This window comes from Nuphar pumila, chromosome 11, assembly GCF_984573655.1.
Source record: "Nuphar pumila chromosome 11, dmNupPumi1.hap1.1, whole genome shotgun sequence".
In the NCBI taxonomy this organism is placed as follows: Eukaryota; Viridiplantae; Streptophyta; class Magnoliopsida; order Nymphaeales; family Nymphaeaceae; genus Nuphar; species Nuphar pumila.
The window spans coordinates 91,110,797-91,254,975 of NC_143259.1; the positions used below are offsets into that span (position 1 = coordinate 91,110,797).

A 144,179-nucleotide genomic window follows, 5' to 3' on the forward strand; every position below is an offset into this window, starting at 1 on the left:
CCCACTTTCACGGTTTCCATATGAGATGCGTGATAGGAATTGAATATAACCGGTGATTGATCAGGCAGAGCCAGTGTGGCTAGGTCTCCTTTTCTGGGGTGCGGTTTCTCAGTGTAAATAAAAAGAAAAGATGCAGCTTCTTGTAAAAGAATCTATATGTTGATATTAGCTGTTTAATTGATGTGTCTGTATGGCTAAGATTAATCCATATCTAGGTGAGAATGTGGACTAATCATAGCTGTTGGTTGGATGGCTAAGATTCAGCGTAAACGTAGGATGAAACTCATCATATATACCAGGTGTTGTACAGATTGCAGTGAAAGAATTGTTATCATGTAATCTCATCTTTTTTTTCATAAATTTTGATGGATCTCATCATATGTTAGTTTCATTTTTTTTTTCATTATTTTTGTATCGAAGGCAGAGGTGATATTTCTGGGGCAGCTAAGGCATCCTCATCTTGTAAAACTGATCGGCTACTGTTGTGAAGATGAAGAAAGGCTTTTGGTGTATGAGTTCATGCCTCGAGGCAGTTTGGAGAACCATCTTTTCAAGAGTAACATTTCTATATATCTCTCTCTCTCTCTCTCTCTCTCTTCTTGCATGCTGCTTGATTTTGAACATGGATTCAGTGATGAGGGCAATCACCTTTTTGATGTGACAGTGCCTTTCATAGACTAACACATGTTTCCTTCTTGAAAGTGGTTAATAACATTGCCATTATTGAACGACATCAATTTTTTTTTTATGAGTAACACTCCAAAACCCTAGATGGGACCTCACAACCACCTTGCCTTAGACTGATGAAAAGAGAGAAAATAACAAGTTAGACAGAGATAATTTTCAATTATGAATCACTCATCTGGCTAGTGAGTTTTGTAGACCCAAAGTTAATTAGGTGCAGCAGCACACTCAAAGTATGCAAATATGATTGCACACGGCACGGCCCCGAAGTTTGGGTGGGCTCGCGTGGGCACTTTCAGATGAAGTAGCTCCGTTCTGTGATCTGACTTCACGAACACATTTTCCATGTATGATTGTCGACCGCATTTACGGACTTGAAGTTGAGACGGGCCGTGGGTACGGATAGCTAGCTATACTTTTAAGTAGGGGACACTTATTTATAAAAAGGCTGAATACTGGATCCAATTGTTTCGTTGTATTTATGCTAGAAAAGAAAATTCCTTTCAAGAACTAGATAATGTGACCTAAGTAAAGCATTAGAGCTTCAATCCCTAGGATTAGGTAAAGAAACATAGTAAATGGACTTGATGGAAATATAATAGAAAAAATGATATAATTACCAGAAAATATAAAAAGAAAAAAGAAAACTGGTTCATGCTGATTTTCTATAAATCGGTGAATTGCAATTTAATTCGAATCAATTGATTGAGGTCGATTAGATTTGGTTTTGACAACATTAATTATTTCATCTTCAAGTGTTTGAAGGGCACATATTTCCATTTTAGTTAAACTGATAGAGTGAGGGAGCAAAGCGAGCGAGCCCTAAAGATTAAACTCAATAGGAAGCCCTAAAATATTAGCATCTTTTAATCTTTTAACAAAAGTCTCAATTTAGCTTTAATTCCGAGAATCAACAAATAAAAATTATAATTATATATTCTGGTTGGCATGGACAAAAAAAAAAGAGTGAATCTTTTAAAAATTACCACTAAATTTTATATCTATGTTGCCACTAGGTTTCAATCAATGTAGTTGAAATCGGTTCACTTGGTGGATCAGTTTCTTAAAAAAAACCAAAGAATCAAATCGAATAATTTTTGAATTGGAATATCTAAAAATTATTTTTCTATTCCAACATTCAGAAAAAATAAAAAAAAGAAACAGAATTTTGTATATATATATATATATATATATATATATATATATATATATATATATATATATATATATGAAAAGATAACAAAATAATAGATGCCAATATAAAATTAAAAAACATTCATAACAATGATATTTTTAAAAGAATGTTCATAAAGTAGCAGCACAACCCATTAAAGAAAATGCATGTTACACTTTACACGTTTATTTATTTTTTTTAATCAGAACCAGTTTAATGAAAATTCGACTGATTTGGCCAATTCAGGTGATTTGGGCCAAAATCAGAAAATTTTGGAGGGGGTGAACCGACCCCTGTTTTTGAATCGTCTCTCCCCCATCACCGGCGGCATATTGTCTAGTCTCTGGTTGGTAAAACCCTTGAGGTCCTCTTACTACTGGTTAGAGTGTATACCGAGCTTTGCCTTTGCAGCAAAGGACACTGCTCATTACCTTTTTTTTTTCTCGAAGAAACTACCCAAGGCGCAGAGACCTAGCGGCGCTGGTTCAGCCTGCAGTAATTACAATCACTGTCCTGTCAGCGTAAAACTCCAAGGGCTTACTCTTCGATCCCAGGAAGTCACCAAGCTTCGGTGCTTACGCAGAGTGTGACGTCCATGGGATTTGAACCTAGACTACCCGTGACAAACGATCTGACACTGCCCATTACTTCTCACTGTAGCATCCATTCATAAAACTCATCTGTAATTGCATTTGCTCCTCTTTTTTTTTTTTCTCAAAAGTTGGTGCAGTTACCGTTTAAATCTATTATATAATTGCATACTGTGCTTTCATTTTTCTAATGGGCCGAAGGTACACAATTTCGGTTATTACTCGTAGGACATTCGGCATTGGCTTGGGGAACAAGACTGAAGATTGCAATTGGAGCGGCCAAAGGTCTTGCCTTCCTGCACGGCGCTGTGACTCCTGTCATTTATCGCGATTTTAAAACCTCCAACATCTTGCTCGACTCCGTAAGCTTGTACACTTGTTGTCCATCTCTCTCTCTCTCTCTCTCTCTTTTCTTTGGCATCTTTCCATTCTAAAAGATGGTTTCAAGTGAGACACTAAGTACATGTTTCCACATTCAGCAAAATGGGTCAGATTCACAAGAAAAAATTGTAAAATTTGGCTGCCCTTCATCCAAACCAGAGTTACAGGAAGCGAAGAAGCACGCTTCCAAAGCTCCTACTTTCAAGACTCACAACTCTAATCCAATCTGACATAACTTTTCCATCTATTTTAAGATCCTGAAAACCAGACCCGTTTGCATCCCTAATGTGAAAACCTAACCAGTTTAATCATTAATGGCCTCTGAAGCTTGCAGTTAGCTTCCCACAGGACACACACCATGTTATTTATTTTTTCTCCTGTGTTGGCAGGACTTCACAGCAAAGCTATCGGATTTCGGCCTGGCGACGATGGGACCTGAAGGGGAAGAAACCCACGTCTCCACGCGCGTCATGGGTACTCAGGGTTACGCTGCTCCCGAGTATGTAATGACCGGTAAGGATGAGCAAAACCAATGTTGTCAGTATCGGAATTGGACCTGAACCGTTTGGCCAACTGTTTAGGTGAATCCACTGATACGGATTCTCAAGTGAATCGTTATTAATCTGCCAAAAAGTAATTTTAAAAAAATATTATGTGTCAATCAGAACATTGCACGTGTTAAAGTCATTAAAATAATAGCTCAAATTTTAATTTTAAGTTATTTTTTACATTTATTAAAAAATAACCGATTCTTTTTCAGTCTCGTATCGATTTTCTGGCGATACGAATACGTATCAGCCGATTCAGGCTGATACTGACAACACTGAGCAAAACATTTATGAACACCCCCCCACTACTTTTCTACTGCTAGAGCAGTTACCATCGCATCGTGTATAATCAATCGTCAGTTACATTCAATATCCACCACACATCTCACTTGAAAACAGTCGCAAATATGTGAGCAACTATCAAGTGAGATGTGCGGTGTCGATGGTATGTATGTAACCAATAATTTGGTTCTGTACAATATGATCATAATAATGAGCAATCGCATTGCACACTTTAGTGTGCCGTCTGCACCCAATTTTTTTATTGGGGCCAGGCCAAGGTGGTCAGGTGCAGTGGCACGCTCAAAGTATGCAATGTGATTGCACCTGGATCATTCATAACTGCTGCTGTGTAGTTTCAAATCATAACCAGCCTTGTGCCACATCCAGGGCACCTAACCACAAGGAGCGACGTGTACAGCTTTGGAGTTGTGCTGCTGGAGTTACTGACAGGGAGAAGATCGATGGACAAAACCAAGCCCAAGAGAGAACAAAACCTGGTGGACTGGGTTAAGCCATACCTGACCAGCGGCAGGAAGGTGGGTTACATCATGGACCCGAAGCTGGCAGGGCAGTACTCAGTCAAGGGTGCCAGGGAGGCTGCGGCGCTGGCACTGAGGTGTGTGAGCTCGAACCTGAAGGATCGGCCGTGCATGACGACCGTGGTCGAGACCCTGGAGTCGCTGCAGAACCTCAAAGACATGGCGGCCTTCCACAGCGCACGGCCGCCGGCAACCATTCCATCGGCTGAGAGTAAGGCCAATGGCAAAGTAATTAAGAGAGAGAATTGTGGTGTTTTAGCTCCACGGAACCAGTCCCCCATTGCTGGTAATGGAGAGCAAGCGATGGTTGCTTGCTCTTAGACTTAGTGAGCCTGTTATGAGCTAAGTTGCCACGGTTTTTTTTTTTTAAATCTAATGATGAGTGGCTTAGTGATCCCTGTTTCTAGACAGGTTCTTTGTAGATATGGTGTTACATTTTTATTGCTTTATAGCATGATGAGATATGTTTAAAAGAACAAGTTAATGTATATAATTGGATGCAGCAATTCCTTATTAGGTGAAGTTATTCATATTATTTACATGCAATGAAAATGGATTCAACAACACAATGACTAAAATCCCAAAAAGGCTTCATCAGGTTATTCCCATATATGGAGGGCATAATTTGAAAATACCCAAATTTATCATGATGTTTTCATACAGTGATAAAATTCTCCTGATATTGTCATAAGATGATAAAGTATAGTTAAAATAGTGAGATTTTTTTAAAAGATTGCCTATTTTTCAAAACCATCATGATTTTATTGTGGTCAGTGCTAAGCCCATTTGGTGCTAAATGGGTTATGCGGTTCCGGCCCGATCGATTTACTAAGAATCCACACATGGATGGTGTGTTTTTTGATGAAAAAAAAATGATGTTTGGAGTCTCAAATATTTTGGACCGTTAATTTTTTGAACTTTATAAAAAACTCACCCAGGAGTCAAAAGCTTCCAGAGCTGATCTCTATAAAATTCGATCACATTTGTACGGTCAGAATTTAAAAAAAAAATACAAAAATCAGATAAACCTATTTAGCACTAAATGGGTTTAGCACCGACCCATTACTAGTCTTTTTAATATTTTTGTAATTTTCAAGTTTTATATTCTCTAAGCAATTTTAAGGCTTATTTAGCCCGATATTTTCCCGAGATCTTTCAACAAAGAGTTACTCTCGAGGAAACAAGAAACTTATGAACGACGCAAGAAAACCCTTCACGTCCCCATTTTTAAACAAGAATTACACACACCACCCGCCATTTCAACCTCTCTCTCTCCTCATTCTTGGCCATCATCGTCTCCCTCTCGTTCCTCCGCCCGGAGGGCTCCGCCACCCCGAACTCCGCCGTCACTGCCGTCACTGCCGCCACCACCGTCCTCCGCTCTCACGGATACACGGCCTTCGCCGGAGCCATCGATGCCGCGGCCGGAGCAGGACTCCTTCCCAAATTCACCGGCACCGTCTTCGCCCCTGCAGACGCCAACTTCGCCAGAAAGCCCACGTTCGGCGGCCCGCCACCCACCAGCCTCCTCCTCTACCACACTATCACCCAACCCCTCGGCTACAACGATCTCGCCTCCCTCCCGGTGGGCACCGGCCTGCGGACCTTCCTCGGTCTCCGGTGCGCCTTCCTCTGCAGAACTCCGGCCGGCGAACTCTGCCTCTCCCCCACCAAGAACCCGACCCCCCCGTTCGTCAGGATCCGACAGCCTAATCTCTACTCCGACCGCGACCTGACCGTCCACGGCATTGACGGCGTCCTCAACCCCGCCGACGCCTCCGGCTGCGCCACTGCAGCGGAACTCCGACTTTCGCCGACGATCTTTCCGGCGGCGTACCTCGACCACGCGATCCGCACGCTGAGGGGCATCGGGTTCGCGAACCTCGCGGCGGCGATGACGGCCAGCTGGGCGGAGCTGACGTGGCTTCCGGGAATGACGGTCTTCTCGCCGAACGATACCGATATTCGAACCGGATCTTCCGGTTCTTGGTTCGAGTTCCGGTACCACGCGGTGCCGCACCGGTTCCTCTTGCCGGACCTGGCCCGTCTCCCTCCCGGTACGCGGATCGATACGCTGCTCGAGGGCGAGTCGATCGCCGTGGGATCGGATCTCGGGGACGTCACCGTCGACGGCGTCTTGATCCGGCCGCCGGAGGTCTACCACAACGCCTGGATGTCCGTCATGGCCATACCGACGCCGCTGCGGGTTCCGGTTGCCGGAGATCAAGAACCCGACAGGGTTTCCGACGGCGCCACCGGAGAGCTCGGCCGGGTGGGGACCACCGCACCGGAGTTTAGTTGGCCGGTTTGGGCCAGATGGCAGCCCTACGACGGGACCCTGGACTCCTGTGGGGCCCACTCAACACAAGGCGGTGCAAGAGGCGGAGGGTTCGAAGGAACGGCCGGCGGAATGCCTGTGCCTGCGCCTGCACCGGCGGCGTCCTGAGGCATCTTTACAAGGCTCTCTTCCCTCTTTCTTCCTTTCTAGAAGTTTCTGTCTTCTTGTTCAGGGATATCTGCCCCAATTGAACATGAGGGTTTTACTAGCTAGGTGATGAGAGGGTTTTTTCTTGGAGTATCCAAAAAAAAAAAATATATATATATATATATATATAGTGTTGTTTTTTTCTTTTTCTAAAAACATTTGCATTAAAGCCTAAGTTGCCTTATTTAAAACATACTCTGCACAATGAGCTTCAATCATCATTTCTCTTCCCAATACAATTGAAACTAAGGATGTCAACGGGCCTTGTTTGGTTCGGATCCAGGTGAAATCAGACTTGGCCCAGATTTTCGGGTAGGGTATCAGGTCCAGGGATAAATTTAATCAGATCCACCGTAAGAACTACATGAACCACACTCAGGCTGTACCTGGTAAAATAAATTTTTTTATATCGTTTTTACATGGTCTTAACCGGAACTCAGGTCAGGGCCTGGTCTGGTACAAAATTTCACAAACTATACCTGGATCCATGTATTAATCAGACCTTTGAGTCTTAATCTGGTCTTCTTATTGATCACCATACCTGGTCCCTATAGGGTTTGGTATGGGTCGGGTCTGGATAAACCCAACCCATTGACACCCCTAATTGAAACATACAAAACTCCCAAGCCTTCGAACCATTTCAGGCACTAGCTGAGGCTGAATGATCGATAGTCACCCTTGAATAGCTCCTAAAAAAATTAAGAAGCAACTAGGAGAAAAAATTGGTTGAAAGTTCGAGAAAACAAAGACTGATGGTTGCTCATCGCCAAGATGAACGGCACCTAGAAGCCCATGAAACAATAGGTGCTTTGACTAAATAGGAAATTTACATTGCATTGTTCATCCAGAAATAAATGAACAACATTTAAAATGTGATAGTTTTTGGGTCTCATTCATTTTGGATATCTAAGATTTCTTAGATGATGTTCAATACAAGGTTCATTAAACCTGATCTGCTCTTGTAGAAAAGAGAGAGAGCTTGAATTTATATCAGGGGTGGCAAAATCTGACCCGACCCACCAACCCGCTTCTTAGCCGGGTTAGGGTTTGGCTTAAACAGGTTCGTGTTGTAAACGGGTTGACCCGCCTAACCCGTTTATTAAACGGGTCGTGTTCGTGTTAGGGGTATGCCAACCCGTTTAATAAATGGGTTAGGCGGGGATGATTAAATCCGCAACCCATTTGTAATCCAAACTGATAATCGTGTCAACCTGTTCTAAATATACACAACACTTTTAAATATTTAAAACCCGCCTTGCAGAGGTGACAAGACTTCAGAGCAATAACATTAAATATGAGAGAGAGAAAGAGGTGAAAAGTTAATCAGTAGACTCCCGCTACCGAGGTGACAAGACTTGAGAGCAATAACATTAAATGTTCTCATCTGAAAAAAGCATTAATTTTTTTAACATCAAATCAAGCTAAAAATATAACTCTTTTTAATTTCTTCTTACTTAAAATAACTCCCCCTTCTTATTTCTTGCTTGCAACATCTTTTAACGAAGAGATATAATCTTGTCGTATTGACCCGACCCGTTTATTAAACGAGTTAACCTTGTCATGTCGGGCTACCCGTTTAATAAATGGGTCATGTTCGTGTTTGCCACATCCGACCCGTTTAATAAACGGGTCATGTTTGTGTTTGTGTTGAGGTATTCTGACCCGCCAACCCGACCCGATTGCCACCCCTAATTTATATAGACCCAAGCTCAATGATTAAGAAACAGTGCAGAACGGTTGGGACACCAAGAAAAGGTCACTTTGTCATGCAGAGTCAATTGTTCAAAGCCATTCAAGACCAATCAAAACTGACCCTTATCAAGGTGAAATGTGTTTTAATATTAAATATGAATGGGTGCTAATCCTCAATGAATTGAGATGTGATTGCGAGCTTTAAGCAGGTGATTAGGCACCACAACACACTAAAAGTATGCAATTACATTGCACCTGAACAGTGGTGGAACTAAAAATCTAAATTAGGATGTCTACAAATGTAAAATGAAAAAAAAAATTGTTAATAAATTATTCTAACAATATGTTAGAAAACCCTAAAATCATAATTAAATATTCATGCCAGTTAAAAAAAATCAAAACCCTAATTCTTACAAACATTATAAATTATGGATTTAGGTTAATTGATAAAAAAACAAAACACTTATATTCTACTAAAAACAAGCATTTATTATTCATGGATTCATGTTTAATGGTAATTAAAAAAATATACAAAAATTCATAAAACCAAAACTAAACACCTATGTCATTATAAAAAAAACTAAATCAAAGCCCTAAATCGTAACAAACACGATTCATAGATATCCTAATTGAAAAAACAAAATCCTAAAATTCTAACAAAAGCCAAGCATTCATTGATGGAATCATTCTTAATGATAATTGAAAAGAAAAAAAATACAAATAAAACTAAAACCCTAATTAAAACATTCATGCCATTTGGATAAAATCCAAAACCAATACCCTAAATCTTAAAAAATGCATATAGTTATTCTAATTGAAAAGAAAAAAAAAACCTAATATTCTAACCAAAATCAAGCATTAATTGCATGCCTAATGCTTATTAAAAAAACCTAAAATGCTAATTAAACATTTATGGTATTTAAAATATATGAATTAAATAGAAAACCTAAACCCTAACAAACAAAATACATTATGATAAGATTTGGGGTTTCTTAACCAACTAAAATTGGAAAGATGGAATTATGAAAAACTCTTCTCCATCCTAAATATGCTTGGAACATCACCATAAAAGCACACGTGCGTACATGCACAAGTTTGAAATATATGATCAACCAACATTTATTGAATGTGAAAAAGAGCCAGAAGAAATGGTTTAATCCTCTTATTTCTCGAACCGAGAGATCCATGAATCGGGATTCTAATGCATATAGATGCAAATGGTCCAATGGGAGAAAGAATTTTTAGGAGCATTTGGAGTATTTAGTTTCTGAATAGAAGAACCGTTTTCAAGTAGTGTTCGATCAATTAAGTATTAATCAACATTTGATTGATTGGTCCAAGGTTATCGACAAACAAGATTTGTCTAAGTCAATTCACTTCTTTTTGTCCAAGTCACTTCTCTTTTTGTCTAATTCACTTACTTTTTTCTTTATGAGTATCGAGAATATCCCCATTCATAGGTACGAGATCCACATCTATGAATTAAAAGGTCTGAATGAACTCTGTAATAAGTTGTTAAAATAAATAGATGTTCAAATCACTCATTTGAATAAATTAAAACCTTTTTTATTAGATGATCATGATACTTTTCAAAGATCAAAAGCGCTCATGCAGACACTCGTGCACACACACTCTCTTACACTATCAAAATTTTCCATCTAATATTTTTCAACGCACGCAAATATGTGCACAATCATAGAAGCACACATCCACCTGCACAAATGCACACATAAAATATCAAAAATTTCCTCTAATCTCCTTCTTACAAGCTTGTGCGTGTGGACAGACACACATTCTTAAACATTATTATCCTTGTCCCAGACCAAGCCTTCAAAATGGGGCATGTGCAGAGCAGACCTCTATTGAGTAGAAAATGCATCAAGTGTAGGAACGTGCAGTATGCGTTGACTTGATCAGTGATGTGAGGTGGTAGCATAGCATACAATAGACAATAATATTGTCATTGGTACAATGGTGTATGGTGGCACAAACATAAAGCATTTTTTGGTTAAGCAGTGCCAATGGATCAAAATATATTGCTTTCAAAGATTTGGTTAAAGACCTCTTGACTTGGATGATTTTTTCACACGTAGCGTTTGGATGCACGGGGGTGCATGTGAGTTAAAGGCTAATTCTTCCAGGGATCACCTTAGGTGGTTTCAACCGAGTATGGTGACTCAGGACTAAGCGAATGAATGCCTAGGAGCTGACGAACGAGTCTGGGTGATAATCTTTGCTATGACATGCAATTATCAACCGATCTTCGGATTGAGGAGACGTAAGGCTTTGTCCATTCTGTGGTGAGGTTATTCTTGGGCGTGCCTATAGAGTCACGATATGCTTCATGGCATGCGAGGCTAAGGCATCTGTGCGCTTGCTAGTCGATATGAGATGACTATGCACGTAAATGATATATACCAAATAAAATATGCATTTGGAGATGCGCTTGATCAATTTTTGCTAGGCAAATGTGCGCGAGATGGTGCGCAGGGCTAATGAAATAATTCAACACATGAAAAAGTGTTGGGGCACGATGTTTGGACATTAGGCAATCTAGCGCATCGTGTGTTTGCAAAATTTTTTATGCCTGTGAAAATTTAGCATCATAACAGAAAGATTCACGGAGACCTTGTTGTTCAGTAGGTGTGACACTGAAGTAGGCAGTGATGGTTTGTCAAGTTTACACGAATTTGCACAGCAGAAGTGTGGTTGACCGAACACAGAAGCAAGTTGTTGGCAGGGTGGTATGGGTCATCTTGTCAATGATAAGCAGAAGTGTAAGGTTGTTGTTTAGTTAGCTAAGGTCACGTTGATAAGCCAAAGATAACTATTAGTTATACATCCGGCTCGCAGGTGGAGCATGCTGTTTGCCTTGTGCATGCAGAAAATGCACGTTGGATTCAACTCGATGAATTTGCACTTTTGAGATGTGAGACTCAATTAAAAGTTTAATATTCTCTCCATAGATTATGGGTTAGTAGAGTGCCCATCTTACGTAAAATGTTCATTGTTTTTGTCCATTGAGTTTGGCAGTTCCTCAGTGGATTGTGTGTGTGAAAAAAGTCATGGTTCGTCGGTTTGGTTCATGCGAGAACATGTTTGCAGGCTCTAGATGAGAGTTATAGCATGCTGGCTCCAGATGTGAGTTACAACATTGGGTTATGAGTTGTTCTTTGTATGGATGAGTGATGAGGAAGACAGTTTAAAGGACCACTTTGGGGTGATACACAAGTAGGTATCCTCCACTTGAGGACTAGGTTAGACCATTGAAAAACTACAAGTTAGTGCTTTAAGAGAGTTGATATCCTTATGGCACACGTTGATGCTCATTTTTCTCTGTGAGGACCATGATTCATGGTCTGAAAATTGCCCTTGTTGGGGTCGGAAGATACCTCAGACATGAGCATGAAGACGACAAGTTTGTCGTGCGTGTGAGGATGATCCGCTTGTGTATGAGATTGCAGTGGGTCCCATGAGCGAAGAGTGCTTGATGTTGATAGAGTGAAAGATCATCGTCTAAGTGATTTGAGGCACATTAAAGAATGAGACTTGGCATGCTAATGGTTGTAGCGATGGCGGATGGAAACCAGAACAAGTTGAGTAGAGTGAAGAAAAGAAGACCAAAAATATGTGTAAAGGAAAACTAGTATAAGTAAAGATTGTGTTTTTACCTACATCGACATTTTCAAGGACGACAATGGTTTGGGTGGAGGAAAATGTTTTTTACCAAGACTTCGAAATGTGCAGAGCCCTACTAAGTGGAAAATGCATCGCATGTAGAAACATGCGGTATGTGTTGGCTTGATCGGTGACGTGCGATGGTTGCATGACATGTGATAGGCAACAATATCATCGTTGGTGTGACGGTATATGGCAGCATAAATATGAAGCATTGTTTGGTTAAGCAGTGCCAACAGATAAAAGGATATTGCCTTTGGGGGTTTGGTTAAGGACCTCTCGACTTGGATGATTTTTTCGCGCATAGTGTTTGAATGCACAAGGTGCGTGTGAGTTAAGGCTAATTTTTTTAGGTATCACCTTAGGTTGTTTCAACGGAGTATGGTGACTCGGGATTAGGCGAGTGAATGCTTAGGAGCCGGCGAACGAGTATAGGTGGTACTCTTCGCTATGGCATGCAATCATCAATTGATATTCGGACTGAGGGGTCACAAGGCCTTATCCCTTTTGTGGTAAGGTTATACTTGGGCGTACCCATGGAGTGACGATACGCTCTATGGCATGCGAGGCTAAGGTATCCATGCACTTGCTAGTCGATATGGGACAACTATGCACATAAGTGGCATGTACTAGATAAAATACGCTTTTGAAGATGCACTCTGATAGCCAGTTGTGCACGAGGCAGTGCGCAGGGCCAATGAAATGATTCAGCACATGAAAAAGTGTTGGTACGTGACCTTTGTTCGTTAAGTTGGTCAGACTGGGCTGTCTGGCACATCCTACTCCATGGTCTTTAATTTTTTGTGGTTTTCTTTACCTTAAGAGACATAAATTTTAATCTCTTATTTTCAAAGTTATAGTGAATAAGCATTCATTGTCTGAATAATGGGTCCACGCATGCTAAATCACATGCTAAATAAGGTTTTTGAGTTTTTTTTTTAATTTTATTTTTAAATTCTAACTGTACAGAGATTTGATAGGGATCAACTCTTGAAGCATTTGATTCCAACACATGAGTGGGTTTTTATAAAGTTCAAAAAATCAACAGTCCAAAATCTTTCTAAATTTTTGAGGCTCCAAACATAAATTTTTTTCATCAATCAAGGTGTGGATTCTTAGTAAATCGACCATGCCCAAAAGCCACATAAAAAATAATGGAGAAGCTGAAAAACCCATTTAGCATGCGGTTTAGCACCAAATGGGTTTAGCACGGACCTATTACTCTTCATTGTCTATTTTCATCTTCAATGATTTTTCCAAGGCGAAACAAAACGATGAGAGGTCACCTATTTTAGACTATGCATTTTATTCCTCTTCTTGCTTTCTTTATCGGCATTTTATATTTTATAGTTTGCATCTTTTCTACTGTGTATACATGTGTAATGATTACTTATTTGAATTCACCCTTTGCATAAGTTGAAGAAAGTATAGGTTCTGGGGTCAAGGGTACTAGCCTTGGAGTTTCCTGCAGCGAGACTGAGACTATATCTCCATGCCGGTGGGGGTTTTCCATAGGTTAAATATGAAAAAAAATACTTATTTGAATTTGCTTTTTTTTTTTTTTCATTTTTCTTAATTTGGTGCCCACGCTGGCCCTGATGTGGCTCCGCCACTGCACCTAATCCTCCTTTTCAATGAATATCGAAGCCAATCACATGACGATATCCAATCACAGGACTAATAAGTTGAGATCAAAGGAGCGGCTAAGTACGATAGCTATGTGACAACAGCCAATCACATGACAGCATTGCATGGGCCCCATAGATACATAGTGCAGGCCACACATGAATGTGATTGGCTGCATCAAATAGCCATGGCACTTAGACTCTCTTTCTATCCATGTTCTAGACTGATCCGCCAATCTTTAAAAGGATCACTAGATTCATTAGGATATGAAAATTATTGAAACCATCTTAAAAGGTGGTCGCAAACCAGATCAAGTCTATTCATGCACGACTGTGGGCATGAGGGAGGATCAGGTGTAATGTGATTGCACACTTTCAGTGTTTCACTGCACCTGATCGCCCTCTATAATTTCTTGGGCTGCACAACTGAGAGGCTCGTATCCCCAAGATGAAAGCAACACAATAAAAGTGTGCATTCATATTGCAGCTGATCTTTTTTACTGTGCACACACATATGAGCTAGATCAGGATCAAGACTAAGTTTCAAAACCAAACCCACTCTCTTCTCTCCTTGAGGAATGTACCCTGTACTCCCCATATAGGTTCTCATCAATCCTCTTACTTGTTTCACAGAAAATTAAGAACACGAGATCCCATTCTTGGGTCTCACACTGTTAACAAGGATGAAGGATGAGAAAAGATGAGGCTCACACCTGCTAGCGTAGACTTTTCCTTCCCCATTGCATGTTGTTTGTTCCATCAATGGTTGGGAAAAGGCTAGCTACTTTGTCACCGGCTCAACATTTTTCCATGTCAATGCCCTAAAACAAACGACCTCCAAAGAGGGTGAACTCAGGATAAAGCAGATTGCTCATTTTACTAGGAGGTTTTCTAGCTATGATTTTGAAATGGGTGACCACACTTTTGAGGGGAAGAGGCATCTAGATGGAACTTGTGAAAGTGTTGGGGCTAAAATGAGACTGTATCAAGTTGGAGGCATCCTCAGAGGTGCATCGAATGTCGTTCATCCATAAAAATGAAAGGCAACCCAAACACTACAGCCCCAAGGGGGTGGTGCAGTGAGATGGGGCCTTGGTTGCCAGACAAGCAATCAATGTTCGATTCTCATGGGTGTCACCCCTCCTCTACGCAAGCTAATGTATAGCATAAGCCCTGGGGTCAGGGGTCCTAGCCTCAAATTTTTACATTGTGGGCACGACAACTGTAGGTATGGCAGACTGAGCCAATGCGATCAAGTCTTCATGTCGGGTGTGGTTTCTTTGGGTTACAAATTCAATAATAAAAAACACCACATTTTTTTCCTTGTTTTCAGCCTTTTATTTTTTGTGCTTTAGATGTCATTAATCACGGCATCTACAAGATGAATGGCTTTAAAAAAAATTGTGAGACCCATCTGAGAGAGGTAAACTATCTAACCATGGTGTTTAGGTTGCAGTCCATCACATGGATGAACAACATCCACTATACTAAAATAGCCCAAAACTGTTAGAGAATTTGGATACAATCTACATCAAGATGGATTAGGTCCACACGTCGGGAGATACCTCTACCACAATAGAACTTGTTTGTATGTTTAGAAAGTCTTCTCTCATAAAGAATCTAATCAAGAAGAGGTAAAAGAAAGAAAGAAGACATATATGGAAACAAAGCAATTAGCAAATTTTTAAATAATGAAGAATCCTTAATTGTCAAGGAATCTTTAGGTGAAAAAGATTCCAACAAAGAAAGTTTACTAAACCAACATGTGCACAATGCCTATTTACTGGAAACTCCTCTTTGAAAATCGATGAGAGAGGAGAAAAACCTTACTGTGGTCGTAGGCCTGACTAGTCGAACCACATTAACAGTGTTCTTTTTTTTTTGTGTGTGTGTGCTCTTTCATGGTATTAGAGCCACACGTGGGTGACTCATCTTTCTTGCGCTAAGTGGTGTTCTATATCACTGTTGACTGCAACGTCTACTCTTGCATAGATCAGGCAACACCCATTGGATCAGTGGTGTTCTGCATCATCAATTATCAATTTCTCCCCGAACAACCTCACATCCATACTCAGTTCGTGCAACATTCTTCGTTGCCCTAGGTGTTGTTCATTTGTTAATGCAAGACCACATTAGTCAATGATGATTGTGTAGATCGTGTGACTTTTTATAGTTCAATGGAGGGTGCCCAGAAAAATGATAAGAGTGAAGGAAGTGATATGTCCCTTTGTTATCCCTTTTGCTTCTAATATGTAATATGTTCTGTCAACTAAGTTGTCAAGTGACAACTATATGCTATGAGAATCACAATTCATTCATCTCTTTAATACCTATGATCTGATAGGATATGTCGATGGTTCTAAACCCATGCTTACAAAGTTTAAAGATAAATCCAATGAGGTTTTGAATCTGGACCATGTTAAAAGGCTCAAGCAAGATCAACTCCTTTAGATTTTGTTGATCTCTTCCTTAACTTAGTCGATGCATTATCAAGTGGCTGGTTTAAGAACTTCTTTTAAGTATAGAATACTTTGAAAAAATCATATGCAGCTCACTCTCGAGCCAAAATTCTGCAACTCAAAGGGTAGTCACAGGACCTTAAAAAAGAAAACAGTAGTATAGATGAATATTTTCAGCGAGAAAAATTAATTGCTCACCACCAACTTGTTGTTGCCTCTTGACCTGTTTCTGCAGAGGAGATGATTATGTACTTTGCTTAGAGGTCTTCCAAGTAAATATGCAACTTTTAAAACCTCTGTTTTCCTTGGGTCAAATCCCATAATTGTACCCGAGTTATATAGTTTATTGTTTAGTGAAGGGGTTCAAGTGAAAGATCGAGAGATCAAATAAATTATAAACCCTTTAGCTAACCTCACCCAATTTAAAAAAAAAAAAAAAAAACTATTGATCTAGAGGTCGTGGTAGGTCCCAAGGCCAGTCCAATTATCAACAGATATTTAGAAATTTCCAGTGCCATAATGAAGGTGGTCGTTCCTCAGACAAGGTGGTGTGTGAAGCGTGTGACACACTTGGCCATAGTGCGAGACAATGCTATCAGTATGCTATATGCTCTTCTAAGGTGGTCTTCAAGCATATCATATAGGGACAACTACCTTTAGTGATGAAGACTGGTATCTAAACTCTGGTGAAACATACCATGTTACCAACGACTTGGGTAATTTATCGTAGAATTCAAAATACCAGGGTCGTGATGGGGGTGAAATTCGAAAATTAAACAAGTTTGCAAATTTCTCACATTGGATCCTCTATTGTTTGTTTGTCAGATTCCTCTTTCAATTTGGATAATATTTTGCATGTTGCCAAAATAACTTAGAATTTACTTACTGTGGATAACAATGTTTTCTTTGAATTTCATCCTAACAATTGTTATGTGAAGGGTCAAACTACAAAGAGAGCTCTGATCACATGCAAAATTGATCAAGGGCTCTATAGGAACAATCTTGACATCAAACTTAAAGAAGCGTTGGTTGGAGAAAGGTTCACAGTGGATCGATGAAATAAGCATTTTGGTCACCCTTCCTTTCTTTTAGTTAGACATATTTTGAATAAGCATGGTCTGCCTTATGAAAATAAAATTTTACATAATATTTGTGTGACTTGTCAGCAAGGGAAAAGTCATAATTTTTCCTTTGCTACCTTATCTATTGTTATTTCAGGACCATTATATGTGATTTATTATGATGTTTGGGGTTCATCCCCAATCGTTTCTCATAGTAGATATCGCTATTATGTGCACTTTATGGATGCACACACAAAATATGTATGGATATATATGCTTACACATAAATCTGAAATTTTGAGAATTTTTCAAAAATTTAAGGTCTTGTTGAAAAGTTTCGTTTGTAGAAAAATTAAGTTTTTGCATTTTGATTGGGGTAGTTTGTGTCAAGATACTTGGATTCATGTGGCATTGGTCATTAGATTGTGTTTCCTCATATACATAAACAAAATGGGGTTACTGAGAGAAAGCATCGACACATTATTAATACCAGTATGTCTCTTTTGGCTCATGCCAATGTTCTTCAAAACTATTGGCCTTACGCTTTTGCCACAGTTGTTTATTTAATCAATCATGTGTCTTTCTTTGTGATATACTCTAAAGCTCAAATATAGTTATTGTTTCACACCAAACTTGATTATAAAGAACTTGGAGTTTTTGGGTGTTCATGTTTTTCATATTTGAGGCTTTATCGTTATCACCGGCCAACATAGAGGTTTCTATTGCCTAAATCTTGCTACCAAGATTTTTTTTATTAATCGGCATGTTGTCTTTGATGATAGCCATTTTCCATGTAAGCACCACTCTTTGGTTAGCACTCCTGCACGACCATCTACCATGCCCACCCCTAGTTTTCCCTTGTTGCCCTCTGTCTTCTTTCCTGCGGCTTCTCCTATTCAGGTACTTGTCCCCCACACCACATGCCTCTCTCTTGGCCATATTGGAACCACAAAGTCCTCTCTCTTTGTTCAGCCTGATTAATTTGTCCTCCTCTGCGAGGCCCTCCCAGGACAGGACAAAGATAATGTGTCGGTGCTACCCTCATTGGCTCCCCCCCCCCCCCCCCCCCCCCCCCCACCCTTCCTTCCTATGATGTCATACAAACCCAAGACCTGGTACCCCTTGCCTACCTCACTAAACTTTCTTTCGATATTGAACCTCGGTCACATTAGGGATGGCTAAATACATGGGGATTTGGATTGGAATCAGATCCGGAACACCCAAAAATTGCAAAGCCTGCATCCTGGATCTAACCCATTTGCAAAGGCGTGGGACTCACACTTTGGTCTACGTGTCCGTGGATCTCCTGAGATCCATAGCACTCAAAACACATCCCAAAATTGGGAATTTGAATGCCTTGGTTTCCAGAACTGTGTATTTGATCTTTGTGTGGGGTCCACGCTTTTGAAGTTTTTAATCCCAAAAGCCACCTCTCAACGCATAACATCTCCCCATACCCATCAGGTTGCACCCAAACCGGTCCAAATAACAATTGGTTGGGTTTGGATTTTGGTTGGTCGAGGAAATTGAAGCCCAAATACGACCCTTATGATTTAAAGAATATTTAGAGCATATACTAAAAAACAAACTCAACTTGGGTCATGCTGAATTAAGTATCTGACAAAAATCATAGCTCAAACCCGGCCCACATATTACTGGGAACAGGTTCATATAAACCCAAATAATTAACAATCAAGACACTACTTTCATGCTCATATTCAGATAACTCTGTTCGGGTTCGGTACGCGAAACAAACCCGACCGATTGATGGTTCTATCTACAACTTGCTTGCAGGCCTTCTGTTGGTAAAACCCTTGAGGTCTCCCTGGCTCACAAGAACAAGAAAATACACCCAGCTTCGACCTTGCGGCAAGAGACACTCCCCCAATGCCTCCTAACCCGGATTTTAAAACATCCAAAGTTGTTTGCAGCAATAACTGCAAAGAGCACAATGAACAATGTGATCATTATATAAGGTGCGCCAATGCCTGGGCTTGGCAAATTGAGCCCCACCATGACCTGACCCATCACAGACTAACATCCAGTCAAAACTCCGATTCAATACCATGTCGTGTCTTCTCAAAGCTGTCATACGCCAGCTTGGTTCTCAAGAAGAGCAAGGCATTACATAGCAGCCCAAACAGGGACACGCACCCCCACAACACAAACGATGCGGCGTAGCACTCGCGACCCATGCAGACAGTGGCTCCATCTTTCTCAATGCCGTTCGAGTCGTACACTAGCGCCGCCACCGATCCGTACAGCACCGAGCCCACGGGGATGTTGGAGATGAGGATGTTGTGGTTGACGCCAAACCTGTTAACGCCGAACAGCTCGGAGGTCACCGACACGGCGGCAGCAAAGATGAAGCCGGAGCTCGAACCGATCAGTGCTGTCGCAACGTAGACGGACGAGATGCTCGGCGACATGGCCAGCAGGAAGAAGGCAACCGGCGTGGGGGTGAGCGCCAGCGCGATCCAGCCGGTCCGCGCCAAGTACACCCGCCTGCACCGTGGGCTGATTGAAAATTAGGAAGGTTTTTGTTTTAAAAAAAAATGGAAGGGTTTTGTATGGATAATGCATGAAATGAGAAAGGGGTGGCCTGGCCCATTTTTTGACTGGAACCAGTTGAACCGTCACTGGGCCATGACTCAGTTTATGAAACCTTGGCACAGGCAAGTCACTCCTCAGCCCAGCCCGACTTGGCACCGGTCTAGTTTGGGCACCGGGCTGTCAACCAGCCCATGGCTGGTCAACAAAGCCGGGCCAAGGTCCAATACTGCTTGCTCAAGCCCCGTGTGTTTACTGGTGTATATATAGGGTAACTAAAACATGTTTACCAACCAAATATGTTAATTGGTATGAACTAAGATTTTTTATAATTTTTTTTTTTACCGTATGAATGTATTCTAGATGCTCCGTTTTTATAGAAATAGACTTTTGGATCCTCCAATTACGATGTATAAGAAGAATCCTTAAGCATTGAAAATCAATGGTTTAAAACTTTCATAAATATTCATGCATAAAAAATTTGTATTTCTTGATCTGATTATGATGATCCAGCAATCGATTCCTAGCAAATGGACTATGCCCAATGCATCTATAGGTTTAGATTTGCAAAAAAAACTCAATTGACACCAGCAAACATATTCGGTTGGTAATTCAGTTTCTTTATATATATATATATATATGGGAAAATGTTTTGTACACTTGAGTGTATATGAATGGTGATGCACTCACCATGCTGAAGGATGCAAGTCCAGGAGGGTCCAACCATACTATAGTAGTAAAGGGCATTTATGATACTAAACATTTTATGGCCAATGACGGGTTGTGATAAGATAGAATATGAATAGAAGGGCATCACACCCTTTAAAATGACATCGACTTGCCACTTTTTAGTAATGACCGAAAAATGATGTACAGGGTTGCCTATACACGAGCGTACAAAATCACTTCTCTCTCTCATATATATATATATATATATATATATAGAGAGAGAGAGAGAGAGAGAGAGAGATAGAGAGAGAGAGAGAGAGGGGATTACTTGGTACCAATGTTGTGAAAAGTGTTGGCTGCTTTACCAAAAACTAAAGCAAAGCTTAAAATGTAAGCCTTAATTTAAAAAAAAAAAAAACTTAAAAATTCTTTAAAAAATAAGTAAAAATAAAAATAAAATTAATAAATAAAAGAAATACAACGTACTAATATTTCACAATTGAAAAAATCATGCTTTTACATCTTGATCCAAATTGTGATTTCCTAAAAATACCTTATTGAATACATCCATGGAATCAAATTGATTAGATAAAAGCTCACAAGATGAGGGAGACAACGAGAGAGGGAGAGACAGGAAGAGAGGGAGAAAAGGGGGCAAGGAGGGAGACACAGAGAGAGGAAGAGATAGAGAAAGAGAAAGGGGGAGCGAGACTGAGAAACAGAGGAAGGGAAGGAGGGAGACAACGAGAGAGGGAGAAACAAAGAGAGGGAGGGAGAGAGAGGGTGATGCCACCTTCTTCTTCTTCTTTTCGACAAAGAAAGAGAGGGAGCAGGGTGAGAAACGAGATAGGGCGAGAGATAACAGTGAGAGACGAGAGGGGGAAGGCCCTAATCAGTCAAAGCCTCTCCCATTTTTTGTTAAACGGGGCTTTTGATCATCATTTGACTTGTAGAAAATGAGGCTCACGCCTCAGGATGAGGCGTGCACACCTCATAGCTTATAGCTTACGAGGCGTGCACCTCACTAACTTTACATATAAACTTTATATGTGTGTCTCAAGGTACAAAGGGCTTCACGTCAAGGTGAGACACACTTTTTGTGCAGTAATTAACAACTCTGGTTGGTACAAATCATTTGTGGTACAAAGTAGGCATTTTCTATACTCTTTTGCAAATTTGACCTATGGATGTGTAGAGCATGATCTATTTGCTAGAAATTGATACTTGGATCATGTTTTTTAACAAAAAAAAAAATGGTTTTTTGGGCTGTCAAATTCCCATTAGTTCTCTGACAATGAGAGTCGGCTCCCAAATGTCTGAAAAAATAATCTCAAGTGGTTCAAGAAATTTTTAAAAATAGTAACATTCAGCCCAATCAACATCAGACAATTTTAATGAACTCCATTTTAGATATTTTCAAACCAAAATAGAGTGACAAAAATTATGAGCTTTTGATTTAAAGAACCAAAAAAAAAAAACTAATGACATATCACAATCACACAATCCAATCGCTGGTTCCTAAACATATAGACCACATCTATACAGTCAGCTAGAGACTGAGCGACCAATTTACCGTTAATTCTTTCAAACCATCCTAGCCTCTAATCCGGATTGTAGATATGTTTATCATTACTTAATTTAAAAAGAATTTTAGACTTTTAATTAATCAAGTTTTATGGTGTATTGCCTGGCCCAAATACTGCTTGGGCCCGAACAGACGAGAGGATGAAGTCTGTGCTCTCTTCAAGTGGACTGAACCAATGCTCTCTGCTTAAGCAAGGAGAAAGAAAAGGGGCAAGAGAGTTTTTGGTGGTGACGTACCCGCGGAAGAAGTCGGGAGAGGCGGAGAGCAGGCGGCCGAAGAAGGAACAGATGGAATAGAGCGACACCAAGCCGGCGGTGTTCGTCCCACCACCCAGCGACTCCATGATCTGGCCCACGTTGTTGCTGTACACCAGCCCCACCGTGCCACCACAGAAGTAACCCAGATAGTACAACCAGAAATCCACCCTCCTCAACAGCCTCCACGCCCCATGCTCCTCCCCCAGTATCACCAACCTATCCCACCACCACCATCCTCTTCCCTTCGCGTCACCTGAGTCTTCTTTCTCCAAGGGAATCGCTGCAGCGGCGGCGCCACCCTCGCCGTCAGCACCACCAGAGAGCAGCGCCTTGTGCAGCTCCAGCTCCTCCACGCCCACGAGGTTGAATCCAGAGGCCGTGATCCTGAAGCTCCGGTGGATGCTGTGGTGCGCCCATTCCCTCGCGTAGACGACTCCCGGCACGCCGAGCGGCACGGCGAGAAGGAAGGCGGCGACGAGGAAGAGGGCGCGGTAGGCGGCGACGGTGGAGAAGGAGAGGTAGTCCGCGAGCACGAGGTAGGCGCCGATGAGGATGGCGAGGAGGTTGAGGGCGAGGAAGACGAGGGAGTCGGCGAGCGTGGAGGCGGACGACGACGGAGGCGGCGAGGAGTGGCGGACGATGGGGAGGACGGTGGCGAGGGAGACGGCGAGGGGGAGGAGGGCGTTGAGGAGGAGGTAGAGGGAGGGGAGGGTGTATGTGGAGAGGGTGAAGGAGTGGGCGGCCAGGTCGTAGAGGGCGGGGCTGAGGCCGTTGAAGCTGACGGTCAGGGCGAGGGCGAGGGATCGGTTGGTTGGGAAGCAGCGTATGCACAGCACGAAGCATACGGTGTTGAACCAGCAGATGCTCAGCCCTGCCAGCAAGCACATCAGGAAAACCTGCACACGTTGTCATTGAAAAACAAAATGTAACCCCAGTTTTAACTTAGTCTCATCAACTATTTGGGACTCACAGCTCTCTTTGGGAAGAAATCACACACATTTAGGCTCTATTTGTGAGCCTAAGATTGGAGGAAAGACGGAATTTTAATGAGAGTTTAATTAATACTATCTACCCCCAACAAGTGTTTGGGAAACCCTGTTTTGAGAGATGAGAATGGTGGTCAGAGATGAGTTATTTTCAGCTACATCCTCACAAAGACTAAGACTGTAGTTGACAACTTCAGCCTCATCTCCCATTTTCTTCTCTACTCCCAATCACCCTTCTCATCTTCTCTCCAACACCCACTCTCAAAGAGATCCCAAGGGGGATCTGTCATTCAATTACCACCTCAAAGGCCCGTTTCTTTCATTTTCATGAAAGAGAAGGATTCTTTTCCATGGAAAGGGTGCAGACTTTTAAAAAAAATCTCATTAGCTCAATTTGTTTGTGAGATTTTTTTCATATTAGAGGCATGGAAGAATTTGCTCATGAAAAGTGGTAGGTGTTGAGAAGAATTGAGGCTCGCTTGTACCAAGATTTGATGTTTGTTTTTCATTTATAGTGGGAAAGAGAGCTCCAAGGATGTAAGTTCAGCAATTTCTAGTGAAAATTGTATGAACCAACTAAAAGCAGACCAGCCAACTGGGACAGTCTAAGAGTGCAAGTGTATATTATTCTCTATGATGATTTTTTGTGTAACCTCTTTACAGTTGTATATAGTTTTCTAATAAAGGGTCGGGAGCCCTCTCTCCCAGCTGCTTCATCGAAAACAAAAAACCCAAGAACTGGCTTTTGAATCATGTTTTTTGTTTTTTTTACCAGATTTTATGACCCAAGAAAGTTTGACACATTGTAGGCTATTGATTTTTAAAACCTTATGAAATCATACCTATTGTTGTAATTGGACCATTCAAAAGCTGATTCACACTAAGCAAATTTCATGAAAAACAATCAAGAAAAAATGAAAAAAAGGTGTTTATACCTAATGGTGATATTACCAAATATTATATATATATATATATATATATATATATATATATATATATATATATATATATATATATATATATTTGCTACTAATGAAGGTACTCAACTAATGAGCTAGAAATCATACGCTGCAAGTTGTATCGACGCAATCTAACCACATAAATGTGTTCAGCATGATTTGTTTACTAAGAATCAAGCCTTAATCATGCTTTCTTGATGTAAAGATAATGAAATTTTGACACATTGTGGACCATTGATTTTTAGACTCCATTAAAAACCTAATTATTTGTCATAATCACATGATTCAAAACAAGTTTCCTACTAAGCAAATGGTGTCACAAAAATATTAAAGAATATTTAAAAAATAGGCTTAATCAGACCTATATCACACATAAGATACAAATAGGACGATTCATGCCAAATTAGCAACGATATTGACAACATTGTTCGGTATAGTTGGGAAAGATAAATTGATCAGAACCTGCTAATTTCCCTATCCACATCTAAAGAGAAACAATCAAGATGAGTCTAGATCCACATTTGATTGAAAGGCAAGTTGGGGTTAGGCAGACCCCACCAACATACGACTGGGTTTTGAACCTTTATACACATCTAATTAGAGATCCATGGGATCAGGTCAGAGAGTATTCCCTCAGGTAAACATGAATGATATCCAAAACCCATACTAATGGGATACCCATAATTTGGATGGGCCCCACTTTTTCTTTTCGATCTGGTTATTCGTATTTTGGATGAACGGCATCAGAATGACTTAAAATGAATGGCTCACAATGAGCTTGTTCATTGTTTTGATGAGTGAGACTCATTTGAAAAAAATGTGTCTCATGACCTACTTTTTCTTATGCATCGCATTTGTGTCCATTTACTGGTCTTTATCAGACTAAAATTAGGTTTTACATTAGTGTGCCACCAAAAAGTTTTGGCATGACTAATGAGAAGGTGAAGCACAAACAAATTTAATAAATATAAAAAATACTTAACATTAATTTTTTATATTAAATTAATATTAATTAATGATTTTAACATGTGCCATTCTTATTGACACATTTTTTTAATTATGTTTTAGCCAATTCACTTGAGAATCGGTATTTGCCGATTCACCTGAATCGTTGGCTAAACGATACAACATTGGTGTCAACCGCAAGCCTCCGGTTCAGTAAGACCTGTGTATTGGACTCTCTTAATCTACGTGGATCCCCCTAGTTGGGCACAATCTTGTCAGTATAAACCTGAATCGTCCTAAATATATCATATCGGCAAAAAATCAATACCAAACAGACTTGAAACGTTTAATTTTCAAATAAATAGAAAATCATTCAAAATAATTTTTTGTTATTTTTTCTGAAACGTCATTCTCTGATTAAGAAATTGGCAGATGCTTGAGCTCCGAACGATTCACCTGAAAACCGATTCACGACCCCAGACGATTCTTACAACATTGGTTTGCCCAGAAACTTATGTGTTCGAACCGGAACACTTGATAAGTTCAAAGAGCCTGGATAAAGGTAGATCACATGGCACACTTTGAGTTTGTGTCTCTGCACGCTGCCCTCCATTTGCTTTTGGGTCTCACAAGTGACAGACTGTCAGCCAAAGATGGAGGGCATCAGGTGCAGCGCCACACTTCAAAGTGTGCCATCTTGATCCTGGCTCGAGTGCAAACAGCGTTTGCTGCTGCACTTGACTACCACTCATTTTTCTGACACAGCCTGTGAGCAGCAGGGCCTAACAAGTGATGTAGGGATGGCAGTGGGGCGGGGCTGGGCGGGGGACAAGGTCTCCACCCCCGCTCCGCCTCAAGATTTTATCCTCCACCCCTGCCCCGCCTCCCTGGCGGGGATGGATTTTATCCTCAACCCCCGCCTTCATCCCCGTTTCATGTCCTCCATCCCCGGTTCAATCGGGGATGAGGCAGGGACGGGGCGGGGCGGGGAAAAGTGCACGTCCATATGGATTTTAACCTTCGTCCCCGCCTCCATCCCCGTTTCATACCCTTCATCCCCGGTCCAAACGGGGCGAGGCGGGGCGGGGCCCGCTTTCCCCCGGTCCACTGCCATCCCTAAAGTGATGGGTGGTGGAGGTGAAGTGGCACGTGTATTTTGTGCAATGTGATATCAAATTTTAGTTGTCTTGTGTAACTTGAAATAAATAAATAAATAAATAGAGAGAGATTTTTTGAAACCAAGCTTACCGGTTTTGAGTTTGGGTTTAGTAACCAAAGCTACTCGATTTTTTATTTATAGAAATAGTATTACACGATTGATGTTTTTAAAAAAAAAAAACTCGTTATGAATTTGGTTTGTTTTGATATATATATATATATATATGTTTCATTTTTAGAAACCCAACTACTTAGCTTTGATTTTTGAAACCTGTTTTTAGTTTTGATTATTTTAGAAACAAGTTTTAGAGTTTTTATTTTAGTTTTTTTTTTGTGAGGTCTAAAAACAATATACAGAATGAATATAAATCACTAATTCTTAGTTACAGTGAGCAACGCGGGCCCCAATTTTGGCGGGCCATATGCATAGTTTTCAAACCAAGGGCCTCTCATAAAAGGCGGACCAAGTCTCGGAAAAAAAAATCAAACTCCTTTTGGATAAAAAAGGGAGACAACCAATCATTTTAGTGGATACGGTTTTTGCTTTATGACCATCATATTTAAGATCTCCCTTGCAGGCCACGATCGAAACCAAGACACGTAATTCATCTACCACCTCAATCAAGAATTCTAACACCAAAGCCAACTAACCACATTCACAACTTAACCATTTAAAAAAAAACTTCCAAACTCCCCGCCCCCCAAACCAACCTCACTTCGAGAAACGTAAAGTCGAGTGTTTTTTTATGAAGGATCAAAAAAATAAATAATTAATGAGAAATTTAAAAACCAACAGAACACTCGATTTTCACCGTTCATCTGAATCATCAATGGCTCTAAAAAAACGTGGATCCTGGATCCATTCCTTGCATGGATGAATGGTATCATAGCAAAAAGCGAGCTCTGACAGATTACCGACTGAGCGCGTACTTGATACAGGGGGATTATTATGATATAAAGGATGTAAAATGTCTCGAAGAACGGGATCTTATTTGGATTATGACTCGTGAACGCTACTACTGGCAACAACAAACAACAGTACGTAGTAATAATACCAATTAATTAAGAAGAAGAAGAAGCAAAACCAAGTGAAGAAAGAAAGCAGAGGAAGGGAAAGAGGTGCACCAGAAAGTAGGGGAGGGTGAGGAAGCGTTGGATGAGGAGCCACTGGATGCCGTAGCCGGAGAGGCCGAGGAAGGCAGCGACGAAGAGGGCGGCCCATAGTGGAATGTGGAGGAGGGCGAGGCCGGAGGACCAGCCCAAGGCCTTGCCGAGGTCGGAGGCCACGGCCAGGTAGTTGAGGAGGAACTGGGAGATGCCCAGCACCGACTTGAGCTGCGACGAATAGGCCGAGAAGTCGAAGTTGGTGCCCGTGAACGCCTGAATCCACACCGTCGCCACCAGCACCACCCACTTCCTCGACTCCCCAACCATTCTCTCTCTCTCTCTCACCTGTACAACCAAGGCGTCGGATAAGTCGACAATGGTTGCCCCTTCATAATGGGAGTACCCACCCATTGATTTGAACGGTAGCTAATTCTGAACGTTAGATCATGCTACCTACCTACCCAAGTTAATGTGGGGCCCGCAATAGAACGTTTTTTTCTCTGATTTTTTTCCGTATATTATTTTCCACGCGCAGCTACTAAGGGAGTGGGACCTCGTATAGAAAGAATGATCCATTGATTTTGATTTTGTCAGATACCTGAACCAGATTCTTTCAAAGAAAAAAAAAAGGATATCTGAAGAAAAAAATAGCCGATGTCGCGTTTTAGGGAAATTATAAAAAAAAAAAACAAAAATCTTGTGGTATTTTTTGAAAAATCTGGTTTTCTTGGGAAAATATCCGTGTGCAAAAATATAAAAATATAATGTGAAACAAAAATATAGGTAACATAAAAAAACTCAGCAAAAAAGTGTTTAAATTATATATTTTTGGGGTATAATATCAGCCTTTGAAAGTACCACAATAAACTTATGATATTTTCAAAATATCAACTATATGATTGTACTGAACAACAAAAATGATGCCTTTTTTTTTTAAAAACCTTACAATTTTTTATGATTCTCTAGTGCCCCAAATCACAACTTTTCTGCAGTAAAAGGATCTTTTCACCCTTCCCACTCAGGTATGCCAACTTCCCTCACATATATAAAAATATGCGAATTTTTTCTCATACATTTGTGAACGTCCTCATCCTGACCTTTGCACGCGAATGTCTTCACACATTTGAGAACATCTTTTTGATTGTGTGATTTTTAATAAAAGAAGTTTGGTGAAAAAAACACTACTTCAAAAGCGCAATGGCATTTAGGGACACTTCAAAAGCACCACTAAATCCTTTAGCGACACTTTGAAAGTGTGATGAACATTTAGCAACACTTTCAAAGTACGCTAAAGCCTTTAATGTCACTTTGAAAGCGTGCATTTGAGAGGAAAATTGAAAAATACAGCACCATATTTGCATATTTGGAGAAAAAAATGCATATTTGAGAGAAAATTTGTATATTTGAGAGAAAATTTGCAAATAAAGAAGGAAGTTTGCATATTTGGAGGAGATTTTCATGTGCGAAGGATTAAAATATTTTTTTATAGTCGAAAAGTTGCAATTTTGGATACAGACGGATCTTCGATAATTGTAAGGTTTTTCGAAAAACTTATCATTTTTGTTGCAGTCATTTTTCATTTATGATAGGGATGTAATTACTATGTCCTAAAGAAGCAAGGAGGTCACATGTGTTTGGGTCAAGCTTGACCTAGATCCAAATTTCAAAAAGTAGGTCCATTCTAAATCTAGCTCACATATCATAGTGGAGTTCCAAATCTGGATGTGATCTGATGCCTTATGATACTGAATCACCCTGAAACCGTGCCAAACATGTTAATTTTCAGGTCGAATATGTAAAATCGGGTGGGTTGGACCTGGTCCCGATTTGGTTATGAACATATTTATTTACCTGAAACTGACTAGAGCTGATCACATTTTGTTCTGAATCCAACCTGGATGCTGGTTCATCATCTAATACTATGAGTTGGATCCAGTATTGAACCGGGTCAGACCGTTCGCATCCTTACTACAATCATTAGCAACAAATGGATCCAGCATGTATGAAAAGGGCAAAATAATTATTGACATACTCATTTTCTTTGCAGAAAATAATGATTTGGACAAGCAATAAGATTGTATCACCATAATGTCACAGAAGCCAGAGGAGGCTGAATGGTAAAGGCATGCATAACTGGATCCAGGTCTATGATTCTATACCGTTGACTGTCCTTCACCTGACTCCTTTCAGCTTGTCTTCTAACCTAACATTAATGAGAAATATGATTTGGTGCTCTGGCAGCACCTACTCCCACTAACCAGAAATCATAGTTGCATCTTCTCAATCAGTCTTTATATTTATAGATGTACTTAACACAGTTTATTTGGTAAGAATCAAGTTTTTTCGATACTAAAATAGGTTTTTTTAAGTCATAAAATTTTGGTACATCACGATTTTTGAAGATCTTAAAAACCTACATGTCACATGACCCAAAACTTGTTTTCACTAAATAATGATTGTAGATCATGTCTAGGTTCAGATCAATGAAAAAAGTACTCAAATTTTGGAAATTTGAAGCGTTTAATTGGTGGAGTTAGGTGCTCCAGGATCACCCTATCATTACTAAACACTAATTATGTTAAGCCATATATATATATATATATATATATATATATATATATATATATATATATATATATCATGCATTCAAAAATTATAGTTTTAAGTATTTTTTCTAACACCGTAGATGTGACCTATAGGTTTTGTTTAGTGGGAACCGGCTTTTGGATCGCCGAAATCTGACTTGTATACAGGTTTTTCCAGTGATCCAAACTCAATGGCTACGAGGGCACCATTTTTTTCTGGCACATAAAAATATATATTTTTTATAAAAAAAACATGATCCAAGAGTCAATTCCCACTAAATCGAGCATGCTAAACACATCTAATGGTTCAGCATAAAACACTTAAAACCTATGGGGCAAAATGAGAAATGCAGCTTAATATGTTCAGTTATATATATATATATATATATATATATATATATAAAGAGAGTAGATTGTAGGTGCTTGAACATTAGGTGGTTGTGATACGAGGTTGATGGGTTTTTCAGGGTTTTTTTGGTGTATAACATGTCAGCTGTGGGGCCCAACAGAAGATGGAGGGTGCAGCAGCACACTCAAGTGAGCAATACAATAGTACCTGATCTGCTACCCTCTGAAGCAACGATCTGTCGTTATTATGTCAAAAAGAAGGCTAGCACTTGAATCCAATTTAAATGAAATGGGGCTTGAGCATGGTGTGGGTCCAAGAATGGGATCTGATACGTTGAACAGGATCTGGTCGAGTTGGACTTGGATTCAACTCAATCTCATTTTTCCGCAAGGTTGAAGCCAATGGGAAACTCCCACAGTTGCATGAGGGGAATGCAACAGGTCCAATGTTGTCAGTATCATCCAACACCTATCGACGATACGATACTAACCTCAATCAGCTATTTTTTAATAAATGTAAAAGATGCTTAAAATTGATTTTTTTAATATTATTTTAATTGTTTTAACATGTGTCACTTTTTGATTGACACAAAAAAAAATTAATTGTTTTTTAGCCAGAACGATTCACTTGAGAATCTCGATTCACCTGAATCGTTGGCCAAACTATTAACCCACTTCCTTCCGCCAATAAGTATAAATTATTATAGTGATAACAAGTTAATAAATGTTATTTTGAAAAAGGAAATATTGTTAAAATAGGTTACAAAATTGGCTGAGAGATTCTCTTTATTTTAATCCTACCTATTAACAACGCCCTTAGTTGCAATATGCAACAAGATTACATTTTAAAGCTTCGTCCACTATTAGTACTATTTTTTCATTCTTATTTTAAATTATAATTTTTTTAAAATCCCTTTATAATCTGCTATATCTCCTATTACAACTTATATCTTTTAAGTTTGCAATAGTTTTTATCTTTTATAAATCCTTGCGATTGTGTGTTTGTGAACATTTCTCGTTGATGTTGCTATACATCTCCAAACAAAACTTAGATGAGATTTACTTAGTTTTTATTTTATAACCAATAATTAATTAAATGTCTCAATATAATCAACTTAAATATGATCCATCTTTGTTATTTCATACATCCATTCTGCCACACATTATCTCCACCACTTGTACTCTTCTTTTATTGACTTTTAGTTGCTTAATGATCAACGCCATATAGGAGTGATAATCTTGTATCAGCCTTATAGCAACGTCTTTTTAATCTTAGAAACGCACATTTGTCATATAAAATCACACTAGCTTATCATTACTCACTTCTAAGATGTATCTCCTTCCTTGCTAAGGGCAACCATGGTTTGTTGCTTGACATGGAACCACCACAGTACAAAACCCATGAGGCGTGTCACTTGCCTGAAGGTCAAAGTTAACTGTACTCTTTGGGTTCCCTTGGCCTATATATATATATATATATATATATATATATATATATATATATATATATATATAGAGAGAGAGAGAGAGAGAGAGAGAGAGAGAGAGGTCTTAGCAACAGCCAACCATCAGATTTAAGAACAGGTTCAAGTGTAAAAGATCATCATCCATGAACATTGTTTGAAATGCGATATTGAAAATTACATGTTTATGGATACGGATTCCCAAATAAGACTTGCCACAAAACTGAATCTAACAGTCCATTTATTTGAATGATCTATCATTTTGAGAAAATCTGTGATAAGCGACGAAGGAAAAATGTAAGGATGATATAATATGAACAATCCTGATGCCATAAATGAGTAATAATTTTATATAATTCAAATTCATACTAAAAAATGCTGAAAACACTGTTTGAGAAAAAAAAAGATTGCGACGCTAATAGACATTATAGTGGCGAAAGTAAATGAAAAGCTAGAGAAATTATAAAAAAAACACAATAAATACGTGTGCAAGTAGTGCCTGGCCTCCAACAACAGTATAAAACCCGCAACTGATCTCATGGTTATAGTGTTTCTTAAGAAAACGCTTGTACTCTTATGAAGAATGACAAATTAGCGGGTTTTTCTTGCGAATATGCGATCATATGCATTTTGTACAAGGGCAACTTACCAGAGCATTACTGCGACTAGTTTACAGTTAAATCGTATTGAGCTGTATATAATCAATATTCATTATTCTCAATGACAAATAATGTTTCACACATCGCTCCACCCACTCATAGTTATCTATCTACCAAAAGTGGTTCATAAAGCAGAGTGACCTGAGTTTAATAGACGAAGAACATAACATAGGGATGTTGTGCCATACAAGTTCAGTGTATTTGATGCGGTTGGCTACAACAGGTGGCACCACGAATAACAATATGTATTTATTTTCAGTGTTTAATGAATTGCTTCTTTGTGTGTGTATCCAGTGTTGTTTAATGATTTTTTTTTTGTGTATCCAATGTTGTTTAATGAATTGCTTTTTTATGTATATTCAATATTTTTTAATGAATTTTTTTTATGTGTATATATAGGTAGTTCGACATTTATGACCACATACGTTCTTACAAAAAAAATGGATTTAATGGGCCCTGAGTTTTGAAGAATAAGAAACAGTCAAGCAATATCCTGAATCATGAATGTATATTTAATATTAATCGTATACAATTTATTTTGTTGTTAATAACAGGTTAAAAGAAAAGTTATAGAAGAGAACACCCTTGAGTCGAAAGAGTATAAGTTTGGCAAAAAAAAACTCTTAGCAAGTGACATAAGTGTTAGTTTTGCACGTTTATTTATTTATTTTTTTGATACGTTTTCATGTAATTTTGTTTGTTCTTTTGTTACCACACTGGATTTACTACGTAGCATCTAGCAAGATTCGTAGAAAGACTTCAAGTGGCTCACAACGAGGATAGTGAGAGAGACAACTTGTCGAAGACTCTTTACCTTACCATGCATTTCTCTGTGAGTTATAAAAGTGATGTTTATATTGTTTTACTACCGATTAAGAAAAACTAACTGGTAAACATTGTCTTTTCACAACAAATAATCGCAACTAAAGGACAACTAGGAGAGCAACGACTTGCCATATCATTTTTTTGATGCCAACAAGGTATGTTTTAAAACTTTGATACATACAAATAAATTTTCACGTGCACAATCTGGTTACACTAGATTTATATTGCAACTCTTAATTTCTTTCAATTGGGGCAACGAGCACTGTGTTCTTTGATAAATGAACATGAAGAAAAGAGACTTCAAACTGTACAATTTCATGTTGAACACATATTTAATAGATAAAAACCTCAAAAAAACAATATAATTACATAACTTACTCAATAATGTACTCTCTTTTTTTGTATGTTTGTTATCTCTTTTTTTATGTAGATTTATTATCTCCTTTTCGTACATGTGTAGCAATTTTTTTTAATGTAATTGGGGTTCTATTGTTACAAAAATTAGACGGCGCAAAGGATGGAGGGTATTTTTCAACAAGAAAATGAGTAATTACTTTACATATGTTTGCTAACTCATTTTGTACATGTACATGTTTTTCACTTTATATTTCCTCATTTTACAGGTATCATTGTCATATATTTGTCATACAGTATATGCAGTACTTAGGCAAAATTTAAATATTAAACTTCATGCAGGTATGTGTTTATATGTCAATTGTTCACTGGTTTGAGATGTACGTTGTAATTAATTGTTTGCTAATAAAAGATTATTTTCCACAAGATGGAACAAATATAAGAAATCATATGATCAAGTTCTATAAGCACATGAAAGAAAGAGCTTCCAAGATTGCAAAAGACAATAAAAAAGTAAAGACCGGTTATAAAGGTGTCAAAAGAGTCAGTCAAGCTAGCTGAGTTGTGGACAATTATGCATTTTTGTAATAGATCAAGTTAAACTTACATTTGTAATTGGATGGATCAAGTTAAACTTTGACTATAACTTTGTAATGAAGCCTATGTATTGAATGTAACTTTGTAATTATTAAACTTCAAGTTATCTGAATTCATCCAAACCAACTGTATTTAGTTTTATATTAATCATATTGACTTGTCTATACATGAAAAAACAATTTTGCAAAACTGTCTGATTTTTGCTAAACAATAAGATTTTCGCAAATATACTTATTGAGATTTCAAAACGTATATGTGAACAAGTATGATATATGCAAATGAGTTAAAAATTGCCAAAAATAGTTGTCAGAAGGAAAGCATATTAGAGAGTATTGGTTGGGGAGAAAAGACAAAAAAAAACCATAAATTATGCAAAAATAAGAAGGTTGGAGACAACGGCGAGTTTATATATGATTCAAATAATTCATAAAAAATAAGAAATATTGCATATTTATCATAATTTTACAAATATTTAATTACGATATTTGTGATATCTAGATATTTGCAAATAATTTCGTGCAATAACGTACAATATGTGAGAAAAAATAAGTTATTTGCGAAATTAGTGTGTTTATATATTATTCAAGAAATTCACAAAAAATAAAAAATATCGCATATTTGTCATAATTTTGCAAATATTCAAGTGTGATAATTGTGATATCTAAAATTTTGCACATAAATTTATGCGATTTCAAAAAGTATACGAGCAAAAATAGGATATTTGCAAGAGTGAGACAATGTGTTTGGCAAATATTTTTATGCAAATTTTTTTATTATGTGAAAGAGTAGGATATTTGCAATTTTGGTGGTTTCACTCTCACCGAAATTTTGCAAATAAATTTATGTGAGTTCGTGAATTTCTGCATAAAAAAAACTGTGATTCTGAATTTAAGTAGGTGTTAGACAAATCCGACGAGCGGTACAATTTTATCGCAAAAAGGCATAAATTCGCAATTGTGAAAGGTAAAAGGGCCCTAACTATTTGCGATTTTGATCAGGAAAATATCGAAAATTGTAAAGTTTTTAGGAAATCAGGTCAAATTACCTGTACAGTAGTCATTTTCCAAACAAATATCCTACACAGATCTATTTTGCATCTACAGTCAAGAAATCAAAACAAATGAATATATGGTTCCTTTGTGGACATTTAGGTTCATAACACGTCTATTTTAACCATTGCAAATTCTATGTAAACACAATCAGCCATGAAAAATAGCAAGATTATCCAAGACAACCGGAGTAATTATAATGTGATCAGGAATGACACTAATAGACTGCAAGAAATCAGGTGGGTAAACTTGCCTACCTTGGAAACCCCCAGCTATGCCTTCAATGGTGCTGGTCGGGAACATAAAGGACTGTTGAGTGACAGACTCGGACAACTTACTGCTCCATTGACTTCTTAATCTACCATTGGTTATCTGAAAATTGACTGCTTCACCTGGATCCATATATACTCTTCCTGTTAGTGACACAACGATTATTAAATGAAACAGATCCCATGCTTACCAGGCACATCTGACTACTGTAACAGGCCAGATTAATGTGACCTTGAAACAGATCCCATGCTTACCAGGCACCTCACTGCTGTAACAGGCCAGCTTAATGTGACCTTGGACCTCAAAGAAACTTGAACTGCAGCAGGGCCAGATCCAGGTGGTTTACTGTTAAGTGAAACAATAACTAGTTAAAACTGACCAGTGATGTAGTATATACGGAAGGACCCTGTATGCAATCATGCATGTGTATAAAGCCAAGGACATCTTGATAAGGGCACCATCCCCAAGATAGGAACTCTTGTAAATTTGGAAATGAGAGCGCTAAGATCTTTCTATTGAAATTGCTTCTCTTGGAACAAAATTCTGACTACGAGTCTGGTCATAAGGTGTTCCCTGATGCTTCAAACCACCTCATCAATGCTTTTTTTCCCATTTTCCTTCACGCCTTCCATCCCGCTCTCTACGTTCCACAATTTGCCTAGGCTTGCTACCCCGTGAACCTTGCCTATGTGATGATCCAAACCCAACGCTTGTTCCATCTATGGATGCAGAATCTGGATCTCCAATACTTCCAGCATCTCCTGAGTCTCTGCTTCCATCAAAATTGTCATCATATATACGTTCTTCAAGCCGTTCTCGTGAGTGAAGTATCATGGGCGGTTGAACAGCATAAGACCGAGAGCCACTAAGCACCAATGCGTTAGTGGCTGAAGTGGTGCTCGTCCCACCAGTTGGAGGTGGGGTTGTGGCTCCCTCACGGCTGCCACTGCCTGCACTGTTTGGCCTCAAGCTGCCTTCCTGAGCTGGCCGTCCACTGTCGCGCTCACGATACCTCTCCCTTGGCCGACTGCCAACATGAAAAAAAAAGGCAACAGCAGAAAAAGAACATCAGTAGAAATGACAAAAATAATAAAGCAGGACCATGTCACACAAAGCACTAAACCAGTATCAGCCTAATGTTTGAATCTACTACTGGCAGAGAATCATATTACTCACCAGGGATGAATTTGACATGCATGAAGTGATCTTTGAATGGAAACACTTCACAATAAATAGTTAGACGTATCCCAGAAAGGACTAGTTTCAAATCTACAGGTGCCAAGTTAAAAAACTACAGGACCAGCCAATCTAGAAGCCATTTTCTAAATGGCAAGACAGACATTCTGCCTAAATCAAGTTTGAGCAATTCTAAAGGGGGCTAATATTGGGAGTTCGGGGAGATTTTAGCTCCTTTATTTTTTCTGCATAGGGTTAAGGTCAGTTTGTACAGTGACAAGAAATCCTCAGATTTGTCAATAAGGGTATGTGAATCTTTCTAAAACATGTTAATTCCTAGCCACTCTGCCTCGGTCTGTAACATGTTTCAATTGGTCAACCCGAATAAAGAAAAGAACCAGGGTCCTTGAGATCCAGGTATAATATGTCCCAGAGGAAATGAGAAGACCTAAATAAAACAAAAACATTTTAAGGATGATTTAGGAGCAAACCTATTGGTCGCTGACGATGAGAACTCCCTACGAGATCGTGGGCCAGAATCTCTTTGTTCCAACTCCCGTTGAAGTTCTCTCTACAAAAGTCAATCCAAAAACAAAAGTTAGGCAGTGACACTAAAGCAACTCTGATTGCTCATAAAAATCATTATGGGGAATACCCACAACATATAAAGGGACAATATTTAGTACAAACATTTGTAGGTACAAATGCCCACTTTTTTTATTTTTTTCTATTTGTTTTGTTTTGTTTCATGAAACTAACCTTACAGTTGTGATCTACACGTTTTTCTTAGTTGGAATCCGCTCTTAGATCATCTAATTATGACACGTAAGCAGGTTTTTTTAAGGCTTAAAAAATCAACGGCCTACAATGTGTGATACTTTCCCAGGTCTTAAAATCATTTCTTTTTTATTCAAAAGTCATTCTCCACTATTTTGGACATGTTGAATCCATCTATCAGGTCTGATTGGATAAAAAAAAACTGAACCATGGAGATCTAGAGGCGTGTACCTACAATCATTTGTAACAATACATTACCACATATAAAATACTTGTAATGTTGAAAACTAAAAAAGCTTGGTAAGCACCAAACACATGCAACATAAAATGTAAAACTGCATGACATTAACATCCTCAATGATTTCCTGATTCCAAATATAAGGCCAAGAATCTGGGAGACTAATACTAGACCAAAAATGTGAATCTTATGCAACATGGGTAACTTCCAAATGTGCAGAAACACTGTCACCACTGGCACTGGCACCACTGGCACTTCAGGGTGCTGGCACTTGGTGTTTCTGGGTGCTACCAATCTTAGTTGTCAAAGGCGGTGCCTAGGTGGCCTAGGCGCAGTCCCACTGCCTGGGTGACTAGGTTTGGGTGGTGGGGCCCTACTTTACCGCCTAGGCTGTGCCTAGGCTGGGGACCACCTAGGCGACAAGCTTAGTTTTTGTCCATTATTTTTTTTGTTGACCATGATGGACCCTATAAAAAGGGGAAAGAGGGTTTTTTTCACCCTCTCCCGTTGTCTCCTTTTCCTTTTCCCTCTCTATCTCCGCCTCTTGTTTTTTTGCAAGAAGTAGAGGTAAGTGCTCCTCTTTCTCTCACTCTCTCTTTGTCTCACTCTCTTTCTCTGTCTTTTGCAACAAGAAGAAGAAGAGGTACTCTCTCTCTCTCTTATTTGCAGCAAGAAGAAAAAGACGACTTAGCTCATGGCTCACCTACAGGTACTCTCTCTCTCTTCTTCTTCCTCTCCTTTCTCCCTCTCTTCATTTTTCTCTTCTCCTTCCTCCGCCTCTTCTTCCCCCACTATTTCTTCCTCTTCTCCCGTGTTCTCCCTTGTTTTTCCTCCCTTCTGCTCACTTCTCCTCCTCCTCCCATGTTCATCCTCCCTTCCTCTCTCTTCTTCTTCCTCCGCCTCTTTGCCGATGACTTGTTGGTTTTCGGGGAGGCTACCAAAGAGAATATGTGGTCTCTATGGATTATTCTTAGATGCTTTGCCGAAGTATCGGGCTTGCATATGAATGGGGAGAAAAGTCAAATCTTTGTATTGAACGACCCCACTAGTCAATTGCCACGGTTGACATTAATCATCTTTGGATGAGAAGGTGGCTCCCTTCCTATGAAGTACCTAGGTTTGCCTCTACACTTGGGTGTTTCAAGGGAGTCGCATTGGAGTGCATTGGAGGACCATGTGAGGGCGAAGACCCAGTCCTGTGTTGCTAGCTTCTTATCTTGGGCAGGCCGCATAAACCTAGTAAGGTTCAGCCTATCCCCTATGGTGCTCCACTTCTTGCTAATTTTCAAATTACCCAAGGTGGAAAAGCATCTTACCAATATTTTTCAGTGATTTATTTGGTCTGGTAAATTTGAGAGCAAATTCACTTCTTTAGTGAGTTGGTCTACTATTTCCAAGCTTCGTGATTTAGGGGGTTTGGGAATTCATAATTTGCATATTTGGAACAAGGCCTTGTGAAATGGTTGTAGGCGATTTGTAACAAAGAGGGTCGGATTGCGACTATTTACATTGAAAAATTATGGTCATTGTGGATGGCCTTCCAGCTGGTCCAAAAATCAGAAGTGGAAGAAGAGTTCGAGGATTTGGAAGGGTTGGGTTTCGGTTCTAGCCGACTTTTGTCATGGTGTCCGATTGGTCATTGGGGATGGCTGACACACACTGTTTTGGCAAGACAGATGGTAGGGTGTTGGAAGCCTTCGAGAAGCTTTCCCTAACCTTCATGATGTGACCAGCGGGAAGTACTCTATGGTTAGGGATGTATGGTCGCCTTAAGAAGGAACCTGAGACACTAGCCATCTCTCTACTTTTTCAGTCAGGCAACGTGAGGACCAGCCTAGGTGGACATTTTCTAGTGATGGTTTTTATGGTGCTTCATCATTCTATAGAGCTTTGGGTGCACCAAATGCCCAATGGCTTCCCAGAAAGGCATTTGCGTGTACAGTTGCTTATGACGTGGCAACTTATTTGGAAGGAACGAAATCAGCGTATTTTCAGGCAGCTGAGCAGTGATTGGGCTGCCTCTATGGATTGACTACGATGGGAAATTCCGGACAGGGCACGCTCTAAATGGCCTAGACGTCCGATTGAATGGATCGGGAGGAATCGGGCGATCTTTTGATTGGTCCTCGATCACGTGTTCTTGTCCTCTATTTCTATTAGGATTCCGGGTTTGTCGGGACTGGTTTTCTTGGACAGACTTGTGTTCCTCTGTTTCTTTGATATAGCGGGTGTGACATCTCATCACACTCATCTATGCATCAGCTGTAAACTCTATCAATATATATTTATACCTTCTTTCAAAAAAAAACATTGTGCTTTATGAAAATTCAACCATTGATAGGTTTTCATGCAAAAAGAACAAACAACTTTTAGGACAATTTTTTATAATAATCATCACTTTGTAAAAAGAAAGTTTAGAGAAAAAATAAAGAGTTTTTGTGAGCATAAAACATAAACTAGCAATATTTTTCCAAAAAGGTAACAGAGATAGTTTATAATATTCTATCCAATGGAGACAAGTTGTATCTGTCAAAACAAGATATATAACTTAAGGAATGAGAAGTACCATTTTTCTAGGGCAAACTTGAACTTTTTTGTATTTTAGTATCAAATTATATTCAGATGGTAATTTTGCATACTTGTAATATATCAAGTTTTAGTGACCATTTATAATTAATCTTTGTTAAGATTGATGCCATTTACATATAAACAAAATGTATGTGTGCCTCCCTTCACACAGGAGGTCACTAATGGGGCTGTAAGAAGATGAGCCGAGCCTGAACTTGGATGTTCAAGCTCAACATGTGAAGCCTTAACCAGGCTCAAGGTCAATGCACTTGAATGGAGGTCTTCAAGCTTGTGTCCATCAAGTTTGATTAAGCTTAGTTCTGCTCATGTGCAACTGAGTTCTATTGGCGTACCAAATATTTAACTTTTTAAGCAATGATTATGAAGGGCGCAAAATTCGTATCTATCAACTCACTGAAACATTATATATATATATATATATATATATATATATATATATATATATATATATATATATATATATATAGAGAGAGAGAGAGAGAGAGAGAGAGAGAGAGAGAGAGATGGATAGGGTATATATTTGCTACAACCAATTGTACATACAGTTGACCTGGAAACCCATAGGTTAACCACAGCAAGCTAACTGGAAATATGTTTTGTTTTATTCAGAAAATCTGATAAGGCCAACCTGGCTATGCAATTTGAAGCTCCATAATTTTGCAGAGCTCTTGTACAACAGTTTTAATAATAGTAGCATAAAACTCTTGGAAAACAACGAAAAGCTCTTAGTTTGGGGTGCAATCATGCAAAAGAATTAGTTTGTTAGAGGTGAATTGATCTAGGAAGTTGGAAGTAGATCCAATATCCATCCAGTACAGGATGGATTATGGGAGACACTTCTCGTCTCTGACACCTACAGTGTGAGAAATTCTACTGGAAGCAGAACAGACCCATGGTGATGAACTGTGAGAGATCCATGAGCCGCTCTGCTAGAGCAACAAAATGCTAAAGTAGAGCATACGATAAGATTTGTCTATTAAAAGGAAAATGGAGCAGAATCGAAATATTGAGCAATGGGACAACAATTTAAGATCAATGATTGGTATAACTCAAGGTTGCCAGACTAGGAAGTGGAAGCGGAAGCGAGAAGCGAAATATCAATTTCAAAGCGAAACAAGAATAAAAAAGGAAGCAATATGAGAACTGAATAGGAATCGAACAAGAAGAATATAAAAACTAAAATAAAATTGATTATTCTTATATTTTATGATTTTTCAGAAGAAGAATAAATTTGTTGTTAAAATCTAACAATTGTTACCAATTTAGATAAAGCATATGGGAAGTGAGTGGAAGCGTGAGAGGAAGCACATGGAAAACATGAAAAGAGACGTGAGAAAAGCATATAGGAAGAATGGACAATGTGTGTGGGAAACATAGAAGTCGGGGAGTCGAGATTCCCATGAAATTTCGGAAGGAGTTTCGCACTTCCGAAGCAAGTCTCTGGGAAGCGCACTTCCCACCTACCTAAGAAATTTCCAGTAACTCTGGTATAACCATATAATACCAATAAAAGTAATAGATGATTATGGTGGACGACGGATGAAATCAAAGGTCATCAAACAGGGTTATTGGTGAGCAGTTGGTGACGGATGATCCATGACAACTAGATGACACTTATGGATTCTGGCAGCAAGATAACCTTTATTCGCTTAAACCTATTTTGTATTTGTGTTTGTGTCCGGCTTATTCACTGAAATGGTTAACTACTTAACTTCTTTTGTGATGCATGCTTATTTAATCAGAAACAGGAAATGTTAATAAAAGAAAAGGAAATAGTATGTGAAAAGATTTTGACACTGCAAATAAATGACGATTATACAATGCTTACAAGCACAAGAATAAATACAATGTCAGAAAAAGTTCAAGTTGCTGAACAACATAGGAGAAAGTGTGAAATACAGCTCCAAAAATATAATCAAAATTTTAAGCCAGCTTTTCAACTCTATAAATTGCCAAACAGGATCCCATACTATGTAGTCAAAAGCCTCGACTAGGCACCGACTAGTCTGGCTAGTCGATCTAGGCGTAAGTAAAACACCTAAGCTTTGCAATTCCTAGGTGGTTACCTTAAAAGGTATCAATTTTGCCGACTAGGCACCGACTAAGGTGCCCCTACCTAGACACGAGGACAGTTGTCATTTATTATTATTATTATATATATGTGTGTGTGTTTGTGTGATTTGTTATGTGCTATGTCACATGGGTGCGGGTGCGGGGGTGCGGCACTTTCAAAAACCTTGGGTGCGGGGGTGCGGCAAAAAAATTAATATATATATGTATATATGTATATATATATATATATATAGAGAGAGAGAGAGAGAAGGGGGGTCCGGGGGTTCCCCCCGGCGCGGGTCCCGACTTCGCTGTGTATTTTTTACTAAAATAAAATACAAGTAGACACGACACGGGAGGTAAGTTTGTTTCGGACCCGACTTTGGTTTGGACACAGAAGCGTACGGACCGTCCGACGGGTAGTAGCCGAGTGGCGCCGAGCGGGAAGGAAGGATAGCAGGCGGTCACATGACTCAGCAGTCACATCAACAGCCACAGTCCCTTTAATTTCCGAATGCGCCAAAATCCCCCCCCCTCGCAACCTCGCCTCTTTGTTTCTCAATACTCAATAGTTACTATTCTAGTTTCAAGTTAGAAACGCCATTTCTTGAACAATTCACTGACTTCCGCTGACATCCATTACCATTTAAAAGTTAAGTCACTGCTCTGAAGCAAAAATCGAATGGCCAGATTTATTTCGAAAAGGACTTTTATACCAAATTTACCAATTCAGTAAAGGTGGCAGTTTACGGATTAAAGTCTTGACTTTTATGTCCAATCGTTGTTTACCGCATCACTTACTCGACGCCATAAAAAAAACCCTCGGTCACAGTGCCTCCCTGACCCCCATATAATGAAGAGAGCGCGACCTCTTAAATTTCCCTCCAAGCCCTAATTCTCTCTCTCTCTCTCTCTCTCTCTCTCTCTCTCTCTCTCTCTCTCTCTCTCTCTCTCTCTCTCTCTCTCTCTCTCTCCTGCCATTCTTTTGTTGGGGGTTAGGGCGATGGCGGATTTTGCTCCTAATGTGGAGGACGGAGAGCTTTGGCTGTCGTCCAATGTGTTCCCGGACGAAAATCTACTGTCTGAACCGTCACCCTCCCTCCAAATTCGAACCGGAGTTCTGCGAGCTCACGTCCTCCATGGAGAAGCTTGCCCACCAACTTGCGTTTGCCATTCTGGACGATTCCCACCACCATTCTCCCCACCCTCTTCCCCACATCAACCCCTTATCTCAAGTAAAATCCCAACGTCCTCTCTCTCTCTCTCACTACCGTTTTTGTTGTTTGAAGGTACTGATCTCTCTCTCCCTCTGGGTTCAGGTGAAGCCCCAAAGGAGCAATGAAGGGTACGCGCATTTTGGCTACTCCGGTTTTCAGGTAACTGGTTTTGCCAACAAACCGGTTCAGCAGAGTATCTCGAGGCCGGTTCTCGGTTCTACTCAGCTTCTGATCAAACCGAGCCATAACCAGGTAAAAGAAAATGGATTGTTTCGGTACATCCTCTTCGCATATTCTCATCTCTTTATCTCGACTCAGTTTTGATGGGTAACCGGTTATTCTTCTGTTTATGCAGTGTCTGATGGTTTCGAGGCCCAAGAGCCAAAGCCGGGAGTTGCCGTTCCGGGTGGTCGATTCGGGTGCGAACAGTCTGCTTTTTTTTTTTAAATTCCGCAGCCCATTTCATAGGGCAAAATTTAAAAAAAAAAATCCAAAAATGGACGAAAATGACCCTAGGTGCGTTGACCGCACCCAGGGTCGGGTTGACCACACCGGGTGCCGCACCCGCATCGCGTCGCATCGACGCGGGTGAGGCACCTGTCTGGCCGAATCTCTGTGACATAGGTTCTGTGAAATGATGAAAACATGCTTATTATATATATATGTATATATTGTGTGTGTGTTACTTTGATTTTGGGATTTTTTCTGCGAAACATTGATAGCATGCACAATTAATTTTAATTGATTATGTTTTTTTATATGTGTGTGTTACTTTGTTTCTGATGAATTTTTCTATAAAAGCCTGAAAGCATGTTTAGTATTATGGATTATGTAATATGTTATTTATATATGTATGTGTATTGTGCTTACATGAAAGGCTGAAAGCATATTTTGTTGATTATATTGAATATGTTATGAATAATTGAATATATACATATATATATATATATATATATTTGTGTGTGTACAATTATATATTATATTTTGGTGATGTATATTAATATATTTTGTGAAAGCATGTGTAATTTTGTACTTATGTGATGAAAACATCTTATGAGTAAAAGAATTAAACATATTTTTATGTATATTTCATATACTTTTTTATATTCTAAATGGGGTACCGACTGGTCTGACTAGTCTCGCCTAGTACTCGACAAGTCTTTTTAGGGGTCTACCGACTAGGCACCGCCTAGTGCTTTTGACTATATAGATCCCATAAGAGTCCTTTCTTAACTAATGGAAGGTCACTTCATTGGACACTGACACTAAGATAATTGCATATATGGATACACAACAACAAACTAAATCATTTCATTTAGTTCTAGTTCTCAGGTAAACAACAAAAACATAAAGCTTGCCTGAGTTCTTCTCTCAATGTCCATCTCAAGATTATGCCGCAACTCCCTAGTTTTTGCACGTTCTTGCTCCAATAGTCGCTGCCGCTCAATTTCTCGCTCTGCTTCCCTGGTCCTCTCCCTAAAAATAAAATGGTGGGAATTGAAATAATAGCACTGGATTAACAGTGTCCTATTTTGTAATTGATTGAGATATAATCAATACCCTGCAAAAGGTATTGGAACATATATTATACATTATAAAAATTAGCAAGATTCAGCAGGAGAAAAAAAAGAAAAACCTATCAAGCTCTTGAACAAGATCCAACTCCCGCAACATAGCAGCTTCAAGAAATTTCTGACGGGCATGCCATGCAAGGAGCTTCTTTTGCCTACGAGCTGCAACTTCTTCTCTAAGTTTTGTCTTCTCCCTAGCAAAATGCAATGAAGATATAGTAATCACCAAATAACTGCCAAACTAACACAGACACATTCTTTCAATCTTATAAGAGAGAAGGTGGTGTGACTTTCTAAGATAAACCCAGTGGCTTCATATAAATGAACCTACTTTATTATTAAATGATCATCAAATGCACATATGCCACAAAGGTATTTTGCACATAAAAGAATCTCATGGACTTCAATTACATCTATAGACAGTTATACTACTTCAAGTATGTCCAAATTTTTTCGGTAAACTTTCCAACAAAAACTAAATATACAAAGTCTACAAGTCACACTTAATCTAGGATACATACAGTTTCTGAATGTCAGCTTTAAGTTGCTCCAGGCGATCATTGCGGCTTGTGCACATTGCTGAATGCAGTCAGTACAAAAAAACTACTTGAATTAGTAGTCTCACAAGAATGAATCTGATATGCTTGAATTTGTCAAAAAAGGAGAAAATCATGACAAAAAAGGTATTAATCATAAGCCCTAAGACTTACTTTCTGAAAGAGGTAATGCATTAGTTTCTTCTCTTGTATTTTCAGAAACTTCTTTAAGCACAGTTTCTTTCTTCAGAAGTTCAATTTCTATTTCAGTTTCTTCAAGCTCCTACAAACATTAAGAGATGGCTTCAATTAGTTCAAGAATGTTATAGACAAAGCTAAGAGCAGGTATTGTGGCATCATATTACATACCATATCCTTCAGACTTATTCTGTTTGAGAAGAAATCAAAGTAGGACTGAACAGAAGTCAGAGAAGCAAGGACCTATAACAAGAAAATAACATCAGCATACATCAAACACAGCCACAATGCTAACAAAAAACGAATAGTTGGTATTGCAATGAGACACTGAAAATAGCGAGCCAGTAAAAGCATATACTGGAAAAGAGTACAACACTATGTCACATGGGTGCGGGTGCGGGTGCGACACGGGTGCAGCGCAATTTCAAAAGTTTTGGACACGGGGACTCGGCTATATATATATATATATATATATATATATATATATATATATATATATATATATATATATATATATATACATATATATATATACATATATATATATATAAGACTCGGTCAAAGTTATGCCCATTAGGGGACAGATGATGAGTTGTGAAGCCTGATTCAGGGTTTTTTTGCTTACAGAAGGGGGGGGGGCAGCCCCCCCCCCCCCAAGAATTTTTTTTTTTAAATTTTGTAGCCCAATTTTTTTTTTTTTAAATTCGAAAAAATGGACCAAAATGACCCCTGGGTGCATTGACCGCACTCAGGGTCGGGTTGACCGAGTCCGAGCCGCACCCATGTCCGTGCGTGTCGACGCGGGTGCGGCGACCTTGGAGCTGAGTTCGTGTGACATAGGTACAACAACAACAACAACTACGCCTTCATCCCAAAACAATTGGGGTCGGCGATATGAACCAAAAAAGAAAATCATTATGGGTCTTCCACATGAATCCTCCTCCAACAATCATTTCTATCCAATGCCATGTCTTCGGTGAGGTTCAAAGCATTCATATCCTTTCCTATCATCTCCATCCATATCTTCCTAGGCCTACCCCGACCTCTTTTAACTAATATATTTTCTCATTTCTCCATCCTTCTAACTGGAGCATCATTAGGCCTTCGCCGAATATGTCCAAACCACCGTAAACGATTCTCTCTCATCTTATTTTCAATGGGTGCAACGCCTACCTTCTTACGTATCTCGTTCCGAATCTTATCTTTTATTGTATTTCCACACATCCATCTCAGCATACGCATCTCAGCTACACTCATTTTTTGAATATGATGTCTCTTGGCAGCCCAACATTTCGTACCATATAGTAAAGCGGGCCTAATAGTCGTCCTATAAAACTTTCCCTTCAACCGCAATGGCATTCTACGATCGCACAACACTCCAGTTGCACTTTTCCATTTCATCCACCCAACCTTTATCCTATGATTTACATCTCCATTCATTTCTCCATACTTTTGAATGATAGATCCCAAATATTTGAAACAATTCAAATCATTGTCCCACAGCCATTTCTCTTCCTGCCACACACGCATGTGCATGTCAAATGACACACATTACCTAAGAACCACATGAAAAATGACATATTTCACAATGATGCCATGCAACAGTTGATTTAAAAAAGAGGACACCTGGGCGACAATTCTTATTGAATTAAGTCAGCATGTGCATCATGCCATTCAGCTAAAAATATTTTTGTACAAGTCAACATGTGGAAGAAGACATTAAAACATGAAAAAATAAATTCTGGCATATCCAGAAAACCCATCAACCTGAATGCTATGTCACATGGGTGCGGGTGTGCAGCACTTTCAAAAAACCTGGGTGCAGGGGTGCGGCAAATATATATGTATATATATATATATATAAAGTTGGACATAAATGACCCTGGGTGCGTTGACTGCATCCAGGGTCAGGTTGACCGCATAGGGTGCGGGTGCGACACGGGTGCGGCACCTAGTTGGAGAATCCCTGTGACATGTAGGGCAAAAAAAAATTTCTTGGCAATTTTTTTTTAAGTCCGAAAATTGGACCAAAATCGGGTTGATCACACCCTGTGCCGCACCCGCATCGCGTCGACGCAGGTGCGACACCCTGCTAGCCGAATCCCTGTGACATAGCCTGAATGACTGTTTGATGGGTACCCTCAAAGTAAGGATCAACTAGTTTGTTTCACACACGCATGCACACATGCACGCACACGTCAAATAACACATTAACTAAGAACCACATGAAAAATGGCATATTTCACAATGATTCCATGCAATGGTCTATTTAGAAAAGAGGACACCTGGGCAACAGTTCTTATTGAATTAAGTCAGCATGTGCATCATACCAATCAAATAAAAAAATTTTGTACAAGTCAACACGCAGAAGAAGGCATTAAAAAATGAAAAAATAAAAGCTGGCATATCCAGAAAACCCACCAACCTGAATGATTGTCTGACGGGTACCCTCAAAGTCAGGATCAACTGGTTGTTTCACGTAACTTGTGGTAAGCACCTGTTTCAGGACCTGCACAAAGGAAAAACAAGCTCTATGAAGACTAGAGAAGGTGAACAGTAAGCTACACAAACCCAAGAGTCATAAACATATTAGAACAAGGGTTCTTGTTGAGCAAAGAATCATAGGATAGGATAGGCGCAGAAATAAAAGTCAATAAGGAATTAAACTATTATCTTAAGGTGATGCATAAAACAAACTCCCAAACTAGAATAACTATCTTATACCTCTTTTGCTTGCTCCCCTTCATTTTTAAGTTTACATAAAGCTTGGCAAGCCACTCTCTCCACATCACCAACACGTCCATCTAGAACACCAATTATAAGGTCAAGCATATAAAATCAGTAGTTAAGCCTCATCATTTAGCACATGTTTCAGAAACAGCATTCTCACTATCGCTTCCCAAATGACTGTCAACCAAATTGAGAAAATGGGAAACAGTGCGCCAAAAGGAGATGCATGGGTTCAATGAAATACAAATTAACCTGGTAGACAAAAATAAAACCCAGAAAGATAAGTATCAAGAATACCAGCTTTTGAAGTTCCTAACACTGTCAAGCTTCTCCATATGTTTTGAGGTAACAGGAGAATATCATCCATTGGACAGTATAGGCATGCAGTAGCAAGAAGTGTTAATGAAAGTGTCACTGATGGACCCTCACATAGTGAGTGAGCAAGCCTGCCGAGTATAGGAAGAACAACATCGGCAGCCCCAAGAAAAGACTGCAGCTGGCCCCGTTCAGTAAATGGAATATAGGCTGTCAATAATGCCACTGCGTGAGACCTCAAAATCATTGATGGGTCTGAGGAAGCTAAAACTGCCACTCTATCCCATGTCTTAGCAACTACCAATGTAATGATTGATTCTGGAATAGAAACACCTGCATCAGATGGCTTAGTTCCTGCATATGATGACACCTCAACCCCACCAAGTCTCGCTTGTCCAACAAGTCTTTGCAAGTGCTTAAGTGCAACACATTGTTGCTCAGGCTCAGAATGTTCAAGCATCATACACAGCAAATCAACTAAAGAAGAAGCAGCATCACTTTGAATACCAGCAAGACCCCTCAAAAATAAATTTGATAACCATTTGTCTGTCTGCAGTCGCCAAGAAATTTTAGGTGCATGGCAAAAGAAATGCTTGATGACTAAGCATAATGAAGAGAGCACGTGGTCCAGACTAAACATAGAAGGCAATCCAAGAAGATGATCAAGCATCACAGATGCCCCTTGCCAGCAGTGGTTTTGCGCAAGTGCAAATGCACCCTTAGCAAAAGATTCAAGGGCATTTTTCCAATGGATAGGACTTTGTTCTAAGGCGACATGAAAAGGCACACGGTTCCCACTATCATCTTCACTACTGGTAATAGTTGACTGACAAACAGACAGCAGGCAAGTCGAGTACAGATAACAGTTTGCAGTAGTCAGAGAAAGCCGCTTTGCCAGTTGATAATGAAGTTTCCAGCACAGCTCAATGGCTGGGTATAACTTAAAAATCAATTGCTCCAAATCTTTAGAAAAATCAACAATTTCTTCAGATGATGAGAAATATTTCAAACCACGATAGTGATGCTTTGATGACCCAGTTTCATCATGAAGACAGTTGGGTGGAGCACCTTCAGAACCATCATTACCATGAACTAAACTGCCACTCAAGCATGAAGCAGTAGATTTGTCAGACAAACAAGGCTGAGTTGCAGCAGGAATACCAAACTCACCTAAGCTTTCAACTAATATAAAGCTACAGCTTTTCATAACATTCTCAAATGCACGAAGATAATCATAAAAGGTAGATGTAGGTTCAAAATTGACAAACTCTGTCCATGACACTAAAGATTGCAAAATATCGTTTCTCTTCATTACTGACAGATCAGTAAATACAGCGCCCAAAAGAAATATCATGAGGGCCCCATGATAAAGTTTATTGTCTGCACTCCTGTGGCATTCTGTTCCACACTTGAAATTATTAAATAGAGTGTCAAAACATAACGACTCAAAATCCAAACAAGATGAGTCATCTACTGAGTTCATTTCATTGCTAGAAACTTTTGCTAGACCATATGAGATGAGTGGCTTCAATAAATGTAAAATCGAGTCTAGGAAATCCACACCACAGTAAGAGGTCCTACATAAAGACACCAAAACTTGAACCACTCTTGGTATTTCAGGTACCATAGCCTCCATGTGTTCAGAGACAATTGCTTCAAGTAAGTACAAAGTAATGGCCTTCACGTTTTTAGCAGCATATCCTTTCAAATGATCAGTTTGATTGACATACTGTTGCTCCCTTTCTGGACTGACAAACTGCCACAGACAAAGATCTGAAAACCAACATAATACATCCGGAATGAAGCTGGAAGGAAAAGACCTCAATTGTAATCGAACAGCCTCCAATACATTCCCCGCAAAAGTTTCAAATTGCTTTTTCATGTTTGGGAAATATATAGAAAATTCAGGATAAAACACACGAAGGAATCCTTCAGTACCTGAATGGTCAGATGGATTAAATCCTTTATTATCAGAAAAATCTCTCCGACAACCTAATGACTCATGAATAAACGGCTGTGTCTTTTGGTCAGCCGTACTATTCACAGAAGCAAGTTCATCTACAAAAATGGACAGTAAAGTTGTAAGCTGTGGCAAGTCGAGCGCAAGGAACAGCCCGTCTTTTATATAATGCTTTGCATAACGTGATACACCCATCCACCCAATGAATCGCACAAGCGGTAATGGGCATGAAGAGAAGTTTGGAATTCGCTCCATCCATGAAGAAGGTGGAATTAGACATCTATATCGGGATCCACCTCCACTGTCAATCATGAAACATGCACCATCATCACCACCACTAGAAGCAATGACTAACCGCTGAAGTAGCATCCACCGTCGTTTTGCTTCATGTACTTTCTCAGGATCTAACTGCATTTTACCATCTTTCAAGTGATAATAGAATGATGTAAGTAGTTTGTTAAGATGCTCAGCAGATTCTAGTATAATGTCAATAATGCTCTCAGGAGAGCAAAAAAGTTCTGTTGCAGAATTTAACAGAAACAAAAGGCTTTGCATAAGAATTTCATGCATTGCATGTTGATCCTTCTTTAGACGGTATACCAGGAACTGGCACAGTAATCCTTGATTCTGTCGAACAAGGGTCACTGCATCAGCAGAATCGAAATCCAATGAAGATACCACCACGCTCTGTTTAAAATCTCTGTGATCATATGGGAACTGCTCTTCATTAGATACAGAACTATGATATTGGCGGTCCAATTCAGCAGCTTCAAGTAGTATCTGGAGAACTGTTTTATCACGCTTTCTTTCAAGTTTTGACACAGTTTCCAAGTTGCAGCCCTTCTGAAGATATCTTCTCATTCCACTTGCATCCTCATCTTGATTAGGAGACCTCATATTAATATCAATGTTGTTAATATACTTCAGACGTGGCCTAAGAGCCTTCAAGAAAAAAGGATTAACATAGCACTCAGCAGATAAAAGAAGAGAATTTATAGCTGCATCGTGAGACTCTGGTGTGATATCAAGCTTAGAATGTAATTGCAGTGCTAAAAGACGAAATTCAGAAGCCCTGAGCTCACAAACTTGATGATTCACTAGTTGAACATAATCTGCTTCCAGTTGTAAGTACTCATCAGCCAAACCAACATCAAGGACAAAATTATTTTCCAATTGATTATTCAGGCTCCCCTGAATCAGAATCTTTTCTTGTGAGCTCAACCCACTCTCAGTAGTACATTGTTTCCCCTGCATACTCGCTTCAGATTGGCGCATAGTGCCTCTGAAATTAGCATTTTTCAAGTCTGGTGGAGCAAACAAAAAGTTAGAATCCTCACTGACATCTTTTCTCACATTTATATCAGATGTCTCAGCTTTCTTCCCAATGTCATCTGGGGTATGGGGTTTGCGATAGGTTCCATCATGTTGGATAGAGGAACCGTGTGATTTAGTTGAATATTCTTCCTCAGCACCTCTACCAACTGAGATCTTACAAAAATCAATGTCATGAGGCAGCTGCATGTGTGGTCCCAAGACTGCAAGAAGTACACTGGATTTGTCAAGAGAAACAGGAATTTGTTAAAATCCAATATTTATCACAAAATATAGAATATGTGAACACCATAACAAATTTACCTAGGAGCAACAGATCCACGCCTCCACTCTGATTCCAAGGATGGGAGGACGGCAGGCCTCCATACTGCTGTACGGATAATATTTAGTGCCATGGCACAATTTTGTTCCTGCTTTTCTACTGCCAGTGTCGAAACATCTCCAAAAACAGTTGTATCTCCAAAAACAGTTGTATCGTCTACTGCAGCTATGGCAGGTTCAATGAATGGACCAAGCATTTCCACTAGAAACAGCAATTTATGCTTAACTTCCTGAATATGGCAGATAGAAAGATGAACGAGATCGGCACAAGTTTCAGCTGCTAAGCTATAGAACCTCTTATTATATGCTAAAGATTTAATTGAGAGAAAAAGCCAGCAGAATTAAATTAAAATACCTTGTACTTTGCTAGTATGTCATCCACACTCCCAGATAAAGCCAACATTATATATTTCAAAGCAGCACATGCACGTTCTACAGACTCATGACTATCCTGAAAGACCTCATATTGCTCAAATTAAGGAATCAAAACTGAAGGAGCTATCTAGAAGGCAGGAAAAAGTTTAACTACAATTAATAATGGTGGTAACTACTACAATACTATAATGAACAAAAAACTAAATAGGAATATAGCTGCAGCTGCAAAAATACACAGGCACCGTGTCACATCAAAATCATATCTACAGTAAAAAGGAGAAGAACATCAAAGCTGAGGAGTGTATTAGGTAAGCTAAAAGCATCTATAGAAATGTAACACTCTGCTCATGTGTTGCACTAAGGTCAAACCCATATGGTATTGCCCATCATACAAGAAGAATATTTCAGGGTTTCTTTTTTCTGTTTTTTGTCTTAACAGGTGACAGAAAGGATCATAAGACCATCACAGTTAATAAAGAACAGCAATACACTGTTATTATGTACAACGAGGAGTTATCATATATCATGAGGCATTTTTATCTGTGCTACTGGCAGTGCTTTGGCAACAAACAGTTATCATTCACTTGGCATGCCTTACAAAGAGTTACTGCCATATACACTGAGTAGGGATGTCAATGGGTTCGGTTTACCCGGACCCGACCCGGACCAAACCCTATAGGGTCCAGGTATGATGACAAATAAGAAGACCTGATTAGGACGGGTCTGGACCTGAAGGTCCGATTAATACATGGACCCAGGTATAGTTTGTGAAATTTTATACCAGACCTGGACCCGACCTGAGTTCCGATTAAGACCCGCAATTTTTCAATGTAAAAATAATAAAAAATATTATTTTACAGGGTATGGTCCAGGTCTGGTTCATGTAGTTCTTATCGGGTCTGGGTATGGTTTCTCTTATAGTAGACCCAATTAGACTCGGGTCCCGACCCGAAAATCTGGTCCAAGTCTGGTTCCACCTGGGTCGGAACCAAATCCGACCCGTTGACACCCTTAACGCTGAGGCATTTTTAATGTACTCCTGATGGTGCATTGACAACAAAAAAATGTCCTTTGCCCACTAAACTATGTTCAAAAACATGGCTAAGGAATGAAAACACAGATACATCTAAAACCATAAAAAGATATACCTGAATCACTGGAAGAAGATCCTCAAGAAGTTCCATTGTGAGGTCTACCTGCATCATTGACAGGCAAAAAGCTTGTAGCAGATAAAAATAGTACAGTTATCAGGTTCAGTAAAAGCATACTTTGGCAACTACTCTTGGTATCCATGGTGCAAGAGGTCCTGAACAAAGATCAATTAGCACGCATGCTGCTTTTACCTGAAAATTAGTTTTCGTAAAGCTGTTAAAATGTTCTTGTTGCACATATCGTCAAACAGAGACCAATATTTACTTGGTAGCTAAACAACAACAACAACAATAATAATAATAAAGAAAGTCATTTTCTACAAACCAAAAAGAGCAAGGTTACAAACATGTGATGGTGAATGTGATGCTAAATAGCTAGCACATCCGCCAAGGAGAGGGTGGTATATAGATGATGATGAAAGTGTCACAATCTGGCAAAAACAGTTGTCTGATTAGCAGCAAGTCAACATCAACTGTACCAATGGTTATGGCAGTAAGCCTGGACGGATAAAACCATGTTTTTATCACATCACCAACCTGTGCTAGAGCACGTTGAACAATAGGCTGTCTCCAATGCATAAAACTTTCATCAACCTGATCCATAGGACTGCCAAGAGAGGGACGAAGTGCTAAAGAAAGAAAGATAAAGTATTAGGTCTTATCTAGACTAATGAATTGTTTTTAATTAAAAAACACTAAACAATCAAGGAACAAATCATGACCTGGCAGAAGTGCCTGAACAAGTGGTAGCAAAAACCAAAATTCTGATCTACAGTCATGCAACTTGGAACAGAGAAGAGGCTACACAGCAAAGATAAATCATGAAAAAACATACTCTGGCATTCCAGCATAAAAGCACTGTTTTGCTTCAGTAATATCCGAAGAGGAAAAGAAAACTGCCTACATAATAACACACCTCTGCAGCACAAGCATAGAGAACATGCAGGATTCCTTCTTCCACTAATGTAGAATCCAAGAAGCTCAAACTACAGGAATTGGGAAAATCACCATCAATTTTGAACTCTTCACCAAACAAACAAGAATAGTCACTGAAGCATTCTACGTCATGTGACTCTATCTTTGCCACTTCATCAGAAAAACTATTCATTGCTTCAGTGGAAGAAATTGCTGCCTCAGGTGATAAATCAGGGACCATAATCTTCTGAAGTACTCTAGCTGCCTAAATAACAGCAACAAGCACATGGATTCAGCAATCATGCAAAAAAAATATAAACAAATAAACTGCCTGATTCCAGATTTTAGCCCATACCAATCGTGCAATAGTTCCAAGATTTATATCTTTGTACGCCTTTTTAAGCAGCATTAGAACTGCATTTGGACGAAATGCAATGGAACAAGAAGCAGGCTGGAAAAAAGATGAAGGGCTGTGTACTCTCCTTGGCTGGACCTGAAATGCAATAGGTATTGGTTTCCGGGAAAATAACAAAAAAGATATAAACAATATCTGGTGCCAAACTACTCCATGCATTCTCTCCTCTTTGTTATGCTGTTCACTTCATGGTGTTTACGTTGCTAATAAATTGGTACAGAATCTACAGATATTTTAAATGTCTTTACCACTGCGGGGGTCTCCCGCGTGGTCGGAGGGGTGGTTGTGAGGGTGCTGAGATGAAGGCGCCGGATCAACCCCCGCTGGCATACGGTTGTATCCATGGCTTTCATAGGTGGGCCACGTAAGGCAGGGTGGTCATGGGGCCCCACCCGGGGTTTGCCTCGCTTCGACAAGGGTTCCTCGTCATAAAAAAGGATATTTTAAATGTCTTTGTAGTGTTTTGTTCGATATTCTCTCCATGTATATTCAAATGCAGGAGATGCAAGAGAAATGATTATTAAGCCCAATAATGAACCTGTTCTTTCATCATGTCATCAAAGCAAGTCAACAATGGTAAGTAAAACTTCACAATGTCACCTTTTCCACCATGTACACAAAAAAATCTCAAAAAAGGAGCATTTTGAACAATAGGCACTGGAGAAGAACTATAATAGGAAAACAGGAAATGGGTTATGCATTGCAATATCAGAAAGTACAAGTAAATTAGCATAAAATACCAATGTCTGTAACATAGCATAATATGCCACACAACATGTTGGCACATGTGCAGTTAGTTCTGCTACAACAAGGATTTGTCAACTTAAAAGTTATTAGCCTTCTAGGATAGAAACTGAATGCATACTATGCCACTTCGGATTAAAATCCTAACTTTTTTTATTTTGAGTTTACTTCTTAATTTTTAGTTCATATATGCACAACTTCAAGCAGTAATTGCAAAAGGTGCCTTCAAAAATACCTGGCTATACCATTAGATGGGAGATGATCTCATGTTCAAGAGGGGGAAATGAGGAAAATATAGGCAGTAGATACCATGGATACTTACACAGATTCAGCAAGTATTGCCTCAGTAACCATCTGAGGTTTATTTAAAGATAAATTAAGATCCACGGTAGATGAGTTACACCTTTGACAACATAAGTTGTCAAGAAGTTGAAATCTCATTCCCAGCGAATCATGTTTAATGAAAAAGAAATATCATTTGATTTGATATGCAAACGCACTTGCATTTATAAACGTACCTATGTTCCATCCTGGCCCAATGTTAGCCTATTTTCAAGTTTATTTGAATTCACAATGTATCTTTAGTTCCATATTAGACTAAGATTTTTGATAAGAGGTTAACTATGTAACATGTGTATATCGACAAACCCAGGGTACCGATGTCGACATGGATACTGGGCATGACTCCGATCAAACCCAACTCAAACCCAATACCTTAAACCTTTTTGTTTCAATTTTGCACTAGTCAAAGAGACGAGTATTTGGTCCCACCCATGGACAGACCTAACAAATACCCTTCCCCCCCCCCCTCGACCCACCTTGGCAGCAATATGTCTCCCTCTCTTCCTCTTTCCTGCAGAGAACGAGCCAATTGCAGTTTCCAGCAACTGGGAGGGGGGAGGAGGAGAGGGCGGCAACAAGTGCGCTGCCATCACTGTCGTACTTCTTGTGAACTATCTGAGCCACACTGAAAGAGAGAGAGAGTCAATAAATCTATGTATATATATATGGAATATGTTTGTTGTAAACGTTTGTAGGTACAAACATCTCTGGATCTCCATGGGACAGGTTGTTTTGATCCAATCAGACCTCATAGATGGATTCAGCATGTCTAAAATGGTGAGGATCGGCTTTTGAATCATTTTTTTTACAAAAAAACATGATTTTACGACCTGGGAGAGCATCACATTATACACCACGTTCAGATATATGTATTGTATATAGGGGCATCAACGGGTCGGATTTACCCGGACCAAACCCTATAGGGTCCGGGTATGGTGACAAATAAGAAGACCCAATTAAAACTCGGGTCCAGACCCGAAGGTCCGATTAATACATGGACCCAGGCTATGTCACATGGGTGCGGGTGCGGATGCGGGGATGTGGCACTTCCAAAAAACCCGGGAGCGGGGGTGCGGCAAAAAAAAATTATATATATATAGGACTTATAACCAGTTTTTTTTTTTGCTGGTGTGTTTGTTTGAAGACTTGTTACCCACGTTCTGCTTGTTGTGTACTTTGGCGCAACGGGACAAAATTGATGAACCGAAAGGATTGGCAATCTGATCGACCCAGCCTGCTGCGTTCTGCTGACTGTCATGATTCAATCATGTCTGAAACTCCCTGGTCTTCACGAAAAAAAATATAAGCGAAAAGTTTGATGTGGTTTGTTGGAGAGAGAGTCTTCACGAGGCCTACGGCTCCACCGCCACTGCCACGCCACTGCCTAGGGTTCTTCAAATTTCATTTTATATACAGTTGCACACAGATCTTCGGTCTGGACTCTGGATGACAGATAAAAGAAATTTATTAGATTTGACATGTGGAATAAAGAGGTCTACACCAGGCTACAGCTAGAGCACCCATCTCGTCAGGAGAAAAGTGAATACTAATAGCCACCAAGGCTACCACCACCATTATCATTTATTATGGAGAGAGAAAATCCTTGACGAAGAAAGATCTGGATGGTTGAAGGATAAAGACTTCAAAAGGCTCTTGAATTTTGGTTTTAATTTTTGAGGAAGATGGATCATCATTTCCAAGTTAACAGTATGTTTTCCAACGCTGCGAATTCATTGTTTGGAGGCAGGAATAACATGGGATGCCAACAAAGCTCGTCAGATGTTGTTGACACAAGTGCCCCTTTATAAAACAAGAGCAGCAACAGCAAGCAGGCATCCACACTTCGGTTGTTCCGTCCTTTCATTCTCTCATCACTACCTGCAGGGATCCAGCAAGGGGTGGGGAGAGGTGAAGAATCTGGAAGTCCTCGTCAGGGAATAGGCAACTCTAAAGAGACCGAAACTATGGGTTGACCGCACCCGCATCGCGTCGCGTCGACGCGGGTGCGGCACCTGTCTGGCCGAATCCCTGTGACATAGGACCCAGGTATAATTTGTGAAATTTTATACCAGAGCTGGCCCAACCCGAGTTCCGATTAAGACACACAATTTTTCAATGTAAAAATGATAAAAAAAATATTATTTTACCGGGTCAGGTTCATGTAGTTTTTATCGGGTCCGGGTATGATTTCTCCTATAGTAGACCCGATTAGACCCGGGTTCGGACCCCATACCATACCCAAAAATCTGGCCCAAGTCTGGTTCCACCTAGGTCCGAACCAAACCCGACCTATTGACACCCCTAATTGTATAGGTTATACACACCTAAATATACTAAGGCATACTTATAGGTATTTCTTTTTATTTTATTTATTCTTGTACCAAGGTATACAAAGGTATACTTTTTGTGTATTTAATCATTAATTTAGGTATATTCTATATGTACTTTTTAAGATTTAGGTTAAGTGTAATTAATGTACGTTTTTTTTATTTCCCTTTTTGGTCATTATTAAAATGACTGAATATTTTGTTTTTGATTTTTTTGTTATCTTTTGAATGACCTACTAGCCATTGGGCTCTCTTTAATGTTGTGGACAGCTCAGCATGCCCATAAATAGCAAAACCCATTTTAATGTTATGGATGACCCAGCCTGACTCCCATAAATAGCCCCTCTACCTTATCTCAACGTAAAAGTAGTAAAACATAAAATGGTTTATGGATAAACCCATATGGATCAGGCATGGGGAATGACCCCGCCTTTCACGCCTATTAAAAAAACCAATACCCTCCCTTACTTCACACCAAGCAAAGGCCTTGAAAAATAAAAATTCAGACCTGAAAATTTTAAGATTTTTTGTGTGTATTTATCGCACTATATTGAAGAACTCATGAGAAAAATGCAAGAATTTCAATACAGATATTTTTTGAAAATTTTGTGTTTAAAACATGACAAGTGCAAGTATAAATTTCACATTTTTTCGGTACGACTATGCTTCCACTATATATTGCTCAATGTTTTTATGGTATAGTTTAGGGAGTAATGGGTGCATTTAAGTGCATGTATGTATATTATGTGAATATTTTTTATTAATAAAAATATTTATTTTTTATCTCTTGTTTTTGTTCTTTGTATTGTTTGTTGGGTTTTGGATATCATTTGTTTTAATGAAATTACTATTATAATTGTTTTTGTGTCTTGGATTACATGCCATTTCGTGACAAGCCGTTGATTTTTGAAACCTTATAAAAACATGCTTGCATGTCTCAATTAGAAGATCTATGAGTCGATTCTCACTAAGAGCATTTAGATCACATTTGTAAGATTTGTTTCATGAAAAACAACCAGAAACTGAAAAAAAATAAAAAAAGGAGCCACTTATACCTACAAATGTTTATAGCAAATATGGTCTCCCCCAACACACACACACATGTATATATATATATATATATATATATATATATATATATATATATATATATAAAATTTAGACGAAACTGGAAAGATCCAGTTTCAGACAGAAATGAACTTGCGTGTGGTTGACCACGCCCAACATTATCAAAGTTATGTTCAAGTGTCGCACTCACACCGACACGAGTGCGGCATAGATGTATTGCCCTTTTAGAAGTGTCTGTTAAATATACGTACATAAATCATAGCCACAAATATCGGTATTGGCTATATCTCGACGAGGCTTTTTCTCGCGATATTATAGATTTGGTGATAAATCTAGGGAAAATCTCAGGGCTTAAAAAATATAAAAAATAACAAAAATAAGTAAGAACATACCATGTTTAGAACAAAAATACATAAATAATGAAAGAAATAAGTAAAAAATGTAAAAGAAAGAAAAAAACATCTAAAATGTAAAAAATAAATAAAAACCTACGTCACAGGGATTCGGCTAGCAGGGTGCCGCACCCGCGTCGACGCGACTCAACGCGGGTGCGGTCAACATTTTTGTCCTTTTTTTTGGATTTTTTTTTTTTAAAAAAAAATTGCCCTATGAAATGGGCTGCGGAATTTTAAAAAAATTCTGGTGTGTGTGTGGGGGGGGGGGGCGCTGCCCCCCTATAACCCCCTGCCTGCTGACCGTGCAGCGGGACCCGTGCCAGGGGGAGCCCCCGGACCCCCCTTCCTGCAAGGGCAAAAACAATGAATCAGGCTCCACAACTCATCACTTTCATCTTTGGGGACAACCATATAAGATAAAAAAATGGTAAAAAGCAAGTTGGACACACATTCAGATATACATCTAAAAAAAATCAATGCCTCTGCAAACATAAAACAAAAGGCTTCTCATAAAGAGGGATCAGTCTAGGAAGTTAATAAGTGTGTTGACTTCCATAGCCATCTGCAGGTGTTAACACATGACCATAAAATACATCCTTGAAGTTTAAAAATGACTTGGCAGTTCCATGCATTAATGGACACCAGTAGCTATTTTTGCAATTTTGTGTAAAAATAAGTTACACACTTATTAGATGTGCATTCAAAATGCACAATTATTAATATGTTTTCCTAATAAAAATTACTAAGATGTCCATAATTGTGACAATTAATACACCTAATCACCATATCAATTTTTAAATTTGTTAGGGGCATAAAATTGTGGTGAACGTGCTAACATGCATAAATGTTATGGACCTTAACAGCTACCATACATTCATACATATACACTATACATGAAATATATGTTTTACATTTTTGCCCCTGCCGCACCCTCGCACCCGGGTTTTTTGGAAGTGTTGAATCCCCGCACCCGCACCCGCACCCGCACCCATGTGACATAGATAAAAACAGTAAAACTAATTGATATATTATCGTGATAATATCACGATATTATCAAATTGACAATATTTTTGAAATATCATGAGATTTTACCTATATTATCGTTTGTTGAATTTACAATGAAATTATCGCGATATTTTGAAAATATCACCAACATAGATATGAATTTCACTTTTTGTAATAGGTCATGCACTCTAGGAGCATTTTGGTCTTTTTTACCAATTGTAATAGGTCATGCCCTTTAGGGGAATTTTTGTTTTTTTTATTGTTTCTAGCTGTTGGGACTAGCCCAATGACTAGCCGTTGGACCAACCCCTCTACCTCATTCTTCTATTATTGATAGTGGATTTGTTTCATGCTATACTGTCACTGCTCTTTTTGTTAGAAATGCAGGAACAAGTATAATTGTTTTAATTATTGTATGTTCATTATATGATTATCACTGGAAGTGATAAAAAGGGTATTGATGAGGTTAAAAGTATTCTTAAGAGGAATTTTGATGTCTGACCTTGGATTTTTGAGATATTTCCTAGCTATCAAGGTTACATTCTCCCTGAGAGGATATGTTATTTCTCAAATTAAACTGATATCTGAAATAATTGCTAGATAAGTCTAACAAATGAAAAGGTAGCAGATACTCTGGAGGTGCTCAACGCAAAACTGAGGGCCAATGATGGCATTCCACTAGAGGATCCTACTTCCTACTGACAATTGATTTAGTCTCTCACAAATTTATCTGTCACTCGACTCGACCTGATATAGTACATCTATGTCACAGGGATTCGGCTAGCAGGGTGCCGCACCTGCGTCGACGCGACTCGACGCGGGTGCGGCACCGGGTGCGGTCAACCCAATCATGGGTGCGTTGACCGCACCCAGGGTCATTTCGGTCCATTTTTTTTAAAAATTGCCCTATGAAATGGGCTGCGGAATTTAAAAAAAAACTGATGACAGTTGCTTGCTGCTGCTCTTGTTTTATAAAGGGGCACTTGTGTCCACAACATCTGACGAGCTTTGTTGGCATCCCATGCTATTCCTGCCTCCAAACAATTAATTTGCAGCGTTGGAAAACATACTGTTAACTTGGAAATGATGATCCATCTTCCTCAAAAATTAAAACCAAAATTCAAGAGCCTTTTGAAGTCTTTATCCTTCAACCATCCAGATCCTTCTTCGTCAGGGATTTTCTCTCCCCATAATAAATGATAATGGTGGTGGTAGCCTTGGTGGCCATTAGTATTCACTTTTCTCCTGACGAGATGGGTGCTCTAGCCGTAGCCTTGTGTAGACCTCTCTTTTCCACATGTCAAATCCAATAAATTTCTTTTAGCTGTCATCTGTATGCAACTGTATATAAAATGAAATTTGAAGAACCCTAGGCAGTGGCGTGGCAGTGAAGTCGTAGGCCTCGTGAAGACTCTCTCTCCAACAAACCACATCAAACCTTTCGCTTATATTTTTTTTCGTGAAGACCAGGAAGTTTCAGACATGATTGAATCATGACAGTCAGCAGAACGCAGCAGGCTGGGTCGATCAGATTGCCAATCCTTTCGGTTCATCAATTTTGTCCCGTTGTGCCAATGTACACAAGCAGAACATGGGTAACAAGTCTTCAAACAAACACACCAGCAAAAAAAAAGTGGACCCCCGACCCGCGTCGGGGGAACCCCCGGACCCCCTTTATATATATATATATATATATATATATATATATATATATATATATATATATATATATATATATATATATATATATATATATATATATATATATATATATTTTTTGCCCCTGCCGCACCCCCACCCAGGTTTTTTGGAAGTGCCGAATCCCCGCACCCGCACCCGCACCCATGTGACATGCAGTTAACAGTACAAGCCGGTTTCAACATGAGCCCACTTTAGTACACATGATAGCAGTTATGAGAATTATCAGATATTTAAAGGGCACTATAACTAAAGAGTTTTTTTATCCTCTTCCCAAACTCTTAATTAAATTGCTTATACTGATTCAAATTGGGGAGGCGATCATAACGATCACATTTTCACAAAAGATTATTGTGTGTTTCTAGGCACTCGCTTATACTTTGAAAGTATAAGAACCAACAGAAGGTGTCGCTTTCCTCCACCGAAGCTAGTATCGGCAATGATGACTACCGGCACTAAGATTGTTTGGCTGAGAAACCTATTAAGAGATATGGGCATCACAATCTCCACTTCATCGAAGATGTGTTCCGGCAACAAGAGTGCTATCTACGTCACTAGCAATCACACATTCCATGAACGGGCCAAGCACATAGGGATGAATTGCCACTATATTCGAGAGGAGTTTCTTAGGGGCACTATTAAACTCCCTTATGTTACATCTGAATACTATATTACGGACTTCTTCACCAAGGAGTTGTTGACGCCTCGCTTTTCTTTCCTCCTTAGCAAACTTTGGGTTATCTCACTATTAGTTTGAGGGGGTGTTCAATATATATATATATATATATATATATATATATATATATATATATATATATATATATATATATATATATATATATATATATATATATATATATATATATATATCAATGTCATCGATATCATCGATATATTAAAAATATCATGATATTATCGGTTATTTCAAGGCAGCCGATAATATCGGGAATATATCATGATATTTTCAATATATCAGCAAATTATATTTCTCACAATAATATTGCAATATTATCGAGATAAATATTGCTAAAAAAAGGGAAGGAAAGAAAAATAATAAAGGGAAGAACGAAATGAAGGAAAGGAAAGAAAGAAGAGAATAAGGAAAAGGAAGGAAAGGAAAGGAAGCGAGAAATGAAATAAGGAAAGGAAAGAAGGAAGAGAAGAAATGAAGGAAGGGAGGGGGAGAAGGAAAGGAAAGGAAAAGAAGAAAGGGGAGGAAGGGAAGAAAGGATTGTTTCTTTCATTTTTCTATTTTCTTTATTTTTACTTATTTTTTAGAATTTTTATTTAATTTTTTATATATTCTCGAGTTTTATCAACTTTTGAAAATCTCTCCAAGGAATAACCTCGCCAAGAAATTACATTAACAATACAAGTGACTATGATATATATATATATATATATATATATATATATATATATATATATATATTATGTGTATATATGTATATATATACTAGAGTTACCAGTCAAGGAAGCGGGAAGCGGGAAGCGAGGCACTTTCAAAAATTTAGGAAGCGGGGAAGCGGGGGACCACTTAGAAGAAAATTACGAACCGTCTCGGAAGCGAACCGGAAGCGACCTAGAAAGCGAACCGGAAGCGAGGGGGAAGCGGGAAAAATGAAAAAAATGGGGAAGCAAGAGGGAAGCGTGTTTCCCATAAAAGGGAAACGCGCTTCCCAAAAAAGGGGGACACTTCCCCACGCGTTTCGGAAGCGCGACGTTTCACGCTTCTGAAGCGCGCTTCCCCTTTTACGTAGGCGCTTCCGATAACTCTAATATATACACAGACATGTATTTCTCTTTTTTTAATAGGCCATTGTAATAGACCATAACCTCTAGGGGTATTTTGGTCTTTATACCAATTGTAATAGGTCATGCCCTCTAAGGGCATTTTTGTATTTTTTTTGTCCCTCTACCTCATTCTTCTCTAGCCCCTCTACCTCATTCTTCTCCTATTTAAATGGCAGGAAGACAGAAATATTACCGAAATGAATTAAAGAAAACAAGAAAAAAAGGAATCACACACCTCAAAATTTGATGATACTGTGAGAGTGGAAATCTGGTTGTTTCTCAAACCATCAGAATCAAGGATTTCACCTGAGGCTTTTACAATTTCCCTAAATAAAAAATGGAATGAAATGTTGGTCCAAACTGAGAAACATAAACCATCTCTCAACAAAATCAACTTGTGAAAACATTCAAAGCAATAAGATTATAAGAGAGATAAAAGATCAGAATGAAATTTTAAGAGAAGTGAAATCAAGTAAAGAAGAAAAGTCCCAAGTTTTTCATTCAAGCAAGCAGTATGTGGTTACAACAAAGAGTTGCAACATATTTAAGCAAGATATAAAAGTACGTGAGGAACTTATATCAAATTTTAGGAACGTATGTACAAATGAAGGAAAGGGACCTCTTTCACATTACCATAGTCAACCACGTTTTAGCAAGTATTAGTCAATGATCAGTCATAATATATCTTGATTCCATGAACCATTCTGTAGCAAAATTATGAAATTAATCCAATCACAATTTAACTTCAACAATTGCTTAAAAAAATGCACGATACAAATAATTGGTGAAATGAGATGCTATAAAAACATAAAATATGTTTAATTCATAGGAAAGGGAAACAAATGCCCAAGAAGAAAAAACACCACACAAAAAAGTTACATAGTAATACCTATAAATAAACACAACAAAACCTCCACATAGCAACTCCATATGCAGCCAAAACTTTAATAATAAGGGTGTACTTTATTTTTGTGTTGTCCAGCTCATTAAATAATATGGTATATGTGTCCGTCCATTCATACATATATGTCACATGCATAGATGTTTGTGTACCTATACACATACATACAAAATGTTTTATCGATTTATTATTTTGTTTATTTTTTGCTCATTTAATACATATCTCATATGTCGCACTAATTTCCTAGAAATGTATATCTCCCAAATGTCTTTCCTTCATGAACTAATTTAAGAAAAAAGTTGTAGAAGAAATTGTTACGGTCCAAGATCCAGGGATGACGTTAAATCCATTGCTCTAGGATCCAGTTGCCAACTGAAGTCAAGGGGCTTCCCAAGTCAAAGCGGAGCCAAGGAGGTGATGTGACTCCTTCCCAAGATGAAAAGTCAATAGACAAATGTCCACACCAAAGTGAAGGAGAAGGTAAGCAGGTGGGGCCCATAGGAGGCCACAACTTGGAAAGACGTGAAGAAAGGAAAGTTGAGGGGTGTCCCCCCATTTCCAAAAAAGGCATCTCCCCCTCTTTCCTACTTTCTGAAATGTGAAAAAGGGTCCAGCAAGTTAATATTTCCTTTTCTTAAATTGTTATTTAGGTAAGAGTTAGGATCTAGTTAGGGAGAGAGTATAGTCAGTCCAACTAACCTCCTTCCTAGTCTAGTTATGACTACAAGTTAGGACCTCATTTTAGCAGTTAGAGGGTGCATGCGTTAAATTGGTTAGTTTTTATTTTTAAATTGGAACTGGACTCAAACTTGGGCCAAATACTATAAATAGAGGCCTGGGGACCCCTTTTGAGATTTATGCAATTTGGTATTCAAATTCTTTCTCTCTAGAGCTAGTCCCCCTCTCTTCCTATCTTCTCTCTCTCTACTTTCTCCTCTCTCTGGTTCACGTGAAGACCAGGCCTTCAAGCTAGCCAGTCACCCTTTCCCGAAGAGCCCAAGCTCTTTCGGCACCCCAAACCATGCCGTCTTGCTTCCTCGGCAAATCAGTCGGTGTTTCCTAGTTGTGAATCTAGCACCAACACTTCAAAATGTGTGAGTCACTTCCCCAACCGCTACAGACTTGAAAGTGAACCATAAACCCTAATCACAGCCTTAACCAAGCCCTCACCTATTTTTCGGGACCGAAAACCCGAAATTGCATCCCACCGTTAGACTGACCTACCCGATTGAACTGTTCTGGTAACCCAAGACTGACAACAGCCTTCCCCACAAACCAGTACTTATCCCAAACCTCTTCACATGTCCCTAGACGTTCCTAAATCCCCTAGATCATGTTCTACAAGTTTTGAACCTAGATCCTTACCTGAACAACTCACCAAGCCCAAACTGCACCTACCCGGGTAGTCGTTTTACTAAGTCCTTAAGTTCCCCGTTGTTCGCCACAACGAAGAACCTCTTACCACTTCCCCACCATGTCGGCAACGATTCTGACCCTAGGACACATAACCCACAAGCCCCAAGGCCTAAGTCCAACAGGTTCGATCCGCTTGAGTCTGTCGAATTTTGTTTGACGTACTAGTCTGTTGCAAATTCGGATCTTCCAATCGGGCCCTCTTCCGGTTCAACCAATATGAACCCCTAAAATCCAGAGGGTACAACATATTGGTATAAGAGCGAACATAATCAAATGGAGGGATCTCAACCCTCTCATGTTGATAAGAACGAGGAAGTTCATCGGCATGCCGAACACGCTCGATCGATCGCTGAGCAAACCCAAGCCGAACTTTTTCGGCAATAGCAAGAGAACATGGAACAAAACAACTGCCTAGAGTGCATGGAGGCTCTCAACACATCGAGACACACTGTCAACCAGACCTAAACGGCTCAATCCTCGAGGAGTCAACCCATGAATATGCATGAGGCATAGGCAAAAGCCTCATTTTGATATTCCTCCTTTTTCAGTGAGAACATGTGTGAGTGGTTGTTCAAATTCAAGCACTTCTTCACCTACGTGCCACATGAGGCACAAGTTGCCGAAGCGGTCGCCCACCTAGAGGGTGGCATTCTTCGATAGTACGAGTGGTTGGACATCATTCACGGTAATGAAATAAACAAGAAAAAGATAATATGTCACAATTGTAGAGAATCAAGGCACATCAAGCCCTACTGCCCCCAAATTCAAAGAAAGAGAAGACAAAAAGGTGGCATCTGTGGGGACTTCTCACAAAGATAGAAGTGGAACTGATGGAGACTCTAAATTCATTGGAACCATGCTCTCTGAAATCTTGGAGGCCCTTCAACCACTTGTTAAGAACTCCTGAACTCCTCTTCCTCTCATTCAGGAGTCGTGGTCTCTACGTCTTCACCACCTAGTAAGGTTTCTTAGCTTCTAGACTCCAAGGCTTCATTTCATATGACTCCAAATGTTTTTTTACTTTCTGATTGTTACATTAATTCAACAAAAATTCATGTTTTTAGTGTTGATAGGCCCTCCCTTGATAAAAAAAAAGGTATTGGGAATTTCAAAAATATTTCAAAATTTTCTATTCTGAAAATCAAATTTGTTCCAAAACTGAATTTAAACCTTCTTTCCGTATCTCAAATTGTCGACCATGGGTGTAGTGTCTCCTCATTTAAGCAATGTTTGGTGCAGGATATTCAGTCCGGGAAGCGGATTGGGAAAGGCCATAGAGAGGGAGATCTATACTATATGAATTGTCTTTTCCTATCAAAAGACACTTTTTGTTACAATGTTCAAAATGTTCACATGGTTTTGTGGCAGCAAAGACTAGGACATCCTAGTTTATCTAAATTACCTCAAGTACCACATTTGAAAAAAATTTGCAATAAAAATTTTCATTATGTTGATTGTGTTCTTGGCAAAATGAAATCACTTTATTTTCCCAATAGGACCTTCTTTTCTTCTAAACCGTCTGAATTAGTGTACTCGGATGTATGGGTCCCGCTCCTATATGATCTAAAGGTGGTTATAACGATAGTTATTCTTACTATGTGATCTTTGTTGATGATTATTCTAGATTTTCTTGGATATATTTTCTTAGGCACAAATATAAATTTTTTGAAATATTTAAAAAATATTACAATTTTGTCAAAAATCAATCTAAGACTGAAATTTCCATCTTTCACTCTAACTCAAGGGAAAATATATGTCAAATGATTTCAAAACTTACCTTGAATCAAATAGGATATTTCACCAAAGATCATGTATCTATACTCCTCAACAAAATGGTTTAACAAAAAGAAAACATAGGCACATAATTGAGACCACTAGAACTCTTAATTTCAAAGAATGTTCCAAAAGAATTTTGGGTCGAGGCTTGTTTGGTTGTTGTTTATCTTATTAACAGACTTCCCTCGTCCAAGCTTCAAAACATTTCTCCCTATGAAAAGCTTTTCAAACTCTCACTTGATTATCTTAAACTAAGGAATTTTGGATGTAAATTTTTGTTCACTAACAAAATTGATAAACTCTCTCTAAAACTATACCTTGTGTATTCTTTGGATACGGGGAAAACCACAAGGGATTTAGGTAATGATTTTGAAAAGGACAAACTTTATGTTTCCATATTTTATTGAAAATGAATGTTTCTTTAATCAAAGTGTGAGTATTCTTTTTTTATTGAATTATTGCTTAAAAGTAATGATGATTGTTTGATTGATAATGAAGAGCCTCAACTCAATATCCAGGTTGGTGAAAATATGGAACCAAGTGAATCCATAGTAGTTCAATATAGAAGACGTGGGAATGACAAGCAACTTAATGCTTTAGAAAAATACTCTAACTTAGAAAATCAACAGTTAGAGAAGGTAAGAAGATCTGATAGGGATTCTAGACCTCCTGGTAGGTTTGTTTCATATGAGTCATTTTCTCTATAATATAGAGCTTGCCTAACTAAGATTTTGTCCTACTTTAAACCAACAACCTATAATCAAGCAAAAGAATATACTAATTGAATAGAAGCTATAAACGAGGAATTAGGAGCACTTGAAAAATCCAAAACATGGGAAATATCTGATTTACCTAAAGATAATAAAACCATAGGTTGCAGATGAGTTTATAAAGTCAAAACTAAAAGTGATGGGAGCTTAGAAAGGTATAAGGCTAGGTTAGTTGCTAAGAGTTTCTCACAAGAGTATGGAATAAATTACGATGAAACTTTTGCACATGTAGCTAGGATGACTTCCGTAAGGACCTTCATAGTTGTTGTCAAAGGTTGGGCTATCTACTAAATTGATGTAAAAAAATGTACTAAATGGAGATTTAAAAGAAGAGGTTTATATGGATTCACCTCCTAGATATGGAGTTCCTCATAAAAAGGTGCTTTGCTTGAAGTCTTTATATGGTTTAAAACATACATCTAAAACCTGGTATGATCATTTTAGTTTTGTTATGCTCAAACTTGGATTTAAATTTTGCTATATTGACACTGCTATGTTTACTAAGAAATCTGATGCAAGGATTGTAATTCTTCTTTTTTATGTTGATATGATCATCACAGGTGAAGACAAACAGAGGGTAAATCACATTAAATATGTTCTCAAAAATTATTTTGAAATGACAGATCTTGGGTTTCATAGATTTTTCCTAGGAATTGAGGTTGCTTATTCTCCTCGACAATATTTTCTCAAACCAAGTTTACTAATGATATTATTGATAGGTCAAGAATTACAGATGAGAAAAGAGTGGATACTCTAGAAGTCATTAATGCTAAAGTGGAGATAGATGATGGGACACCTCTGAAAAATCCTAGCTCCTATCTCCAGATGATTGATGCCTTGACCTACTTAACTATTACTAGGCCTAATATTGTGCACACAGTCCATACTGCTAGCCAATTACAATACTCTCCCACCACAATTCGCATGAGTGTTGTGATGAGCATTGTTAGATACTTGCAGACCTCTACTTCTAGAGGTCTTTTGTTATCATCCTCCTCTCTTGAGTTGCTTGCTTATTCTGACTCATATTGGGAAGGAGGTTCTAATGACAGGCACTCAACTACTGGTTTCTGTGTATTTTTAGGTGATTTGCTGGTATCATGGAAGTGCAAAAAGCAACAGAAAGTATCCTATCATCAATTAAGGTTGAATATCGTGCGATGACTACTACAACATCAGAGATTGCTTGGCTGCGAAAATTGATTGAAAATATAGGCATTTATCTACAAACACCCTCCAAACTATGTTGTGACAACAAGAGTGTGATATAGATATCTGGCAACCATACATTTCATGAAATGATCAAACATATAGAAATTGATTGCCACTATGTACGTGAAGAGTTCTTGAAAAAGATGATCATCTTGCCCTATGTCACTTCCAAGTATCAATAGGTCGATTTCTTCACCAAGGCCCTTTTGTCACTTCATTTTCATTTTTTTCTTGACAAACTTTCGGTGATCATAGGATAAAGGTTGGGTGGATGAAATGGAAAAGTGCAACTGGAGTGTTGTGCGATCGTAGAATGCCATTGCGGTTGAAGGGAAAGTTTTATAGGACGACTATTAGGCCCGCTTTACTATATAGTACGGAATGTTGGGCTGCCAAGAGACATCATATTCAAAAAATGAGTGTAGCTGAGATGCGTATGCTGAGATGGATGTGTGGAAATACAATAAAAGATAAGATTCGGAACGAGGAGATACGTAAGAAGGTAGGCGTTGCACCCATTGAAAATAAGATGAGAGAGAATCATTTACGGTGGTTTGGACATATTCGACGAAGGCCTAATGATGCTCCAGTTAGAAGGATGGAGAAATGGGAAAATATATTAGTTAAAAGAGGTCAGGGTAGGCCTAGGAAGACATGGATGGAGGTGATAAGAAAGGATATGAATGCTTTGAACCTCACCGAGGACATGGCATTGGATAGAAATGAATGGAGGAGAAGGATTCATGTGGAAGACCCATAATGATTTTCTTTGTTGGTTCATATCGCCGACCCCAATTGTTTTGGGATGAAGGCGTAGTTGTTGTTGTTGTAAACTTTCAGTGATCACACCGTAAGTTTGAGGGGGTGTTGAACTATGTTGTATATATATTCAAATCATAGTCACCTGTATCGTTAAAGGTAATTTCTCGACGACAGTATTTCTCGGAGAGATTTTCAAAAGTTGATAAATCTCGAGAATATCTCGGCAATATATAAAAAATTAAATAAATTTTTTTAAAAATAAGTAAAAAATGCATAAAATAAAAAATAAAAGAAAATTAAGATAAAGGCCTTAAAATAGACAAGATAAATAGATAAATGAGCAACTAAGTTAGCAGCTAACAACTAACAAACAATAAATTAGTAACTACATAACTAACAAATACCAACATAACAAATAATTATAGCATCCATCTAACAATAGGAAAAGGAGAACAATTTAGAACTTAGAAGTAAACATGAAATGACTAGCAAGTAACACGTAAACAACTCCAAAAAAGAAGTCATAACTCATGACCAACACGTAAACAACTCCAAAAAAGAAGTCATAACTCATGACCCTTAACTCCATAAGTCATAGCCCATACAACGCAAAAATAAGGTTCAAGGTTCATCATAATTTCTCAAAAAAAAAAAAAAGAACAGTCATCATCTGATGATGCAGAAGCCAGATCAACTGCTCTAAGGCTTTCACAAATATCTTCTTCTTCACTATCTTCTAAAGGTGGATTTTCCTCTATGCCATTATCAGCAAATGGATCCACGTGATTGATGTAGATTGGATTTGCATTCTTTGTCTCTATTTGTTGAGTCATCTTTTTCATAAGCATATTCATCCTAATAAACACCAAATCAGATAGCCTTGCGGGTCCAAGATTTGATCTCCTCTTGGTATTAACTACATCAAATGCACTCCAAATCCTCTCACAAGCCGAAGCACTGCATGGTTGACTTAAGATTTTGATTGCTACTTCAAACATCTCCCACCAAACCCCTATTGTTAAAAAGTAAAAACAATATATAATAAATCAACAGTAGAGAATGAAATAAGAAACCATAGAGTAAGCGATAAAACTTAAAAAAAATCAGCAAAAAGAATACTTACGTGGATGTGCAGAGTGAATCAGATTCATGGCTAACCCCTCGTGATACAAAGAAGGATCTCTGACATGATATTTCAGAAGATCTTTGGCCATTATCTTCCCATCTTCATAAGAAAGAAGCTTCTTTTTCACTACATCTAAGCCTTTACGAACTTCATCATCCATCTTTATCATTTTTCCCAAAACAAATGGAGATTTAGGTAAGCAATTGTTGCATGTATTGGGTTATGCAAATTATGGTTTCATCTCTTATCAATGATATTCCAATATGGCATACATTTTTTCTTCCTTATCCCTATTAACACGCTTAATGGCCTCTTTAGCTCTAACAAGTGCCTCATACAAATATTACATGGTAGCCTCATCTCCATCTACCATTTTTAAAACTTTTACCAATGGCTCAATGGACATGATTACTTCTTTTCCACCCTTTCAAAAAAATCACCCTGAATAATGTCAGTTACCTCTTTTCCTTTTTTGTGTTTTAAATTCTTTTAATTGCCTCCATTTATTGGAAGCAACCATAAACCTAAGGTACTCTTCTTGCTTCAAAATGGACTCTAAACAAATAAATTGAGTTGCAAATCTTGTTACTTATTATATAAAAATTTTGCAATCCACCTTGCATTGTTTATAATAGGTGATACATGTTCCAAACAATCAATATCTTCAAGCATTAAATCAACGCAATGAGCAGCACATGTAGTAAAAATATTTTGATAGCGCTCTTCAAGAATAATTTTTTATCTTCTATAATTGCTTTCATCGTCAGTTACAATTTGAACAATATTTTCAGGTCCAATCTCCTCTTATTACAAAAGAAAGAAACCCAACTACAAAGTCTGCATCCATACGGGTACGTTCAACATTCTCTGCTTTCCAAGCTATAGTGCCTTTTGGGGGAGCTCACTATCAAATTTATATATGGTCTATTTCTAGTTGTATTTTTCCAAATATCAGACATAATGGTACATCCGGTTTGAGACCATGTACATTTCATTTCATCAACATATGCTCTGATTTTATTTTTTGCATCATCAAATAATCTTGTTCTTGCCAATTCACTATCTGGAGGAAACTATCCTAGACCATAATTTGAAATGGCAATAACAAAATTCTTTAATTCTTCAGACCGGAGCAAATTAAAGGACAAATTGTTTATTACAATACAATAAAAAAAGAAGAGAATCAATGTACTCTTTTTCTTGCTTTCTAAATATCCCAGGAACTGTTTGTTGTTTTGTTTGAGTCCCTTGAAATGAACCAATAGAAGAAAAAGGAGCGTTACTTGAAGATGTACTACCTTGTATACTAGAAGTGCGAAAGTAGTTATGGATTTTCCCCTTAGGAAACCGATTATCAAGCTCTTGAATTGCTTTCAATGTCATTTCTTTCACAATAGGTGGCACTTGCTTGCTTGGTGCAGCATCCTTGCATGTTATGCCTGCTAAATGATATTTGAAGCGTGTGATTCCTCCACAATATTCTTTTTCACAATAGTGGCAAAATGTTTTCCCACCTTCATGTTCATATCCATGCCTCCAAAAAGGATTTTTTTTCCTTAGGCATCTTCTCTTTTTCCCTTCCTTTTTTCCCTTTCTTTCTTTCCTTCTTTCTTTTTCTTCCTTCCTTCCTTTCCTTCTTCCCTACTTCCCTTTCTTCTTTTCCTTTCCTTCCTTCCTTCCTTCTTCTCTTTCTTCTTTTCATTTCCTTTCTTCCTTTTCTTTCCTTCTTCCCCTCCCTTCCTTCCTTTCTTTTCTTCTTTTTTTCCTTTCCTTCCTTCCCTTCTTTCCCTTTCCTCTCCTTTTCTTCCTTCCTTCCCTTCTTCCTTTCCTTCTCTTGCTGCAGTCGACCGTAACTCACCCAATACCGAGCTAGTCGAGGTCCTCATATGCCTCTTAAAAAGCCTGTTAAAACCCTTAAAACATGTTTCTACTTTTATTTCCTATTTTACCCTTCAAAACTTTTTAAAACCCCACGTTTTAATGTTTTGAATAATCTCCAAAATGCCCTATTTCAAAAACAACCCCTCATGACACTTGATTTGAGAATTTTCTCAAATCCCACCCAATACTCGAGATTTTTTGCAAATCAGTCCATTTTTATTAATAGAAATTAATAGTAAATTTTTTTGTTTTTAAAATCCTCTATTTTTCATATTTTTTGAAAACAAAAACTTTTGGAAAAAAAAACGAGATGAGCAAAACACATCGATTTTATTTGGTTTTTGAACCAAATCAAACCAAATTTTGAGGCCAAGGTCGTTTTTTTTTTAATTATAGTGATTTTTCCAAAATTGTATCTATAATAAATTTGGGGCTTTTTTAAAAAATCAGAATCTGAAAATCATGCAGTTTTCTGTAGCGATAATATCACGATATTATCACGAGATATATGATTAGCCGATATATTTATTATATATCATGATATATTCCCGATATTATCGTTTAGCTTGAAATAGTCAATAATATTGCAATATATTCTGATTCAAATATATATGTATACAACTATTTTCTGTGTTATGTAAATTGGGCTGATTATCAGGGGTATTTTGGTCTTTTTTGTTCTTGTAAGTATACTGTCCACTGGGGACAGTTTAATCTTTTGTTTTATTAGGCTGACTTCTTTTGTTTTATTAGGCTGACCTTTTATGTAAACTAAGTGTTTTTCCTTTGTAATAGGAGTCATCCCACTACGGGCTGACTTTATGTTTTTTGTTTTATTAGGCTAGCCTTTTGTTTGTTTTTTTATCCTATGTGACTGTTGGGACAGCCCAACTAGTTGTTGGGCTAGTCCCAATGGTCATATTTATGATCGTTGAGGGCTAGCCCAACCACTAGTTGGGCTGCCCCCTTTGCTCTCTCTTTTGCTTGTAAATAGGGGTCTTCCCTATAATGTAACTTATGTTTTCTAAGCATTCCTAATACCATTCTTATTTATTTTTATTGTGCACTTGCTCCTATTTGTGAGTGTGGTATATTAGCACTTAGTGGCTTGTTGTATTTGTGATTGTGCACTCTTTGTAGCCCTTTAATGGCATTGTGTTTGTGCACTTGTGGTTTCATTTCACTAACATAGCTCATAAATTTAGCCAAACCAAAACAAACAATGTTAGACTAGAAGAAAAAATTCACTATTTTCACATCATTGAGGGGCATTCTGGTAATTTTCTTAGAAAAGAGAGCATTTGCAGTCGTAATGTTAAAAAGAGAGTTCTACAGACTACAGTATTATGACACCAACATACACATAATTTTTATTGCTCTGTTCACTTGTAAAGTTTTAATGTACTCTACAAGTTACCATTCAAGAATTATACCATGCATCACTTTCTGTGTATGTATATATAATTCATAAACAACATATAGGCAATTCTGCAACAACATGAAGGCCCTCTGTATAGACTACGAGAAACTAACTAAACAATAGATTCATGAGAGACAAAGAAATATCATAATAATGAAGCCACAAAAAAATGGCTAGTTAGTAAGCGAAAATTATGCAAAATAAAGCTGTTATCCCTGCACACATCCCAGAAACTAACCTCTCATTAACAATAAAAAGAATGGGATAAAATGGCCCAGCCAGCATTGCAAGAAACCGTGTATTAGATTCTGCAGCTTCAGAAAAAAGAGAAAGATCTGCCTGCATTTCTCACCAATTAATCATGCCATCAATAACAAGCCAAAGAACTTCAAACTTGTACAGCAAAACTAAATGTGTAGCTAGAACTCAATATGCACACCTCAAGCTGAGGAAGAAATGGCAGCAGACGTTTGGTGATGTCTTGAAGCAACTGACACACAATAACAATGGGAAAATATTTCACTATCATGATTTTTGTGCGGGAGGGAGATGGGAGATAGTGATGGCAACAGTGCAGCAAGAAACAAAAATAAAGGATTAAGCAGTAGTCTACTGAAATTCGTGAAGAATACCTGAAGATAAATATTATGGCTATCTTGTTTGTGTGAGATAACATTTGGCAACAAATGATCGACGACAGGTTGAAACTCTGGCTCCAATCCATTTACAGATATTCCAATCAGCTGCAAATCAAAATTTGACCAACCAATACTAGTCAGACCAGTGTTGTTAAAAACGCGCCCCAAGGCGCAAAAGGCATGCCACACCACAAGGCAAGGTCCCTTTTGCCTTGAGGCGCACATAAAAAGTGCAAATCATATGAGGTGCACGCCTCATGGTGAGGCGCATCTCATTTTTGTTTGGGTCAAATGGTGGGCTTTGGGCCTCATATCGTATGAGGCGCGCCTCATTTTTGTGAGGGTCAAATGGGGTCAAAGCCCCCATTTGACCCAAAAAAGAGGAGGCCCGACTGATTAGGGCCTCCACCCTCTCGTCTCTCGCTCATCTCTCGCCCTCCCTCTGTCGTCTCTCGCCCTCCTCCCTCTCTCTCTTTGCCGAAAGAAAGAAGAAGAAGGAAGAGGAGGAGGTCTCTCTCTCTCTCTCTCTCTCTCTCTCTCTCTCTCTTTGTTTCTCCCTCTCGCTCTCTCTCTCTCTGTCTCCCTCTCGTTGTATCTCGACTCTCCCTCATCTCGCTTGTTGCATCTCTCTCTCTCTCTGTTCGCTGCCAGTGAGAAGGACCCTGTCACCTCGAGGTACGCAATTTTTTTTCTTTTTTCCTCTTTATTTTCTCTATTGTCTTCTTCTACTTCTCTTTTTTCCCCTTTTTCCTTTTTTCCTCTTTTTCACTATTGTCTCTTATTCTCTTTTCCCCCATTTTTCCTTCCCCTTCCCTTTTCTTTTTTTCATGTAATTTTTTCTCCTCCTCTAAGCTCTCGCCCACCACTCTCTTTGTTGTTCTTCTTCTTCATCGTTTTCCTTCCTTTTTCTTTTTTTTCATTTTCAGTTTCTGTTTTTCAGTTATATACATATATATTTTGTGTTTGGGCAAGAGTATATATTACATATATATTATATAATTCATGTATAATCTATTTCTAAGTTATATAATTAGTTTCTCAATTATATAATTGGTTTTGAAGTTATATATATGTTATATATTTAATTAATTATATAAATCTATGTGTATTTGTGTGGAAAACAGATATACATACACCTTAGGATGTTATATTTTGCAGTCAAGCCTATCATGCTGTGTAGTTTTCTTTGCAGCTATATATATATATGTGTGTGTGTGTGTGTGTGTGTGTGTGTGTGTGTGTTTTCTTATCTTTTTTCACACAGCAGGTATTGGCCCTTGCTTTGCTGTTTCAACGTGGAATTCCTGTGTAATATATGTTGAATATTATTGAGTATGAATCTGAATTTCAGTAAGTTGTTGCATTAATGTTACTTTACATGTTAATCTCACATTTTTCAATATTTATTTGAGATTTTCTATTTCTTATTGGTTGTTGCTTCATCAATAAAGCATTTATTTTATTTATTTGTATTTTTAGATATTTTTTAAAGTTTTCAAAAAAAATTTGAGGCTTACGCTTTACGCCTCGCCTCAATTTTTTGTGGAGCACTATGCTACGCCTTAACGCTTTTCACAACATTGAGTCAGACTATCAAATTCAACAGCAATGTGAGGATGGTTATTCTAAAATGTTGTTAATTTCACAGTGGAAACACGTATTATCCTTTCAGAAAGGGTACCTGTAGATTTATGTTTCAGAAATGCATTATAAAACAAAATCCTTATTCTTCCAATGCAGCACCATGAAAGAAGTGTGTACTTTCGTGCATGATAAGAACAGTAAAATCAACACTTTAAGTAGTATGGTTGTGATATATCTGCAAATTAATGTATTAACATATATATCATATGCAGCATTCTTTCTAATCATGCAATAAAGATGAATGCACATATACAAACATGGACACATGTAAATACATGTACATGTGCGTGCATCATCCCAATTCCAATCAATGTTGTGAAAAGTGTTGTGGCATAGTGCAGCACTCCACCAAAAGCTGAAGCGAGGTGTAAGCCTCAAGGCATAAGGCATAAGCCTCAGATTTTTTTTTTAACTTTAAAAATATCTACAAATACAAATAAATAATAGAAATGCTTTATTGATAAAGTAACAATCAATAAGAAACAGAAAATTGCAAATAAATAGCGAAATTAACAATTTTTTTTTCTTCTTCTACAGAAAATTGCAAATATAAATAGTTTTCTTTCTTTTGTTCTTTCTTTTTGTCTCTTTCTCTCTGTTGAGAATAGGTGGTTCTTTGTTTAAGTTCTTTTATATTAGAGGTTTTCTGAAATTTTTTTCTCATAAGGACGTAGATGTAATTTCTCTTTTTGCCTCTCTCTATTTAATATAGAGAGAAGCCCTAATCAATTGAGTTAACGAGTTCTATTGTGCAGCCGTCTCTCTCTCTCTCTTCTCTCTCTCTACACACACAGGTGGCTGTAGATCCCATCTTATTCTACATGGTATCAGAGCCCTCGATCTTGGGAGCGTGATCAACAGGGACTGATCTTCATCAACAAGGAGCAATAACCTACGACTTCTTAAAATCAGGTTTGATGGTGGTTGATTGGAGAAGATCTGATAACAGATCTGGGATGTTACCCAGATCTGTCGTCAGATCTAAGGAGAAGATTTAGATCTGTTCTCCTCATCTGGATCTCTTGTTGCGACCTATTGTTGCTGAGTCCTGTTCTTGCTATGACGTGACTTTTTTTTTTGGGTTCGTGAGTTGTCGAGGTGTGTTCCTGTTGTTTGGGAGCAGCAGAAATCTTCTTTTTTCTGTGTTGCCGTGATTGTTGAGTTCTTGTCGAGAATTTTGCTAAGTTCTTTCCTGTGCTGATTGCGTGTGATCAGAATTCTGCCGTGAATACAGATTTCTTTTCTGTGCTGATTGCTTGTGATCGAAATATAATTGATCTGTCTAACTGTGCCCTGAAGACTTACTGGATGTCGTGCCTTATATGTTGGAGACCAGCAGGTGTAGTGAATATTTGTTTTGCGACTGCATTCTATCATTGGTCGACCTTAGCTCAGTTGGTAGAGCGGAGGACTGTAGTTGGTTGACTGTCATCCTTAGGTCGCTGGTTCGAATCCGGCAGGTCGGATATGCTCATTTTTTTAACTCCGCCTGTGTAGTTATACACTGTCGGTCCCAAGCCCGGATAAAGGAGGAGGGTTGCGGTAGGCCTGTGACAGCCAGCATAAAAACTGTCATATCCTATGAAAATGAACCAATATGAGAATTTCGTTGGGGCGTTCCCTACTGAGCGACGCGTTGTACTCTCTAGGCCCGGAGGCAGTGATAAATGTGCAAGGGTTGCTAGGTCGTCGCCCAGAAGCGACGCGTCACACCGGCGCCCGGGTGTGGTGTCAAATAGGCAAGGGTTCCCTCACTTTGTTGGACGGGTGGGGGTAAAGAAGTTAGTCCAAGACCATAAAATTAGGTTAGCCACTTGGAACATAGGGTCTTTAACTGGTAAGTTGGTAGAGTTAGTAGATGTTATGTGTAGGAGAAAGATTGATATTTTATGTCTTCAAGAGACCAAATGGGTAGGTGAGAAAGCTAAAGTGATAGAACCTTGGGGATATAAGATTTGGTATACAGGAATAAATAGGAATAGGAATGGAGTAGGGATTGTTATGAGTCGTCAGTTTATAGATAATGTAGTTGAGGTCCGTAGGAAGGGTGATAGAATTTTACTTATTAAATTAGTATTAGGTACGGATATTATTAATATTATTAGTGTTTATGCACCTCAAGTAGGTTTAGATGATTCCATTAAGCATCAATTTTGGGAAGATTTAGATGGAGTAGTACAAGAGACATCTTATGGAGAAAAGCTTTTCATCGGCGGTGACCTTAATGGACATGTAGGCATTAGTAGGGATGGATTTGAGAATATCCATGGAGGCTATGGTATAGGAGAAAGAAATGAAAGTGGAGAAAGGATTTTAGATTTTTGTTTGTCCTATGATATGATCTTAGCAAACACTTGGTTTAGGAAGAGGGAGTCTCACCTAGTAACATTTAAAAGTGGGGTTAATACGAGTCAGATAGATTTTTTCCTACTTAGAAAGAGAGATAGGGGTTGTTGCATCGATTGTAAGGTTATACCAGGAGAAAGTGTAGCTACACAACATAGAGTCTTAATTTTAGATCTTAGAATTAGACAATGCCGCAAAAGGGATAGACATAGGATAGATCCTAGAATTAAGTGGTGGGCACTGAAAGGAGCTAAACAAGGAATGTTTGTAGAGCAGGTAGTTAAGGAAGTTGATTGGTGTCTCGAGGAGGATTCAGAATCAATGTGGAATAAGATAGCGGGTGGTATGAGAAAAGTAGCTAAGGAGGTATTGGGTGAGTCTAAAGGCGGTGCACCACTAGGTAAGGATACATCATGGTGGAACGAGGATGTCAAATTAGCTATTAAGGTTAAAAGAGAGTGTTATAGAAATCTAAGTAAGAGTCGTGATAGTGAGAATTTGGAGAAGTATATGATAGCAAAGAAGGAAGCCAAAAAAAGTTGTTCGAAACGCGAGGGCTAAGGTATATAAGGAGGTTTATGACAAGTTGGATACCAAAGAAGGCGAGAAGGATATTTATAGGCTGGCAAAGATGAGAGATAGGAAATCGAAGGATTTGGGTATGGTTAGATGTATCAAAGATGAAACGCAAAGGGTTTTAGTCAAAGATGAGGAGATTAAGGAGAGATGGAAAGATTATTTTGATAAGCTATTTAATGATAGTCATGCTCAAGATCTTGGAGACTTCTTCATTCCTTTTCATGAGATAAATCGTGACTTCATGCGCAAGATTCAAAAGAAAGAAATTGCAGAGGCTTTGAAGAAAATGAAATCAAGAAGGGCAGTTGGCCCAGATGGTATACCTATCGAGGCTTGGAAATGCTTGGGAGAGAAAGGTTTAGAATGGTTGACAAATCTTTTTAACTTGATTTGGCGAACAAATAAGATGCCTAATGAGTGGAGGAAGAGTACTTTGGTGCCTTTATATAAGAATAAGGGTGATATACAAGATTGCACAAACTATCGTGGTATAAAACTCATGAGTCATACTATGAAACTTTGGGAGAGGGTGATTGAGTCTAGGTTGAGGAAGGTTGTCATGATATCGGAGAATCAATTTGGTTTTATGCCTGGAAGATCAACTATGGAAGCTATACATCTTCTTAGACAACTTATTGAAAGATATAGAGAGAGGAACAAAGATTTGCATATGGTTTTTATTGATTTAGAGAAGGCATACGATAGAGTACCTAGGGACGTTCTCTGGTGGACAATGATGAAGAAAGGTGTTTCTCTCAAGTACATTAGTATAATTAAAGATATGTATGAAGGAGTAGTAACCAATGTCCGCACTTGTGGAGGGGTGACAACCAATTTTCCGATAACGGTTGGGTTACATCAAGGATCTGCTTTAAGCCCTTTCCTATTTGCGATAGTGATGGATGAGCTTACGAGATCAATTCAAGAAAATGTACCGCGGTGTATGTTGTTTGCTGATGATATTGTTTTGATTGATGAGTCTAGAGCTGGGGTTAATGCTAAGTTAGAATTATGGAGACAGACATTGGAAGCTAGAGGTTTTAAGTTGAGTAAGAGTAAGACTGAATATATGGAATGTCGGTTTAGTAAGCAACGAAGTAGTGATGGGAGTGTAGTGAAGCTTGGTGAGCAAGATATACCGGTGAATGATTATTTCAAATATTTGGGATCCTTCATTCAAAAGTATGGAGAAATTGATGGAGATGTAAATCATAGGATAAAGGTTGGGTGGATGAAATGGAAAAGTGCTACTGGAGTGCTGTGCGATCGTAGAATGCCATTGCGGTTGAAGGGAAAGTTTTATAGGACGACTATTAGACCCGCTTTACTATATGGTACAGAATGTTGGGCTGCCAAGAGACATCATATTCAAAAAATGAGTGTAGCTGAGATGCGGATGCTTAGATGGATGTGTGGAAATACAATAAAAGATAAGATTCGGAACGAAGAGATACGTAAGAAGGTAGGTGTTGCACCCATTGAAAATAAGATGCGAGAGAATCGTTTACGGTGGTTTGGACATATTCGGCGAAGGCCTAATGATGCTCCAGTTAGAAGGTTGGAGAAATGGGAAAATATATTAGTTAAAAGAGGTCGGGGTAGGCCTAGGAAGACTTGGATGGAGATGATAGGAAAGGATATGAATGCTTTGAACCTCACCAAGGACATGGCGTTGGATAGAAATGATTGGACGAAAAGGATTCATGTGGAAGACCCAAAATGAATTTCTTTTTTGGTTCATATCGCTGACCCCAATTGTTTTGGGATGAAGGCGTAGTTGTTGTTGTTGTTGTTTGTTGTATTCTATCATTGGTCGTGATATGTTTGGGTGCAGCAATGTTCGTGATTCCTGTGGTATCAACAGCAAGTGAACTTTAGTTGTTTTTAGTGGGTTGGTTTATTTCAGAATGTGGTTTTCAGCAGTTGTGACTCCCTGCTGTGTCGACTTTTTTTTGAAGGAAGCATGGTAGCTTAAGTTACTCTTCTGTCGTGGAAAATAGCAGGTGTGATTTCCTGCTGTGTTGAATTTTGTTTTGTGTGTGGGCTGCTGTTTGTTGTGGAAACAACAGGTGTGACTTCCTGCTGAGTTGAAAATTCCTCTTGAACACTTGTTGTTCAAGTGAGGTACTTTTTTTTTATTTTGGATCACATCTTCAGTATGGCTGAAACTTCGAAATGTGATTCCAAAATGGAACATATTGGGGAGTATAAGGCTTTTGCCAACCCCTTCTCGTATGGCTCTTCCGTAAGGTTGAATGAAACCAACTATGCCAGGTGGTCCAGAACTTTTATGATGTCAGTATCTGGACATCGTCGCAAACATATTTTGTTGGAAGGCGAACCCACTGAGAAATTGGGAAAATATGTTACTTGGGATGAAGATAATGACATAGTTATGTCATGGATCATGAATAGTGTCGAACCCCATATTGCAGATGGATTGATCTACTATAATACAGCCAAACTGATGTGGGACAATCTTCGTGATACATACTCACAAGAAACGAATGTGAGTCGTATCCTGCAAGTCGAACAGGAAATATATAACTTGCAACAGGGAGATCAGACCTTGGCCCAGTACTATGCCTCTGTAAAAGCTGCGTTTGAAAGACTTAATGCTCACAGGCCTCTTTGTTGCTCGAAGCAAAAGGATCATCAAGAACAAACCATGGTTGCTCGTTTTCTTACAGGTCTTTCTTCAGATTTTTCTGTTGCAAAAGTTCAAATGTTGACTGGATCAGATGTTCTCACTCTTGCTGATGCTTACAATCGTCTGAGTAGACTTGCGATCTCTCTGCCACAATCTCAGCCTGTGACTCAGTCATCTGCTCTTGTTGTCCCATCTAGTTATGGGCGTGGAAATATTCAGAATATCAGAGGACGAGGACGTGGACGTGATATGGGAGGCAGAGGAAAGCTTCAATGTACATTCTGTGGAAAATCTGGACATTTAGAAGATCGTTGCTGGGATAAGCATGGTCGGCCTACCTCTTCTTCATCAAAGTCATATACTCCTAAAGCTATGTCACATGGGTGCGGGTGCGGGTGCGGGTGCGACACGGGTGCGGCGCAATTTCAAAAATTTTGGACACGGGGACTCAGCTATATATATATATTAAAATATATATATATATATATAAGACTCGGTCAAAGTTGTGCCCATTAGGGGATAGGTGATGAGTTGTGAAGGCATTCTGTACACTTTCTTCATACAGGAATAATTCACTTTTGGGCACTTTCTTCCTACACTGTAATAATTCACTTTCTTCATACAGGAAAAAACCACAAAAACTTGAGTTGTGCCCATTCTGTACTTAAAACTTGAAAGTGTACAGGTTTTTTAGTTGTGATGGGTTTTTTTCCTTACAGCTGTAGCCCAGAAAATTTCAAAAAAAAAATTTCAAAAAAAAAAAATTCCAAAAAATGGACCAAAATGACCCTGGGTGCGTTGACCACACTCAGGGTCGGGTTGACCGAGTCCGAGCCGCACCCGTGTCCGCACCCGTGTCGGTGCGTGTCGACGCGGGTGCGGCGACCTTGGAGCCGAGTCCGTGTGACATAGTCCTAAAGCAAATGTTACTACTATCGAGGCAACAAATGTACAAGAGAATATCACTGCAAATGAAAGTTGTATCACCCTTAGTCGTGCGGAATATGATGAGTTGATCGCTCTTCGACCTTTGAGTTCCACCCCTCCTGTCGCTGGTGTTGCCTATTCAACCGAAAATCATCTTCATCCGACTGATAGTAAGTGGGTTATTGACTCTGGTGCATCCAGACATTTGTGTGGAAATTCACGTGTTTTTTCAGATCTAAAGGATATTAAGGCTCAGCTTGGAGTCTCATTAGCCGATGGGAGCTCCTCTCCGGTTGTTGGTCAGGGAAATATTTCTATATCCTCCTCATTACAGTTGAAAAATGCTCTTCATGCTCCAAACTTTCCTCAAAGTTTACTTTCTGTTAGTTGCCTTATAAAAGAACAAAATTGTAGAGTAATATTTGATCCAATGGGTTGTTATTTTCAGGATTTGCTAACGGGGAAGAAGATTGGTGGAGGCTATGAAGAAAATGGAATTTACTACCTACATCATCCAATGGGTTATGTTCATGCTGCAGTGGAACATTCATTCAGTCATGTTCAGTGGCATCGTCGTCTTGGTCATCCTTCATTGTCAAAGCTTCGGTCGGTCTTTCCTCAGATTCCTTCCACCACATCATTTCAGTGTGAAGCATGTCAGTTGGGCAAGCATCATCGAAGTTTGTTCCCTTCGAGTCAGAGTCAGTCTAGTAATAAAGTTTTTGAACTTCTTCATGCAGATGTATGGGGTCCTAGTAAGATTCTTACTAGGACTCAATGTCGTTATTATCTTGTTATTGTTGATGATTTCTCTAAGTTATCATGGGTATTTTTAATAAAAGAACGATCTGAAGTTCCTAGTCTTATCAAATCCCTAATTCTTGAAATAAAAACTCAGTTTGAATCTATTGTCAAGATTGTTCGCACTGATAATGCTCTCGAGTTTAAATCAAAAGGTCTGTTACAATTTTACCAAGATCATGGCATCCAACCCCAAACTTCATGTGCCTATTCATCTCAACAAAATGGGGTGGCTGAGCGAAAACATCGGCACCTCCTTGATGTTGCCAAGACCATTATGATTCAATCCAATGTTCCTGCGTTATACTGGGGTGATGCGATTACCACTGCTTGCTATTTGATCAACCGCATGCCTTCGTCTTCTGTGGGTGATCAAATTCCATTACATATCCTAAAACCTAATGCCCCACTTTTTTCTTTCTCACCAAAAATATTTGGATGTGTTTTTTTTGTACACAAACTTGGCCCTGACCGTGATAAATTAGCCGCTCAAGCTACAAAATGCATATTTATCGGTTATCCAAAAAATCAAAAGGGCTATCGATGTTATGATCCTATTTCTCGCCGAGAGTATGTCAGTGTGGATGTATCTTTCCTGGAATCCTCTCCATATTACTCTAGTTCTGGTTCCCCGCTGCAGGTTGATCCAGTTGAGTCTTTTCCATTACCTCTACCTCCTTTTCCTTTGGAATCTGTGCCCTCATTACCGAACCAAACTTCATCCTCTTCCAGATTTAATAATCCTCCATTGGTATATGTGCGTAGAGCTCCACTTCCGCAAGAGCCTTCATCTTCTTCTTCTCCTGAGGTAAGTTCTACTGACAATAGTGATCTTCAAGATGATGATAACATGCCTATTGCTCTACGAAAGAGGACAAGACAATGTACCTTATATCCCATATCTCATTTTGTCTCCCATGCCAGAATTGGACATCAGATGAAGTCTTTTATTTCAGCCTTGTCTGCTGAAACTATTCCTCTGAACTATCAACAGGCAGCACTTGATAATCGCTGGAAGTTGGCTATGCAAAAAGAAATGACAGCTTTAGTATCTCAGCATACCTGGGATCTAGTTGATTCCCCAGCAGCTGCTGACATTGTTGGATGTAAATGGGTATATACAATAAAGTACAAATCTGATGGTTCTATTGAAAGGTACAAGGCCAGATTAGTCGCGAAAGGGTATACTCAGACATATGGAATTGACTTCTTTGAAACTTTTTCTCCTGTTGCACGGATGGGTACCATCTGTCTTGTTCTCTCAGTAGTTGTTCAGCATGGTTGGAGCTTGTGCCAATTAGATGTGAAAAATGCATTTCTATATGGGGATCTATCTGAGACCGTTTACATGCAACAACCTCCGGGCTTCGAGGTTGAGGGGGAGTGTCAGAAGGTGTGTAGATTGAGAAAGGCGATTTATGGCTTGAAACAAAGTCCGCGTGCATGGTTTCAAAAGTTGTTTGAAGTAATGTCAAGCTTTGGCTTTAATAAATCAGCAGCAGATCATACTCTTTTTATAAAGAAAACTAGCTCTGGCATAGTTGTTATGGTGGTATATGTGGATGACATCATTCTTACAGGAGATGAAGTGAAAGCTATTGAAACCACAAAGGCTCATCTTCAAAAACACTTTGTTACAAAAGACCTTGGTTCACTTAGGTATTTTCTGGGTATAGAAGTTGCTAGGAGCCGTGAAGGGATGGTTTTGTCTCAACGGAAGTATGTTCTTGACTTATTAAAGGAAACGGGCATGTTGGGAGCTAAACCAGCAAATATTCCCATGGACCATAAAGTTCAGTTGTTTGAAGAAGGGTCAAAACCAGTTGATAGCAAAAGCTATCGCTCCCTAGTAGGGAAGTTATTATATGTAACTGTGACCAGGCCGAATATTGCTTTAGCAATAAGCAAAGTTAGCCAGTTTATGGACAAACCAACTGAGATACACTGAAATGCAGCCATAATGATATCTACCACAGGATTCTGTGTGTTTTTGGGAGACAACTTGATTTCATGGAGAAGTAAGAAACAAAATGTGGTTTCCAGGTCGAGTGCAGAATCAGAATATCGAGCTATGGCCCAAACAGCTGCTGAATTGATGTGGGTTTGCACTGTTCTTCATGATCTCCAGGTGAAGGTTCCCTCTCCAATGACCATGATGTGCGATAACAAAGCGGCAACATATATAGCAAACAATCTTGTCTTTCATGAGAGAACAAAGCACATTGAGGTTGATTGTCACTATGTAAGAGATATGATTCAAGCTGGTCATATCACTACCAAATACCTAAAGTCGGAAGACCAAGTTGCAGATATGTTTACAAAGCCTCTTGCTAGGCCAAATTTTTCAAAATGTTGTGACAAGCTGAGCATGATTGATATCTATACTCCAGCTTGAGGGGGAGTGTAGAGAATAGGTGGTTCTTTGTTTAAGTTCTTTTATATTAGAGGTTTTCTGAAATTTTGTCCTCATAAGGACTTAGATGTAATTTCTCTTTTTGCCTCTCTCTATTTAATATAGAGAGAAGCCCTAATCAATTGAGTTAACGAGTTCTATTGTGCAGCCGTCTCTCTCTCTCTCTTCTCTCTCTCTCTCTACACACAGGTGGCTGTACATCCCATCTTATTCTACACTTTCTCTCTCTTTCTTTCTTTCTCTTTTTCTTTCTTTATTCCGTTCTTCCGTCCTTTCTTTCTTTATCTTTCTTTCTTCCTGCCTTCCTTTTCTTTCTTCCTTCCTTTCTTTCTTTCCTTTCTTTTCTTTTCTTTTCTTTCTTTCTTTCTTTTCTTTCTTTTTTTTTTCTTTGTTGCGCTATTTACCTGCGCCTCAAGGCGCAGAAGTCCTTACCTCAAGGCCAGGCACACTATTCGTGCCTTGACGCATGTTTTTGATAACTATGATTCCAATACATGCATTTGGTGCTACTGGCATGGTGCCAGTAAATCTACTACCAGAAAGTTACATGCATGTGTCTACATGCGTCTGCATGTGGGCATGATCATATCCATATGTGTGAGATGATATGGCACTGCTTACGCCAAATAATAGATTTATAACCTTTTTAAAGCTAACATTTTACATGATCGACTTGCTCTGTCTTATTGATGAAAGGTGACTTTACAAGGCAGACAAATTGTTAGCTACTTCAGTTGCTTAATTTCAAATTGAGTTTCTCCATCATAAATCATTTCAATGATAAATGCAAGTTCAACAGAAACCATGAGCTTTTGGTGTGTTGACTGTCAGCCAAAGGGAAGACCAGATTGCCAAGGCCAATGAAACATTACTTCTCTATTATTATACCAAACCATTGTTGTTAACATGCCTCAAGGTGCAAAAGGCGTGCCTTGCCACAAGGTGAGGGTCATTTTGCCTTGAAGCACACAAAAAAAGCACAAATCATATGAGGCGCACGCCTCACGGTGAGGTGCGCCTAATTTTTTGTTTGGGTCAAATGGGGTCAAAGCCCCCATTTAACCCAAAAAAAGGGAGGCCCGACTAACTAGGGCTTACACCCTCTCGTCTCTCACTCTCATCTCTCGCCCTCCTCCTTCTCGTTGTCTCCCTTTTTCTCTCTGCCGAAAGGAAGAAGAAGAAGAAATCTCTCTCTCTCTCTCTCTCTCTCTCTCTCTCTCTCTCTCTCTCTCTCTCTCTCTCTCTCTCTCGACTCTGACCCCATGACCGTGAGGTACGCAATTGTTTTTCCTTTTTTTATCTCTTCCTCTTTATTTTCTCTACCGTCTTCTTCTTCTCTTTTTTTCGCTATTTCCTTTTTCTCTCCTCTTTTTCACTACTCTCTTCTCTTTTTCCCCCTTTTTCCTTCCCCTTCCCTTTTCTTTTTTTCTTTTTTTTTTGCTTGTTATTTTTTCTCCTCCTCTGAACTCGTGCTCGCCACTCTCTTTGTTTTTCTTCTTCTTCTTTTTCCTTCCTTTTTTCTTTTTTTCCATTTTCAGTTTCTGTTTTTCAGCTATATACATATATATTCTGTGTTTGGACAGGTGTATATATTACATATATATTATATAATTCATGTATAATCTATTTATAAGTTATATAATTAGTTTCTCAATTATATAATCAGTTTCTCAATTATATATATGTTATATATTTAATTAATTATATAAATCTGTGTATTTGTGTGGAAAACAAATATACATACACGATGTTATATTTTGCAATCAAGCCTATCATGCTGTGTAGTTTTTTTCACAGCTATATATATGTGTGTGTATGTTTTCTTAGCTTTTTTCACACAGCAGGTATTGGCTCTTGTTTTGCTATTTCAACATGGAATTCCTGGGTAATATATGTTGATTCTTATTGAGTATGAATCTGAATTTCAGCAGGTATTGGCTCTTAATTTTTTTATTGAAGGTTCATATTTTATTTCTTAGATACTTACATAGATCAAGTTGTTGCATTAATCTTACTTTTACATGTTAATCTCACATTTTTTGTATTTATTAGAGATTTTCTATTTCTTATTGGTTGTTGCTTCATCAATAAAGCATTTATTTTATTTATTTATACTTTTAGATATTTTTTTAAAGTTTTTTTTAAGTTTTCAAAAAAAATTGAGGCTTACACTTTACGCCTTGCCTCAGTTTTTTGTGGAGCGCTAGGCTACGCCTCAATGCTTTTCACAACATTGTACCAAAAGGATATCCCTTATCTTGAAGGGCGACTTTACAAGGCAGACAAATTGTAAGCTATTTCAGTTGCTTAATTTCAAATTGAGTTTCTCCATCATAAATCATTTCAATGATAAATGCAAGTTCAACAGAAACCATTGGCTTTCGGTGCATTGACTGTCAGCCAAAGGGAGGACCAGATTGCCAAGGCCCATGAAACACTGCTTCTTCTCTATAATTATACCAAACCGATATCTTGTTAAGCCTTACAACACAATACATACGTGTGCAATGTGCATGTATGTTTGTGTACATAAATATATATTTGTATACATATATAAATATAAATATATAAACATTTATGTATGTATGTATGTATGTATCCATAGTATATCAATCGAATGAAAATAAATAAAGTCACCTGGATGAAAAATATCGCAATTGGATTGCCACGCAAACACGAAATTCTCACATATCGGCATGGTACATAGTTCATGGGGTACATCATATCACGGCGAGGAGCTTCACAACGTGGTCGAACTTTCATGAATGCCTCAGGCTGAAAAATACATTTATTACCAATAAGCACATTAGATGAAAATTGATACTAAAAAGGAAATGAAACACCACATACAAAAAAGGTTGCATATGCATTGAATGAATCAGAATTACTACTTGACACCTTCAGTAAGTTCTAGATACAATTGTATCCATAATAGGTGATGAAACTGAAAAGAAAAATAATTTTTCTAAGGTTTTCAAATTGTGAAGATGATTCTGGTGCAAGATATAAGCATTTTTTTATTCTTCAAAACAAACTATTGCTAAAAAAAGAAAATAGAAATGGTTAGAAATATCTATGCCTAATAAAGTCATAATAGGCTACTTAAGGTAGATAAATGGTAAGCAAGTCCTCTTAGCCAGCTAAAGCCACACATGTCCATGTAAATTTTATGGGATTTATCCTGCCCGCATAAATATGGAACATGATTTCTGGAATACAACTATATCCATAATCACATAATCATTCTAATTTGTACCTTGTAGCGAAGGCCAACCGCAATCTCCCATTCAAGCACAGATTTATTATGGACCCGTATGTGTGATAACAGGCAAGGTTCCTGCAGATGATCAGTAAACTAACAACTTTAAAAAGGGAAAAATAGAAGAATAATTTTCAAAAGAGGTCTGAAAATTCCAGGAGTAAAAGCTAGGTTCAGTTTGTTAACATAAGTCCTGAAGTACCAGATTCATAACTTCATCGCTGAGTCGTATGCCTATGGGATGCACATGGAATCAAGATTTAGAAAGCTATTTTTTCAATATTCACAGCATCAATGATCATTTTTAATAATTATTGATATTTCCAAGGTGGTTTATCATTTTATTTGTTTTATAACTTTGAGGTTACAAAGATATTCAGATTCAGTATTACTAACTGATTTTCTGGACTGATTCTGCATTCCTTGGGTTTCATTTGAGGGTTATGCATTTGTTACTCTCCAGCTTATTGGAGCATTATCATGTGAATTTCACAATTATAAAGAGTCCTTCCCCTGTCATGCATTTTGGATCAATGCTGGCTCTTGAGAATATCCAGCATAATTGAAAGTTGTGTGCAGAATGACTTTTGTAAAGTTGAATGATCATAATTATGTTGTGTGAGCTTTGGCATGTGAACGACATCACATGGGTATGGAATCTATGGATGCAGGCACACAGACATGCTGCAGACATGCTTGGTGTAGACGACAGTTCTCAAAAATTAGGATACAGAGACATCCCCCACCCCACACACCCCCACACACACAGTGTAATGAATCAATGATGCACAAATAGAGAGTCAAAAGACTTGTGCAAACACACGAATCATAGTATCTAATGGACCGATTATAATCTCATAAGAGATGAAATAAAAACACAGCAATAAGGCATAAAAGCCTATTGAAAAACAAAGAAAGGCTTTAGAATATCACAGCAAACGCTTTATAAAAAGCATACTTACAAGGTAGGTCTCCCAACAGTCAAAAATACTGGCAGGAAAACAGAAAAAAGACAGAAAACAGAAAAGAAAAAAAGAAAAAGAAAAAGAAAAAGTTACATTTCAGTCCCTAGTGGACTGTTCTAAATATAAAAGACAAAAATACCCTTGTCGGGTATTGGTATACATTTAATTTTAACACTCCCCCTCAAACTTACGGTGAAATCACCAAAAGTTTGTCAAGAAGATACAAAAATCTAGGCAAAGGAAGAACTTTGGTAAAAAAGTCTGCGATCTGAAATTCAGACTGAACATATGGCAACATATAATAGTCTCCTTCAAATATTCTTCGCGAACATAGTGACAATCTGTTAAAATGTAAAACTGTACATATATATATAATAATATTATATTATTATATATATAAATATATTTTTCATTTCTTTCTTTTTTGTAAATTTTTTCCTTTATTTTTATTTTTTGTCTTTATGTCATCTAGTTCAGTTTGAACTAGAATGACTATTGCTAGTCAAGTCCTGTCCAGACTTGACTAGCAATAGAGTTGTTGGACCGCTATTTTGAGCTCTCTTTCAGCTGTGTATATAAAGGGGTGCAGCGCCTCTTGTATTTTATCCCCAATGCTTCTTAAGCAATTGGTTTTTCATATCAATAAAGAATACATTTTTATTTTTATTTTGTTTTCAGTTGTACCCTTTTCAAGGGTTATGCTTTAGTGTCATTCTTAAGACTTGCCCTTGTGAATCTAAGCTTGTGTTTTGAAGATCCCCATTTCATTTCATGGTATCAGAGCTGCGGAAGTACTAAATCTTGAGGAAAAGCTGCCTCGGTTTTTTTGCATGTTTGCAAAAGTGTTCGCCACTTGAAGAGAAGTGTTTTATCACTTCATTGGGAAAGATTTCACATCTTGTTGTATTGTTTTTTTTCTTTCTTTTTCATTTTCCTTCTTGTTTCTCTTATATCCCTATTCTTTCTCTCCTTGTAATCGATGGATGACAATGATAAAGTCACTGTCATGCCTATGAAACTAAGCGATACGAACTATGTAACATGGGCTTCAATCATGAAACACCATATATGGGGAAAAGGCCTATGGGGGATTGTGGATGGTTCTGATTCAGAACCTAAACTATCTCTTACTAAAAAGGAGGGAGATAAAGAGGTCCCTCTATCGGAAGAAGAGAAAATCAAGGCTATTGCCTCATACGAGAAGAAATGGAAAGAATGGAGAATATCTCATGTGAAGATAATGTTATGGCTTATCAATAGCGTTGACATTAAAAAATGCTCAAGTCTTGCCAAATTTGATCATGCCGATAAGGCATGGGAATACCTTAAGAATATGTATTCCCTTAAAGATATTGCACACGTGTGCAACCTCCAAAAAAAAGTTCGAATGATGACACAAGGAGACAAAACTATTCGTGAATATTACAATGGGTTGTCCGAACTTTGGGAAGAACTTTCCCTTTTAGAACCAAAGTGGCATTGTGCCGAAGACATCGAGCTTCGTCAGAAACAGCTCGATGTTGAACATTTTTACCAGTTTATCATTGGATTAAGGCCGAAATTTGAAACCACTAAATCGGCCTTACTTCACCGGGGAAAATTCCTTATATTGTTGAAACTATTGAAGAGTTAACAATGGAAGAAAATCGTCTCCGAAAAGGTTCTTCAAAAATTGAAGATGATTCTGTTTTAGCCGTGTCTAGACCAGGGAATCATGTTTCGATCATATAGGCATCCTCACTTTAACCGACAAAATGGTGACTATGATAAGAAGAAAGTTATTTGTAATCATTGTCATGAACCGGGACACTACAGGCCACAATGTCCCAAACTTAAGGAGCTGAGAGAAAAAAGAGCTGCAATTGCTGGATCGAAGCCTAAAAATCAAGATACACCAGTTTCCCTGGCCCAACTAATGGAGATTCTTCAGCCTCTCATCAAAGGTGCCTCTTCCTCATTTGAAGCTTCAACCGGCGCAGCAGCCTCATATTTTCTGATCCAGGTAAAATTTCTTGGCTCCTTGACTCTGGTGCATCTTTTCATATGACCCCAAATAATCAAAGTCTATCCAAATGTGTTAAAAATAAAACAAGTGTGTCAAAGGCCTTTACTGTTGATGGGACTTCTCTTGAAATAGAAGGAATAGGAAATTTTGAAAAAATTTATAAAACAAAGAAATTTTCTATTTCAGAAATTAGACATGTTCCCAAATTAAATTTAAATCTTTTATCTGTATCTCAAATTTCTGATTATGGGTGTAATATTTCATTTTCTTCTCATGGTTGTTGGGTACAGGATCGCCAGTCAGGCAAGCTGATTGGGGAAGGCCCTAGAGAAGGAGGACTCCATTACATGGATTTTTTGGAAATGTCAAAGAAAGCTTTTTGTTATAATATTCAAAAAATAGAGTTAGAATTGTGGCATAAGAGACTTAGTCACCCACATATAGCCAAAATCCAACATTTTTCAAATCTAGGGAAATTTTGTAACTCTGAATCATTTGATTGTAAAGATTGTATTCTCGGCAAAATGAAAAGATTACTATTTCAGAACAGAACCTTTTTCTCTTCAAGACCACTTGAATTAATATACTCGGATGTTTGGGGTCCTGCACCAGTAATTTCTAAAGGAGGATTTGTTTACTATATTATTTTTGTCGATGATTTCTCCCGACATACGTGGATTTACTTTCTCAAACATAAGTCTGAAGTATTTTCATACTTTCAAACTTTTTATAATATGGTTAAAAACAAGTTTCAAAATGATATTACTATTTTTCGCACAGATTCAGGGGAAGAGTTTTTATCCACAAATTTTTAAAATTATCTTAAATTACATGGCATCACACATCAAAAATCTTGTCCTTATACACCTCAACAAAATGGACTGGCAGAACGAAAACATCGTCATATTATAGAAACCACTAGGACTTTATTAATAGCAAATCAAGTCCCGAAAGACTTTTGGGCAGAAGCTGTCTTAACTGTCACCTATCTCATTAATAGGATGTCATCTTCTTCATTACAAAATATCACTCTCATTGAAAAACTTATGAATATTTCTCCAGACTACTCTAGACTAAGAATATTTGGGTGCAAATGTTTCATATTTACTGACAAAAATGATAAATTTTCCCCTCGTGCGATTCCTTGTGCCTTTTTAGGATATGTTGAAAAACAGAAAGGTTATAGATGTTTTGACTTCAAAAATAATAGAATATATGTGTCTAGAAATGTTTTCTTTCTTGAAAAAGAGAGTTTTTTTATTTTAGAAAATTAAAAGACGTCACTGAGTACTCCTTTTTGCTAGATCTAACATCAACATCTGATGAATATGACCTTGACTGTAACTTTGATGATGATCAAAGAATTATTGATCTTAATGTTGAAAATGAAGAAGTTCATAGAGATACTAGTATTCAATATTCCAGGCGACAAGAGTCTAATCCTCCATGTGCACTTGAAAAATATTCTAACATTCCAACTAGACAATCATCCCGAGTCTCGAGGCCTCCAGGAAAGTTTGTATCATACGAGTTTTTTTCACCCACATATAGGGCAGTTATTGTATTAATTCACTCATATAAAGAACCATCAACATATTTTCAAGCAAAAAATGATATCAAATGGATAGAAGCCATAAAAGCTGAATTAGATGCACTTGAAAAGGCTTCTACATGAAATATTCAAGATCTTCCTCCAGGGAAGAAAACTATAGGATGTCGATGGGTTTATAAAATTAAAACCTAGAGTGATGGTACTCTTGAAAGATATAAAGCTCGTTTAGTAGCCAAAGGTTATGCCCAAGAATATAGGATTGATTATGAAGAAACCTTTGCTCTGGTGGCTCGTATGACAACTGTCCGAACCTTAATTGCCTTAGCTTCTATCAAAAAATGTATATTTTTCAAATGGATATCAAAAATGTTTTTTTAAATGGAAAGCTAGTTGAAAAAGTATACATGGAACCCCCTCCTGGACTAAGTATTCCTAAGGGTAAAGTCTTTCGCTTAGAAAAAACTCTTTATGGACTTAAACAAGCACCAAAAGCTTGGTATGATAGGTTTAGTCGTGTTATGATTGATATTGGTTTTCAATTCTGTTTAACTGACACTGCTTTATTTATTAAGAATTCTGATGCAGGGATCATTGTGCTTCTTCTCTATGTGGATGATATGATCATCACCGGAAGCGATAAACAGGGAGTTGAAACAATCAAAACACTTCTTAAATCTCATTTTGAAATGACTGATTTGGGCTTGTTGAGATATTTTTTAGGCATTGAAGTTGCTTATTCTCCTAGAGGATATTTATTATCTCAGACTAAATTTGTTTTTGATATTGTTTTCAGGTCTGGTATTACTGATGATAAGAAAGTTGACACTCCAGAAGTTGTTAATGTTAAAATGAAGATTGATGATGGAGAACTTCTTGCAGACAGCTTGTTGGGGCACTTTCCTATCTATCAATTACCAGACCAGATATAGCACATGTTGTTCACACAGCAAGTCAATTTCAACATGCTCCTACTTCTGTTCATATGGGAGCAGTCGTGTGTATTATCAGATACATCAAGTCCTCTCTTTCACGAGGATTTTTCTTATCTTCCTCCTCTTCTCTTGATTTAATTGCATATACTGATGTTGATTGGGGAGGTGATCCCAATAACAGACACTGAAACACTGGCTTTTGTGTCTTTTTAGGGAAATCATTGATCTCGTAGAGGTGTAAAAAGCAGCAGAAGGTATCTCTCTCATCCACCGAAGCTGAATACAGAGTCATGGCAACCACGACCATGGAAGTAGTTTGGCTCCGACGACTGCTTGCTGACATGGGAGCTCAAGCAACAAAGGCTTCACAAATGTGTTGTAACAATAAAAGTGCGATCTACATTGCCAGTAACAGAACATTTCATAAACGCACCAAACACATCGAAATGGATTGTCACTACGTCAGAGAGGAATATCTATGCGGGATAATTGATCTGCCATATATCACTTCAGAATATCAGTTAGCAGACTTCTTTACAAAGCCTCTCGTTGCTCCCCGATTTCACTTTCTCTTAGACAAACTTTCGTTCATTGTACCGTAAGTTTGAGGGGGAGTGTTAAAATGTAAAACTATACATATATATATAATAATATTATATTATTATATATATAAATATATTTTTCATTTCTTTCTTTTCTGTAAATTTTTTCCTTTATTTTTATTTTTTGTCTTTATGTCATCTAGTTCAGTTTGAACTAGAATGACTATTGCTAGTCAAGTCTTGTCCAGACTTGACTAGCCATAGAGCAGTTGGACTGACACAGTCCAACAGCTCTAAATAGAGTTGTTGGACTGACAGTCCAACAGCTCTATTGAGCTCTCTTTCAGTTGTGTATATAAAGGGGTGCAGACCAGAGTTACCGAAAGCGCCTAGGGTAAAGGGGAAGCGCGCTTCGGAAGCGCAAAACGTCGCGCTTTCGAAGCGTGAGGGGAAGCGCCCCCCTTTTTTGGGAAGCGCGCTTCCCTACAGCCCCCTTTTTTGGGAAGCGTGCTTCCCTTTTATGAGAAACGTGCTTCCCATTTATGGGAAGCACGCTTCCCCCATGCTTCCCCCGCGCTTCCCCATTTTTTCATTTTTTTCGCTTCCCCCTCGCTTCCCCATTTTTTCATTTTTTCGCTTCCCCCTCGCTTCCGGTTCGCTTCCTAGGTCGCTTCCGAGACGGTTCATAATTTTCTTCTAAGCGGTCCCACGCTTCCCCGCTTCCTACATTTTTGAAAGTGCCTCGCTTCCCGCTCCCGCTTCCCGTATCGCTTCCCGCTCTCGCTTCCTCAACTGGCAACTCTGGTGCAGACCCTCTTGTATTTTATCCTCAATGCTTCTTAAGCAATTGGTTTTTCATATCAATAAAGAATACATTTTTTTTATTTTGTTTCCAATTATACCCTTTTTAAGGGTTATGCTTTAGTGTCATTCTTGACACTTGCCCTTGTGAATCTAAGCTCGTGTTTTGAAGATCCCCATTTCATTTCACAATCCATCTCAATGTTTTTTGTTCGCTCATGAAAGGTATGATTGTTGGCAATGTATATGGCACTTTTGTTGTCGCAGCATAATTTTGAAGCCTCTGAAATATCAACTCTCATATTTGAAAGTAATGCGCGCATCCACACAACTTTAGTGGTTGTTGTAGCCATTGCCCTATACTCAGCTTCGGTGGAGGATAAGAACACCTTTTGTTGTTTCTTGCATCGCCAAGAAATGAGAGAATCACCTAAAAAGACACAAAAACCAGTAGTTGAGTGACGATTATTGAGATCTCCTCCCCAGTCAGAATCAGTATAAGCAATAAGATTTAAAGATGAGAAAAATGATAAGAATAGCCCTTTAGAAATAGTTTTCTAGATGTATCGAACTATTCTCAACACGGCACTCATGTGAACTGATGTGGGCGCATGTTGAAACTGGTTGGCATTGTGTACAGCATGCGCAATATCAGGTCTAGAAATAGAAAGGTACATTAGTGATCAGATAAGTTGCCTCTAAGGTGTTGGATCATCTAATAGTACTCCATCTTCAGCTCTTGCATTTATCATCCCAGGCGTGTTCGCACACTTTATGTCAATGATTCCCGAACGTGCAACAATATCTGCTACAAACTTGATTTGAAATAAAATATATCCGCTTGATGAGTAATTCACTTTAATGCCTAGAAAATATCTCAAAAAACCAAGATCAGTCATATCAAAATATTTTTTAAGCATAACTTTAATTTCTTCAATTTCCTTTTGATCATTGCCGATGATCATGTCATCAACATACAAGAGAAGAATAATAATAGAGGTACTTGTAGATCTTATAAACAAAGCAATGTCAGTTTAACAGGATTTAAAACCAAATTTGAATATGGTATTATTAAACCAATCATACCATGCTTTAGGGGCTTGCTTAAGCCCATACAAAGTCTTTTGAAGCCGAAGAACCATACCATTTTCAATAGTCAAACCGGGAGAAGGATCCGTGCACACTTCTTCATTTAAATTTCCATTTATAAATGCATTTTTAACATCTAGTTGATAAATAGGCCATTTTATAATGGATGTTACTGCAACTAAAGTCCTAACTGTGATCATACGAGCTACCGGGGCAAATGTCTCCTTATAATCTATTTCATATTCCTGGGAGTATCCTTTTGCAACTAATTGTGCTTTATGTCTTTCTAGGGACCCATCACTTTTTGTTTTGATTTTAAATACCCATCTACACCCTATAGTCTTCTTTCCCTTGAGAAGAGGTTGAATTGTTCAGGTATGAGCTTTATCCAGTGTATTTAATTCTATCTTCATGGCTTTTACCCACTCATCTATGTTTTTAACTTCACTGTAGTCAGATGGTTCATGATATGAATGGATAGCTAGAAGGCAAGCCCTATAGTTTGGAGTAAAAAATTCATATGACACAAATCTAGTTGGTGGTCTATGAATTCGTTCAGATCTCCTAACTCTAGTTTCCTTAATATTTGTTGATTGATTATACCTTACAAAGGCACATGGATGCTCCCCAGTATCTCGTCTGGAATACTGTAAGAGATTTTTGGGATGGTTCTTTTTCTTCACGAAAGTCGTTAATAGACTCAAAATTTTCAATGTCATTAACAATTTCATTATTTGATTTAGGTAATAAATTAAATAAAAAAGCATACTCGGTTTCTTTCTTGGGATTTTCAAAATCAAATTTGTTTTCCTTTTCAAGAAAAGTAACATTCCTATAAACATAAAGTTTGTCATTTGTTTGATCGTAGCATCGATAGTCTTTTTTATTCTCGGCATATCCAAGAAAGACATATTTTATGGCTTTCGAAGAGAGTTTGTTATATTTTTCAAAAAGCACAAAACATTTACATCCAAATACCCTTAGTCTTTTCAAGTCAGGAGAAATTTCAAAAAGTTTTTCAATTGAAGATTTGTTTTCCAAGACTTGAGAAGGCATTCTATTTATTAGATACACTGCGGCGGTAAGTGCAACTTCGGCCCAAAATTGTTTTGGAGCATTCTTTGAGATAAGAAAGGTTCTAGCAGTCTCAATAATGTGACAATGTTTTCTTTCAGAAATATCATTTTGTTGATGAGTCCTTGGACAAGATCGTTGGTGTAAAATTCCATGAGTTTTTAGATATGATTGAAATTCATTTGAGAGAAACTCTCCCCCTGAGTCGGAGCGGAAGACTTTAATATTTGTTTTAAATTGGTTTACAAGGTTATGAAAATTTTTAAAACATGAAAAAACATCTGATTTAGGCTTAAGGAAGAAAATCCAAGTATGTTTACTGAAATCATTTATGAATGTAACATAATATGAATATCCTCCCTTTGACATAACAGAAGCGGGACCCCATACATCTGAGTGCACCAATTCAAAGATTTCACTATATTAGGAAGTTCTTGATCCAAAAGGTATCATTTGCATTTTTCCAAGTATACAATCTTCACATACAAAATCTTTATCTTTACAAAAAAAATTCAAAAATGAAAAATGAGATAATTTGGATATACTTGGATGTCCTAATCTTTTATGCCAAAGATCTAAATCCATGTCTTTGACATGATTACAAAAAGAGTTTTTGGGTAGACATAAAAAATCCATATAATAGAGATCTCCTCTTCTATGGCCTTGCCCAATCAGCTTCTCTGACCGGAGATCTTGCACCCAACATGCCTTAGATAAGAAGAAGACTTTACATCCATTATCGAAAATTTGAGAAACTAAAAAAAGGTTTAAATCTAATTTGAAATAACCTTTACGTTTGGAACAAAAAAATTCTTTGAAGTGTCTAATATTTCCTATACTTTTGACTTTTAATGAAGTGCCATCGACGGTTGACACACATGAAAAGTATGAATTGGTGCAATCGGATAGTAGGGATTCATTATATGTTATATGAAAAGATGCTCTCGAATCCAAAATCCAAGTGGACTTACCTGGAGAAGAAGAGGAAGAGGTGGCGGCACCCGATATAGAAGGAGTAGCCTTAAGGATATTTGAAACGGACTCCGCTATTTGGGCAATTGTCAAATCATTGAAATTGTCTTCTTTCTTGATATCTTGAGTTTCTTCACTTAGAGCGGCTACCTTCTTGAATTTGGGGCAATCCGGTCTTATGTGTCCCGGTTCCTTACAATGATGACAAATGATTTTGTCATTTTATCCACCCTTGTATCCTCCATGATGTCCTCCATTGTTTTTCTTTTCAAAATGAGGGGGTTTATAGGTTTTCACAAAGTTTTCGGGTCTTGCCATGGCAAGAACCGAAATCATTTGACTTGTGCATGTCAAGTCTTGTTTCCTCTTGGCAAATTTGTGCAAGAGCATCACTTATAGAAGGAATTGAGGTCCTATGAAATAAAAAGGACCTAACTTGTTCAAATTTCGGTCATAGGCCATAAAGGAAAGAGAAAAGATTTTCTCTTTCTATTTGAGCTTTTCTCATTTCAATAGCCGAACCTTCTCATTTAGGTTCTAACATGGCTAATTCATCTCAAATAGGAGACAAAACCTCATAGAAATCTCTCACACTTTTGTCTCCTTATTTAGCATTACGTACCTTGTTTTGAATATAGTCTAGCCATATCCTTTTGAATAAATGAATTCTTTAAGAAGATCCATGCATCACATGCCTTCTTGGACTTGATGATGTTGGTGGCAATCTTAAATTCCATGGTATTCATAAACCATGAGAGAATTTGAGCATTGCTTGCTTCCCAATCTTCCAACTTATCTTGGTATTCTTGTAAAGCATTTTCCTTTTCTTCTTCGGACAACACTTTGACTTGATCTCCTTCTTTTCTAGTCAATTTGAGTTGGGATTCATTAGTAGAACCACTAACAAAACCCCATAGCTTTTTGCCTTTGATGTGATTCTCCATTGTCACCACCCACATCAAATAGTTGTTCTAATTTAGCTTGTATGTGACGACGGAGGCAAAATCTCTTTCTCCTATAGTGACTTGCGAAAATTTGAATAGAGGAATGACTAACACAAGCGTGAAGAGCAGTACCACAAGAGGATCACTAAAGAAGCTTTTTTAAACGACCTTTGCTTTGATACCATGTAATGAATCAAGGATGCACAAATAGAAAGTCAAAAGACTTGTGCAAACACACGAATCGTAGTCTCTAATGGACCGATTATAATCTCATAAGAGATGAAATACAAACATAGCAATAAGTCATAAAAGCCTATTGAAAAACAAAGAAAGACTTTATAATATCACAGCAAATGATTTATAAAAAACATACAAGGTAGAAGTGAGGCTCTATTTATAGAGCCTCACCTTAATGAATGGGAGGCAGTCCAACAGCCGTTGGACTGCCTCCCAACTGTCATACAGTCCAACGTCTAGTTGGACTGTCTCCCAACAGTCAAAAATACTGACAGGAAAACAGAAAAAAGACAGAAAACAGAAAAGAAAAAAATAAAAAGTTACATTTTAGTCCCTAGTGGACAGTTCTAAATATAAAAGACAAAAATACCCTTATCGGGTATTGGTATACATTTAATTTTAACACACACAACACGAATACCATCTTAAGTGAAATCTCTTTGAACAGCAATTCTAAATCAGTGTAATTAAAAATATCAAATAACAAACCTAAGTTGAAATTAAAATGTCATGTAATTGGTGACAAATTTTAAAGATAAAGAATGCAAGAAAACACAAAATAAGTAATCGAGATCAAAAAAGAAAAATAGATAAAGTTAATGGCACAATGTTGACTGTTCCTAACACTGGTTTAACAGCACCCATGAAGTGTCCTGGTGTGTGTCTGAGTGTTGTGTGACATCCACATGGGATATGCATGCTAAATGAAATGGCAGTGTGACATAGCATGCGATTAAAAGCATTTCTCAGTCAATTCCTGCATCCTTTTTTTGATATTTACACGGAGAAACTGCCCCCAGGATCAGAGACTTAGCCGTGCGCTGGCTTTGCCTGCCGTACTTACAGTCGCTATCCTGGCAGTGAAAAATTCCGTGGGCTTACCACTTGCTCCCAGGGAGTCTCCACGCTTCGGCTTGCGCAAGGGGTGACACCCATAGAATTTGAACCTAGACCACCTGCCGACTGGCCTAGGTCCCATCCCACTATGCCAAACCCCATCCTTGACATGGAAAACTCAATCATGATTTAACATGTTCATTTTTCTTTTTTTCTTCCTTTAAAAAAATTTAATTTTTTTAGGGGAAACTCAATGAGTTTCTTTTATTAAAAGAAATTCAAGTAAACCAAAATGAAGGAAAGTTTATGACAAACAGGAAAAGCAAAATAAAAAACAAAGCTACAAACAACATAAATTAGTAAGTTTTTGCTAGTGTAACATAATTCAAACCCTCATGGTCGGTACAAATCTATATTCCTAGAATCTTACAATAATAGGATAAGCAAATGATTAGTTATATATAGTCATAAGAATAATGAGTTTTGGCATTAAAATTTTCAATTCTGTTTTTATTTCACAAGTAGCATGATAAACTGAAAATTCAATAAATTGAAAACATCACATTCTTCTAATTTATTTGCCTTTCAGTTAAAATATCATAAAAAGGCACAATAACCGAATTCATTTGCGGCGTTTATTGAGGATCTATTAAAAAATGAATTAAAATAAAATCAGTTACAGAGACTAAACTAAGAATTTAATAATATACATATCATTTTTAAAGGCAGTTGCTTTATTGAGATGCTCCAGACTCCAGAGCTAAAAATATCTCCTAGGGCAATCTGCAGTTTTGTTTGCCATACTTCAGCATGTGATGAATAACATCTTTGATCAGGTATTCGCATCTATTTTTCCATTTATTTTCACTTAAAATAGTGTCATAAGTCAAAAATCATCATACATTACAACAAATGCAATTACAAACTCAGAATCAATATGTTTTACCTTATAAACTTGACACGGGGATGTATCTTATACATCATTCTATATGTAAGTGCATCCTATCATCCTAATATGGCCACAATTGGAGTCACAATCCAGCAATTCTTTTTTCTGTTTATGTTTTAACCACAGTTTTGGCCTTTTAGTTCAATTGAATCTCTTGCAGCCCCTTATACTATCATACCTTTGTATGCATGTTTTCCAAAAAGATTTATAGGTTTCCAAGAATGAAGGATTTAGAGATTTTCAGTAATAACCCTTTTCTTCCGTCTGACTAAGAATGATTTGATATCAAAAGATGACCTTGTTCACTTGATTTTGGTGAGGGAAGGTTGTTTCTTAACCTAGTTGCACTCCCTCTTATTAAAAAAAACTTGAGGGATCTACAAGGTCCTTTTATGAACATGTCCTGATGGAAGTGAAACATAAATGTTGTAATAAGATCTCTGTAGAGAAGGCATCCTAACTAAAGGATCACTTAGCGAGAGAAAACAACAATTATTCCCCCTTTTACCTTAAAATCCATTTCAAAAATGGTGAAACAACAATACTAACAAATAGCTAACAATTTAAAAAATCAAAAATTTGTAAAAGGAGCTAGTAAGTGTAATTTGGTACTCACAGCCATGGGCTACTTGGTTTTTTTTTGTGTGTGTGTGTGTGTGGTTTGGGGGGGGGGGGGGGGAGGGATGGATGAGTGGGGGGCTATGTCACCAGGGTACGGGTGCAGAGGGTACGACATGGCAAGTTCAAAAAATGTGGGTACGGGGACACAGCTATATATATTTATACAGTAACATTTTTGAATAAAAGAAAATAATAATAACATTTTAAATGTAAAAGAGGAAGAAGGGGTAAAATGAAAAGGAAGAAGGGGTAAAAATATATTTTCAATAGGAGGTGTTTTAAAAATATGTGTGTGTGTGTTTGAAAAAATATAAAAGGGAAGGGTTATTTAACCCCATTCCCACCGCCTCGCTCTCTCTCGATCGAGATACAAAGAAGAAGGACCCCATACGAGGCAGGTACTCTCTCTCTCTCTCTCTCTCTCTCTCTCTCTCTCTCTCTCTCTCTCTCTCTCTCTCTCTCTCTCTCAAGTGACCTTGTAGTCACCAAGAGTGAGAGACAGAGAGAAGGGGGAAACGAGAGAGAGGAGAAGAGCGAAATCAGAGAGAGAGAGTCGAGGGTTTCGGGAGCAAGACCAAGGGGATAGAGAGTCGAGGGTTTCGGGGGGTGATTTTGCTTTTTTTTTTTTCCTGAGGTTCGAGTCTGCATTAGACCCGACCTGCAACGTACCCGCACTGCGCCCGTTACCCGTACCCGGCAGCCGAATTGCCATGTCGCGGTTACATAGGTGGGGAGCTGGTCCTTGAGGCAAAATCCAGAATCCCCTCTACTATGACCGTAAAACATGTAAATCAACAAGCAAATATTGCATTTGGTGATGATTCCTCATAAGCCACTACATTATGCCCTCTCAAAAGTATTAGAAAATCTTTCTTAGGAAAACTTAAAAAGAATTTTTTTGTATGGAAAATATTGGAAATTTAAAAATTTGATTAATAAAAAGCAAATTGAAAATCTTAAAATAATTGAAGTTCTCAAAAGTATTGCATAGTACATGCATGCCTAAGTACACATGAAACTATAATATTGTTACTCTATATCAATCCTACTATTCATAAGTTTAGAGATGTATAAATATATGGATGGTGTACAGTATATAACAGAGAAGTTAAAACACTATTTTCTTTTGTTCCTTGTTCTAAGGACTCAGTTGTAGAAAACTCTGTTTGCTGATTTCAGTAAACTGGGCAGCTAACAGCATAATTTAGATGAACTAGTCCAAAGTATGCTGGCTTGTCCAGATTATCCTCTGACTGATTAGGTTCTATCATGGCATGTATCTCAGGATCCATGGAAGCAAAAGCTAATTAAGCCCAAGTTGGAGCCACCACAATTACATTTTTTATCCATTATTGGAACACCTATGATAACATCATTTCTAGGAATTACACATGGAAAGCTTAGGTGACTAGAAATGCATTGGACTGAGCAGTACATCAAGCTTGAGGCCATGGTTATCCCTACAGTCAATAGTCAAAGCAAGCTCATTATAATAATCCAAGAAGGATCTAGAATTGGTTGACTGCTGGTTTAATTACAACTAATGGTTTGCTTGCTTATGATCACTATATGAAGAGTTGATATGTTCTAGTCCACTGAGATCATGACCATGCTCTCTAGTCTTTCATGAACGCACTACTTATTCTCACTCCTTTTCTTTTCAACACAAGTGCATTTGCTCCATCACCAACTGCAACATGAGTATGATCCCATATTGCTCCTAAACCACCAAGAGGGAATGTGACAGGGCAGCCTAACCAATTCTATCAAAAGGACTCCTTAGACCTAGACATTTTGAGTGATGCCAACCTTAGCCAGAAACCCCTTTGATCATCCATTTGTCTTCAGATGTGCAGTCCTCTAAGAGAAAATTGAGAAACAATACATGGAGGACAGACAGATATATAGATGTTTCATAGTAAATGGTAGAATTTAACAATACCAAGAAGAGCATGATGCCTAAAGTAACGTATGTGTATGACATTCCTCACTGATTTGTAAACTAAACGCCGTATTTGAACCTATTAGGCAGTGCAGATTGGTTGTGGTCATCATCCCATAAAGCTTATTCATGTTTTATGATAATCCACAAGAATCTGGACCAACAAGATATACTTGGTCAACGAGCATTTGAATCCAGTAAGCACACTCACTGAGAGAGTATAGGAAGAAATTCTACTTCTGGCACTAAAGAATAATAATGATATTTAAACACATACTTGGGCATCTTCATCGTCTACAAAATACGCGCTTTAACGCTCATGACACATAAATTATCTATAACACAAATACCTTTTTCTCAGAGCGATTTCAAAACCAAGAAAATTCCAACACTGAGCATCTGTTGTAGTAGTTTCATCATTCAAGATATTAGTCATCGATGGACAAAACATACAACCTTAAAATTGCAAATACTTTCTCCCACCTTAAGAAAAATATCAACTTCGTTAGTAATATTAGTTTTATGCTTTATCAAATGAAACATATCCTGGTATCACGCACATGAGCAAGTCACTGTAAATCCCCAAAAATCTACAACTTCCATCTAAATCTTTCTGACAGAAAGGACTAAGAATGCGAAATTGAATCCATTAAAACCATCATGAGAAAGAATCTTAGGGCTATTTTTGTTAAATTTCCACTTTACAGTTGAATTTTTTCCCTTCTTCCCATTGAATTCCGAGCTTAAAACCCCAAACCTTCGATCGACACGGAAAATCCACGGAGGAAACCGCGTTGGGAGGCTGGATCTAACAAAGGGGAGAGAAGAAAGCGATGAGGGCAGGATGGTACCTCCAACTCGAGAAGAATCCACTCTTTGGTGTTGGTTCCGGCGGACCAGTGGGTGCGGAGGTCGGTGTCGAGGACGTGGGCGGCCTTCTGCGAGGGAGATTCCCGCGACACGCTCCTGATTTTGTACGCCAATGGCTTCACCGCGGGTTCCAGCTCGGCCTCCATTTCCCCAACTTCTGCTCTATGCCCTTCTTTTTTTCTATTCACAGGCTTTTTCTGCTTCTTTCTTCTAAGCCCATGGGAGAACTAATTGTCTCACCATAACCAGACTTGGGAAGGCGAAGAAGAAGAAGAGGAAGAGAAAGTTTCCTCTTTCGCTAGCAACTACTGAGGATGAATGCAGCGAGAGGAGGGGAGACTCGCGCGTTCGACGAGAGAGAGAGAGAGAGCGAAGCCCTTTCGCCGCTTTTTACTTGAAAGATGGACGGGACGATTCACCGAGTCAACGAGACAAAGTGCCTCGACTCAACTCGGAACTTTAGTATCGGATAAGTTTGACTTGACCTGGAGATTTGGGCGAAATGAGTCGGTGACTCGGACAAGTCGGTGATTTTTTTTTCTTTGTTTTTTCTATCAACTCGTGTGCCAACGGGGTTCGATCCATTACCTTCATCTCAACACCCTCGCAGCCACCCCGCTGTCCACGGGGACTTCCTTGTTTACTTTAGACAACTACCAGTGTGATCTATATGTTTGGTTTTTCTAACGTGTATATATGAATTTTCAAAGAATTTTTAACTTTTAAAAAAGTCCTACTTTATATTAAAAAGTGTAATCAAATGGTCAATTTATACTATTTTGTAGGGTTGGAAACTGTATCTTGTTTTTCTAACGTGTATATATGAATTTTCAAAGAATTTTTAACTTTTAAAAAAGTTCTACTTTACTTTAAAAACTGTAATCAAATGGTCAATTTATACTATTTCGTAGGGTTGGAAACCAAACAAGCATGCTCGTTGTTTGGCTCGTGAAAAAGCTCGGTGCAGCTCAAGAATTGAGCTCGACAACCAAGCTTACTAACATGGCAAGCTCGGCTTAGCTTGCATATGTTCGTTTTGCGTATTATATATTTATATATTTTATATAATATATATTATTCATAACATGCATATTGTACATGTTTTGTGCATGTATTATACATATATTTTATATATTATCAACCTTTAAAATTACTTAAAAACAAATGGTTTACAAAATGAGACAGCTCTTAACAAGCTCAGGCTTGGCTTAGTTCGTGAGCTAAGCCCCATCCAGGGTGTAAACTTAAGAAGCCATGCCCATGAAGCCCAAACTTAGCTTTGTCGAAAACTTTACATTAACTTTAGTGGGTCAGGCAACTGAGATTGAACCAATGAGCTCGAAGGCACGCATAAATGCATTGTCTTTCAAGTGATAGTTGCCACACGTAGGATCAAGTCCTCGATGTAATGGATACTCGTGCAACTATGCTCTCAGGATATAACTGAGCTTTCGCCTACTCGCGAAATTCGGTTCACGCCCTACATTGCGTGAGAATGATAACCTTGACACAAACCACCTTGAACAACGTCTTGACTAGGATAAGAAGATCTAGGTTCGAATTGGATATATATATATATATATCCTAGGTTTGAATATGGGTATGGATCCAAACTGCAAGTGGGTATGAATCCAAACAGAACTGGATCAAGATCTTAGTAACGAATCTAAATATCAACTCAATCTCGATAGTAGACAGATCTAGATCTGAATAATAACTAAATATGGATCCAAACTAGATATAAATCTAAACTAGATCTAGATTTGAACTAGACCTGGATCCAAAGAACAACTGGACCTAGATTCAAACTGAATTTGGATCTGAATTGGACCTGGATCTGGATCTAAACAACTGAATCTGAATCTAAATCTAAATTGGATATAGATCTGAGCTAGATATGGATCTAGATCCAAACAACTATATATGGATCTAAACTGAACCTCGATCTGAACAACTAGATCAGTATATGAACTGGATCTACAACTGAATCTGAATTTGAACTAAATTTGGATATGAATTAAGCCTGGATTCAAACTGAATCTAGATCTAGATCCAAGTTGGATCTGGATCTAAACAACAACTGAATCTCAATCTGAACTAGATTTAGATCCAAATAGCAACTGGATCTAGAACAACAAGATATGGATCAAGGACAAATATCTGAATAAGAACCGAATATGAATCTTGGATAGCGATCCGAACAAAATCTGGATCCTTAATAAGGATCTGAATAAGAATCGGATCTAGATCTTGGATAACGATCTAAATTGCAACTCTGAAACCAAAGAGAGAAAAAACATGAGAGAGCACTTGATAGAAAGAGAGAGCGAAGACGAGAGAGCTGAGGATGGGATGAGAAGAATGAGAGAGGGTTGGGGTTTATATAGGCCCCAACCCAAGGCCACCCATAAAGCCCCCCCTTAAGAGGCCCAAACAGCCGACAATTATGGTACATGGCTGGCCAAAATGATCAGCCATAAAGGCTCAAACTGTTACGTAAATAGGGGCACAAAAAATGGTCAAAATTGACCCTGAAAGGTCCATGAACAACCTTGATCGAGTAAAGTCAAGGATAATGTAATGCTTGTAATTTTTTATAATTGTTAAATTGTTATTTATACCTTAAATTGATCAAATTAAAAAATTATCTGATTTTTAACTTAAAATTAAAATTTATAAATTGAATCGAGTCAATAGTTGAAATGAAATTTAATATTAAATTTAATTAAGTGTGAAATTGGAATTTAATCATATATAAGAATTTAATTTAATTTTATAAAAATTTAAGATGAATTTGGACCCTCATTGAGCTGTGAGCTTTATTAATTAAATATAGATATGGATCTGATATGGTTTACTCTTATTGGATTGGATCTTAATTGGATTTAAAATCTAGTAAAAAAAACCAATAAAATATCCAATTAAGTATAAAACATGAATTTTAATTAAAAATAAAATTGCTATTAATTATCGGTATGGAGTCCCATGGGCTGGACGTCCATTGTGGACCTCATATATGGTCACGCCACTTGGAAGAAATATAAATTATTAAATAAAAGAATAAATAAAGAAAGAAAAAGAAAATTAAGATTTTTAAGCTAATAGAAGATAAAGAAAGGAAGAAGATCAAATAGATTAGACTCTTGAGAGGCTTATCCATAAGGAAGACGTCCCTTATAGTGGGCCCTCTTGTGTAGACTTTAATATAAAGTCAAATTAAGTATACATGTTATATATATTAAAGATGAAATAATTTATGATATATATATATATATTAAATTATTAAAAAAATAATTAAAATAGATAATGTCTAGAAGGTAGTATAGAGTCCTACACAAAGTAAAACTCTATCTACCTAAGGTCTTTTAGAGGGGACGTCACCCTCCTTCTAGATCAAATTAAATTAGAAAATATATACAAAATAAAATATTAATAAATTATATTATAAAAGGAGACTAGTCTCTCCCTCTCTCTAGAACTCATGTTCTAGAGAGAGAGAGAGAGAGTTAGAGAGGACTAGAAAGAGGTTCACGACCCCCCCCCCCCTTGTTACCTATTCTAACAAAAAAAAAGAAAGTGAAAAAGAAAAGAAAAGAAAAGAAAAGAGAGAACTTACCTTATTTCATTCTTCTTCTTCGTATCTCCTTCTTTCTACTAACCCTAAAGGTAGTTCAAATCTCCATTAAAGACCTGGTGATGGTCTAAACCAGCCCGGATCGAGGTGTGTGTAGAAGAAAAAGTGATGATATCATTGCAAAAAAAATATTTTCAGTAGAAAATTTCTACTTTCATGGTGTTCAATTTCGAGATACAATAGCATGCCCTCTTTTTGATCTAGGGTTTGGATCTACATATAGACTATGCTTAGAACATCTATGGCTATTATATCTACATGAAAAACAATTTTGAAAAAACAAAACGGTGTTTTGGAAGATCAATTTTGAGAAAATGATTTGAAAAAGACTAGTTTTGAAATCCTAAAAAACAAAAATCGTGTAAATAGTTAGATTTGTATTTTATTGGTTTATTTAACATGTATAATGAATTTAGAAAGATGTTTTAGAGTGTTTCTCCATAAATCTTGATGATGTAAATTTGTCTCTTACCTAGATCTTGGTTAAATATATACCAAAATCGTTTTGAAGAAGGTCTTGGCAAAAATGTTTTAGGGTTTTAATGTTTTATGTTTCTCCAAAAATGTTCTTACTTAATGGATCTTGCATGAGTATGAATATTTGTTATTATGTATTCATTTTTTGTTTCAACTTATTTCAGAAAAAAATGATATCTTTATGAAAACAAAGTCAATAAATTTTTAAAAAAATAATAGAGTGTTCTACACATCTAAGGCTTGAATTTAAAATCTTGTTTCGTTCTGTTTGAGTCAATTTTAAGGCCAAAACGTCCATTACAATAAAGCACAAGAATTCTGCCCTATTAGCAGGACTCTTCCGACCAGAGAATTTAAAAGTTCTAAAACCCCAATCAAAACTGATCAAAATAAATTATGAAAAATCTAGGTGAAAGAAAATATGTATAAAAAGATTCTGTAAAAGGAATTTTGTCAAAAAAGTTTTCTGTAAGACTTGGGAAATTCCCCAATCCAGGATACATTTTTGTAGTTAACAGGATCTATCTTATATTTTTCCTTAACATGGTTCAATCCCAGATTTTTTTGGATTTTATTATGACTGATTTTGTTGTTGTTGTTTTTATTGTGTTCCTAAGATATTGGGGCAGTTTCAGTAAAATTTTGAGAGTGAAATTCGATCTCTATGATTTTTTGGTAGATTTTTCAAAATCAGGTTAACAGGTATCCGAATTGCACAATATGACATGTGTTGGTGCTTGATTGTGTTTTACTTCATGCAATATGTTTATTTATGCTTAAATGAGATATTGGACCGATATGCATGTTAACTGAATGCATTTCATTCTTGATTGAATTATGCATACATAAATATGAATGATTTGTCGACTTTGACCATGTAAATGCATAATGATTTTGAAAGCATGCATTGAGTGCTATGAATATTATTGGATCTAAACCCTTAATGTAGTTGCATGTTTGTATTGACATGATTAACAAGCGAGTTGATTGAGAAATCAAAATAAAGTTAATTCTCTTGTGGCTTATTAAGAGAATAAGCATGGTACTAATGGTTCTGTGTGGATATTGTTTAATACAAAAGGTTGCTTTGACCCTTATCCACAAAGCCTATAATTGGAGAAACTACCATGATTTATTTGCGGTGTAGTAGGTAAGACTCGTGAGCAAAATATGATATATCAGGTTGCAAGAGGTTAGAAACTCTCGCTAAAAATTATATTTTTTGTTTCAAACTAGTTACAATTGGGGTGTCTCGCAGGTTAATAAGACATAATTGATTGGAAATACAAACCTATGTTGTACTTTCATACTGAGAGTGTATGCGTCGTACCCACAGACAAATATTGACAAGTGAACCAAGAATATGAATTGCATGTAGATAGAACATTAAATGCATCATTTAAGCAAGAAAACATTAATTGAAGATAAGAACTTATTCATGCTTGAAGGACTTGTAGTACTGAAATGGTAAGTTCATACATCATGTATATGTTCATGCATGTGCATGATTTATTGTATTGATGTAAATCTTAGCATAAATGAATGTGCATTAAATCGACCTATTATTTTGTTGTTGGCATGATTTTATGTTATTGTCTGCTAAAATATGTGTTACATGATTGATATATGCGGTTGTGTTTGAATGTATCATAATATCGTGCATTATGTAAGTATGTGATTGTCTACTCAGACTCGGATTGTCTGATTCCTTTACTTGTAAAATTTTTAGGTTATGAGAAAGCTGAGTGATCCTACTATGTTCGACTGTTCTTAGACTTTGCACGTTAGGTGGTGGTTTTAGTTCATCGTGTTTAAAGAGTTTGGTTGGCTTTGACATTAGGTTTAGGAATGATTCTGTAATTGAATGATTGTGAATAATTTGAACTTTATTCAATTTATATTGATGTACTCTAATTTATGCATTTTAGTTAGTGTATGGGTTGATACGGTAACTGTGACAATCCCAGTTTGTATATTCTATTTTTTTTTTTAAATTATGAGAAAAATCAAGGTTTTGTAGAAAACCCATTACTCACAAACTTAAAAATAAGAGAGAAAACTTATGGATAGTTTTGAGTCAAACGCTTAAAGCCCAATGGTCAAAGAACCTTCTATGTGAGACTAAATTTTTGTAGAAAACCCATTACCCACGAACTTGAAAACAAGAGGGAAAATTTAGGAATAGTTTTGATCCAAATGCCCAAAACCCAAGTCCAAGCCCAAGGGTCAAGGATCAAGGTCAAGATCAAGATCTAATGCCCTTGAGGGCTTTTCCCTTTAAGGCACCACCCCTTTATATAAAGACAAAAGTTTTTCCAAAAACCTTCAATATAAGACTAAACTTTTATAGAGAACCCATTACACACAAACTTAGGAAAAAATGTAAATAAGAGGAAAAACTTAGAAATAATTTTAAGCCAAATTTCAACATGTCCTCACATGTTCAACCACACCACCTAAGTGGCTTATATATATATATATATATATATATATATATATATATATATATATATATATATATATATATATATATATATATATATATATATATATATATATATATATATATATATATATATATATATATATAAAGAGAGATAATTGGGTAGGTGTTTAATGAAATATGCCTAATGATACATGCTTAATGGGTTTTCTTGCTCTTTCGGTGTTTTTTTTCACAGTTTCAATCCTATAAATGTGCTAGGCATGTTCAATTTACGAGGAATCCACACCTGGATCATGTGTTTTCAATGAAAGAATGATATTTTGAGCCTAAAATTTTTACAAAGAGTTTGGACCGTTGATCTTTCGAACCTTATTAAAACCCACAAATGTGTCGGAATCAAACACTTCAAGATCCCAATAAAATCGCGTACATAGATCACATTTGTACTGTTAGAATTTAAAAACAAAATGAAAAAATCTTGTAAAACCCACTAAGCACCACCTACCTCTCTCTCTCTCTCTCTCTCTCTATATATATATATATATATATATATATATATATATATGAGTGATTGATAACTGTGAAATCCATAGGTATTAAATCTGTAGTCAAATGCGTTGACCATCCATCGTGCGTGTTGATCGACGGTTAGCGCAAAACAAAATAAAAATTCACTTTTTTGATGAGTTTTTTGGCCAAAGGGGCATTAGCAGCAACAAAATTGTCGCCGCCTCCAGGCAAAAAATGAGTATTAGAAGCAACAAAAATCGCCGCTAATGACCTTTAGCGGCAATGATTTTGTTGCAATGCACCTTTGGTCGGAAAACTCATAATTTTGATGCTAATATTTTTTTTTTGCATGACCGTCCATCAACGTGCGTGAAGGACGGCCAGCGCGATTGACCACTGATTTAGTACCTAAGCATTTCGCAGCTACCAACATTTTCTCTCTCTCTCTCTCTATATATATATATTGCTTTATAACAATTTGTAAATTGTAACTTTGCATAATACAAATGAATAGACCAATTAAATTTAAGAATAAAATCACCTTAATTTATTTATATCAACTTTTTCATTTTAAGATGTAGTATGCAAACCAAAACGGGGGCTCTGATTGTTTTGTAGGAGCTGTTAGTGCACGTCACCTTGTGTTGGGACGTCGCAAGTTCAAATCCGATTGGTACGTTGTATATATAACTGGTGGGGTATGCCTATAAAAGAAAATATGTAGTATGCAAATAAAGCCAACAAAACCGAGTTATCTTTACCTTTCGACTTGGTCGAGCTAAACAAGTGAACACGGAAAACTTGGATGAGTTTTTTTTTTTTTCATATGTTTTCTTGATAGGCCTGCTTAGAAAATAGGGATAACCCGAGTTTGGTATGAACCGATCTAGAACTGGACTAAGTATTAGTAAGGTCTAGATTTGGTTACTAAGAAAGAGGTCCGATTAACTTTCAAGCCAAACCCATGAGGTCTAATTAGCTTATAGAGCTAGGCTTAGACCCCTTGTGCAAGCCGATGCATGGCGACTCTCTGGAGGCAAGGGGGAAGTTTATGGAGTTTTACTCTGTCAGGACAGCGACCGTGAGTATGTCAGGCAGAGCGAGTGCAGCTAGGTCTTTGATCCTGGGGTGGTTTCTCCGTGTAAATATTTAAATAAATAAATAAATATAGAGCTGGGCATTTATTATGAAATTATATACCAGACCGGAGTCTCAATTAAGATCTGCAAATTTTTAATTTAAATGTATAACAATTTAGTATTTTATCCAGTCTGGTTTACATTATCCTCATAGGACCCAGGTATCAGACGCAAACTAGGATACCATTACTAGTACCTCAGAGTTAGATACGGGTCTGAACCCACTTGACACCCCCAACTGGCTATGATTAGACCTGTCAACAATTCGGGTATGACCCTATTCTGACCCGAATGGGCATCTGGTAGGACCCAAGTTTAGTAATAATGAAGTGTGTCTCACCTGTTATTCAAGCCGAACTCGTATAGTCTGAATAGTATATGGACCTAGGTATGGTTTATGATGTTTCATATTAAACTCAGGCCAGCCTTGGGTTTTGTCTAAAATCTGTATTTTTAAATGTAAAAAATAAAAATTAACCTACCAATACTACTAAGGGTGTGTGAAATCGGCTGGGTTGACTTTTTTGGCGTCTCTTGCTGGCACGTTTGGAAGTGAGAAAAATTATCATTGGAAGAGAAAATTTTGCCTGTCAGAAGTTTTGGTACGATAATTTTCTAAATTGAAAATTTTTCACTTGTTTGTATGCATGAAGAGGAGGATGAGGCAAAAGAGAGAGAGAGAGAGAGAAGAAGAGGAGGGTGAGGAGGAAGGAAAGACGGATGGGGGGTGCTCACAAGTTCACCCGATTGAAGGCGTGGTCATAGAACTCGATGGTGCCGCAGGCGACGAGGTCCTCCAGCTCGCCGACACAATAGCTCAGCTTGGAGAAGGTGGAGAAGGGGATCTGGTCCAGCATCATCCACTCTCTCTGGATGTCGACGGAAGGCTTGAAGATGGCAGCCTCGCGGCGGTGCGACAGGCCAGCACAACTCTGCTTGTATAGGCGGTCGCAGCTTTGGCTGTAAAGGCGATCGTCGACGAGGCAGGAGGAGTTGGCGAGGGAGTCATCGCCAATTGTGAGGTCGAAGATGTAGGCATTCTGTGGGCAATGCCGGTGGAGCGGGAGGGGAAGGGGTTGCAAGTCCAGTAAAAAATCCAGCTGAGCTTCTCCGCCTTGGACCATGGTGGGTGGTGGTGGTAGGGAGTGTGTGTGTATGGTGAGATGAGTGGTCATGAGTGAACATCACCATTTTCTTTTTGGTAGGAAACATTCCTTCACCTCCTTCCCTCAGAACTGCTTCTTATAAAAAAATACACTTTTTAGAAAAACTCTCTTAGAGATAAATTTTCAAAAAACCTGTATGGATTTTTTTCACTTTTCTTACATCTTTCTCACTTCCAAACGGGAGTGCTGCTTGGTTCGTTTGTGTTAGCATTTTTTAAGGTTTGTATTAGCATTTTTCAAAGCAGGTTATATGTCCCCCCCCCAAGACACATTGTTTGCTACAATGCGTGTTTGAAAGTCCGATTGAGCGCCACGTATATAAGCTCGTGGGGCTCATACCCTTGTGTGTGTTGGCATCACTTAGCATCAGAGTCCGGTGCGGTTGTAAAAACTTAAATACCTTTTCCCGCCATTCTCGCCAAGAAACGACGGTTCAAAAAAAAGACAAAAATGTCCTTCATCTAGAAAAGTGAAACGACGGTTCGAGATCCTCCATCTAGAAAAGTGAAACACTGGTTCCAGAATGATGTTAACTCTTCAAAGTCCAAACGTTTTGTTTTCGCCTTAAGTAGTAAACTTTTGCACCATCTACTGTAACAAGAGCTTCCTTTGCCGTCATCTGCTCCTATCGAACCCTCCTTTACCGTCATCTGCTTTTCCCAGAGCACTCTTTGCCGTCATCTGCTGCTGCCGGAGCACCCTTTGCGGTCGTCTGCTGCCGTCAGAGCAACCTTTGCCTTCGTCTGCTACCGCCAGAGCACCTTTTGCCGTCGTCTGCTGTCGTCGGAGCATCCTTTGCCGTCGTCTGTATAGTGGCAGCATCGTTGCCACCATCGACTGTATGTACCTTCTAGGTGTTTCTCCTTCACTATCAAATTACCAAAACTCGTATCGTTTTGATGAGTTTCGTGTAAGGTTTCGTTATGCAAACAAATCGATTTATAAATCTGAATGCTAAATCTTACAACTGGCTTTACTATTCATGCTAAATAACACATATTTTCATACTGAAATAAATCGATTTGTACCTATCCACCTTCTGGGCATCGAAAAACAGTTAACACGATTTGTTCTTATGAAGCAACAACGATTTATATGTTTGAAGCAATAACGATTTAATGAAATTATCATGATTTGTACTTAAGTTTGATAAATTGTACAATAATGTTTACGTATAAAGCCCAAATGTTATAACGATATGTACTTATGAAGGTTGCGATTTCTACAATGATTTGTAAGTTTGAGGCAACAACGATTTATACATTTAAAGCAGTAGCGATGTGTATTTATGAAGTTACATCGATTTGTACTTAAGTTTGTTAAATCTTACAACGATGTTTACTTATAAAGCCAAATATTACGATAATTTGTAATGTTGGTGATTGTTTAACGAATGGGATAATTTATAATATTATATAATTGGGGAGGCGATTGTAACATATAATGATGCGGTTAAATTTATGTGTTGTGCAGGTTAGCAATATCTAAAGCTCGTCAGACAAGAAATCCCCTACCGTTAGATTTCATAAGAGTTACTGAAATGATCTGTCAGTCCCATCTATATGAGTGTTATGAAAGGTACCAAAATATAATGAAGATTGAGAATAATAAGGAAAGGGACAAAGTGTTGAAATTATATTATGCAAAGCAATATCCATCAGATATTGAGGCTGAAGATCAAAGGAAGCATGAGGAAGAACTAAAGATGAAGAAGAAAGACGATGAAGAGAAGGAAAAGCAAAGGAAGGAGAAGGAGAATGAAAAGCAAAGGCAAATGAAGAAGGATGAGGAGAGGGAGAGGGAAAGGCAAAGAAAGAAAAAGGAGAAGGAGGAGAAAGAAAGGCAAAGGAAGAAGGAGGAGGAGGAGGAAGAAAAAGAAAGACAATTAAAGAAGAAGAAGGAGGAGGAAGAGAAGGAAAGGCGAAGGAAGGAGAAGGAGAAGAAGGACAAGAAAGAGAAGGAAAGGCAAAGGAAGGAGAAGGAGGACGAGAAGGAAATGCAAAGAAATGAGGAGGACGAGAAAGATAAGGAAAGAGAAAAGAAGAAGCAGGAGGAGGAAGAGAAGGAAAGGGAAAGCAAAAAGCAGAAGGAAGAGAAGGAAATGAAAAGTGAGGAAGAAATTAAAATGCAGAGTAGGGAGCCGAAGGAGCAAAGGAAGGAAGAAGAAAGACAGAGGATAGAGGGAGGGGATGAAGAGGAAAAAAGTGTGACCAAAGTACATAAATCGATCATATCTGTCATGATTTACTGTGATAGTTATTACTATGTATAACGATTAATGTGATAGCGATTACTGTGAATGATTTACTGTTATAGGTATGATTATGTATAGCGATTACTGTGAATGATTTACTGAGATAATGATTACTGTGAACGATTTACTGTTATAGGTATGATTATGAATAGTGATTATTGTGATAACAATTACTATGTATAGCGAGTATGCAACGATTATTATTTCTAGCGATTACTGTGTACAATGATGTGTAGAAGTACAAATGAGACTAATTTTGATTTGATACGAATAATATGCTATTTTGTGTTACAAGGAGGTTACAAGAGAAGTAGATAACCATGTGAAAAGCTCAGAGGGCATTGTCAGTGGCCTGTAGTTCTGTCGTGGTATGGACAACTGAGTGAATATCAGAAGAATCGATTGCGAAATATGCATTTCGACAACTTTCTGGGCCAACATTCTTTTGAAAAATGCTGGAACACCATGACCCACCTGGTGAATAAGTGAAATAATAAGACAAATACATTCCAGTTTGATTCGTTTAAGATCACCGTGACCCTAGAAGATGTGGCACGAATTATGGGCCTTAAGTGCCATGGAAGTGCTATCATATTACGGGATTCAAACTATATCGCAAGGGACAAGTGCATGGCCCTTCTAGAAATGTCGATGGAGGATGGAGGCAATGTATTTCTGGTGGAAGCAATTTCACATCGATGAAAGTTTATTCTTTTCATAATAAATGGGAACGCCGGTCTGCTACATGTGCATCTGAAAGAGCTGACCAAGAATTACGCAGCTTCCTTTTTTATTTTTTTGGACTTACTTTATTTTTTGATTTGTCTGGTTCGAGAATAAGTTACCTGTGGCTGCAATTCTTGGAAGACTTAGATAAAATCGACAACTATGCATAGGGTGTTGCTATGCTTGCACACTTGTACAATCAACTTTACCGTGCGAGTAATGATACAAAAACCCTCCCAGGGTTTTTACCATTTGTCCAGGTAATTCTTTATTACATATTTTGTAGTTGTAGATAAAATAGTTGAAGGTTATAGTCTTACTAATATATATGATTTTGTAGGCCTGGTTGTGGGAGCATATTGTCGCCTTGCGTCCTTAGTGTGGCCCTGCGATTTGTGGTTTTTCAAAGATCAGCCGATGAGCTAGAATAAATGTAAAGCAAGATAATGCTAAGTTCATTTTAGATGGTCTGCAATTAAATGAGGTAAATGGTTTAAAATCGTTTATAATTGTTTCAATATTTATCATTCATTAGTATAAATCATTGAAATGTTTAACATTTTTAAGTAATCATCGCTGTAGGATTTTTACTTCGTTAGTACAAATCGTTCTAATGTTTAACATTCTTAAGTAATGATCGTTGCAGGATTTTGTATTTCTTAGTACAAATCGTTTTCGCTTTAGCATTTAACTTTCATTAGTGTAAATCATTGTAATCGTTAGCATTCTTAAGTAATGATCGTTGCATGATTTTGTATTCTTTAGTACAAATCGTTATCGCATGTAAATCGTTGTAATCGTTAGCTTTCTTAAGTAATGATCGTTGCAGGATTATTTCTTCGTTAGTACAAAGCGTTATCGTTTTAGCATTTAGCATTCATTTTTGTAAATCGTTGTAATATGTAGCATCCATTAGTGTAAATCATTTTAATACAAAGCTCTCATTAATAACAGTCGTTGTAATATATTTAGCACTAGTTATTATAAATCATTTTTATATTTAGCATTCATTAGCATGAATAATTATGTCTATACCTAAACCATAATCTTCAATGTACAGGTTCTGTGAAGACCGTATAGAGATGGGGAGGACAAGGACCAAGAGATTGTTGCTCAGGCTGCGAGATTGTCTGACTCCGATATTTGGCTGTTTAGCAATTATGAAGCCGAGTTGCAACATTGTAGTCAAGTTTTTCTACAAGCTGGCTTAAGACAGTCTATCCCAAAGCAGCCTGTGGAAGTGAGAAGGAAGATGAAAAGTGGTGGGGCCAGGAACGTGAATTGGCATGATCGCTTCAGAGAATAATTGGATAGCTGGAACAAAGGAGGTGTTCGTGCCATAGCGTATGATTATAAAGAACGACAATATGACCCCAACTATTTCAAAAAATATTGAGAACCCATGCGTCGAAATCTGGAGATTGAGAATAAGGAACATGGAAATGTTGGGAACCCATGTGTCCCTCCTGTCCCCCATCATGTCATCTCCCAACATAGAAAACATGTCCATCGTGTCCCTCCGGCTACAACAACGGCTCCCTCAGTTGCAGTACACGATAAAGAGCAAACACAACTCACAAAAAAGAAGGTAGTCTCCGCCACATGGTTTGACATGCTGGAGAGGGAGAATAAGGAGTTACGAAAGCAGATGAGGAATTTGGAGAGACAAATGCGATCACTGGTAGAGCTGATTACCAGTGGTTTTAATAAGATTGCAAGAACCAAGAGGCCACCGAGGAAAGAGAGTCCACCAAGAAAAAGAAAAAGATGATTTATATATCAAAGTCCATCTGAGTCATCAAGTGTCACTGAATAAACATTATATGATTTTTTTATCCTGATATTTATTTATTGTAATTCTATAATTCTTTGTTTTAATTCTATAATTCTTTTTTGTAAAGTGACATTCTATAAATGTATAATTCTTTTTTTAATAAGCGTAACAAACAAGTGCCACTAAACAAATCGTTGTAATGTTCAACCTTCATAAAAAAAATTGAAGAAGCATTTAGCGTTGTGCACTACACAAATTATGAATTGCTTTTATGAGTTGTCTTCATATCGCGATTTATACAAACATTGATAAAAGGATGAAACAATTTGTATGTATAAAGATCACGTACTATCATAATTTGCTACATCATGATCTGTACAACCATGCCACCAAAACCCATCAAATAATCGAACCAAATCTGTTTGAATATCCTATTATAATTTGCCTTTGTGAGCTTTGTCTAAGCGAACGATACGTTCCATCACGATTTACACAATGACATTCATATATGGCAAAAAAGAAAACTAAACAAATCGACACAATGTTTAGACTTAGTAAAGAACAAATCGAGTTAACTTTAAAGATACAAATCCACTTAGAACCACAATTCTTTAAGTATCATAATATAATAATATTTTCATCTAGCGATTTGCTTTTACGAGCTATGTCTATGTGAACGATATGTCCATCGCGATTTACACAATGATTGATTCATAAAAGGCAGAAAAGAAAAACAATAAACAAATCGACACGATGTTTAGACTTAGTAAACTATAAATCCTGAAATAGTAGCAAATCGATTTCACTGTAACGATACTTGCTATAGCGATTTGCTTGATACCGATTGCTTTGCTTGATATCGATTTCACTGTAACGATGCTTGCTTCACTGTGCGCATAAAATCCAGCTTGCTTTCAGGCATAACTGAAGTATATCGAAGGTATGAATTGCAACAAGCAGAGAAGATGTAGCCCGCATGACTAGCACCTTCAGTTTAATGAGTGGCCTTCGCTAGTCACTAGGAATGATAGAAGGCAAATCTATCTACCAATGGAGGTCTTTATCTCTTTGCAAGTTTTTTTTGCAGCACATTTGTACCTCTTGATTATGCATAGACTTGTTCCCATGTGTTCCTCCTAACGTATAAGAGCTACTTGACTTTTCCCATGCATAGACTTTTACCAAGATATGCAGCTGCCCTTTGACATCCACTTCTACCAAATATCTTGACATCAAAATCCAAATTACCATTATACTTGAACACCAAAAATTCTCCAAATTGCAAGGAATGACATGCGACAAATGCTGGCCAACCATTCTTGAGAAACATGGCATCATATTTAGCGTGCACTTTCACATGCCAAGGGCTGTCTGTATGGTTGTTTAAGGTGACATTAGCACATTTATCTAACTTGATACGCCTTGCAAAGGCTGGAGAAATGTACTGCAAAAGCAAATGGTCTTTCAGGTCATGCATTTATCACTAGCCAGGGAGGGATTTAACACTTAATCAAATGATTCTAAAAGTTCTCAAATTCTCATCTCAGATAGAACCCCACATAGAACAATCAAAACAAATGAGTATTTAGTTATAATATATCATGGAAAGCTATTTATTGGAGGACATTTTTGTCAAACACATATCTATCTTTTAGAGACTCCCATTTTTATAGAAGAGATCACCAAAACATCCATATCGTTCATCGTCGAGTTCATTTTCTATTGCAAAATGATTTATGTGCAGTTGAGGATACATCATCTCCAAGAAAATGAGCTCATTAGTAATGACAACCCACTGCACCATTTTGTCATCAAGTACATCGAAGATTAGGCAGATATTTTTTCAGTTGCAAAGTATGGTTTGCGAACAATGGAGGGACTGATAGTAAGAATAGATCAAATAGATGGACATCAACATATATCTGTGCTTGCTCTGGTATGACAGTAACGATTGAAGATGATTATGGTCGTTATATTCTACCTAAGCTTCGATATACTTTACGACAAATACGCCAGAGTCATATGTGTCATGAATATATTGATGTATACATAAAAGATAACAACCATAGTCATCATCAAAGATTATACAGATCTTTCCTCGCAGCATGAAACAACTACGTTATCAGCATCAAACCCCATCTATCAAGCACAAGTAGAAGGAACACAGAAGAAAAAAGAAGAAAGAAAAATACAAAGAAGAAGAAGAAGAAGGAGAAAAAGAAGAACAAGAAGAAGACAAAGGCGGAGGAGAAAAAAGAAGAAGAAGAAGAAGCTGCGCTGCCGTAGAAAAGAGGAAGAGAGGTTAAATAGATTAGGGTTTTAGACCTGGACAATGGGTCGGGTAGGGTTTTACATAGAATAGGGTTTTGCACAGATCTATATTAAGGTTTTACATAGAATAGGACTTTTACCCACGTGTACACAAATTGAGACAACGTTTAGACTTAGTAAAGTATAAATCAATTTACAACTTGATATAACTTTTTAAGTAAAAGTTGCAAATCACTATCACTGTTTTATAGAAGGTGTTCTATCACCATCTGTACATCAACGGACATAAAGCGGAAATGATGTCCTATCGCGATTTACACAATGCTATATTAGTAAGAACCCGTTATTATAAATTGTCATCTCACGTTTAACACTCATAAATAAAAATCATGATTTACACAATAATGCTATATTAGTAAGAATCAAGATTAGGGTTTGTTGTCCTATCACGATTTGCTTTTACGAGCATTTTCTATGTGAACGATATGTCGTATCACGATTTACATAATGACAGATTCATAAAAGGTAGAAAGGAAAAACAATAAACAAATTGACACAATGTTTAGACTTAATAAACTATAAATCAAGGTAACTTCATAAATACAAATTGACGTAACTTCATAAATACAAATCGACATCGTTCACAAAGACATATCGTTGTCATGATAACTTCATAACTACAAATCGACATGATTTACAACCACATTCATTTACAAAATATATGAGTATTTAGTTACAATACATCATAACCAATGGTTTGGCTTAGATACAATACATGACTATCATCATAAAAAAAACATGCATCAACATATGCTCAATCATGATTAGGGTTTAGGATTTTAGGGGTTTAGGATTTTAGGTGTTTAGGCTTTAGGGTTCGGGATTGAGGGATTGGGGTTTGCAGTTTAGGGTTTAGGGTTTTAAGGGTTTAGGGTTTTAGGGGTTTAGGGTTTAGGTTTTTGGGTTTTATGTTATAGGGATTGGGGTTTAGGGTTTAGGGTTTTAGTGTTTAGGGTTTTGGGGGTTTAGGATTTAGGGTTTAGGTTTAGGTTTAGGGTTTTAGGGGTTTAGGGTTTAGGGTTTTGGGTTTTATGTTTTAGGGATTGGGGTTACACTACAAAAAAATGTTATTTAGCGATGGAAATAATCCGTCGCAACATTGTGACAGATTAGCGAGAGAAAACTATCCATCTCCAAAATTGGAATTAGTTGCAGAATTTACGACAGAAAATTTCCGTCGCAAACTCCATCATAAATTTATGACAGATTACCGATGAAAAAATTTTGTCTCACTCCGTCGCAACTTCGCGATGGATGAGCGGCACCAATTTTTTGTCGTTACTCCACAAATTTGCGATGGCGTTTGCGATAAAAATTTTTCGTCGCTAAGCTATCGCCAAATTTCTCATAAAACTCTAATGTGAGCCCCTTTCTTTGTCCTTTCTGTTTCATTTGATCGCCTGTCGTCCATCGCCCATCACCCGTCATCCGTCACCCACCGCCCTCTCCTTCACCTCCTCCTTCTTCCCTCACTCCATCTCTTGCCGCCGTCGACCCCGAGCACCGACGCCGCTGTGTGTCGTCTGCCACCACCGCCAACCCTCGAGCACCAATGCCGCTGTGTGCCACCACCGACGACCCTCGAGCACCGACAATGCTGTGTGCCGACGACCCCCAAACAACCTGACTCATTGATAGCGCCTCGTGGTGCAACAGAGTTTGGACACGATTGGGCTCTAACCCTCTCTAGCGCCCCCTTCTAGGGAACTTGGGTCCAGTCCGTTAGTGAAGATGCTTCTACATACTACAATTCAGTAGGCAAAGCCTACCAATTCTCTACCTGGGCTATTCTCGGTTCTCTCACAGTTACTAGGGGAATTCTTGTAAGTTTCTTTTCCTCCGCTTATTGATATGCTTAAACTCAACGGGTGGCCTCACCTGACCTGAGGTCGCTAAGCTGAGATGAGAAATCGCCTTTAGAGTTCTAGCAAACTTTCGACGCTTCATGCGAGCTGCGGCAATCCACCGCACACAGAGTGCACGGCTATGGTAATCCCCCACCTGCCTCACCGCATCATGCCGTGAGCCAATATTTCAGCCGATGACACACCCATAAAAAAGGCACCGCAGACCAATCCTCCATTTGTATATTTGTGCTTTGCAGGTGCGTAGCTGAGCTAATTGTGCGATGCTTAGTGATAAGCATTGCATGAGGCTAAAAATGTCATGCAAAAGAAATAAAAAAAATGCAAAGGCAAAAGCATGCAAATCGGGTAAATACCCGTGGTGAGTAAGTGATGCAGGCGCATCATAGGTTATTTAATTTCTTGGATGCAACACTTTTCTGTTCACACACTCACTTAGTTGTGGATATCTAGGACAACTTTGCTAGAGTTTGGAGATCATGCTGAGTATGATTTGAATGTATGAAAATAGAAGTGCTCTTACTTTAAGAGTTCAGATTCTATGCTAGTTATGGTAGTAGTTAGAGAGATATTGGAGTGTGTTTGCTGCATGTATATGTTTGACATTGTTGTGGTATGAATGAGTGATTGTATTGTCATGTTTGATGTGATTGTATCTATGCTTGCATGAAGTTATTTTCAATTTGATTATGCCTTTCATGTAAAATTGTATCATGAAAACATGCTTCAAATGAATGTATCACGCTGATGAATGTGATTTCATCATTCTAAATATCCTTGTGATGAGTATACATATGATGTGATGATTTTGCACATGAAAATATTAAGTTATTAATGCATGCATCAAAGTTCTTGTGATTGAATGACTATATATATATATATATATATATATATATATATATATATATATATATATGTGTGTGTGTGTGTGTGTGTGTGTGTGTGTGTGTGATATCAAATCATTACATCCACCATCAGTCCATGCTAAATTAGATATTTTCTTCATCATAATATTCTTATGATTATCTTTTAACTAGTTAGGATAATATCCGTAATATCATATGACAAAATGGCTGCAAACCATGAATGGATGTACCGTAGGATAGTTGACAATGAGGTATCACTTGAATATATAGATGGTGTTGACAGTTTTATTGAATTTGCAATTGCAAGTGTCAGTACAGTGGATCCCACTGGTTGGATCAGGTGCCCCTGCATGATATGTAAGAAAAATCGATTTGTAGAACCTCATGGCGTTAGACATCACCTATATAGGAAGGGTTTTGTGAGTGATTATCAGAATTGGATGTTTCATGGTAAAGAATTTTAGAACAATTTTGACGAACGCGTGGATGTGGTGCACGATAATCTATATGTGGATTTGATATTTGATGTCGCAGGACCGGAACTGGGTTCTGTTATGGGTCCTAGTGATGTACCAACTTGGGTAGAGGAAAAAACATCAAATGATGCAGCTAGTAGATTTTATGACTTACTTAAAGATGCTGATAAGCCACTTTGAAATAGTTGTGAGAGTCACACTATCTTGTATGCAGTTCTTCAACTACTGAATTTGAAGTCCGAGTATAATTTGAGTGAATCATGTTTTGACCGTCTATGCTCTATTGTGAAGAGTATGTTGCCCAAAGATGAGAAATTACCATAAAATTTCTATCGTGCGAAGGTTATGGTCAACACTCTAGGTATGGGGTGTCAAAAGATAGATGCTTGTCCAAATCATTGCATGTTGTATTTCAAAGATCAAAATACAACACAAATCTATATCATTTTTAATTGCTCAGTAATTGACCTCTATATCGAGTAACTATACTTAATATGTTACACTAAGTTCTCTATGTATATATGGTTCGGTAATATAATTATTTATTAAGTACAGAGGATTAGATCTAGAATTGCAAAGAAAACTTCTACATCTCACTGATTCAAATGTACAAAAAGAACGTGAAAATAAGTTTGTGGCATGGTTGAAAGAGTTGGTAAGGATGATGACATGCATTCTTTCCCTGTAAACAACAATGTTACTTAATTGGTCGTGATCACAGTCATTGTTTATGCTTGTAGGTCCGCCATGGTGATGTTAATGACTAAAAAATATGTGATTTACAAAATGGTGCGAAGGAGGAGCAGGACGCGAGGCAGGTGTGGCAGAAGGTGGTTGCCAGTCAATTTGCCGACATGCTGCACAATATGAAGACTGCAGCAATAAAAGCATCTGGTGGAATAGATGATCCACTGCAGTGGAAGGGTCATGACCCTCCTATTATCAGGTCAGATTATTGGGATGCAAAGTGCGACAAGTGGGGGGGCCATGAATTTCGAAACCGCTCAGCAAAGGCTGCATAAAATCGAGCAAAGATGCCTGATGCCCATCTACACACAGGTGGATCTACAACTTTTGGGAGCCACCAGAAGAAAATGGTAACTCATTAATATATATATATATATATATATATATTATCAAATTTATAAGTATTGTTGCATACCTTTTAATTAATTTTTTTATCATTTAACTTTACAGAAAGCAGAAAAAGTAGGCATTGTGCCTTACAAGGATGTGTTTGTTGAAACATATAAACGTAAGAGCACAGGAGAGTTCGTATCAGAGAAGGCGAGAGCGACAACGCTATATATTTATTGTATTAATAAACATTATAATAGACAAGTTACCATGAACATTGTAATTCTTAATTATTAATCCATACTGTAATCATTACTTTGTAGGAGTCATACGAGCAGTAGATGGTAGAGCGATATGGCGATGACTCCACTCAACATTCTTCTTTTGATCCTGTAGCATGGGTGACTACAACCGGTGAACCAAAAAAGGGTCATGTGTTCGGGTTTGAGAGTAATATGAACACCACATCAGTCGTTGCCTCCTCCAGCCAGGGCTCTCAGAGTTCTCTCACCAGCATCAACTCCCAGTGTCTGATTGACCCTGCTAATTCTTAGGATGGTGTCTGCCAGCTTGTTAAGGACACAATGCATGACTTTTTACATGAAGCCATTTTCGACGTTGTCCGTAATGAGTTGTGCAACTTTTTTCGGGATAGGAAAACTTCGTCTGCAGGTGCTTGTCAGGTATAAAAGTTTCATGTCATTTGTTTCATGTTGTTAGATTTCAAACTAGTATATACATGATTTCATCACATATGGGCATTATTTCATCATTATGAAAGTTTTTTTACTGCATTATAACACATATATACATGATTGAATCACTATGAAAGTTTTTGACAACCTTCGAACACATAAAATCATGATTTCATCACTATGAAAGTTTTTTGACTAAATTATAACACATATATGCATGATTGAATCACTATGAAAGTTTTTTAACAACCTTAGAACACATATAAGCATGATTTCATTACTATGAAAGTTTTTTGACAATATTAGAACACATATAAGCATGATTTCATCACTATGAAAGTTTTTTGACTGCCTTATAACACATATATGCATGATTGAATCACTATGAAGTTTTTTGACAACCTTAGAACACATATAAGCATGATTTTATCACTATGAAAGTTTTCTGACAACCTTAGAACACATATATGCATGATTGAATCACTATGAAAGTTTTTTGACAACCTTAGAACACATATAAGCACGATTTCATCACTATGAAAGTTTTTTGACAACATTAGAACACATATAAGTCATTCTCAGGATCTTGAAGACTTTTCCATTCCTTTTCATGAGATGAATCGTGACTTCATGCGCAAGATTCAAAAGAAAGAAATTGCAGAGGCTTTGAAGAAAATGAAATCAAGAAGGGCAGTTGGCCCAGATGGTATACCTATCGAGGCTTGGAAATGCTTGGGAGAGAAAGGTTTAGAATGGTTGACAAATCTTTTTAACAAGATTTGGCGAACAAATAAGATGCCTAATGAGTGCAAGAAGAGTACTTTGGTGCCTCTATATAAAAATAAGGGTGATATACAAGATTGCACAAACTATCGTGGTATAAAACTCATGAGTCATACTATGAAACTTTGGGAGAAGGTGATTGAGTCTAGGTTGAGGAAGGTTGTCATGATATCGGAGAATCAATTTGGTTTTATGCCTGAAAGATATACTATGGAAGCTATACATCTTCTTAGACAACTTATTGAGAGAAATAGAGAGAGGAACAAAGATTTGCATATGGTTTTTATTGATTTGGAGAAGGCTTACGATAGAGTACCTAGGGACGTTCTCTAGTAGACAATGATGAAGAAAGGTGTTTCTCTCAAGTACATTAGTATAATTAAAGATATGTATGAAGGAGTAGTAACCAATGTCCGCACTTGTGGAGGGGTGACAACTAATTTTCCTATAACGGTTGGGTTACATCAAGGATCTGCTTTAAGCCCTTTCCTATTTGCTATAGTGATGGATGAGCTTACGAGATCAATTCAAGAAAATGTGTCGTGGTGTATGTTGTTTGCTGATGATATTGTTTTGATTGATGAGTCTAGAGTTGGGGTTAATGCTAAGTTAGAATTATGGAGACAAACAATGGAAGCAAGAGGTTTTAAGTTGAGTAAGAGTAAGACAGAATACATGGAATGTCGATTTAGTAAGCAACGAAATAGAGATGGGAGTGTAGTGAAGCTTGGTGAGCAAGAAATACCGGTGGATGATTCTTTCAAATATTTGGGATCTATCATTCAAAAGTATGGAGAAATTGATGGAGATGTAAATCATAGGATAAAGGTTGGGTAGATGAAATGGAAGAGTGCAACTGGAGTGTTGTGCGATCGTAGAATGCCATTGCGGTTGAAGGGAAAGTTTTATAGAACGACTATTAGGCCCGCTTTACTATATGGTACGTAATGTTGGGCTGCCAAGAGACATCATATTCAAAAAATGAGTGTAGCTGAGATGCATATGCTGAGATGGATGTGTGGAAATACAATAAAAGATAAGATTCGGAATGAGGAGATACGTAAGAAGGTAGGCGTTGCACCCATTGAAAATAAGATGAGAGAGAATCGTTTACGGTGGTTTGGACATAGTCAACGAAAGCCTAATGATGCTCCAGTTAGAAGGATGGAGAAATGGGAAAATATATTAGTTAAAAGAGGTCGGGGTAGGCCTAGGAAGACATGGATGGAGGTGATAGGAAAGGATATGAATGCTTTGAACCTCATCGAGGACATGGCATTGGATAGAAATGAATGGAGGAGAAGGATTCATGTGGAAGACCCAGAATGATTTTCTTTGTTGGTTCATATCGCCGACCCCAATTGTTTTGGGATGAAGGCATAGTTGTTGTTGTTGTATTAGAACACATATAAGCATGATTTCACCATTATGAAAGTTTTTTGACTGCCTTATAACACATATATGCATGATTGAATCACTATGAAAGTTTTTTGACAACCTTAGAACACATATATGCATGATTGAATCACTATAAAAGTTTTTTAACAACCTTAGAACACATATATAAGCATAATTTCATCATTATGAAATTGTTTGACTGCCTTATAACACATATATACATGATTGAATCACTATGAAAGTTTTTTGACAACTTTAGAACACATATAAGCATGATTTCATCACTATGAAAGTTTTTTGACTGCCTTATAACACATATATGCATGATTGTGATACATAGCACATTTATTTGACAGCCTTATAAACCATATATGCATGCTTGAATCACTATGACATTTTTTGACAACCTTCGAACACATATTTGCATGATTGAATCACTATGATTTTTTTTTGTTAGCCTTAAAACACATATCTGAATTCTGTTAATGTCTTTTAGTTTATTGCTAGCTAGTCTATGTGTCATTCATCCATGTTACTTTGATTGCCTTAGATTAGGTGCATTGCATATAATTTATTTGATTATATTTTGTTTATCAATACTAACCTTTTAGTTCTCTTATAGGATGCTGGAGATAATCAGCGTAAAGTAGCTGATGATGACATGAATAAAGGGGAAGATCAAGACAATGAAGAGGATGATGCTCAGAATCTTGGCGATGATTAGATTCATGTGTTGAATTTGTTGCACCTTCTTGTTGTTTCAAACGAAACTCTTTGTATATGTTCACTTGTAAATAATTAAAAGTTGGCAAGGATTATAATGTATCGATAAATTTTTTCCCCTTGTAATTTGTGTTAAATTTGTTTCACCTATTTTGTATATGTATTTTTTATGTGTACTTTGTTTTTTATATACAAAATATATAAATTGTATAACGAGAAAAGTTTTCTCGATATTTTTATTTCAAATAATTTTTAATTTTTTTTTGAATTTTTGCGATGGATTAGCGACAAATATTATGCATCACTAATTAGTATCGGCCTCCAATTTAGTGACGCATTAGGGACGTATATTTATCCATCACAAACTGAATCAACCAATGTTTTGCGATGGATTGTAATCCATTACAAATTCATCGCTACAATAGCGACGAAATTAGTGACGGATGTGTATCTGTCGCAAAACCAAATCTTTGTAGATTAGCGATGGCCTCGTGACGGATAATGGCATTCGCTAATCTATCGCAAATTAGCGATGGAAGTAGCGACAAATATTTGTTGCTAATTAGTAACTAGGAATTTGCGATGAAAGTTATCTGTTGCTAGTCCATCGATAAACTATTTTGCGATGGATTAGCGACGGATTACCTCCGTCGCTAATTCATAGATTTCTTGTAGTGTTAGGGTTTAGGGTGTAGGGTGTAGGGTTTAGTGTTTAGAGTTTTTAAGGTTTTGGGGTTTGGGGTTTAGGATTTAGGTTTTTGGGTTTTATGTTGTAGGGATTGGGGTTTAGGGTTTAGGGTGTAGGGTTTAGGGTTTAGGATTTAGGATTTAGGTTTAGGGTTTTAGGAGTTTAGGGTTTAAGGACTGGGGTTTAGGTTTTAGGATTTAGGTTTAGGGTTTAGGGTTTAGGGTTTAGGGATTGGGGTTTAAGGTTTAGGGTTTAGGGTGTAGGGTTTAGGGTTTTAGGGGTTTAGGATTTAGGGTTTAGGGGTTTAGGATTTAGGGTTTAGGGTTTTAGGGGTTTAGGGTTTAGGGGTTTAGGGTTTAGGATTTAGGTTTTTGGGTTTTATGTCTTAGGGATTGGGGTTTAGGGTTTAGGATTTAGGGTTAATGAGCTTTGTCTATGTGAACAATATATCCTATCACGATTTACACAATGACTGAATAATAAAAGACAGAAAACTAAAACAATAAAAAAATCGAGACGTTGTTTAGAATAGATAAAGTAAAAATTGAGGTTACTTCATAAATACAAATCAATTTACAATTTGATACCGATTTAAGTCACAGTTGCAAATCGATTTCATTGTAACGATTTGTCCTATCGTGATTTGCTTTAACGAGCTTTATCTATGTTAACGATTTTTCTATCACGATTTACACAATGACTGCTAAAAGACAAAAAAGAGGAAGAAAAAATAAATTGACATGATGTTTATTGGTAATGTGAACGATTTGTCCTATCACGATTTGTAAATCAATTTCACTGTAATGATACGTGCTATCTCAATTTGCTTGATACGTCCTATCGCGTTGACTAGTTTTGTAAAAGGCAGATAAAACGATGCACAATGCACTTTATTTGCTCACGCTTTTTGAAAACTGGCATATTTTTTTAAAACTGGCGGTATGTGAAATAACATTTCCTTTATATATGAATGACATGTCACACAAGTTCAGGAGGGTGTCGCTTCACTTTGCTTCATGATTAAGGAACAGACAAACCGACGTTTTCTTTATAAATGACGCGTTCATGAATAGAACATATAACCTGCTTCATCGCAAATGGGGTATTGATGTTAAGGAAGGAGACAATGACAACTACACGACCAGCGATGGCGAGGAAGGAGTCAATGACAGCTACACGACCAACGATGGCAAATCAGGTGTACATTGTCTAAACCTCATGACGAGTCCTTCAAAATTTGTCTCTTTTATGGCATATATTCAATTTGTGTTATATACTGTAGAAATGAATTTCAATATCGTTTATTGAATATTTTGCTAATGTTAGTGGAACTTCCACAAAAAGTGGTGCCCGAAAACTCGACAAAGAGCTCCAAGATAACATCATTCGGCTGCAATACAAATTTACAGAAGAAAACACTATCAGTAATTTTGTACGTATGAAACCACTATCAGTTATATATTACGTATGTATGTTAACATATACATATTTGTTGCAAACAGACTATATTCAATTTGGTCATGTATATTTAAAGCAGTGTAACAACCATTACTAGACGCGTCATCGCCCCTTATTTCATGGTATATCGGTTCTCTTATATGTTTATTTTCTTTTTTGATTTACTCTTGTTGCTTCATGTTTTAACCTTACTATTATCACTGTTTCGTTCAACAAAGTTTCGTCCGTCGATTGTCATACTTTATTGGATTTCAAGATGGACTACCATACTGGGGTAACGATGATCATTGCAGAGACTTTTGGTCAAGTGAAAAGGTAAGTGAAGAAACCTCTTGTCCAAGGTTTAGGCATAACAGTCCTAAAATGATTTATACTATCAATTTGTAAGATATTGTATCAATTTGCAGATATTGATTCCTACACTATGGCAAACTGCTCAGCATTGTGTCTTTTACGTGATGGATTATGGAAAAAACAAACATGGTTCTACAACTCATTGAACTTTCACACTGGTGTACAATGTGACATTTTGCATTTGATAAGTTTCCATCTATAAGGGTATCGTATCATGTATGGTGGCCCAGAATTTACTTGCTTATGCATTAACCACAGGTAGGATTCGTCAAAGATGTTTTGGGTGTTAATATTGGTGAGTGGAGGTTTCGCTCAGCACACGATGCTCCTTTACAAAAAAATGATGTCGATTGTGGCGTATTTGTAATGAAATATGAAGTAATATACAATGAATGAGAACCTGATTTTGACACTGTATGCTCTTTATTATCCTCTATTATTGAGGACTCAATTTATATATTGGTGTCACATTACATTTTTGTTGCAGGATGATATACCTGGATTCCACACAGAACTATGAAAAAATTTGACGGAGTTTCTAATTGCGAAAGAGAAAAAAACTCAACCGACAAGAATACCTAGAAGGCAATGAACGACGCGACCCCCCAAGAGTAATATGATGTACATCGACTTCTAACGGATTTTATAGACTGCATAACCAAATTTTGTAAGACTGTGTGTACAAATTATGTAAATCTTTCTGGGTTGAAATAAATAAAATTTTAATTTTACTAAACACACCAATAAGTTGGACTCTTATTTATAGCGAAGGCAAATCGTTGTTATGTTCGCCTTCCGTAAATGAAAATCATAAAAGTGATTAGCATTATGTACAGTGGAAATGAGCTCTTTTCTGTAACGTGACATTCTATAAGTATATAAATCTATTTTAATCTGTGTAGCACACAAATGCCACTGAACAAATCGTTGTAATGACCGGCCTTCATAAATTAAAATTGAACAAGCGTTTATATAAGGCTGAAGTGATTTGCACAAACATTGATAAACGCCTCAAACAATTTGCACAAACATTGACCATGCACTTTTACCGCGATTTGTACTCATGCACAATACGATTTTCATCCAGTTGTGGCTGACATAGATGTCATTGTGTAAATCATTATACCATCGTGATTTACACAATGACGCATCTCTTTTAGACAATGAGCTTTGTCTAAGTGAACGACACATACCATCGTGATTTACACAATGACGTATCAAGGCTACATGCTATCGTGATTTGCTTTTATGGGCTATGTTTATGCCAACGATATTTCCTAATCGCTTTTACAGGCGATTGAGGTTGAGGGTTTAGGGTTTAGGTTTTGGGGTTAAGGATTTTGGGTTTTACTTCAATGATACAAATCGAGTTAACTTCTTAAATACAAATTAATTTCGTTTACAAAGACAAACAAAGACATATCGTTCTCACCGTAACTTCGTAACTACAAATGCACATGATTTACAACCACATTCATATACAAAAAATATTAGTATTTAGTTAGAATACATCATGACCAATGGTTTGGCTTAGATACAATACATGACCATCATCATCAAAGAAAACAAATATCATCACCAGTATGAAACCCATGTCCAAAATAGTGACACGCTTCTAATGCAATCCAGGTACAGGAATGTGGAAAGCTATTTATGGGAGGACATTTCAGTCAAACACATATCTATCTTTTAGAGGCTCCCATTTTTACAGAAGAGATCACCAAAACATCCATATCGTTCATCGTCGAGTTCATTTCCTGCTGCAAAACGATTCTATGTACAGTTGATGATACATCCTCTCCAAGAAAATGAGCTCATTAGTAATGGCAACCCACTGCACCATTTTTCTTGGACTGAGGCTGATTCTCAGAGACTCTAGCAATGGTGCACTCTTGAGAATATGCTTCACAAACTTCATCTCAGGCACTGTCCCCTTGAAGGAGCCGATGAGCTACATGATAAATCGCATTTATGTATTTGTCATGAAGTATATCGAAGATTAGGTAGATATTTTTCCAACTGTGAAGTATGGTTTGCGAACAATGGAGGGTCCGACAATAGGAATAAATCAAATAGATGGACATCAGTATCACCCCCTATCTATCATGCAGAATACCTATGCTTGCTTCGGTATGATGACAACGATTGAAGATGATTATGGTCGTTATATTCTGCGTAAGCTTGGATATACTTCACGATAAATACGCCACAATCGTATGTGTCATGAATATATCGATGTATACACAAAAGATAACCACCATAATCATCATCGAAGATTATACAAATCTTTCCTCACGGCATGAAACAAGTACGTTATCAGCATCAAACCCCATCTACCAAGCACAGGTAGAAGGAACACAGAAGAACAAAGAAGAAAGAAAAATACAAGAAAGAAGAAGAAGAAGAAGAAGAAGAAGAAGAAGAATAAGAATAAGAAGAAGAAGAAGAAGAATAAGAAGAAGAAGAAGAATAAGAAGAAGAAGAAGAAGATGAAGACAGAGGAGAAAAAAGAAGAAGTTACGCTATCGCAGAAAAGAGAAAGAGAGGTTAAATAGATTAGGGTTTTAGACCTGGACAACAGGTCAGGTTGGGTAGGGTTTTATATATAGATCTATATTAGGGTTTTATATATAATTAGACATCCCGATAATTACCTACTGGTGATGATATCTGTATTTTTTATGATGATGGTCATGTATTTTATCTAAGCCAAACCATTGTGGTCAGGTAAAAAAAGATTAGTTTTTTTCGTAAATGATTGCGATTGTAAATCACATTGATTTGTAGTTTTAAAGTTATCGCGATAACGATATGTCTTTGTGAATAAAATCGATTTATATTTATGAAGTTACCGCGACAACGATATGTCTTTGTTAGTCTTTGTGAACGATATTGATTTGTATTTATAAAGTTATCTCGATTTGTAGCGTTGAATTATTCTCGATTTATACTTTACTAAGTCTATACATTGTGTGGCTTTGTTTATTGTTTTTCTTTTCAACCATTTATTAATTAGTCATTTCGGCAATTAGTCATAATGTATTGTAACTAGATACTAATATTTTTGGTAAATGAATGTGGTTGTAAATAACGTCGATTTGTATTTAAGAAGGTACCGCGATACCGATATATCTTTGTTTATCTTTGTGAATGATATCGATATATAATATCGCGATTTACTCATCGATTTACAACTGTTACTAAACTATTATTTTTGTATAAAACGTAAATCGGTGCACTTGCGATTTGTATTCATGCACTTGCAATTTTCTTCCAGTTGTGGCCGACATAGACGTCATTGTGTAGATCGCGATAGGACACTACATGGTATAACATCTTACAAATCGATACTAGAAAACACATAATATCTTAGAAATTGATATACATATCGCATAATATATTACAAATTGATACAAAAATTTAGCATAATAGCTTACAAATTGACACTACAAAACACATAATATCTTACAAATCGATATACATATCACAAAATATATTACAAATCGATACAAAAATTTAGCATAATAACTTACAAATCGATATTAACAAACAAAACAATATCTCATAAATCGGTAGTATGTTACTACAATTGCAATTTGAGATACATTGCATACACTGTGTGAATGGACGATACCAGATGAGGTAGAGGCCCTTCCTCGCATATGTAAACAAGCGTTCTTGTCAACAGGTCTTAGGACTGTAGCATATTTGTTATGAAGTATATCGAAGATTAGGTAGATATTTTTCCAACTACGAAGTATGGTTTTTGCGCAACGATTCAACTACAGTATATGTATAACGATTTGTATATGTGAAGGCTAGATGAGACAACAATTTTTACTAATTGTATAAGCACTGAGTAACGGCGATTTACCTACGGTATCAAAATTGTAGCTCTGTAGGCTAGATGAAGGAACGATTTATACATGTGAATGCTACATATTACAACGATTTATACATGTGAAAGATACATTATTAAACAAAATTCACACGCCATTCCTGTATTTCATAGCTTTTTGGATGAATCCATTTTCATGAACGGTGATCCACAAAAATATTAACAATTTTATTTTTGTGGCTCATGATTCATGAAAATGGCTTCATCCAAAAAATCTTTCTTAATAAGACCATCCAGTGTATAAGCATATTCACCTCCTATTTTGTTAAACTCTTAACAAATCCGACAATGTGAAAATTGGGTCATGCAAAGAGGCATAACAACTAACTTTATGGTGAGACTTAAACAGAATTCACAAGCGATTCCTGTGTTCCATAGCTCACTTTCGAATTGATCTGAATCTGTCATTAAACAGAACAATATAAGACACTACATTAAGTTTCACAAGAAATGCAAACATCCTCCCAACATTGATTACATACCAAAAGACTTGTAAAACTGAAGCTATTATTCTAAAAAAATTGGTCAGGAAGGATTGAAGGTTACAACGTTGTAGTGCACGTCTGTAGGGTATTGCTTCATGTTGGAAATTACACAAGTTAGATATTGATAAGCTGCACGTAATGCAATTTACATAGGAATCAATATAATATATTACATACCTGTTCATGTGAAGGGCTTGGTTGCTTTTGCTTAGAGGTTGGTTGTTTCTTAGACATTTTCTTACCAACCAATTCTAGTGCACCCTTTGTCCTTCGATGACTGCGATCAGAGGCATATTTTCTTTTGATACCCTTCGCTAGATGAATTTTTCCATCATAATCTACAACGTTCACTCCTGACTTGTTGAAGATGATGTTTACGGTTCGGCGCAACTTCTCATAAGTGTCAAGGGAAGCATGATTTTCACCTTTGCTGTTCACTCCCATTTTCTTGGACTGGTCTTCATGAGCTGCAACAGACTGTTGGTGAATTACTGCACGTTTTCAAGTAACTCTCTTGACACTTTTTTCATGTATACATAGGCTTCTTCACTTTTCGATGCAAAATCTACAATATGCATAAGTGACCTATATAGTTGTTGGTAACGGGAGGCTATGTGGCACTTCTCATCAACACTAGATTGACTGACATTATCTGTATCCAACAGTTCAATCTTTGCTTATCTCATCCATCTTTGCATTAAATATGACTCATGTATTTCTTGTATCTTCTCTTGATTAAGTGCCTTCAATGCATGATGACATAAAATACCATTGAATTCATACATTTTGCACATACATTCAATTGTTCTGTTGTCAATATTGTACGTAACATGTGCCTTTTGCTTTTCAGATGCTCTTCACCCTCTCATACAATATGATATTTGTGCATATTCTTTGTTTGCATGCATCCTTCTATGTTGCAATTTATGACCTGTATAACCTCATTCTTAATCCATTAAAATACAATTAGTGTATACAGATCTGCAGGTCACATCAATATTTTCATGCCCAAAGTTACAGGGCGTGTATTGAAGCATTTCACATCATGTTCAAGCTCATTTTGTATAAGATCGTCTACAAATAATTCATATTGTTCCATGAAGCGAAACACTGTTAAACATGAATATATGGTTTTCTTCAGTGTGACATGCATATATTCAACTCTTTGTGTGCTTATCATACCTGCACAAAAGTATTGTCTTTCATATGCCAATGCCTACATCTCTTTTTCTGCATATAAATTTTATAACCACACACAGTCTTCAAGGTCGTACATCTGAATCATTTCCTCCCAATCAGACAAAAAGGTGACCTCGTCTACGCTCTCAAGTACATACTTTATAATTTTTTTGTCAAACCCTGTCTTCTGATTAAATATGTGTCCTATGTTCTTTGCTGCATTTTGAAAGATATGCCACAAACATAGGCGATGATGTGCATCTGGCCATATATGAGATACTGCAGTCGCAATTGCGTGGTCATCATATGTAAGTATAGCTTCAGGTTGCTTCTCATTCATTGCCTGTGTAAATACTCTGAACAACCACTCAAAGCTTTTCGTGGTCTGGTCATACAAAAAAAACCCGCCTAATATACAACTATGTGAGTGATGGTTCATTCCGACAAACTGCGCAAATGGCCACTGTTCAGTATTAATCTTCGTTGTCATATAAAAAACAAGCACATCATTGAAACATTCATAATCAATTCTTGACTTTGAATATGCCCAAAACATATTCACAACATATCCATCTTCATCCAGTTGCATTGCACTAAAGAAACCAGGGTGTGAATGACACATTTTTGCGATCACCATCTATGTACGTGCATAAATTGTATGTCTTCTTTGGTGCAATGCCGACGTTATCAGCTATTTCAGCAATTGCAACATGCGCTTCAGTTACTTTACGATGTGACCTTAACATAAGAGACATAAATTAAGCTGCTAAATCATGTTTATGATCACTGATTAAAGTACGAACTACATATTTCCCATTCAGAAGTCTTCTTAACACCATTCGCGCTAGACATTCACATCTTCAATCTGGCTTGCTCCTTGTTGTATTTCCACTTGACTTCTTCCAACCTCCATTAGAACAAACATATGTCTTTCTCACCACGACACTCAGTGCATTTTTTGACCAAGAATACCTTCTAATACTGAAGCCAAGTTTTAAGGTATAATCATTGTAAAATTTATATGCAGCTTCCTAATTATTAAACTGCATTCCTTCTATGGGAACAAAGTCAAGTGTACTATCATGTACATTCCCAGTGCCTGCACCTTTATCAAGTGTACTGTCATGATCGTCTACCTCATTATCGAATTGCATTTCTTCTGCTGGAACATTCAAGTCAAGAGTGAATCCAATGCCTGCACCCTTCTTATAATGTACATCATTAGTGCACATGTTCACTTCTCCATAACTTTTCAATGATTGAGATAGATCATCTTCACTACAACCAGGTGATAAGCTCACCACTGTCATAAGCAAGATATCATTTTGAGTTAAACGAATACCGATAAGGTTAAGCAAGTCAAATAAACGATTGAATGAATCACAGTATAAAAGCAACATCGATTTCTTATTTGCTTATACTATACATCGAGTTGTTACTTACCATGTCAATAAAAGAAATGATTTGTCGTATATGTGTGTTGACGATAGCGATTCACGTGACAACAATTTAATTATATCTATGATGCTATGAAGCGGTTTCAATAGAAATCGCTAAATGAGCAACGATTTTAATACACAAATCGCCACCTCAAGCACGCAATAATGTATTTATGCACGCACATGTTTTAAAATTCTTTCTACAAATATTTTACAAATCAATACTGGAAAACACATAATATCTTACAAATCGATATACATATCGTATAATATATTACAAATCGATACGACAATTCATCATAATAGCTTATAAATCGATACTACAAAACACATAATATCTTACAAATCGATATACATATCGCAAAATATATTATAAATCGATACAAAAATTCAGTATAATAGCTTACAAATCGACACTATAAAACACATAATATCTTACAAATCGATATACATATCGCAAAATATATTTCAAATTAATACGAAAATTCAGCATAATAGCTTACAAATCGATATTAACAAACAAAACAATATCTCACAAATCAGTAGTATGTTACTACAACCACAATTTGCGATACATTGCATATACTGAGTGAATAGACAATACCAGATAGGGTAGAGGCCCTTCATCGCATCTGTAAACAAGCATTCTTGTCAACAGGTCCCAGCGTCTTATAAATATCTTTCATTTTTCAACCGTCGAAAGGACAAGATTCAACTGCAATAACAAAACAACGCCTTAATGACACTCACGACAACATACGTTCTTCAACAATAGCATGATGACATGGAAAGGTACTCACGATGCCTTAATGGCACTTGTTGAAATGTTTGTGCGTCATTGCTTTCTTCCATACTGCCTAACAACAGCGAAATAGAAGAAAAGACTATAAAAAGAGATGGCCGACAAATGCCCCTATGACACCCACCAATGATCGAACCAGTCGATCGATTTATAGTTATCTCCACGAGGTAGGAATGAACCCGGGAATGTTTTGTAACACAAGGCAGGAACGAGAAGACGATAATGTGTTGTAACACAAGCTAAAAATTAAGGCAAGAACTTGGACTAGAGACGATGGCAAAGGCTGCTCCGGCGGCAGCAGACGACGGAAAAAGGTGCGTCGTCAAAGGGAGCTCCTGTTACAGCAGATGGTGCAAAAGTTTACTGCTTAGGGCGAAAACAGAACGTTTGGACTTTGAAGAGTTAAAATCATCCTTGACTTTATGGATGAAGGACATTTTTGTCCTTTTCTCGAACCATCGTTTCTCTTTTTTTGAATGAAGGACATTTTTGTCCTTTTTTCAAACTGTCGTTTCCCTTTTAGAGAATAGCAAGAAAGGGCACTTAAGTCTTTACAACCGCACTGGACTCCGATGCTAAGTGATGCCGACACACACGGGGATACAAGCCCCACGTGCTTATATATGTGGCACTCATTCAAACCCCCGAACACGCACTGTAGCAAATAGTGCGTCTGTATCCATGACCCTCCCAGCATTTTTTGAAGGTAGGGTGATATGTGGCCTGACAAGAGTTAGAGAAAAAGGGGGTGGCTCTGTTTGGTTGCAGGGGTTGGGACCCACATGTGGGTGTTGCGTTAGGAGAGTGATGAGACAATGAGGAGATAGGACCCATTTTTTGAAGGATGTGTTATATTTTATGAGACATGAGGGGGTGGATGACATGCATGAGTGGGGTGATGTGTGAGATGTCAGTGTGTATCCATGTGGGGTGCATTCGATGTGTATGGGTGTGCATGCATGCAGCATGTGAGAGGGGGTATGCATCACATGGAGCATGTATGCATGTGAGATGAATTTGATGTGCATGGGTGTGCATGCATGCCATGAGGGCTTGGACTTATAATTTTTTTTTTCTACAAGGAAAGTTGGGGTTAGGCGGACCCCTACCTATGGATTAGGATCAAATATTCACAAAAATTACAAAGTTACAAAGAAGAAACCCAATCAGGACTCATTCACCCCAATGCTTATCTTCATATGTGGATGCCAAAAATGCAAGAGTGTTGAAACCCTTCTGCATAAAACGAACAGAGCACCTTGCAAACGACCATAGACGATGAATCAGATGCTGCCTACTATGAATGGGAGCGCCCTCTAGACAACGATTAATGCTGAATATCTGATCTTTCTGTGAGCCCTCAATCACAATAGAAGAGCCATCAACAATACTGGATAATATCCTAATCTAGGGTCGGTAATCATTCTCCAAAAGAATGGAGCTGCCAACCATCCATCCTGCTGATATGTATCAGCCATTGGAATCACGAATCACATACCCTGTCTTCCACCAATTTCTAAAGATGTGAATATTCACCTTGATCCAACCATTGGGGACAGGGTTCCATTGATCAGCAAGACACTACCGCCACATAGCGGGATGATCAATGTTCTTACAAACACTCGATGCACACTCTCTCACAACATGAAAACATTGTGTCTTGATCTGATGAGGAGTGAACCTCTGATCTTGAAAGATGATCAAATTTCGAAGATTCCAAATACGAAAGATGACCACTTGAAAAGCAAGAATCCAAGATTGCTTAACAAGATTTGGTTTAAACTTACATCTTTGGTGTTGGAATTATAAGCTAGACTCTTTGTATTCCTCCCTCATTTTTGGGAAACTCATTTTATTTTAAGGCTTGTTGGAATTATA

At 37.7% G+C, this 144,179-nt stretch overlaps 4 protein-coding genes and 1 non-coding gene across 10 annotated transcripts in view; 3 read left to right on the forward strand and 2 right to left on the reverse strand.

Moving 5' to 3' along the window:
• Positions 1–4,519, forward strand: part of LOC149822489 (Protein kinase superfamily protein) — a 5,094-nt gene extending 575 nt beyond the window's left edge. Inside the window, exons 2-5 of the mRNA XM_089980292.1 lie at positions 421–556; positions 2,677–2,810; positions 3,219–3,342; positions 4,047–4,519. Coding sequence (XP_089836418.1) covers positions 421–556; positions 2,677–2,810; positions 3,219–3,342; positions 4,047–4,519 — 867 coding nt within the window. The remainder of the gene's footprint in view (positions 1–420; positions 557–2,676; positions 2,811–3,218; positions 3,343–4,046) is intronic.
• A 57-nt stretch (positions 4,520–4,576) lies between these two features.
• On the forward strand, positions 4,577–6,644 carry LOC149822490 (uncharacterized). The gene is made up of 3 exons (XM_089980293.1): positions 4,577–4,609; positions 4,651–4,715; positions 5,435–6,644. The coding sequence occupies exons 1-3, from the start codon at positions 4,577–4,579 to the stop codon at positions 6,642–6,644; spliced, it is 1,308 nt and encodes a 435-aa protein (XP_089836419.1).
• Positions 6,645–18,883: 12,239 nt separating this feature from the next.
• LOC149822491 (protein NUCLEAR FUSION DEFECTIVE 4-like) lies at positions 18,884–27,943 on the reverse strand. 2 transcript variants are annotated; one of them, XM_089981029.1, is made up of 3 exons: positions 27,433–27,943; positions 22,239–23,155; positions 18,884–19,703 (listed from the first exon to the last, which is right to left on the reverse strand). In XM_089981029.1, exons 1-3 carry the CDS (start codon positions 27,823–27,825, stop codon positions 19,244–19,246), a joined length of 1,770 nt encoding a protein of 589 aa, XP_089837155.1. In that variant the 5' UTR covers positions 27,826–27,943; the 3' UTR covers positions 18,884–19,243. The 2 variants fall into 2 exon arrangements, with proteins under 2 accessions (XP_089837155.1, XP_089837154.1); XM_089981028.1 differs by having other exon boundaries at positions 18,884–19,715.
• A 4,022-nt stretch (positions 27,944–31,965) lies between these two features.
• On the reverse strand, positions 31,966–107,998 carry LOC149822492 (uncharacterized). 5 transcript variants are annotated; one of them, XR_016426208.1, is made up of 27 exons: positions 107,640–107,998; positions 91,324–91,404; positions 90,705–90,842; positions 76,702–76,812; positions 76,509–76,559; positions 76,308–76,408; positions 65,041–65,131; positions 55,373–55,510; positions 55,019–55,282; positions 54,825–54,903; positions 54,640–54,731; positions 54,450–54,533; positions 54,220–54,294; positions 54,100–54,147; positions 52,932–53,027; positions 52,559–52,806; positions 48,946–52,472; positions 48,643–48,722; positions 48,344–48,427; positions 46,090–46,161; positions 45,895–46,003; positions 45,706–45,763; positions 45,250–45,378; positions 44,972–45,089; positions 37,232–37,311; positions 35,552–36,591; positions 31,966–32,082 (listed from the first exon to the last, which is right to left on the reverse strand). XR_016426208.1 is itself a non-coding variant. In XM_089981575.1 (26 exons), exons 1-26 carry the CDS (start codon positions 107,802–107,804, stop codon positions 36,159–36,161), a joined length of 6,552 nt encoding a protein of 2,183 aa, XP_089837701.1. In that variant the 5' UTR covers positions 107,805–107,998; the 3' UTR covers positions 35,361–36,158. The 5 variants fall into 5 exon arrangements, 1 of the variants encoding a protein (XP_089837701.1); XR_016426210.1 differs by lacking the exon at positions 31,966–32,082 and having other exon boundaries at positions 35,361–35,686; positions 35,819–36,591; XR_016426207.1 differs by lacking the exon at positions 31,966–32,082 and having other exon boundaries at positions 35,361–35,707; positions 35,819–36,591.
• On the forward strand, positions 79,732–79,817 carry TRNAY-GUA (transfer RNA tyrosine (anticodon GUA)). Its single transcript is given in 2 exon segments — positions 79,732–79,768; positions 79,782–79,817. It is a non-coding gene; the product is annotated as a tRNA-Tyr (tRNA).
• Positions 107,999–144,179: the final 36,181 nt, after the last annotated feature.

Coding starts and splice junctions, on each gene's coding strand:
- LOC149822491 (XM_089981028.1), bottom strand. CDS start 27,825: ATGGGTGGGTACTCCCATTATGAAGGGGCAACCATTGTCGACTTATCC. Junction 23,156..27,432: donor TCACCCTCCCCTACTTTCTG/GTGCACCTCTTT, acceptor CAACGTGTGCAG/GTTTTCCTGATGTGCTTGCT. Junction 19,716..22,238: donor TCTCCCGACTTCTTCCGCGG/GTACGTCACCAC, acceptor ATTTTCAATCAG/CCCACGGTGCAGGCGGGTGT.
- LOC149822490 (XM_089980293.1), top strand. CDS start 4,577: ATGAGTGGCTTAGTGATCCCTGTTTCTAGACAG. Junction 4,610..4,650: donor TGATCCCTGTTTCTAGACAG/GTTCTTTGTAGA, acceptor ATTGCTTTATAG/CATGATGAGATATGTTTAAA. Junction 4,716..5,434: donor ATGCAGCAATTCCTTATTAG/GTGAAGTTATTC, acceptor TTTTTAAACAAG/AATTACACACACCACCCGCC.
- LOC149822492 (XM_089981575.1), bottom strand. CDS start 107,804: ATGGAGGCCGAGCTGGAACCCGCGGTGAAGCCATTGGCGTACAAAATC. Junction 76,409..76,508: donor CATTTCTTCCTCAGCTTGAG/GTGTGCATATTG, acceptor TGAGAAATGCAG/GCAGATCTTTCTCTTTTTTC. Junction 65,132..76,307: donor CTTTTTATTGTTAATGAGAG/GTTAGTTTCTGG, acceptor TTTTTTATTTAG/GGAAATTGTAAAAGCCTCAG.